Source organism: Hyperoodon ampullatus (genome assembly GCF_949752795.1).
Source record: "Hyperoodon ampullatus genome assembly, chromosome: 12".
In the NCBI taxonomy this organism is placed as follows: Eukaryota; Metazoa; Chordata; class Mammalia; order Artiodactyla; family Ziphiidae; genus Hyperoodon; species Hyperoodon ampullatus.
In genome coordinates, this window is record NC_136925.1 from 46,035,189 (window position 1) to 46,149,139 (window position 113,951).

General features: G+C 39.0%; 4 protein-coding genes across 5 annotated transcripts; 3 read left to right on the plus strand and 1 right to left on the minus strand.

The window, feature by feature from the left end:
- Positions 1–6,282: 6,282 nt before the first annotated feature.
- On the plus strand, positions 6,283–43,212 carry DSE (dermatan sulfate epimerase; the record flags this gene model as incomplete). Of its 2 annotated transcripts, XM_079716337.1 has the most annotated exons (5): positions 6,283–6,713; positions 32,353–32,606; positions 36,182–36,421; positions 38,767–38,974; positions 41,365–43,212. In XM_079716337.1, the coding sequence occupies 5 exons, from the start codon at positions 6,298–6,300 to the stop codon at positions 43,127–43,129; spliced, it is 2,883 nt and encodes a 960-aa protein (XP_079572463.1). In that variant the 3' UTR covers positions 43,130–43,212. The 2 variants fall into 2 exon arrangements, with proteins under 2 accessions (XP_079572463.1, XP_079572464.1); XM_079716338.1 differs by lacking the exons at positions 6,283–6,713; positions 36,182–36,421; positions 38,767–38,974 and having other exon boundaries at positions 32,524–32,606.
- An 18,644-nt stretch (positions 43,213–61,856) lies between these two features.
- On the plus strand, positions 61,857–63,837 carry LOC307061359 (calcium homeostasis modulator protein 6-like; the record flags this gene model as incomplete). The annotated part of the gene is made up of 2 exons (XM_079716468.1): positions 61,857–62,384; positions 63,353–63,837. The coding sequence occupies 2 exons, from the start codon at positions 61,857–61,859 to the stop codon at positions 63,773–63,775; spliced, it is 951 nt and encodes a 316-aa protein (XP_079572594.1). The 3' UTR covers positions 63,776–63,837.
- Positions 63,838–87,887: 24,050 nt separating this feature from the next.
- On the minus strand, positions 87,888–93,342 carry TRAPPC3L (trafficking protein particle complex subunit 3L; the record flags this gene model as incomplete). The annotated part of the gene is made up of 3 exons (XM_079716728.1): positions 87,888–88,007; positions 91,081–91,266; positions 93,256–93,342. 3 exons carry the CDS (start codon positions 93,340–93,342, stop codon positions 87,888–87,890), a joined length of 393 nt encoding a protein of 130 aa, XP_079572854.1.
- Positions 93,343–93,497: 155 nt separating this feature from the next.
- CALHM5 (calcium homeostasis modulator family member 5) lies at positions 93,498–97,615 on the plus strand (the record flags this gene model as incomplete). Its single annotated transcript, XM_079716729.1, is given in 4 exon segments — positions 93,498–93,518; positions 93,522–94,037; positions 95,395–95,553; positions 97,487–97,615. Coding segments are annotated over 4 exon segments (825 nt in total).
- Positions 97,616–113,951: the final 16,336 nt, after the last annotated feature.

Sequence of the window (113,951 nt, forward strand, 5' to 3'; positions counted from 1 at the left end):
CTGCTTGTATATTTTGGAGATTATTCCTCTGTTATTTGCTTTGTCCGCCTAGTTTTAGCTCTTCTCTTTACAGAGAGGATATACAGAATGCCAAAAGTAGAAGGTTAAAGGGGAAACCCAAACCCAAAGCCTGGATATAGGGGCTTTTCGATGAAATTTCCTAGACAGATTTAAGATGGTAGATGGGAATTAGGTCTCCCTTTGGGTTATTAGACTAAAGCAAGTTTCGGTTAGACTTTAGTTAAGTTTAATTTGTTTACCTCTTTCATTTTTTTTTTTTTGAAAACCTAGTGAATAATATGCAAATCAATCAATGTGATAAATCATATTAACAAATTGAAGGAGAAAAACCATATGATCATCTCAACAGATGCAGAAAAAACTCTCAACAAAATTCAACACCCATTTATGATAAAAACCCTCCAGAAAGTAGGCATAGAGGGAACTTACCTCAATATAATAAAGGCCATATATGACAAAACCACAGCTAACATCATTCTCAACAGTGAAAAACCGAAACCATTTCCACTAAGATCAGGAACAAGACAAGGTTGCCCACTCTCACCACTATTATTCAACATAGTTTTGGAAGTTTTAGCCACAGCAATCAGAGAAGAAAAAGAAATAAAAGGAATCCAAATCGGAAAAGAAAAGTAAAGCTGTCACTGTTTGCAGATGACGTGATACTATACATAGAGAATCCTAAAGATGCTACCAGAAAACAACTAGAGCTCATCAATGAATTTGGTAAAGTTGCAGGATACCAAATTAATTAATGCACAGAAATCTCTTGTGTTCCTATACACTAATGATGAAAAATCTGAAAGAGAAATTAAGGAAACACTCCCATTTACCATTGCAACAAAAAGAATAAAATACCTAGGAATAAACCTACCTAAGGAGGCAAAAGACCTGTATGCAGAAAGCTATAAGACACGGATGAAAGAAATTTAAGATGATACAAACAGATGGAGAGATATTCTCTCCATGTTCTTGGATTGGAAGAATCAACATTGTGAAAATGACTATACTACCCAAAGCAATCTACAGATTCAATGCAATCCCTATGAAATTACCAATGGCATTTTTCACAGAACTAGAACAAAAAATTTACAATTTGTATGGAAACACAAAAACCCCTGAATAGCCAAAGCAATCTTGAGAAAGAAAAACGGAGCTGGAGGAATCAGGCTCCTGTGCTTCAGACTATACCACAAAGCTACAGTAATCAAGACAGTATGGTACTGGCACAAAAACAGAAATATAGATCAATGGAACAGGATAGAAAGCCCAGAGATAAGCCCATGCACATATGGTCACCTTATTTTTGATAAAGGAGGCAAGAATATACAATGGAGAAAAGACAGTCTCTTCAATAAGTGGTGCTGGGAAAACTGGACAGCTACATGTAAAATAATGAAATTAGAACACTCCCTGACACCATACACAAAAATAAACTCCAAATGGATTAAAGACCTAAATGTAAGGCCAGACAGTATAAAACTCTTAGAGGAAAACATAGGCAGAACACTCTATGACATAAGTCACAGCAAGATCCTTTTGACCCACCTCCTAGAGTAATGGAAATAAAAACAAAAATAAACAAATGGGATCTAATGAAACTTAAAAGCTTTTGCACAGCAAAGGAAACCATAAAGAAGACGAAAAGACAACTCTCAGAATGGGAGAAAATATTTGCAAATGAAGCAACTGACAAAGGATTAATCTCCAAAATTTATAAGCATCTCATGCAGCTCAATATCAAAAAAACCCACAAATGACCCAATCAATAAATGGGCAGAAGACCTAAATAGACATTCCTCCAAAGAAGATATACAGATTGCCAACAAACATATGAAAGGATGCTCAACATCACTAATCATTAGAGAAATGCAAATCAAAACTACAATGAGGTGTCACCTCACACCAGTCATAATGGGCATCATCAAAAAATCTACAAACAATAAATGCTGGAGAGGGTGTGGAGAAAAGGGAATGCTCTTGCACTGTTGGTAGGAATGTCAATTGATACAGCCACTATGGAGAACAGTATGGAGGTTCCTTAAAAAACTAAAATTAGAACTACCCTATGACCCGGCAATCCCACTACTGGGCATATACCCTGAGAAAACCATAATTCAAAAGGAGTCATGTACCACAGTGTTCATTGCAGCTCAATTTACAATTGCCAGGACACAGAAGCAACCTAAGTGTCCATCGACAGATGAATGGGTAAAGAAGATGTGGCACATATATACAATGGAATATTACTCAACCATAAAAAGAAATGAAATTGAGTTATTTGTAGTGAGGTGGATGGACCTAGAGTCTGTCATAGAGTGAAGTAAGTCAGAAAGAGAAAAACAAATACCGTATGCTAACACATCTATATGGAATCTAAAAAAGAAAAATGGTTCTGAGGAACCTAGGGGCAGGACAGGAATAAAGACGCAAACATAGAGAACGGACTTGAGGACACGGGGAGGGGGAAGAATAAGCAGGGATGAAGTGAGAGAGTGGCATGGACTTATATACACTACCAAATGTAAAATAGATAGCTAGTGGGAAGCAGCCGCATAGCAGAGGGAGGTCAGCTAGGTGCTCTGTGACCACCTAGAGGGGTTGGATAGGGAGAGTGGGAGGGAGACACAAGAGGGAGGAGATATGGGGACATATGTATATGTATATCTGATTCACTTTGTTAAAAAGCCGAAACTAACACACTGTTGTAAAGCAATTATATTCCAATAAAGATGTTAAAAAAGAAAAACAAAACCTAGTGAATATGTTTTAGGCTACAGAAGTTTCTAGGCCTCGTGAGTGTTTTTCTCTCTTCGTTTCCTGGCAGAAACTTTTTCTCAAAAATTCTAAACTTGCTTTGGCTTCAAATAAGGAGGAATAAGGTTTCTCCTTGCTCATTTCAATGATGAGATCCACTCTATCAGCTCCTAGGCCCACAAATTCAGCCAGTGTCTGTGAGCTGCCTTTTATATGCCAGGCACACACTGCTAATCCCTGTGATGCAAAGAGGAAGCTGTGGTCCCCTCTTCTGTGAGGTGTGGCATAAACAGCTGAAACAGTCCGATGTGGTACAGGTACCCACCAAATACAGGAGATGTTAACTCTTCAGGTAGATCAGCAAAGGCATTAACTTACAGAGAGTGGAGGCTGGGCTTGTTGTATGTATTGTTGTTGTTGTATGTATGAGGAAAGCCACACAATTTGTGCCACTGCGAGTGCCATGGTCGTCTTCTCATTCTTCGTAGATGATTATTCAGCAGAATTTCTGTGGGTTCTGCACTGGCCCACATGTATTCCAACAAGAATGTTTTAAATGTGCGGTAACTCAGGCCTTGCTGCCCTGACACCCTCACGTGAACATGAAGCAATAACTAGGGAACCTTCGGTAACAGTTGGCATATTGAGGTGGCATGGTTCCCAAAACAACATCTTAATGAGGTCTGTGCTTCAGAAGCAGCGCTTCTTGTTTAAATACCCTCAGGCGCGTCCTATGTAACCGGAAGCAATGTGGCAGAAGTGGCTGCGATCATAGCTTCAGTCAGTCCTGCATTTGGGAGGGTCACTGTGGAGCAGCTGTCTCTATCTCAATGACTCCAGACCTGGATAGGAGGGTGATATGCATAAGGCAGGAGAAAGAGAATAAAACAAATCAACCTTATTAGCCCCTTTTAGGGAATGTGTGTGCAGAATCTGAGATGGAGATTCTGGTTTCCACATAGCTTCCAACCCATCCATCCATAACACACGCCACCTCCTTACCCACCTAGAACTTGAGCTACACATGTAAAAACCAGTAGTTGACGCAAAACACGTTCATCACCGCAGAAGGAAACCTACACCCATTTTAAGCAGTCATTCCCTATTTCCCTCTCTTCCAAACCCCTGGCAACCACTAATGTATAATATTTTCTGTGTCTATGGATTTGCCACTGCTGGACATTTCGTAGAAATGGAACCATACAATATGTGGCCTTTCGTGTCTTCTTTCACTTAGTTTCATCCATGATGTAGCATGTATCAGTAATCCATTCACTTTTATGGCTGAATTCCCTGATCCTGTTTTCTTCATACTGTTTGAATACAAACTTAAAAATATGTTGAGAGTGAAGCTCTGTTTTAATGGTACATCTGTTGGCCACTTCATTTAAAGAAGGTGAAAATGGAGATATTGTTGTGAAATGATAATCGTTGAGAAGCCTCAGCCAATTTGACAATGAAAAGTTTGGGCAGTGTTGCAAAAAATTATTTGCTTTATATTAAAATCCTTTTAAACAAGGAAAACAAACAAACAAAAACTCAGTAGTTGAGAGAAGATCTTCAGTTCTATTTTATGCACGTAGAGGTCAGTTAAAGGAGAAACTTCCAAGCCATCCTCAGTCTGGCTGCCTACAACCCCCAACCCCACCACAGTGCCAATTGCATTGATGGCTGCATCCAGTCGTACACCTTTGGGGATTTAATATATGCAGGCTTAAAAAAAAATTAACACACTTGTTCTCTGAAAAGAGCAAAAAATACACCTTGGGGTGGGGGCAGTGGGGACTGAGCATTACTTCAGACTCAGCCATGTCTCTGTGTTGCCAGAGACCACACCCCTCCTCAGACATAACCACAGAAGACTCTGGGCCAGCTCTCTGGCCTTGAAGGAGGCAGCCAGTTGCCTTGAAGATTTGGGTGCTAGACACAATACGGGTAGAGTCCAAGAGTTATTTCTATTTTATGTATTTTATTTAGCATGGCTATATTAATTGTTTTTATTCATTACAGGTTCTACTCTTGAAGTAAATCTAAACTGCTTCACAAAATCACTGCCACTGAGTTTTATATATATAGTCTAAAGCACATTCAGAAATACAAAGAATACTAGAGTTTATGGCAGCATCTACAAGTGATGCCATGTTGCCTTTCTCTTGGAGATAGACCAAGTTGAGAATATGGATTGTTCTCCAATGTGTGTTAAATCCTTAGTTTTCTTTCTTCTGAATGTGATGAGGCAGATTTTCCTTGGAAAAATAGTTTGTGTTCAGCTGGAGAGGTTGATTTTTCTCCACCAGTTTCTCCGTTGAATAATTGAAAACTACTGTTCATTATTTACATAAAACTGTCTTTTTCTGGTCTGCTTTCTATAACCTTTCCCCTCTGAGGAATTTTAAGAATTCCCTGACTTTCCTCTGGGGGATTTTATGCCTGCTTTATCCCAGATGTGGGACATAGACCAGGCTGAGGGTTTTCTTTCTTTTTTTTTTTTTTTTAATGTTCCTACTTTGAAAGACATTCTTGCTAACCTGTGAGCAAAGCTGCCACTGAAAAAAAGGATTTTCAAGAAAGTTAAGCAGTTAAGAAAATATGTGAGCTTGGTTTAAATGTCTGACTTACTGAATGACACCAAAATCCCGAATGCAAAATGAAAAAGTAGACAGTAGTTTCAAATAATAAGGGGAAAATGCACACGTGTTCTTTCAGCCTTTTAATTCTGGAATTTTATTTTCTGAATGAAGGCATGTCAGTCCCTAGTCCCTGCAGCCCCGTGTCTGATCTTGCCCTGCACTCCTGCTGATGTCAGCCCAGGGAACACATGGGCTTAGCAGATGTTTACCCTGCTTTTGTTGTCATAGTCCCCACCTTCTGCTGACACAAAGAGAATATTTAGCCTTACTCATAATATTTTGTCTGCTCACATTCATATAGATGTATTGATCCTAATCCCTGGTTCAGAATGGAGAATGCTGAGAAGAGGGGAGAACTTAGAGTGAAGGAGGCTGTATTAAGACAGGATTTTCTTTTTTTTTTTTTTTTTCCTAACGTCCATTCTGATTCCCAGACGATATTTCACCACAAGCTTTTGGTTACTGTGGTTTTCATATTAATGTCCAAAAATACCGTAAAATCAAAACGTTTTTTGTGTGATAAAACGTGAGAAGAATGCCAACAAGAGTTTTTCTTCTCTGCTCGAGCAGATATTATTATACTGTTTTCCCAAGTCCAAAGTTTCTGTTTTCCACAATGAATATGTCTGTTGTATCATGTGTAATTAATTAATGAGTTAATTAAATGATTAGGTTTTAGTTTCTTCCCAGATCAAATTTTTGCTGTATTTTTGAAAAGTCTAAAAATTCATAAGCTTAATTTTCATAGTAAGCAAGGTCGCTACCTACCACGTATTTCCTGCTTCACCATGGTCCCCTGGTTGACATATCCTCCTCTTCTCTTTTCCGTCCTGTAGGATCTTTCGAAGATGGTTTGGCTGCCTTGGAGATTTGGAGATCTGAGGCCACGATGAGGACTCACACACGGGGGGCTCCCAGTGTGTTTTTCATATATTTGTTTTGCTTTGTGTCAGCCTACGTCACCGACGAGAACCCAGAAGTCATGATTCCCTTTACGAATGCTAACTACGACAGCCATCCAATGCTGTACTTCTCCAGGGCGGAGGTGGCCAAGCTCCAGCTCAGAGCTGCCAGCTCCCACGAGCACATTGCCGCCCGGCTCACTGAGGCCGTGCACATCATGCTGTCCAGCCCCTTGGAGTACCTCCCTCCCTGGGATCCCAAGGAGTACAGCGCCCGCTGGAATGAAATTTATGGCAACAACTTGGGGGCCTTGGCCATGTTCTGCGTGCTGTATCCTGAGAACATTGAAGCCCGAGATATGGCCAAAGACTACATGGAGAGGATGGCAGCTCAGCCTAGTTGGTAGATTTTTGTCTTTTTCTTCTTACTGTATTAAACTCTGCAATTTAAAAAAATGAATTCATAGTCAAATGAAATCTCAGAGGCCAGATTTTCACATACTTGTGTGTGTGCGTGAGTGAAGGGGATAGGATACTTGTTATTTGTGTTGTTAGTGGCTTATGAATGGTCCCTAGTTTCAAAAGACCTAGTAACTTCCATGTTTAAAGTTAGAAGAAAAATATTTAGGTAGAACCTAACCAAAGAAAAAATAATTTGCTGCATTGAGTAAATAGTATCATCTTGATTGTTGAGATTTCCTTCCCCCTTGTTTAACAGCCTTGTATTACCATCATCAGGCCTTAGGTTCTGATTGACCCCCAAGTGGTTAAAACCTTTTGCCAGCAAGAGATTTCCGCCAATTAAGATTTCTTTGCATTTTAGGACAATTAGGAGCTAAAAGTAAATGTGATAGGATTAACTGACAATTTATAAATAAGATCTTATCCAGTAACCAGCAAATTGCCCAAACCTGTAAGAAAACCAATGTTGTGGTATAATTATGTGAGGAATTCTAATTATGTAATAATTTACTTTCAGAAGTTCAAGATTTGAGAACAAACTTCCTGTCTCTTCTTGATTAGCTTAAATTTATTTTATTTGTGTATAATTAATGTGTCTACCTGCTTCCAAAAGGTATGGGATGAATTAATTAAACTAGGGATTCTGCGGGTATTCTTATTTAAACTGTGTTTTAATACACATGGTCCAATTACACTAAAAAAAATTACAAACTGTATGAAATATCCTTTTAAAATTACGTAGGCTGATACTTGTCATAGGGTTGGAGAGAACTCATTTTTAAATGCTTAGAAAAATCAGTGATGCATTTAATGTTGTGAAGAGTTACATCTCAGATATCATAAGGGTGAATAATGGTAGCTTGCAAGCTTCCTGAATTCTGCCAGTATGGTAAGTAAATTTAATACTTCCTAAATTTCTGCCAATATGGTAAAGAATGTTGTTTGCTTATAGAATTTGAAGGAGTTTCTGGAGTTTCTAAATGAAAAAGATTATGGAAGAGTTGACATTAAATCCATATCAGAGCTTATTTTTTTAAGGCTTGTTATGAGGTATGTATAATCATTTTGAAGCTTACAATGTTTTAGGTTGGAAAGATCCTTTTTATTTGATTTGTTTCAAAGCTGAGCCGTGTATGCCATAGTTTCAGTTCTTGACTAACCTCATTCTACTACTGACACCAAGAAGGAAAATAAAGATGGATGAAAATTGGATATTTGACTTATAAGTTTCTATTATCAAGTGTTACAATTACTCACTTGACATTGTACAGTTAGTTAAAAAGTGGCAACCATATTTACTTTAGGGGAAAAAAACCTTTGTTGTCTATAAGGGTACTTTTAAAGTCCTTTTTGTTTTAGATAGGTAAGTGAAATTTGACAGATTAAGATGCAGATGAAAATGTTCCAGAGAGCCGTCTGTTTCACTTCATGAAAGAGTAGCTAACTGCGAAGTACTGCTTTTTAATGGAGATTTTTTTTTAGTACAAATACAGTCACATTAAGAGAATTCACAAGACCAGTGCAATTGTATTATGATGTTATAAAACATTCAGGCATATAAATACCAACTTAAAGGAATGCTGTCATTAGAGAGGATTAGACTCCTATGATAAAAGGAGGAAAACAAATAAAAATAAACATTTTTGTAGTTTCTGCAAGTTCAGAATTACTGGTTGTGGAGTTGTGTAGGAATTTATTAGAGGACTAGTACCTTGTTCATGGCAGTATTGATAAAAATAGGTATACCTCTGTGCCGTTATCCAGTAACCCAAAAGCCAGTCTGTGATTTAATAGAGCTGAACAGTTGACTTCTTTCCCTAGACCTCTTAGAAGATGAAGGTCAGAAATTGAGAATTTACCTTTACATCTGGTTTCTAGTTCCAGAAGTGATCCTAGCATAAAAAGTCGAGCTACTGGAACATTTTGTCTTGGCAAGTACTGTTACTAGGTTGTACTTTTAAATGATTTTATGGAAATTTTAACTTTTTAAGAGCAACCACACCCAACCCCTAGACCCTTAACTTTTTATTAAATTGTAGTTGAATATAATCAATCACTTTTTGACAACTTAAAACACTGCTAAATGTATTGGTAGTTCAACTGTTCCTATTTAAATCAACTAAATCATATGTCCCCACTGTACCCAGAGAAGTGTATTGTGGTCGTCATCGTCTTAGGACATAGTTCACCTATATTTGGTTTCAGAGGAAAATAAAAGACTGACTCTTATTTATAAAGATGCAGACCTACTAGAGAATGGACTTGAGGACACGGAGAGGGGGAAGTGTAAGCTGGGACAAAATAAGAGAGTGGCATGGACATATATACACTACCAAATGTAAAATAGGTAGCTAGTGGGAAGCAGCCGCATAGCACAGGGAGATCAGCTCGGTGCTTTGTGACCACCTAGAGGGGTGGGATAGGGAGGGTGGGTGGGAGGGAGGGAGATGCAAGAGGGAAGAGATATGGGGACATATGTATATGTATAACTGGTTCACTTTGTTATAAAGCAGAAACTGACACACTGTTGTAAAGCAACTATACTCTAATAAAGATGTTTAAAAAAAAGCTAGTATGTATAAAATAAATAATCAGCAAGGATATATTGTACAGTGCAGTGAAATATAGCCATTATTTTGTAATTTAAAAAAGAGATCAATAATTAATATTGATTAATTAATCAATCAATTAATTTGATTAATTAATTAATTTTAAAAGCTTCCTACAATGGCTTCATCAGACTTAATACATTTGCCATATTCTGTGAGGATCCTTTCTACTCCTTTGAAAACCAGTGACTAAATTGTGTCCACTCACTTATTCAATTAACAAACATTTATTGAGCATCTGTTGTATGTCATGTACCATGCTAGGTGCTGGGGATTCAGTGATGAAAAAAATAGCCCAGTAAGTTTAAAAATTTGCACCTAGGGTAAGGGCTGCAAACATTGGGTATTTGAAACCTAAGCTAGGACTATATTCTCTGCTCAGAATTAAGTGTAAGGATCACTTAATAGTAGGGGTTCATTAGTTTTTTGTTTTTCAATTAAGCAGAATTCAAGACTATCTGGATTTTTAAATTAATTTATTTATCTTTAAATTTAAAAAAATTTTAAGTAATTTTTATTGGAGTATCTTATTAGTTTTTATTCATGACTTAAAGATTTGAGGATTAAATGAGATAATGTAAAGTATTTAGCACAGTTCCTATCAAATAGTAAGCCTTCAATAAATAAGAATAATGATAATTATTGTTACTGATATTTGCTTTGTACTTAGATCCTGTTTAGTTTATAATTTGGTGTATGTAGGCTATAAGGAAATAGTATTTGTTTGGGACTTATTTGGAGATTTTACTTATCTTTGTCCAAATTGCTCTCAAAACTAGAACATCTGTTTAACTCATAACATATTCCTTTTGGCTTTATTCCATTAAAACTTTCAGCGATGCTCCCCTGGGCCCTTTTTTTGGCATATAAGAATCTGATGGTAACACCAATCATGATGGCTTAGGGGAAAGTAACAGTGATGTGTCTTTTGTCTGGTATTCAAAAGAAGTACATCTGAGATATACATGCATACAGATTTATTCATGTGATTCATTTCATTTGAGTATTTTGGGGGTTTTTTGGGGTTTTTTTCTTTTAATTTTTATTGGAGTATAGTTATTTACAATGTTGTGTTAGTTTCAGGTGTACAGCAAAGTGAATCAGTTGTACATATACCATTTGAGTAGTTTGTAAATAAAGAGCTAAAAGGTCACACCTGTAGATTCACTTATTTAAGAGTCTAGGGCCATTGGAAAAATTAAATGGAAAATATTATCTAATGATATACTGATCTTATGTGTTCATCTGATATAATGTACTACAAAGTAGAAAGGGAATCTCATAGATTGATAATGATGATGGTGATTGAAAAATAACAACATGCAAAATTTTCTTCTTTTGACATTATAATTCTGTGTGTCAGCGAGTACCCAGATGATTGGGCACCACAGAAAGATGAGACATGTCTACATACTGTATCTGCTTTTGCGGAGATGCCCATATTCTCTCTCAGAAGCTCTCTCCTTTGTTCTTCTGCCTTCTGTTAATGTCATGCATTCTTCATAACATCCTTCATAACAGTAAAAGTAACAGAGTAATTTAATTGTTCTTAACTTAGTTCTAAAAATCAAATTTAAAAAGATGTTATTTTAACCTATATATAAAATGGCAAATTATTTTCAGCATCACCAATAATGTCTCTGACCTTTGAATTAAGTCCCCTATAGATCTCATCTTCCAGATGAAAGCTAGGATTTGGGTTATAGTTGGCTCTGTGTTATATAAAAGTGTGATTAGAACTTAATCAGGCAACTTCTTTAAGAAAGCTTAATGAGCTGAGGTCATAAATCTAGAACTGGTAACAACAGAAAATGCATTTTATTACACTTAAAGTCACTTCATTTTTTTAATACAGTATCACCTAGTCACCAGAGCAAGTTCTGTGTATGTCAGTTGGCACATGGGGGTATTCTCATTTATAAATAGTTGCTTTCTGCATTCAGTCCTTACATAATTAAAAAGAGAACATTATTGGATTCCAAATAACTAAAAATTCTCCATCAGCTTTTTTTCCCCAAAAGCTTAAACTTTAAGGTGGGAAAATAATAAAAACGGTTCTTAGTCAAGATTTAAGAGATTTCCAAAAAGTCAAATTTTTGGAGTTTTTGGAGTCAGCAGACATTGCTCTACTTTCCTAAAATTTTCATACGTGTGTATATTTTTATTTACTTATTTTTACTTTTTTCTACTATACCTTTTTCCCTAAAGATTAAGGAAACAAAAAACAATATTCAAATAAGAAATATCTGAGAAAGAAAGGAGGAAAGAAAAAGATAAGGGACATCAGCTGGAGTAGCAATGAGACAGTTACTGAAATGCATCTTATGTCCCGTGGGTGAGTGGGCCACATGTGGGCCCTGAATTTTTTTAACAGCAAAGAAAGTAGGCTCAATTACTTCAAAGTATAGAGTGTCCATGGGATTAAAAGTAGATCATCTTCTCTACAGAACTACTACTCTTGACCCAAGGACCAGAAAGAAATTTCTCCTGGGGTTTTCATGAGGAACCTGCACAATAGTTTCATGAACATCCTTCCAATGCATGTGTGATGAATTGCACAGTGCTGGCTTTTTTATGTTAGACTAGACTGAGGGCAGGACCGGGTCTGTTTTGCTCATGCATATATCCCTCAGCACTTAACACAGTATCAGGTAGATTTCTGCCCAATGAATGAATGCTCTAGCATCCCTGGAGATGCTCCAAACTGAAATTCACTAAAACCAGGGTGGAGGTAGAAGGGATGGACATACGGTTTAGTCCCAGGCCACTTTTTTTCCTAGTCTAGCTTAGTCCTTCAGTAGAATTTGAATATGCAGAAAAATGAAATGGCCATGTATCTATCAGGCAGCCTCTTTATACACTGTGTATCTCAGCTGAGCTCATGATCGATGGGTTCTATGAGCTTGGGTATTATACTGCTCTGCCTGTTCTTACAGTGATCTTCTATATAGCTAAAAACAAACATAAAAAACTCACTCAAATGATTACTGGAAAACACTACACACCTGAATCACTTAAGATAAAGGAAAGTTGACCATATCTCACTTACTATGGAGAGATGAATGGCAAACATTCAACATTGAACAGTGATTGTAACAGAAAAGATGTGTTGTTCAACCTCTGTTGACAGCACATAGTTATCCAACGTGCATTTCTGAGCAGTGGGCTTTTCAAGGCTTTTGTCTAAACATTGTAAAGCCTGGGGAAGGGGCCTAGCATAGCAGTCCTTGGAGGCAGAGGTGCACTTTCCTCTTGACTCTGCTATTATATTAGGCTTTAGCAGGGTTTTTTTAACCTCTGTAAACCTCATTTTCTTTATCTTTAAAATGTGGATGATTCTTCCCATGCAAATAAGTTGTTCCAAGGATTAAATGAGATAATGCATGTAAAGCTCTTAGCATTATGTTCCTGACACATAGTTTTACTAAAATGTTTATTTTTATTACACAGAAATAGGTATGACCACGTAGCTTTATTCTTAAGTTTCTTGACATACAGGACTCCATTTTACCTACTCTCACTCTGGAGTTGTGTTTTTGAGAAGTACTCATTTTGCATCATTCTTTTCCCTTTCTTTATAGTATTTTTGCTTACTTATCATCAGAAAATAAACCACAGAGGAAAGAAATTACTTCACGCTTGTGTTGGTGCCAGTCAGCTACAGGAATTCAGAACTGGTGAGGGAAACAAAGTTGAACTTTTGGACAGAGAAGTAGTTATAATTTTATTCGCAACAGACCTTGTATTAATTCCCTTGCCTGTGGATTGCAAAATTTTGGAAATTGACACGTGAGGGCCCATTTGCAAAGTAAAATATTAAAAAAACAATAAAGTAAGGGGAAAAAAGGAGAAAGAAAAGCCCCTGGCAGATCGAAATGAACCAATCAGTTTCATTCCTGTACGTTCCAAGATGAAGAGTGCGCCCGTCTTTCTCAGCGTGGCGTGCTGGGCTCCAAATGCAGTTCCCTACAGCTGCTTCACAGGCTTCTTATTTCTCTAAATTGCATGTTAAGGCTGGGAATCAAAGTGGGGGAGGATGTAGCTGGGCCCCAACATGTGGAGCCACAGCACCGGGAGCAAAAAGATCAGGTTTTCCTCTCCTGACCTTACAGTGGTGAAGACCGGGAGGCGTAGCCCAGAGTGCACCCGGAATCCATTGATTCAAGGAAGCAAATCCAGTGGCCCCGTGAAACAAATGCAGGCTCTCAGAAAACCCAGCCCCCAGTTCCCCTGGCTTGTTCTCCTTCGTGCTTTCTCTTCCTTCTGCCCTTCCCCCTCCTCTTTCTGCCTCTTTTTCTCTCTGTTCCTTTCATTCTGTGATCTGAAGAACGTTACTGCTTTTACCCTGCTGCAGATGCTTGGAAACAGAAGGCTGAAACTGATAACAACAAGGCTTTTTATGATGTTCAGATTCTTTAATATTTACAGAAACATATGTGTTAGGAACCTGGCTGTTGGGAATTTCCTTCTTTTACACCATTTAATAAGCAGGTTGTTGCCAGCATCGTTGCAGATGAAGACACTGGGCAAGGACTGGTGTCAGGAGACAGCAGGTGAGGAATTGCTTAGGGAGAGGCCAGGTCAGGTGTGTGGGTTAGCTGAGCATCTCAGTGCAGGTTTTCATACACACCAAGCAAACTCCTCTCCATCTATTTCAAATTGAGTGAGGATAAAACGGTTTTAATAACGCTTCTTTCTAACAACAAATGTGAGACTGTTTAGAACACCTCTAGACATACACAGCTGGAAGGAAATGCAACGTTAGTTTTCTTGTGGGATCTGTTTGTTGTTTGAGTCTAACACGCAGCACTGGTGCAGCCCTCAGCTGTCTCCTTGATGAGCAACGCTCTCTCCTATCCTGCTCCTCTAGTGTCACTTGTTGCCTTTTTACTAAAACGTGCAACGTGGGCTTGCAGAGTTGCCCGAGGGAGCTCTGCTTAAGGCCAGAGGCATCCTCGTCCCCCTTCTGATGGGATTCTAAGCCTGTGCCCCTCACCCCACGTATACCACAAAGATGCGAATGTAGTGAGTTCCACACCGACTTTACAGTCTGGCTCTTACATATTACTCAGCCGTAAAAAGGGACGAAATTGAGTCATTTGTTGATACGTGGTTGGATCTAGAGACTGTCATACAGAGTGAAGTAAGTCAGAAAGAGAAAAATAAATATCGTATATTAACACATGGATGTGGAACCTAGAAAAATGGTACAGATCAACCGGTCTGCAGGGCAGAAGTTGAGACACAGATGTAGAGAACAAACGTATGGACACCACGGGGGAAAGCCGCTGGGGGTGGGGGTGGGGGTGTGATGAATTGGGCGATTGGGATTCACATGTATACACTGATGTGTATAAAATGGATGACTAATAAGAACCTGCAGTATAAAAAAATAAATAAAATTCAAAAGTTCAAAAAAAAAAAACTTGCTAAGCATGTTGTTTAAATTTTGTGCCTTCCTTGCCCTGTATCTTGAGGGAAGATGTTAGTTAGCAAGTGCTGCATATATATCTGTATTCTATTCCAATAATGCTTTATAATTGTTTTTTAAAAGTTGCCTTTGTCTGTTAAGTGAGATACATGTTTAGTTCTAATACCACTAAAGACGTAGGGCCTTGCTGACATTAAGTTCTTACTAATGCTATATAGAGATATATATATAACTACTGGAGAATAGTAGTGACATGAGTATGTCCGTGGAGTCTCTTGTAAAGCTGCGTAGTTCTTTTTACCTTAGTTATCTTCAGAATGGCATTTTACTTCTTCATTTCCTTCTGCTGTATCCATCAAGAGAACATGTTTTAGCCACGTTTAACACAGTCTCTCTCATCCATCCTTCCTTTTCCTTTCCAGTGTCAACATGCTGGCTTAGGACAGCAGGAGGAACCATAGTCAGGGGCCAGATGATTGTGTTTCCCACATAAGCCTGTGTTTAGAAGCTTTGTGTGTGGATGGCTTGGAGGAGAGGAATCAGGACGAGGGGAACTAGGTGGAAGCTTATATTAGTCTAGGGGGGAAATGAAGACCACAGTTAAGTCAGGGAGAGTGGGGAAAAGAAGGAATGAATATGAGACATTTAGGGCAGGACTTCCCTGGCGGTCCAGTGGTTAAGACTCCATGCTTCCACTGCAGGGGCCACGGGTTCGATCCCTGGTCGGGGAACTAAGATCCCTCATGGCGCATGGTACGGCCAAAAAATTAAAAAAAAAAAAAAAAGAGAGAGAGAGAGAGATGTAGGACAGAGAATATACAAAGAGATTGATAGGATATGGGACACTTTTTCAAAGTATGGTTCTTTCACCAGAATCATATATGTATTCTTAAAAACACAGATTCCTGGGCCTGGCCCAGACTCAGTGAATCACGATCATTTGGAGTAGACCAAAGAACAAGTCCCCCATGTGATCTGAGGCATGCTAAAAATTAAATAGAGAAGGGTTTTATGAAGCATGGGACTTGGTTTTTGTCTAGGCATTGTGCTAGGTGTTGGGATATAAAAATTTGAGGGCAAGTTAATACATCTTGCCTAGAGTTGTTGATCTATGGAAAATATGAACTAATAGACTATATTAATGCAGATGATAAAGGCTGTGATTGAGAAAGTATAGTGTGTAATGGGAAAACAGAGAGGTACTTCAGGATGCCCAACATTGGAGCACTGGGAAGGCTTTCCTCCTGGGGCCTGAAGGACAAATAGGAATCAGCCAAGTGAAGGGGAAAGAGAGCATGTTTGATTGTTCCAAGCAGAAATAACTGACGTTCAGAGGCCGTGACAGAAGGAAGCAGAATGCTTTTGAGGAACTGAAAATTTAATGTAGGGAGGAGACAGGCAAGCATTGAGGCTTTGAGTAGAGAGCCAGATGCTGCAAGGCCTTGTCCACCATGTGAAGGAGTTTGGACTTTTTCTTACAAGAACTATGAGGCCATTGAAGGGTTTTAACGGGGCAGCAACATGGTCAGATTTGTGTGTGTGTGTGTGTGTGTGTGTGTGTGTGTTTAACTTTTTCATTCTAAAATAAACGTAGAGCACCATACGAACAAACGTGTGGCTTAGTAAAGTATTTTAAAGCAAACGCCCTGGTAACCACAGCACAGCTCCAGAAATAGAACGTTGCCAGCCACCCTGGGAAGCCCCTCACAAGCCTCATCCCAATCACAGCTCCCTCTGTCCCTACAAAGACTACCCTGACTTCTAGGGTCATCGGTCACGTCCTTGTGTTTCTTTATAGTTCATTCAAGTGTGCATCCCTAGGCACAAGTTTAGTCTTGCTCATTTTTTAAATGTTTTTTACATCTTTTTTATCTGCAGTTTCCCCTCCATCCCTTTATTTTTGTTACAATTTATCTGTGGAAGAATCTGGGCCCTTTGACCTGCTCAGCTTCCCACAGTCTGAATGTTGTTGATTGCAGGCTCAAGATGCAGCTCAGTGAGTTCCTCCACCCTTGGCATTTCCTACGAACTGACAGCTGGGTGCTGAGGCTTGCTCCAGCTCAGTTTTGATCACTTTGACACAAGCATAGGTGGTGGCTGTTCTCTCATCGGGAGACGCAAAGTGGCTGCTCGTTTCTCCATGTGACAGATTTGTGTTTTAGGAAGAATCTCTGGTCATATGTGAAGAGTAGATTGCAGAGGTCAAACCAGGAAGACCAGTTAGGCCTTTTGTGTTTTTCCAGATGACAGCCTGGAATAGAGGCTCTGAGAATGCAAAGAAATGATGGATTCCAGAAAGTTTTAAGGATTAGCATGTATTGGGTTGGCCAAAAAGTTTGTTCGGGTTTTTCCATAAGATCTTACAGAAAACACCCAAATGAACTTTTTGGCTGACCCAATATAAGACTTGACAATGATATTTGAGGACAAGGAGGACTAAGAACTTTCTTTTATGGGATGCTGAGAGGCATGGGACCTTTCAATGAGATCGCAACACTTGGAACTCTTGGAGAGTACTAATAAGGGTTTGGTTTGGGATCGACTGAGTTTGAAGTGCCTGTGGACCCAAGAGGAGATGTTGAGTTCATGTCTCTCCAGCATTATTTTTAGCTACCTCCTGTTTGCTAGAAGTGTACTGTGACTTTAAAAAATGTCATCACCAGGAAAAAAAAAATTTATCCAATATAAAATATGCTTTCAAGTATAACAGACATAGTTTCTGTGGATGATAGGAAAATGTAGAAGGAAAGTTCAAAGAAGGTCAGATTTAGGGCTTCCCTGGTGGCGCAGTGGTTGAGAATCCGCCTGCCGATGCAGGGGACATGGGTTCATGCCCCGGTCTGGGAGGATCCCACATGCCGCAGAGCGGCTGGGCCCGTGAGCCATGGCCACTGAGCCTGCGCGTCCGGAGCCTGTGCTCCGCAACCGGAGAGGCCACAACAGTGAGAGGCCCGCGTACAGCAAAAAAAAAAAAAAAAAAAAAAAAAAAGTCAGATTTAATTAAAGTAAGCTTATCACAACAAATAAATGAATAACAACAAGAAGAATGAGAAGAAAGGTAAAGTGCTAAAAGAGCCACTTGGGTGTCCTCAATGTGAAGCCAAAATGAAACGTCATGTAGCCATCACTCCAGGAGGAAAGTATCAGCTTGAGAGAATCATGCTATTTCTTCTTAAGTTGGAAAAAAAAGAAGAAAAAAAAAAAAAGATTCTTGATGAGGTGTGGATGGCAATTTGGGTTTGTAACAATTTAATGTGCAATTTTTAGTTCATTTCTGTGATTCAATTACAGGGAATACACTATTCCAAGAAAAGAAAATCTAAGGAAAGGGAGAGTTAAGAATAAATCCACACATATTGCTAAAATTTTGTGTTAACTTTAATATCTTTCTGCCCTAAACTTTGGACCATAATTTTGAAAAACCATATGGAGCTTACTATTTTACCTTCTTTGGAGAACCTGTTGACATGGCAAAGATTTTACACTATTACTAAAGCCAGTTTGAATCTTTTACTCTTTGCTTTTCTATCATAGCCTGTCACTTGGTTAAAGAAGATGTGATTACATTCAACCTTTGGGGTGGGGTCAGCTTTTATTTTCCACATGACAGATAACTCTAGATCTAAAACTTGGGGAAGTATTTAATGCCCATGGCATGTTGAAGATGGTTCACAAGTTTGGCTCATAGTTTAATCTAAATTTACTTTATCCATTAATTCTATTTTACGGCAAATAGCACATCCTCCAGATTTTTTATGATTCACAAAGAAAACTCCTAAACTGACTTCTTCCACTTTGTTGCCAAATTAAGAAGTACTCTTTAAAACTGTGTCCCCAGGACATGAAATAAAATAAACATTATTGGTACAAGGTGCTGTTCATAGGAATTATTTCATTACCTCTCTTGAAAATAAATGACTTCAAAGCCAAACAAACGTTTTGGGGGATGAGAAATGTTTTCTTGTTCTTTTTCTACACAGTGACAACTTACTTTTCGTACTTGAATTGACTGTGTGGACCCATTTGGTGTTTCACATCTGCCTCTGTCATACACTGTCTACTGGCCTCTTTGAACATTTTGAACTTCTCTGGTGGTCTGGGTCCCTTCCTAATGAACTCATGATAGATTTTCCCTCATGGATGGCTCCAGATCCTCTGCTGGAAAGTGTTTGGGGCAACCCAGTCTCAACCTAGCTCCACGCACTGAAGCAGGCCCTGGGCCTGGGTCCTCTCTGCCTACAGGATGCATCTGATGGGCTGCTTGTTTGATGGCACATTTACACTCTAAGACAGTGGCTTTCAAACCTTTTATGACTGTGACCCACAGTAAGAAATAACGTTTACATCCCCATGTACACATAACTTTAACTCTACATATGTAAATATATAAGTGGAAGTTGTGTGAATCAGCCCTTGCATTTAAGTTATGCTTTGCACTCTGCTATTTCCTATTCCATGCCATTAAATTCCACTAAAAATATGCTGGTCACAACCCCTTATATTCATTCCACAATCTGTTAATAGCTTGTTATTTATAATTTGGAAACTCTGCCTAACATTGTGATAAACACATGATTCCTTTTCAGAGAATCCCTTCTTAATATCCCTCTTCTTTAATATCTCCAGTGAGGGGACTGCTTCACTCTTTGAGGTGGCTTCCTTATTCCATAATTCTAGTGTTCAGAGTACTTGTTCCTAAAATATATTAGGAAGCGTCATTTTTTCATTAGGAAACAGTTGTGTCTGTGATTAATGATTACATTTCAGGTTTCCAGGGCTGAGTGGAATAAATTCTGCAGCACATTATTTCCAGTTGGCACCCAGAATAAAATCGAGAACAGTTCAGTCACTGTTTTAAAAAGGCAACTTCAGCAAAACCTTGAAATAGTGTATTGTAAAAGAGAGAAATTCTGATAAAGCATTAAAAAGTGGGAATCTTAGGTAAATATTAACCTTACTGAGGAAACCATAATAGAAAGTAAAATACTGTTTCATGTATCCTAGCACCTTAAGGTCGGCCTTATTTTGGTTTTGGTATCTTCCTAACATCAGGGTGGCAAGATTTAGCAATTTGATTACCGTTTTTGCCATTGTTAAAGTATCCCTCACTTTTTAAACTTACTGTCACAGGTAATTCTTTGCCCTTTTGCATGTGGTGGTGTCAAAATCTTAGAGGATTTCTTTAAAATAAATGGGAGTCACCACGTGTTCAGGCAGCAGCAGGAAGATGGTGCATACAAGATGGCAGTGATGACAAGTCAGATTCTTGAAGGTTGTTGTATTATTCCTAGGGCAGCCGTAACAAAGTAACACAGACTAGGTGGCTTAAAACAAACAGAAGTTGATTCTCTCACAGTTCTGGAGGCTAGAAATCTGCAACCAAGGTGTCAGCAGGGTCTTGGTTCCTTCTGGAGGCTCCAAGGAAAAACTGTCTCATGCCACTCCCCTAGCTTCAGGTGGTTGTAGGCAACTCTTGGCATTCCTTGACTTATAGATGCATCACTCATCTACCTCTCACACGTACCATCCACCACCAACACATACAAACTGCTTGTCCCTCCAGCCTTCCAATATAGATATGTTGTCATTTTAATTGAATGAATATTGTGTTTGCATATTTTAACGAGGCAAAAGCTGTTGACAGCTGAACCGTGTCATATACTATGATTACTTTCAGTTTGTGTGCAACTTTTTGTTTTCTCTAGGATTAATAACAGCCTTTTTGCTTTATTTGCTTAGTTTCCTATACATTTATCACTAATTACCAACCATACTCTCACTCAGTTATGTAAGTCTCTTAATCCATTCAAACAAGATGTTCTTAATAAGACATTCTTAACAATTCATCTTCTTGAAGAGGAACCTGCCAAAGCCTTTGACTGGTTATAATCTAGATCTACGGTATGGCTGTTGACTTACTCTTTTTTTCTCTCATGGAGTGAGTCCCCTCTGCAATATGAATCTCATGTTGTCTTCTTTTTGGTATATATCTTAATTTGGGTGGAGAAATTCTTCACTGGTTTCCAGAGGAAGTATTGATAAGCAGGAAATTTTGAAAACTTGGATGTCTTCTTACATTGTGTATCTATTAAAAATTATTGTATAGTTATTTTTTAATACTGTCTTCTTTTAACCTTTATACTAGAGTTATAAGTGATTTACCCACCACCATTACATATTAGAGTATTCTGCGTTTAAGTGTATATTTACCTTTACCGGTGAGTTTTATACTTTCATATGTTCTCACGTTACTAATTGGCATCCTTTCATTTCAGTTTGAAGAGCTCCCTTTAACATTTCTTCTAAGGCCAGTTAGTGGTGATAAACTTCTTCAGCATATGTTTATCTGGAAAACTCTTTAACTCTCCTTCAATTCTGAGGGACAGTTTTACTTGGTAGATTATTCTTGATTGGCAGTTTTCTTCTTTCAGCACTTTGAGTATATCGTCCCACTTCCTTCTGGTCCCCAAAGTTTCTTCTGAAAAATCTGCTGATAGTATTGTGGGAGTTCCCTTGTACGTAATAAGTTGCTTTTATCTTCTTTTTTTAAAATTTTATTTATTTATAAGTTTATTTATTTATGGCTGTGTTGGGTCTTCATTGCTGTGAGCGGGCTTTCTCTAGTTGCAGTGAGTGGGGGCTACTCTTCGTTGCGGTGCGCGGGCTTCTCATTGCAGTGGCTTCTCTTGTTGTGGAGCACGGGGTCTAGGCATGCAGGCTTCAGTAGTTGCGGTGCACAGGCTCTAGGCATGTGGGCTTCAGTAGTTGTGACACACAGGCTCAGTAGTTGCAGCTAGTGGGCTCTAGACTGCAGGCTCAGTAGTTGTGGCACACGGCCTTCATTGCTCTGCGGCATGTGGGATCTTCCCAGAGCAGGGCTCGAACCCGTGTCCCCTGCATTGGCAGGCAGATTCTTAACCACTGTGCCACCAGGGAAGTCCCTATCTTTCTATTTTTAAGATTCTCTTTAATTTTTGAAAATTTAATAATGTGTCTTGCTGTGGGTTTCTTTAGAGGCATCTTTTTTGATACTCTGGGCTACCTGTATCTGGGGGCCTGTTTCTTTCTCCTCAGGTCAGGAAAGTTTTCAGTCATTATATCTTTGCATAAGCTTCTCTTCCTTCCTCTCTCTTCTTCTTCTGGTACCCCTATAATGTGTATATTGGTCTTCTTATGGTGTCCCATAAGTCCCTTAAGCTATCTTCACTCTTTTTTATTCTTTTTCCTTTTTGCTTTTCTGATTGGATGAATTCCACTGCTCTCTCTTTAAGTTCACTGATCCTTTAAGTTCACTGATCCTTTCTTGCACTTGATCTGCTGTTGAATCCTTCTATTGAATTTAGTTCAATTATTGAATTTTTCAATGCTATGACAATGCAATGCTCAGTACTTTTTAATATTTTCTGTCTCTTTGTTGAAGTTCTCCCTCTGTTCATGCATTGCTCTCCTGACTTTGGTGAGCATCTTTATGACTGTTATTTTGAACTCTCTATCAGATAAATCACTCATCTCCATTTTGTTAAGGTTGATTTCTAGAGATTTATCTTTCTCTTTTGTTTGGAACATATTCTCCTATTTGTTCATTTTATATTGAATCAAATCTGAAACATAATTTCATCTCAATATTTATTTCTGACTTAATTTTAAATATCTGAAATATTTACATGGTTCACAATGTACCATGTCAGAATCATATTACAAATAATGCCACGATTAATAACCTTATGCACATATGGTTTTTTATTTGTGGACATATGTCTTTGGGATAGATTACTATAAGTGGTATTACTGGGTCAAAATATAAAATGTTTATAAAATTTGTTAAATGTTACCAAACTCTACCCCATAGGATTTGTACTACGCTGCACCCCTAACAGCATTTTAAGAGTGTGCCTATTTCTCCACAGCTTTGACTAGAGTATTTGTCATATGTGAGATTTTTACTGATTCTAATGTTAGATCAGTTGTAATTTGATTTAAATTTCTTTTATAATAAGTGGAGATGAGAATTTTGAATGAGGGATGTTTGCCCTTTTTTTTTTTTTTTGTTAACTGTCTTGTTTGTCACTTGCTCATTTTTCCAATGAGATTTTGATCTTTTTCTTAAATTTTATGAGCCTTTGGTATGTTAGGATAAGTCTAACTGTATTCAGGGTATATGATACAAATATTTTTCCCCAGTTTATTCATGTTTACTTGTGGTCTTTTTCTTCCCCCTATGCAAAAGGTTTTGTCTTATTTTTTCTTTTAAGCTTTATATGGCCAAAATGATCAGTCTTTTCTTCTATTGCTTCTTGTTTTTGAATCATAGTTGGAAAGGCTTTCCCTTCTCCAGGTCACAAAGGAATTCATCCATGCTTTCTTTTAAGATTTTTTATCTCATACTTTATATTTAGATGCCTAATTAATTTAGAGTTTATTTTCTTGTATTCTATGAGGTTTGGATCCAGTTTTCTCCTTTTTTCAAATGACTATCTAGTTGTTCCAGTATAACTTGTTAGAGGGTACTTCTTTTCCCTATTGATTTTTAATGCGACCTTCATCACATACCAAGTTTCCATATGTTTTGTACCTGTTTCTGAATTTTGTTTCATTCCATTGGTATGTCTATCTATTTATGTGTCAGTACCACTGTATTCTGATTAGCGAAGGTTTATAGTGTGTTTTCTTCTCTGGCAGAGCTAGCCACCCTCCATCATTGTTCTTCTTTTCATTGACTTCCCTGACTCTTCTTCCATGTTTAATTTTTTCTTAAAATCAAATCAACTACTTCTAGGCATTGTTTCTCACATGATCACTGGATACTTGCATAGTCATTGACTGAAGTGATGACATCTATGAATTGTTCAACTGAACTTTTATTTATTTATTTGGCTGTACCACGTGGCATGTGGAACTTTCCCAACCAGGAATTGAACCCGTGCCCCCTTCCTTGCATTGGAAGCGTGGAGTCTTAACCACTGGACCACCAGGGAAGTCCTCAACTGAACTTTTAGAAACATTTTACATATATAAATATAAAGCATGTTAAGCCTATAAAATACCAAGCTACTTTTTTTAAAGGCCAAAAATCATTTGATTAAGCTTTTCTGAACAATGCAGGAAATCTAGGTTATTCTCTCCTACCACCTTTTCAAGTTTCAGAATTTCTCCATTATAACAGATTCTTTCATAATTTATTATTAGAATGTGATAGGTGAGCCTGTTTTAAACTCTAGTCCTTTGAGCTCTGTCTTTCTTACAAAACAGAGGTCTTCTTATCAAATCTGAATCATCTTAATTATTGTGCTTCTCCCTCTTACCTTTTCAGGCTGGACACTAGCCCAAAACACACTCGGCCAGCAAAAAGGGATTACAATTTTGAATGCTGTTTGATTCCATTTAAATAGAATGAAACAGCCTACTTGGATAGCATACTTGGATATTTGGATAAAAGGACTTTGTGTCAGTGAATTAAACACTGGAATAATGACATGGCAGTGCCATTTCCCATTTAACAACACTACTACATTAGCTTGGTGTATATTTTGACACTCAGACTAATTCATTTTCTCTATAAGCCATTAGAATACTTTTTTAAGTAAAAAAGAATATTCTTTTTAGTTTCTGCTTTTGCATAATTGACTCCTCACTATTCTTGAGTAGGGCCAAACTGACCTAAATTTTTGTATTTTAGAATTTAATATTTGGAATATTGAATTTATAGCTTTAAAATGAAATTAAGTGGTAGTACTCTATATATTGAATCCAGTGATTTCATGAATATGGAAATGAAGATTGTGGAAGAAATGACCTTTTTTTTTTTTTTTTTTTTTTTTTTTGTGGTACGCGGGCCTCTCACTGTCGTGGCCTCTCCCGTTGCGGAGCACAGGCTCCGGACGCGCAGGCTCAGCGGCCATGGCTCACGGGCCCAGCCGCTCCGCGGCATATGGGATCCTCCCAGACCGGGGCACGAACCCGTATCCCCTGCATCGGCAGGCGGACTCTCAACCACTGCGCCACCAGGGAGGCCCAAGAAATGACCTTTTATAGTTCATGGCCCATAAGTCATTTTCCCTGAAGATGTCTTAATATACAGTCAATTCCCATTCTATTGTTCTGTTATCCTTTTAGCAATTGTTCTCTAGTAGGGAGCAAAGTAGATGTTCAAAAAGGAAAGCTCATTGTCTATTTCTGTGTCTGTAGCCCTGGCTAGCTTTAGGAGCTGAGCGTTCTCAGCATGCAGGTTCAGGCCCACCAGCCCCTGGACCAGCTGGACCTGGAGCAGTACATTAGGAGCTTCACGCTCACCAGAGGTCTGTGGGGAGAAGGAGGAATTGTTTCAAGAATGCTACATGGTTGGAATCACATGTTCCTAGGGTGGGCCCTGAGCAACCTTGTGAGCACAGTATCATGATATCTCTCCTCATGTGTGCCCCTTTTCCCACACCTCATGCCTTGTTTCTCTCTTGGTATCATGAACATGGCAGGGCTTTGGAACCCTGTGTTGTATTTCAGCATAAGTGCCCTTCTGCCTAGTTCTTGGTAGATTTGCTGACTAGCCCTTTCTTCTGGCTGGGTTCTTATTGCAAAGTTGGTGACTTTCTTTAAAAGCACAGTGCTTTCCCTCACCAGGAAGAAGTAAAAATTCTAGATTCAGGTAGTCCTGGATTCCATTCTTGGCTCCACTATTTAACTTAGCTACGTGATCTTCAACGAGTAATTTTCCTATCCAAACACCGCTTTTACAATCTATGAAATGGGGCTGTAACATCTAATGTAAATTTTGAAGATTAAATGAAATAAAGTATGTAAAGGGCTTGGCACACACTATGTGCTTAATTAATATGAAATATAACTTTTCTCTTTCCTCCCAACTATAAATAGTTGATTTTGCTTCATGATGCAAATGCCACCCCTTAGCCACATGATCAAACATTTGGAATATGGACTACAAACCAGGCCAGAGTTGAGTTTAACAAACCCCTTGGATAGCTTGCTGCCCACTCAGAGGCCCCTAGATCAAGTTTCTCTATATTCCAGGCTTACTCTACTCTTCTTGGCAAATCACTGTCAGGGTCCTACTGTGCTTCACAGGCAAGGCCACATGGGTTAGAAATCCACTTCCTTTGGCTAAATGTTACAGGAATTACTTACAAAATTTAACATGTTACTGACATTTAACATTTATGGCTAGTTTTTATGTTTAACTTACAGAGGGGAAAAAAGACGAATCACAATTGCCATGAGTCATATTATTAAAAGTAGTGGTAACACATGACTCTTCTAACTTACTGGAGGTTGTTTCCAAGCACACAAAAGTATTTGGTTGAAAAACTGAATGACTTTCTGTCAGGTTACTGTCTTCAGGACTCTTTTAGAATGAATAGATTAATTTACATTTTAAGAATAGAACTGACCTTATATTGGCATATTTTGGTGGTGTACATGCTATAGGCAGGGGTGTAGCTTATGTGCAGTAGACACAGCTGCAGCGAAGCTGGAAAATGTGAAGTTGGTGCTGCTCTGCCCTGTAAAGTTACATCTGGGAATTTCTAAAGAGCTCATCGCTGCACTGTACGTTTAAATTCTTAAATCCTTTAAGGCTTATTTCATTTTCTCTTAAATTTATACATGAACATCTAGTGTCTAAAATAAACCAGATTTTGAAATATGAATCTTCTACTTTATGAATTTACTATGTAAATATTTTATAGGGTTATAAAAATGTATGTTATCTCAGAATGAGAAGAAGAAGGATTGTTTTGAGTTCTACTTTTTGGAAACGTTTAACAAACAGTGGAGCCTCATTTAAACATACTTTTGAAAACACATAGACTTGCTTATACCATGGATCAAATCATGACCTTCAAAATACAGTTACATATGAAAATCCAAGTATAAAATTGTCAAGCTGTAAAAAGTGCTCAAAAAACAGGACTAATAACCATAATAACATTATAAAGGGAGTTACGAGTTGTCCCATTGTTTCCAGTATATATTTTTTTGTATATCGTTGATTCATTTAAATATTTAAATATCAGTGATCTCTTGACACCTCTTAGATTTTAAATACAGAACTTCTGTTATTCCAAGTATTTATTTTAACAGTATTTGTATAAATGAAATAGTATAAAAATTTAAACAATATTATACATAGACTATTCTGTGAACCTCATAATACCTAAGATTAATCTTAGATACCTAAGTATTAATCTTTTCACAGATAATAATTTTCTACAAAATATCTACCAAGACTATATGGAAAAATTTTGAATATAATTATTTGATCATTTAAAACAAATCTATGCAAATAAAAATGGATGTCAACATTGTTATTAGACTTTTTATATTAGTCATTTCATCAAGTAAGCTGTCAATTTTTAAGTAATAGACTCCTTAGATTGCCTACTTTTGTACTCTGTACATAGTAGTTCAAAAGCATTTATGATAATGGAAGCAGTCTATCCACATGAAATTGTTATAAAAATTCTGATTAGTGAAGCTACTAAATTTTGGGAAGGTTTTTATGTCTCTTCCTTTTACAGTCACAACTTGATTTATGGAAATGGCACATCATGATAAACCCTGTGCCTTTCCCCACCAATACCATGCACCCCAACCCAGGCAATTAATAGTTCCTTTCTATGTTTACATCATTCTGTTTCACATAAATTCACTTAAATTCACCTTTGGAAATATTCTAGGCAGCAGATTTTAAATGTTTTGGACTCAGAACTCTTTTACACTCTTAAAAATTAATGACGACATCAGACATCAAAGAGCTTTGTTTATGTGGGCTATACCTATTGAAATTTACCGTACTAGAAATTAAAACTAAAAACTTAAAAAAAAATTTATTCATTCTCTTGAAAAATAAATCCATTTCATATTAACATAGATAACATATTTTTAGGCAAAATATAACTAGATTTTTGGAGACAAAATATTTAGTGTGAAGGAGATCATTGTTTTATACTTTTGCAAATCTTGCATATCTTCTGTATTCAGTTTGTTGCAATGTAGTGTTTAAGTTGAAAATATGAAGAAAATCCAGCTTCAACAGACATCTGACTGAAAAGGGAGGAGTATTTGAAGAGTCTTTTCAGATAATTATGACAGTTTTCTTTGCTACTGTACTAGAACTTGACAAGTGGTAGTTTTGTAAAAGTTAGCTCTATGTAGAATCTGGATTATAAAAGTTAGTTTCAATGTGGAATCTGAAACCATGTTAGTTAATAAAATTCCTCATATATTTTAATTGGTAAAAAATCCATTAGTATGCTTTGCACTTATAATGAATCTTTTATTTTGTATGGTTTTGTAATATGCCTTTTTTATTTGAATGTTTATTCGCTGAGTTATTCCATCTTCCAAATGTTGATGCATTTAGTTATATAATATAAAAATAAATCACACTTGTTATCACTGACCTCGTCAGAAAAGTCTTGAAGTATTGGTAAACTTTTAAGCTCATGGTAGCAATACAATTTTTCCAAAATTCTTTTTTTTTTGTTTTTTTGCTTGAAAACTCAAGTTTTGTCATTGTCAACAAAACCTTTCAGTTTTTCTCGAACTGGCAGGCTTCCTTGTTTCAAAAAGACTTCCACTTAAATACCCAAGTCTAAAAAACTGTAATTTATCAGTTGGTCATTCTCTCATGTAAAAACGATGTTTCGTGAAAAAACAAGGAGCTAATTCAGCTCTCAACTAAGTGCACAATTTCTTCTCCTCATGATAGTTATTTACTTTGCTACGGATAGTGCTTTTTACATACTTCCCATTTCATCACATGGGGTATTAGAAAGATATAAACTAAAAAGGTTGAGATTTTATAAAATTAATCATTTTTACCACTTTATCAAGGATATTCTTAAGTGAAACTGGCTTTTTTTTTTTTAAACTTAGAGTGCACGGCAGTATGCAGAATCATACAAGGATTACTAGAGCAGTTCAGTGCCCCTGCCTGGATTCTTGCTAAGATGCCAACATTTTTAACCCACTAGTACTTTTGCACCGTCAGTGCAAATATCAACATATAACATCTTTATATTATTATGAGAATAATTTTTAGTCATGGATCCCCTGAAAGAGTCTCAGAGACCCCAGGGGTGCATGGACCTTAATTTAAGAACAGCTCTCTAAACAGGGGAAAGTGTAGCTTATAAAAAGAGGAATACAGTAAAAATTTTCCTAACTAACCTCCACTTAACTTACTTTTCTTAACTAACCACCTCTTAACTGACTTGCCAATGAAATTAACCTCCATTCCTTGTGTAACTGGCAGCAGCTCTCAGAGACTGCTGAATGTCAAGGCTGTGTCCATTAATTTCTGTTGCCACCTGTAGAATTATGTGCTTAGCAAATGTCAGTTATATTTGTTCTCAAACCAGTTTATGCCACTTTCACTAATACCTCTAATTACACAATTTTAATAATATTATACAAATAGAATAAGTGTGAGTTTATAAAAAAGAATTAATATTTCCAGAACCAACTTAAATGCTTTGGAATGACTTACTATAAAAAATTGCTGTCATAATTTAATGTGGATGAGATTAGTAAAAGTTTAGGGAAAAACTCGTAAAAGTTTGGAAGGATTCTATATTCCTTCACAAGTATCTTTAATTTCTTCCTATATTAAAGAAACCAAGGCTGGAAATTGTGATGATGTGTCATATGTGTTCTTTGCAGGGAAAAACAATGACACTGATCCGTAGACCCACATTCAAAGACAAGGCTTTTAGCTCCCCTTCAAAAGATTGGTAAATATGTACATATAAATATGTTACGCTGAAATAAAATTCATAAATTAATACCTGTATCTTTTTTTGTGATTCTTAACATGCTTCTTTAGTAGTTTTAGTAACTGCTAGTTAGGATCACATTGAATACGATAGTTCCTTTGCTGCTATTCATGAACTAGAAGCAAATTTCCTTTGGTTTCCATGACAGTAAAATATAGTGTCATCCATAATTACTCTCTGTATCTGAAGATGAAGCTGGGTAAGAATGTATTGGTAAAGAATCTAGGTAAACTCTTAGAAATGTAGCTATTACAGATCAGATTTCATAATGATATAGTGATGCACCTGATGGTACCAGGAACTCTTTTTTTTTTTTTTTTTTAAGTCAGTGCTAGGATTTTAAGCTAGGATTTTGTTGAATTGGAAACTGCTTGGAGTAAGCAACTATACGTGGGAATTTGGAAATTTTCTCACAAATTGCATAGTAATATTTCCTGAAGAACAATTATATTAAATGTTCTTTTATCTATAAAAAATAAGTTCATTGGTGTATCAGACGTGTCAGGGCTCAATAGATGGTAGCAGCTCATTGATGCCAGCTTTATCGTGGCTACGTGTATGTGCTGTCATTTATAGAAGACATGGGGCAGAGACACAGGGCTGGGGAAAAAATGCCTTGGAGTCTCTCCCTGCTTCCCCAATCACTGTAAGTCAGTGAAGATTGTGTTTCTAACTCCCTGGCAGTGAGCTTGCAGTCTGAGTTGTTTTTTTTCCTAGAAGTAGGGAATTAATTCACACTCTTCATAGTCTGTTTACAACCAGTACACACACTGGCCAGCTGACTGGCAAGGCAGCTTTGTCCGTGACCAACTGGTTAAGAAGCTCATCAACTTTAGTCATTTTAGCACCAGGCTGTTATCACTAGCACAGCTAACCAAACACTGAAGTTATTGTTAAATACCAAAGGATTCTTCCAAATTCCTTATTCCTTAATCATCACATATTCATTGTCAACAGTGTAGCCTAGTTTTATAGGCTTGTTCCTTCATTTTTTTCTTTCTTCCCCAAAGTATTTATTGAAAGTCTCCTGTGTGCCAGACACTGTTGTAGGATTGGGGATCCAATAGTGAATACAACAGAGAAGAAAAGATAACCCTGCCCTTGTAGAATTTCAATTCTAGTAGGGGATACGTATACGTAAACATATGCATATGCATATACATATACATACTTAAACGCTAAGAGGACAAAAAAGTAGGAAGGCAAATGAAATACTGTGAGTTGGGGAGTAATGCTGAAGTTCTGACAGAGTGAGCAGAGAAGGCCTTACTAAGATCAGGTCTTTAATATAAACTCCTGAAAGAGGAGCACAGTCTAGAAGAGGTAGTGTCTCAGAACATTTTAAGTATTCTTAACCTAGGGTCTGTGGGGTTTGTATGGGAGAAATCCTGCATCTTAATTTTCACTAACTCTAACTGAAATTTTAGCATCTCTTCTAAATCATAAATCTGGATAACCAACTATAGTAATATCAGGAGAACCTGTAACTTGGTCACAGATATTTTCATGTCACATTCAGTTACTGTGTACATCTCAAAATATTACTTATGCTTATCACTACTTATACATTATCATAGTTACTATCCCTGCCATTAAATCTTGTATTTTAATGCCTTAATAAAGAAGCACATATATCACAATTTTTTAAAATATCTGTACTGATAGTTATATTTCAAAGTAATACCTTTCCTGGTACCCCTATGTATTATATGTTATGAATTTTAAAACATATTGAGAAAGAGGCTGAGGCTTCACAAGTTTGCCAAAAAAGAGGCTCTGGCATAGAAATGTTAAGCTTTAGTTTAATCCCTAATTGAGAGCTTTCTTCCACCTCCCGCAAGTACAGCACGCCCTTCATTTGTTTCCCTCTTTTAGAGATTACTCAAATACATCCTGAACAGATAGGGAGGGTTTTCTGGATAATTCCCTAGAACTGTGATTGCAAAAGATCCTTTTTAGCTTCCTGTGTAATGCAGGCCACACGCTATTAATGCACTTGCAGAATTATGTAGCAAGTCAAGCAGAAATTTGGTTTCCTAGCAAATGACAGTTTAATACTTCACAGATCAGCTTTTATAGACTTCCCTGAAAAGTACTTGAAGAACCTTAAAGGCAGTGCCGTTCATTCTATGAGAAAAAATGAGACGCAGAAATCTGAGTTAGAATCAGCTCATTTTACTCCCTTACACCAGTGTTTTAGCCACTCTCCTCATCACGGCATTGACCAAGTGGGTCTGTATAGATTGAGAGGTCCCAAACTGTACACCGTGGTACCTTTACCTTGACCGGCCCGTGGGAAATAAGATAGGATATACACACATGTTGGACAGTTTCAGCACAGCAGCCATAGAACAGAACTGAGAACCCTACTGCAGGTAGAAAGGGGGGGTGAGCACTAGTTAATGGGTACTCCAGAGAACTTTGCTCTGCCACGACATGTTATGTGCTTTCGATCTCTTTGAATATATTCTTCTACCTCTCATGAAGAGTAAAGAAAAAAGTCAAAAGTAAAAAAATCTCAACATCTTGATGTTGCCAGAAGCTGGAGAGAGGAAAGTGTTAACTGTAATTTTCACATTAGACAAACTTTATGCTTGTGTCTTATGTGGAGGGAAATCTATCTTTTGTGTCATTAAACCTTTTGCATTGTATCTCCACTTGTGTCCTTTAGTTCTGAGAAATAGACGCTTTAAAAGTGTGATGAGGGCTGTGAGCCTGGTGGCACTCATTTGCATGGCTTCTTTTCCTTTACAGGTTGGTGAAAGATGCTCCTTGGGATGAAGTCCCGCTTGCTCACTCCCTGGTTGGTTTTGCCACTGCCTATGACTTCTTGTACAACTACCTGAGCAAGACACAACAGGAGAGGTTTCTTGAAGTGATTGCCAATGCCTCGGGATATATGTATGAAACTTCATACAGGAGAGGATGGGGATTTCAATACCTGCACAATCATCAGCCCACCAACTGCATGGCCTTGCTCACAGGAAGCCTAGTCCTGATGAATCAAGGTACGTACGGACACACCGAGGGGATGCCTGAGCTGACATCAGTTGTAGTTACCATGTTGTGAGCAAAGCATTTATATAACTAGTCTAAGTATATGTTCATGCTTGGATCCTAACTAAGCCCATAAGATGAAGTAATATCTGGGACACCTCTTGAAGAGTTGAGAGACATCTCTCTCCTCATTTCTGCTTGTTATATTAGCCTGAAGGTTACTTGAGTATGGCGTTTGATTGTCCCAAGCCATATCCTTACAGCACAGGATCAGTGGTGAATCTTCCTTTTTCCAAAGATTTTTGACAGTGAAGGCAGCCAGCCTGGATAGAGTTTTTAAAAGCTGAACAGATGGTTTATTATATGAACTGAATAGTCCTCATACACAGGTGTGTATCATTACAGCACTACTTTTTTTGTCCCTCTAAAGACTTTAAAACAATCAATCTACATCATTCAGGTCAAATTTGGAATTGACTTTTGTGGATCGTATAGCTGCTTTACCTTATTGTATTACGTAATTGCTAATATTGCGTTTTCTTTGTTCTTGTAATTCTGACTTAATTACAACTCCTGTGGAAGTCTATAAATGACTAAATAAGATTATGTTTAAGAAAAACAACCCTAAATCACAGTAGTTATTAGCATTAAATATATACTCGTAACTGGCAAATCTTAACTCTTGATTATATTCCCCATAAGAATTAGTAAGCATTTTGCACGTTATCCAGCATCAGATTTTACCCAAGCCTAGCTTTCTCCCTTGTCATATGAACCATCACTTTTAATTAGGTCTTAGAAGAAAAGAAACAAATTAATTGAGCATATGGCATGTGCTAATCCTTATCCATATTTTATTTAATTCTCACATCAACCATAAAAGGAAGCTGGGATTTGGACCCAGTTCTAGACAAACTCAAACTTCATTGGCTTTCCACTATATTTTGTTACCGCTCTCAGAATAGAAGTTCAATTTTAGTAACTTAAGGAAAGCTTGATTAAGAGGGTAAATTTTCATGCTAGCTCCCTTTGTCCCCCACTCTCACAAAAACAAATGAAATTTTAAAAGTCAAGAGGTAAGCCATGTGAACATCTACCATCAAACCATTTATAAATCCACAGGCCTGTGGAGAGATAGCATCATGAATTGGTGGAAAGAACCTTGGAGTGAGCTGGATTGCAGCTTGGGGCCGTGAGTTTTAGTCTAGTACAGTTTTATTTCCTTAGATAAATTTTAGTTCTTTACCAACAGGAATAGAGCTTATTTCTTCATTCTTCACAGTAGATAAAATTGTTCCAGATATTAAGCAGGCACCTAAAATACTGGCTCGAATTGGGTCAAAATTTGAATTTTCTTCTGGCAGGAGTGTTCACATGCCTTTGTTTTCTGAGTAAAGTAGTGGGTTGCTCTGGGATGCACTCTCCCAGAGCCATTCCATAAGCAGCACACACATTTCTAAGAAGATGGGACAAAAGAAGGAGTGAAATCTCTGGTCCTGCACATCTCAGTTAATAATCAGACTTACAGCCCCGGCTTTCTTGGCAGCCTCACTCTAACTTTAGGAGCTACCTCAGGCACGCCGTGCCAATAATTCCATGTTCTCAGAGCAGCCTTGTAGATACTGACTGAGGTAGCTTAGTCAGGTGTAGCTCCTACTGGACTCAGATGAAATTTCAGCAGTGAGAGAGTTAGGATTTTCCCTCTGTTCTGCTAACCCTGTCTTAAGGCTTAGGATACAGGGCCCACAGGATCACACGTATGCAGTTTACAAGTCAGTTGGAAAGAAGACAGGTGTGAAATGTTTAAATGACTACACCATACTCATAGTATTACCACGGAATGAAATAAGGGGATCATGAAGTTATGATTAAATATCCAACGAGTGTGTTAAGTTTGAATTCAGGAGAACAAGGTTCTTTAGGTGAGTTTGAGATGGTGCATGGAACTTTGAAGGATGGGTAGGATATGGATAACTGAAAATGATGAACATTCCAGGCAAGGTGTATGGATGATGGAAAAAAATACAGGGCAGAGCATCAGTAACAACAATATTGGTACCTCGTATTGAAAGATTTGAAGCTTACAAAGGTAGACATTGCCTTGTCTCATGAATAGGGTTTTTATAAGGAAAATCAGGTAATATCTGGGCAGCAGTGAGTAGCAGTTCTAATTTTAAACATCAGTCACATTGGTATCTGATTGGAGATGGAGGATACAGAGAGAAAAAAGATAAGGATGATTGAGATTTTAAACTCTAATGACTAATGGAAATTGAAAACTATCCAGGAGGTCAGGTGTGGAGCTGGATGGGAGAAGGAGCCAGTGTACAATTAACAGTAACCTCTGCACAGCAGAGCCTAAGAATGGTGCTGCACCCCCATGAGATGAGAGCTTGGTCTTACTTAGCCTGGAACCTTGGATTTAGGCTGGGAGGTACCTGGTGGTACCTGGGCCTCTGGAAGCCCCCAAACCCAGCACACCTAGTAGACTGTGGTAGAGGGTTCAGCATGGATGATCACACACACGTCTATGGGAGTGATACAACAAAAGTCCACTCATTAGGAGGCAGTGAGCTTAATTTTATCCTTAGAGGTTGTGTATTTTAAATACAAGCAAACAAAACAAACCTTAAATCTAAAGACCTAGGTTCAGATCAAAGTTCTGTTCATTTTTAGTCATATGCCAGAGGACAAGTCAACCTTTCTGTAATTTTGGGGTAATAATGCATAATTGAGTTGCTAAAAGGATTAAGTAAGATTATGTTCGGTGCTGTGTAAATTATAAATGTTACGAAACGTGAGGAATTGTTATTGTTGCCTAAACGCTGGTCTCACAAGAATTATAGGAAGTAAGCATTTCCAAGTCAAAAAGATTTTAGAAAAAATTTTAGAGCTTTAATTTTCAGCTGGGGAAATTGAAAAATGTGGCAGGTTGAAGAAGTGCTTGAACAAAATCATGTGGCTCATTTTTGGCAGATTAGGGACTCCCAGTTTATTTTTGTCACCTTTAGATTGCCACTCCAATGGTCTCTCCACCTCACTGTGCTGCCTTTTCCAATGCTGTGGAATCTAAAACCACGTAAAGGATGAGGTATTGTCTTCTAAGAACAGGATGCGTTGGAGACTGTTCATTTAGCATTTATAATATTTGCAGCTCATTAAAAATTCTGTAAAATAATGGTGACAGTTTTTGTGAAGCGGAAAACTTCAAAAATATTTTCAAACAGTGTTTTCTAGAAAAATTGAGTAAAAGTCTCAATGTACAGGTCCTTTCTTGCAGACATAAAGTATGTACAATTTGTAATCTTAGATCTTATTAAAGATTACGAAATGACTGATACTTATTTAAAGGTTTGTCTTTAATTAATAAATGACCTGTATTCAAGAACTTCTTAACTTAGATCATGGACTCATCATAAACCTGGACTAGCAGGATGTTATTTATAATGTTGATAAGTGAGAGTTTTACAAAATGCAAGTTGCAGTATAAACTGGTCAGATAACTCAGAGGGTTTTATTTGGCCATATTTTTGTTTTTAGTTTGTTACAGCCTTAGTCATTGTTTCCATGTGTTTTCATCTTTCAGGGTATCTTCAAGAAGCTTACTTATGGACCAAACAAGTTCTGACTATCATGGAGAAGTCTCTTGTCTTGCTCCGAGAGGTGACAGACGGCTCCCTCTATGAAGGAGTTGCATATGGCAGCTACACCACTAGATCACTCTTCCAGTATATGTTTCTTGTTCAGAGGCACTTTGACATCAACCACTTTGGCCACCCATGGCTTAAACAACACTTTGCATTTATGTATAGAACCATCCTGCCAGGTACAGTGAGGACTTAGAAGTGGGAAAACATTAAACAACTGTAATTTTTTCTGATTATGAAGATGGACTAGACTAAGAAAAGAGACGTGGGATTTGAGCCATATTGAGGTTAAAGGGATTTTTTTTTAACCAAAGAATAATTCAAGAGTTGTATATAGCCAGGAATATTTGGAGAGTTCATGTGATTTAGGTATTATAAAGCTTAGAGCTTAACAGATCAAATATAATTTGTAGCCTCCACAGTACTTTTATTTTTGTATGTGTACAAACTTGGGTACATATACAAACTCATTTTCATGAATCTAAACAGAACAAAAATACTTATGATTACATGTTAATTTTCCTTTATGTGTGATCCCTAATTGATCCTATTTTACTTTTTTAGTTTTAAATTTTTTCTTCCAAACTATACAAACATGATTCAAAAGAAAGATTACATCTACATATTTAAATTGGGGGTTTAGTATTCTCTTAACACATTTTTGACCAGAGACGTATTACAGGCACAGGCGTTAGTTTCTGCAGAAATCCCCTGGTCAATAATGTGTTAATACTCAAAATATTTTGTGGAAATAAATGGTATAAGATATAGAAAGCAAACCAAAAAATGAATTTCTGGGACTTCCCCGGCGGTCCAGTGGTTAAGACTCCGCTCTTCCACTACAGGGGGCGTGGGTTCAATCCCTGGTTGGGGAACTAAGACCCACGTGCCACGCAACACAGCTGAAAATTTTTTTAAAAAAAGAAAGAAAAAAATGAATTTCTATGAAACTTTTAATTTCTTGTTGCTATGTAGCTTAGCCTTTTAAGAGAACTGGCTCACACACACACACACACACACACATAAAGAGTTTATTCATTTCTAGGACAGCCTATAACTCTCCTTATTTCTAAACAGGACTATCGTGTTAGAAAAAGTTTAGGAGGTAAATTTTCATCAGGGTGGGTTTTCCCTCAGTGAAATGCAATTTTTTAGTTGAATGATTCTAGACCTACAGCAAACAATCCAGTTTTTAAATCTTTTTGCTCTGGTTATATACACATGGATTGGATAGAATCTCCATTGTTGGATTAGTTATCAAAAAAATACTGCAGAGCAAAAGAACCATGTTTAGTTTAGAAAAATTTAGTTTAGGCTCACATGCGGAACCCTATTGTTTTGGTTATCCTTAAGCATGCAGGAGAGGCCTCTTTTATCTTTAGTTTATCTTGGTAAACAAAGGCCATCTAAAGCAAGGGCCTTTAAGAGGTCTCAGTGCTTTGTAATTTGATCTGAGTTCTAACAGCCAGCCACATCAGGGCTTGGGTTTGCTGTAAACTGTGTATGTGGCTACTTCCTAAGGTGAAAAAGACAATATGAGCACCTCTAAGAGGAGAAATCATGTATTTGTGTCAATTAGTAAAACAACCTTTATTGGACATTTATGTGCCAGGCACTGTAATAGGCAGGGGATTCAGAGTAATAAAACATCCCATCTGCTTTTAAGATACAGGTTAGTAGAAGATTCAGAAAATCACATTTTATAGTAAGATGTACTTGGATGAGAGTTTACTAAACTGCTAGAAGCAAAAACATTAGCTGTAAATCATGTAAATATGGTCATGCAGGCATTTTTAGAAGGGATTCTGTGTTAAGTCAGTCTGTTCTCAACAACATTTCTTTTTTATTTTCTCTACAATGGCTATTCTAGTAACGATTATTCCTGTCTGACCCAGAATTTTATCTGGTCTTACCTACATTTGTTTTTCTGACCTATTCCAGTATGATCTTTACATTTTCTCTCTTTTCTTCAACTTCTAATAGTACATACAGGCAGGACCTTCTCTGGAATTGTTTCATTTTCTTCCCATAGAAACTCAGTTTCTCCCCGAAACCTTATAATTTCTGCTGTATTGGATGCCAAGTTGAAGCACCTTATGTTATTATCTTGGTCTGGGATGTGGGATGAGTTGGTGGGAAAGCTAGTGCTGATCCCAGGTTCAGGGACTCACCATGCACAAGAAGATAGATCTCCCATGTATCCATGCAATTATATTTGCCTGTAGCATGGACATTAGAAAATGAGGAAGGTAGGCAACAAACGTAAGCATTAATAGTTGTTTCCATTACCAAAGACAAGTTGCCACATGACAAACCTGCACACAGGTTTGTGGAAGACTTTCAGAAGGATTCTGATTAACTGGCCTGGGGTAGAGCGGGGGCATGGTGGTTTTTTGTTTCTTATTTTTATCTAAGGTACACAATTGAGTCTAATTTGGAACCAGGATTGAGAATCATTGTTTGGGCCTTTATGGAAGTAGGCAGTTTTTAACTTATCTTAATTCTGTCAAACTTCTTTCCCCAGGGTTTCAAAGAACTGTGGCTATTGCAGACTCAAATTACAACTGGTTTTATGGTCCAGAAAGCCAATTAGTGTTCCTGGATAAATTTGTCATGCGTAACGGCAGTGGTAACTGGTTGGCTGACCAGATCAGAAGGAACCGTGTGATGGAAGGTCCAGGGACGCCTTCCAAAGGGCAGCGCTGGTGTACGCTTCACACAGAATTTCTCTGGTATGCTACCTTGTACTGACTTTAAACAGAAATTGTACCCAGGGGTACAGCGTGCTAATATTTTTACCTTAAAAAAGAAAAACTAATCTACTTTTTAACACTTTCTCCACGCCACCTATGTACTCACAGCTTCAATTCAATTCATATCACAGTTTTGAAATTCTGTTAGAAACATTTCCTTCCATTTAAGATCTGATTACTGTTTGCGTTTTTGCTTTCCATGTATTAGAATACTAGGCTCACACTATTTCCTAGATATGCATGTTTTGATTTACATCATTTTTGAAATCATATAAAGAGAAAAACCACGTAATTTAGACTGAGTTATTCTGATAATCACACCAAAAAAAAACTAGTAAAATGTTTTGTTTTGATAAATGGAGCATTATAATCTTCTAATAGCAAAGCTGTTGCTAAATTTTCAAAACTATTTAAAAGTGGTGACAGTATTTGACAGTTTTACTTTGATAATAAAAGAACCATGTAATTTTTTTGCCTTAATCTTTTAAGCCTAGAAGGAGAAGCCAGGCTCTCCTTTTTAAAGTACTGCCAAATACATTTTTGGCATCCAATAAATTAAAATAAAAATTACAGGGAACTGGTTAATCATTAATCCCTGATGTCTTTTCAAGCTACTGAAATTTGCATTCAACTCCAAAGTAAGCTTCTGTGGTTTGATTGCTTCTTTTCATTTACAAAAAAAAAAAATTGAACAATTAAGAGGGAAAAAAAAGTAAAGTGGTAACTGAGGTAATTTAACCAGCATTTTTTTTTTTTAAGATGTTGGGGGTAGGAGTTTATTAATTTATTTATTTTATTTTTGCTGTGTTGGGTCTTCGTTTCTGTGTGAGGGCTTTCTCTAGTTGTGGCAAGCGGGGGCCACTCTTCATCGCGGTGCGCGGGCCTCTCACTGTCGCGGCCTCTCTTGTTGTGTAGCACAGGCTCCAGATGCGCAGGCTCAGTAGCTGTGGCTCACGGGCCGAGTTGCTCCGCGGCATGTGGGATCCTCCCAGACCAGGGCTTGAACCCGTGTCCCCTGCATTAGCAGGCAGACTCCCAACCACTGCGCCACCAGGGAAGCCCATAACCAGCATTTTTAAAAACTATCTTCACAGATGAACTGCATTATATTAACATGCAACCATTCTTGGCTCCTTTTAGGTATTTGAAGTAATTACTTAATAGTGTTTTTCACTTACCCGTAAATAAACAAGAGAGTTCTATAAAGCTGATTATAGGAGTCAGATTAATGTTAAGTCTAAGTAGATTCAGAAAGTGCCTTTATGGGAATATGAAAACTGACCAAAACCTGAGAGGAGGATGGCCAGTTCCACTTGTTTCTGGATTTGTTAAATCATCATAATTAAGCCAACACTGTACTAGACTGAAGCAGAGAGAAATTGCTGATGTCCGTAACTGAGACTCCAGAACAAAAGACAAAACAGCCCAAATCAAATAAATATCAATAAGATTAACTCTACCATAGGTGACTGATTCACTTTAGAGAAAAAGTATCTTAGAGCCTTTCTTCCCTTGAGCAGCAAATCATATGAACCTGTCAAGGCTGTTGTCTCAGATCACCAAAAGTGAACAGTCGTCTTCATTATTATTTTTGGAGCCTTCCTGAATCAAAACTTGTGTTCTTAATCATGGTGAAAGTTTGATGTGAATTATCTTACTTTGATAATAAACATCATACATTAAAATAAACTTATATCAAAAAAAAGCATGACATCATCTGCAGATTAAGACAAAACAAAACCTTGGAATCGGGCTAGGCAGTGGGTGGCATGATCATAAATCCTCCACTGTTAGATCATTTCCTGAATTTCATCCATTCATATTCTTAGATGTGGTGTTGGCAGTAAATTTTATCTAATATGTGAAATTCGACTCTATTTAAATTTATTTTTTTAGAGGGGGAAAAAGGTACTCTACCAAACTTTCAATAATATCAGTTGTTCGCAGAACAGTGCTTCCTTAGCACTCAAGGATTGCTAGAGTCCAAATCTTAACATGTGGTTTCCTAGAATAGGAGCCCCTCAACTAGAGGTTTGGATGAGCTGCTTAATTCTATGAGCCCCAGTCGTTTGGGTGGCAGTTCTGAAATCATTAAGTGAAGAGTGTCCACGTAGTGACTATCAGTAGCTGTCATTTCCGGCTCAAACCCTTCACAGTTGTAAAGACGCACTCCTCTCCCATTCACCAAGGGCATGATTATACGTGGGTGTTTTCAGAAATGCCCCTAACACAGTCTACGCTGCCAGTGCTCTGGGTGGCGTTTTTATGTTGTTTCCTCCAGCCACGTTGCCGTGTGGCCTCACAGCTCTGCTGTGTTCCTTTCACTTCTATCGGGAAACCATTTAATTTTAAAAAATTGATTCTTTCAGGTATGATGCCAGCTTGAAATCTGTCCCCCCTCCAGATTTTGGCACCCCAGCATTGCATTATTTTGAAGACTGGGGTGTTGTGACTTATGGAAGTGCGCTGCCTGCAGAAATCAATAGATCTTTCCTTTCCTTCAAGTCAGGAAAACTTGGGGGACGTGCAATATATGACATTGTCCACAGAAACAAATACAAAGACTGGATCAAAGGCTGGAGAAATTTTAATGCAGGGCATGAACATCCTGATCAAAACTCCTTTACTTTTGCTCCCAACGGTGTGCCTTTCATTACTGAGGCTCTCTATGGGCCAAAGTATACCTTCTTCAACAATGTTTTGATGTTTTCCCCAGCTGTGTCCAAGAGCTGCTTTTCTCCCTGGGAAGGTCAGGTCACAGAAGACTGTTCATCAAAATGGTCTAAATACAAGCATGACCTGGCAGCTAGCTGTCAGGGGAGAGTTGTTGCTGCAGTGGAGAAAAATGGGGTGGTTTTCATCCGAGGAGAGGGTGTGGGCGCTTATAACCCCCAGCTCCATCTGAAGAACGTTCAGAGGAATCTGATCCTCCTGCATCCACAGCTTCTCCTCCTCGTGGATCAGATACACCTGGGAGAGGACAGCCCCTTGGAGATAGCAGCAAGCTTCTTCCACAATGTGGATTTTTCTTTTGAGGAGACAGTGGTAGATGGGGTCCATGGGGCTTTCATCAGGCAGCGAGATGGGCTCTATAAAATGTACTGGATGGATGATACTGGCTACAGTGAGAAAGGAACCTTTGCTTCAGTGACATACCCTCGGGGCTATCCCTACAACGGGACCAACTATGTGAATGTCACCACACACCTCCGAAGTCCCATCACCAGGGCAGCTTACCTCTTCATAGGGCCCTCCGTAGATGTTCAGAGCTTCAGCATCCACGGAGACTCTCAACAACTGGATGTGTTCGTAGCCACCAGCGAGCATGCCTACGCCACTTACCTGTGGACAGGTGAGACTACAGAACAGTTGGCCTTGGCACAGGTCATTGCCGACCGTCAGAAAATTCTGTTTGACTGGAGTTCAGCCATCAAGAGCACCGTTGTCCCTGAGGTGAAGGACTACGCCGCTATTGTGGAACAGAACCTGCAGCATTTTAAGCCAGTGTTCCAGCTGCTGGAGAAGCAGATCCTGTCCCGAGTCCGGAACACAGCCAGCTTTAGGAAGACTGCTGAGCGCCTGCTGAGATTTTCAGATAAGAGACAGACTGAGGAGGCCATCGACAGGATTTTTGCCATATCACAGCAACAGCAGCAGCAGCAGCAAAGCAAGTCCAAGAAAAACCGAAGGGGAGGCAAGCGCTATAAATTTGTGGATGCCGTCCCTGATATTTTTGCACAGATTGAAGTCAATGAAAAAAAGATTCGACAGAAAGCTCAGATTTTGGCACAGAAAGAACTGCCCATAGATGAAGATGAAGAAATGAAAGACCTTTTAGATTTTGCAGATGTAACATATGAGAAACACAAAAATGGTGATTTGATGAAAGGCCGGTTTGGACAGGCTCGGATGGTGACGACGACTCGCAGCAGAGCCCCAGCGCTGTCTGCTTCGTATACCAGGCTGTTCCTGATTCTGAACATCGCTATTTTCTTTGTCATGTTGGCAATGCAACTGACTTATTTCCAGAGGGCCCAGAGCCTACATGGCCAAAGATGTCTTTATGCAGTCCTTCTAATAGACAGCTGTATTTTATTATGGTTGTACTCTTCTTGTTCCCAATCACAGTGTTAGCACTGAAGCTATAAATTGCTTGATCATTTTGTGGTCACAAGTCTGTGCAAAAAATAAAATCATTGCCCTCGTTTGTTACTGGATTTTTTTTCTCAGATTCTTTTAACAAATTAAGGGGAAGGTACTTTCACACAAGAAAGCAGGGACATGGAGAAATCAGTATGGGTAAAGGCAAAGAATTTATCAAAGGAATAGGAGTAGCTTGGTTGTCACATGGTGTTTCTGGAAGTGGCTTGGCTGAATTAGCAGTCCATATAATACTGCTCTTAAAAGAATAAAATGTCTGGTTTTAAGTAATATTTCTTCTTAAGAGAAAAAGACTTAGATAGAATTGGATTTTATTAATATTAATTTAATGCTATTAGCGATCTCCAGATACTATTTTATGAAAAGACTGAAGCACACAATTCTAAGAAATACAGAAAAAAAATTTTAATGGTGTAGTCATGTTGAAAATAAATGTTAATAAGTCCTGGTGTGGTGGTGTCACCTTCCTTAGAGAGTAATTCATGAGTTAAGTGAATAACACCATCTGTACATTGGGTTACTATTCAGATAACATAGTAAAATGATGGCAGAAGATTATTGAAAAATTTGGGATATATTTCCAGTGGAAAACATGTATCTATGAAAGAATTTCCTTGATGATGTTGGTTTCAGCTTGCACATAATTGACTGCTTTTACACACCCATTGGTTATTCAATAAATGAGACAATTACAGGTAACTTAATTTTCTATTTTCCTTCTATGGAAAACTGTTATAGACCCAATGACTAACTTCAAAATAAATATATCCTGAACACTGATTTCAGTACCAAAGAAGATGGGGAAGCTAAAATTTGGATATGATTCTTACTTTTTTTTAATAGAAAACTTTCTTCAATTTATTTTGCTAAATAAACATCATAATTGTGATTTTTCTATAGTGTCTTTCTTCATTTTTCCTTTACATTCAACAATTTTGAAATCTTTTAGGAATAACTGTTTATTTGAACATGCATTAATTAAACAAAGTAGAGTTGGAATTGAAAGAAGTAATTTCTCTGCTTATTTACCTTTTTGTTTTTTAAACATATTTTAAACATTTAAAACAAAAGCCAAATTCTGATATTTAAATAATACCAAACTTTTAAAACATAAAATTTTCATATTTATTTTCAGTTAAGTCCTCAGGAGGTAATAGCAACACAGAGTACTGGAAACACATTCCACAGATTGATATTTCAGCATAAGAAAATGATAAAAGGAACTTAAGAGTGAATTATCGTACATTTAGCATATTTGAGTTTTATGTATTTCTCCCTTGAAAACAAAATATGTTTGGCTCCAGTTTGTAACAAGAACACATTCCCTGATACAGGTCTAAGGTAATAATGACCATCTTTTCCTTTCACTTGTCCTTTTGGTTCATGGAAATACCAGTGAGTAACAGAAAATAAAAACATTCAGAAACTTATGAGCCCCTTTTTGCAGTTCTAATTTTGAACCTTCTTACATAAAAAAACACAAGTCTGACTTTTCACTGTGCTTCACTCATTATACTGGGAATCTAGAAGATGACTTCTGAGGAAGTATTTTTTTTTTCTTTTATGGAAGAAGTCTCTGGGGAGGATGTCATTACACACTGTTTAAAAGAATAATGTTTTCAAAAGAATAATGCTTCCGTTTGTCCTGCATGGATGCTGTTACGGGGCTTTAAACTTGCTTTATGTGACAGATTCTCCGTTTACTTAACCTCATTCGACATTCCTCTCTTCTAGTCTTTCTCATTCAGAAAGGATGAATTGTCTGAAATGATCAAAAGCAAATTTTGAAAAAGAAGGTAAATTGCTCTTTGAGGCTACCAAGCAAACCTGATCTCAGACCCAAAAACTCAGGCATACTTTCTCATAAAGATGAAGAGTGCAAGCGAGTGCCAAATCCAGCTTTCCTTTTGTTTTTACTAGGTTAGGGCAGACAATAAATTAGTCCCCACAGCATGATCCTAGTGTAACACATTAGCTCATTTTCAAAGCAACTTTTAAAAATATGGTAATCACATATCTTTAAAACAAAATTATTTGATGGGTTTATTTTCCTTCTAAGTGGACCTTGTATTTATTTCAATTAAAAAAATTTCCACAGTCAGTGACTTAAGTGGTTAAGTAAGGAAAAAGAATGCTGAGACAAATCACAGCTCTTCATAATGAGACATGTTTTATATCAGGGATAGCTAATATTTGAATAAAACTAAGGAACTCTTTGTATCTTCCAGAAAAGCAAGCCATGTTAAATCTCTCTTGAAACTGAGTAATTAATTATGGAATGTTCAGTGCTGCTCACTGTGAAAGGAGTGTTTCAAGTTCATTGGATAATATGGGAGCTTTTGTCTGGGGGACTGGCAGGACGTTAGTCCTCATCTTAGAGAAAATTTGGGAATCATTAGCAAATAGAGCTTGTCTGTGCAGTGGGAGGGTCATATTCCCTGGTGGATAACTGATTAGCCTCTTAACAGCCACGATGATGGATGAGACCTATCATTTGCTGAGAGAACAGTATTGAGATCATTGTTATAATTGTTAATAAAGTCAAGTGGAAGACATTCTCAATTCTCAGACTGTTTTAATAAATAGAATCTATTATAGCACCTATTTCTTCCACAAAGATTTAGTCATAGTTTTTAGGAAGTACCAAATGTTCCAGGGTTACTAGAGAATAGTTTTAAAAGGATATTATGCACACTGAATAATTTTTTAGAAGAAAAATTTATATTACACCTTAATCTGCTTTTAAAAAATTCTTGGTAGTTCACAAACCACCACAAAGGAATTGGAAATTTCTCCAAATTGTTAAGAGAAAGCAAGTCATGAAATGTTATATTTTTAAGTTAAAAAGTAAATGCATGTTTTTCCTTAGAAATATAAAACAAAATTAACTGGGCACTTTTGAGAGTTAAAGGAGAAGCAAGCAACAGATTCCAAGACTGTTCTAGGAAAACTAGGACATGGTCGTCTGTGTCTTAGATTAATTCAGGAAATAAAAGGGGCTAGGGATGTGTGTGAAGGTCTAACTTGAAATTTAGCGCTAAAAACAGGAACTTGAGATGATCTGATGCAGCCTCCAAAATCTGCAGGTGAGGAAACAGACTCAAGCAAAGTGGGCTTTTATCTGCTTATTCTTGTGCTTCATTTCTGTTGGCAAAGCCCACTGGCTTGATTTTTCCTCTTTATGCTCGCGTTGAGAAGAGGTCAGTTTCTGCAGCTTATTTAGCCTACTGGCAAAGGTGAACCATTTTGCCAGCAATGTTTCAGCTAGATATGTGCTTTACGCTATGTAACATCAGTGAAGTACTGACAAGGAAATCATGCATTCCAATACATGGTCTAAATATTTCAATTGTAGTCATCAATTTTGATAGGTTCAAACTCTATTAAGCAAGATGTAGTTGCCATGTGAAGAATAAAAGTTGATAAAGTTACATTATGACTTTCCTGTTCTTTTTCTTGGCTGTGCAGTTTCTCTTTGGGGGGTTTCTTTTTTGTTTTTGTTTTGTGTAAGTTATAAACATACATGATTGGAAAAGTAAAATAGTACTAGAAGGCTCATACTTTTAAACACCTCCTGCCCTCTCCCTTTTCACTCTTGATTTGTGCTTCCCAGAAGTAACCAATTTCTGACTATCTTAGCCATTGGGTCCATTACATCCTTGTTTATGTTAAGATCTAAAACTTCCTACCAGGGAAAAGAGGATTTATCTCTTTTTTCCATCTCCCCTTTCTTCATACCTGTTTCATTCACCGCCTTCCTTCTAACGGGGCTATCATAATTTTTGGCTAAGTCACTATTCAGTATTTATATGTTAAAACTATGTAAGTATGACTCAAAGGCTAGCCATAAAATGTACTTTCTTACTTTCATAAACAACTTTGGTTTCCCCAGAGTTAATGATTATTTTCTTCATTTCCTTAGTTGTCAAGCAACCTCATTTTATCCCCAAACTTTCCAATGTAAGTATGAATCTCCTCCCTCTGTCCAATCACATCTATGTAATTTGGCAGTTCTTTTTGTTCTTGGGGCCATCCTTGCATGATGGTTGTCTTCAAATCTCCTTTCTCCATCATTCTAAGGATTCTCGATACCACTTTTCTGTGTGAATCTTTTGTTTCCTGGACCCCATGCTTTCCTTTTTCTTCCTCAGTGTCTCTTTTTGATGGAGCATACCCTCCCCGAGAATCCTGAGAAAGGATGCACAGGGAGTAAAATCTTGCCTCCTTCCATTTCTGAAAAAAAAAGTTTATTCTCTCCCTCACTTGACTGATCATTTTTCCAAAAATTTTAGTCTGGAAATAACTTTTCCTCAGAGATGTGAAGGCATGGCTCTAGGACTCTCCAGTTTCTAGTGTAGCCATTGAGAATTCTGTTACCGAGTTTTCTCTTGGACAGAGATTTTAACCGGAGAAAGTCTGTCATCTCCCTGCTTAGTTCAGTGGAGAGATGCTGGAGGAGGGAATTGTTTAATAGGTCTAACTGCTTGTGTTCTCAAAGTCAAGTGGAGAAAGGGGCTAAAAGTCTCACTGTTTCATAAGTAGACACCTATCCTCTAATTACAGTGCCTCCACTCGGTTGTGCTGTGTCTTTAAACCAGAATCCCTCTTCTCAGTCTCTCCAGGGAGTCGAAGCCTCATCATCTGCTGGAGTCCAAGTGCATTCGGCCTACTGTGGTTCCATTTTCCACTCGCATGCATTCCCACTCTCACAGGCACCTACTTCCAATTCCTGAGCATCTTTGTGGTTCTGCTGAGTGAACTGGCTTGTTTCTGTCAACTCCAATCCCATTTTCTTGCTGGCTTATATTTCAGCCTCCTGTTTGGTTACCATTCAACCATCTACTCTCAGCTTCCATGGTCTTATTTTATTCTCCATTCATTCATTCTGAAATATTTTTTGAGTACCCACTAAGTGCGAGGCACTGTTCTGGTACTTGGAATACTACATTAGTGAATAAAAAAAATTAAGGTCCTGCCTTCTTGGTGCTTACATTCTAGGGATGGGTCTGACAAATTAGCATAATTCATAAGTAACTTATATAATCTATTAAAAGCTAATAGGTGCTACGGAGGGAAGGGAAAGATGGGATAAGGAGATTGAGAAGGGGAGGGAAAGATGGGATAAGGAGATTGAGAAGGGGAGGGTGGTCAGAATAGGCTCTGCTGATGTCCCCACTCCCACTGTCTTTTTCATTTTTAAAATCCCTTTAGTGGATTTAGTAGAGTTTCAGGAAGGATCAGAAATAATTCATATATTGAATCCAATATGTTTAACTAGAAGCCCCACTTCACTGTTCAGGTGAATTGACAAATAACAAGAATGACAGTAACGTGTGTTTATTGAGCACCTACTATGTGCCAGGTACTGTTTTAGGAACTGGAGATTTGGTAGAGAACAACAACAAAGTAAAACCTGGTCCTCATGTAGCTTATGATATGAGTGAGTGGGTGGATGGGAGGGGCAAAGAGCAACAAACTCAACAAAAATACACTAGGTCAAGTAGTGAAAAGTACTGTGGGGAATAGTCTAGATAGGAGATAATCAGCTCCCTTGACTAAGTCCAGAGGGGGAATATTTAAGGCCCAGCTCATAGGCAAAACATGTGACCAAAAGAGTGTCTATTTTGTGGGAGCATGTTGGTCAAAAGATGATTAATCAAGGGGCCCTCAGGATACTGTGTCTCTGAGTCTCATTTACTGTAGAAGAGCAGATTGCCTGACTTGGCTTTGATCCAATCACCTGACTGTCCCTTAATAAACAGAAAATTGTCCAAACCTTCCTGCCATTTCTATTTTCAGCCTGCCTGTTTCAGGGACTTCACCTAGACGTGTGGCTGGAGTGTAGGGTGTGTAATGGAAAGGTGGTGGGAAACAAAACTGGGAAGGTAAACGGGGGTGCAGAGGAGGTGCTCCTTTCTTCCCCCTCCACTTAATTTTTTAAAATAACGCCAATTGTATGAGCATTTTGAGTAATCCAGGCAGTTGGAATACCTTCCACATGGGAAAAGTAAAAATGCTTCTTCTTTTCCATGTCTTATTGGGAAGTTTGTGTTGTAGAAGAATCATATGATTTTCGTGGTGAATCTCAAAGGAAACACCAATGATTTGGGAAGGGTCTTTGAGGCTTTGGTTTAAGGTAGATTTTCTTAAAGCAAGAGCTTCTAAAAACATTTCAGTCAGCCCATCACTTTCCAAATTAAATAAGGAAAAGTGATTTTAGTATATATTTAAGAATTATTTTCTGAACAAAAATGTTTTCGGTGGTTTAGGTACCTTCTTTTTCTTTCAAAGAAATAGTAATAACGGTATTGGAAATACCTTTCTGTCTGAAGGGAACATCTTGTCAATTTTCCCTACTTTTCCTTTTTTTTCCATTTTTCAGCATTTATTATTTAGCACTTCTAAAATTTTGTCCAGGATAAGAGACAACCGGTAAAATAAAAGAAATTCCCATTTATTGCCTTCCTGTGCAGATACTCTTGATTTCTTAGCTCCTTCACCCCACTCTCTAAGGAATTTGTTTTACTGACGGAAGGATGGACCCATGACATTTATTAGAGTTCTGAGGAGAATTCTTGGAGCCCTTAATATATTCCATATTTAAAGCTCTGTTCTTAATAAAAAAGAATTGAAGAGAGGAAAATGTGATTATTTTGAAAGATGAATTCACAGAACTTTTTATCAAAGTTGAATATACATTGCAATAACAATTTAAAACATTGCTATTACTGAATATTGCCCTTGGGTAGCTCACACTTAGGAGATATAAAGAGATTATAAAAGTCGCTACTCCACCTGTCTTCCCCACTGGACTACACTCCTTGGGGGCTACATTCCTTGGACTACACTCTCTTGCTTATTGTATGTACATGGTTCTTAAACAGTACCTGGCACATACATGGTATTCAAAAAATACTTCATGAATTGACTAACTGAATACAAGAATGGAGCACAGAAGACTGTGGCCCCAAAAGACCTTAACATACAAAGCTCCAGCTCTTACAATGAGCTGACATCACTAATCTCCCACACACTAGATCCTAGAGCTGTTTCAACATTGTCACCTCTGGGCTATGTGGTGGCCCTAAAAAATCAATGTTCAGGACAGGGTACATGAAAAAGACAGATGTTAACAAGATACACATACAGCTGCTATATGGCTGTTACACATGTGGCGGTCCCCTGTGGGATAGAAAGCCCAGATGCCAAAGCACAACTTAAAATAACACACCGTTTGTGTGGGATGTTGTAAACCACCAGTAATCAACAGACTGTTGCTAAGCTTCAGCAGTTACCCATGAGGATGCCTTTTGAGTGCAATCCAGCAAGCGAGGCTATGCCAGCACAGCTGACTTCCTAAAGAACACAGGACAGTGCAGTGTGGGTGCAGGGGATGTGGGCAGGCAGTGCGGCTGGGAGGGTGGCTTGTTCAGCTGGCTTTACAGCCACACCTACAGACATGGAGAGTCCCACCTTGGCACCTCGGAATACGCCAGACTTCCTCAAAAAGACTCTGGCAAGGGCTTCTCATTGCGGTGGCTTCTCTTGTTGCAGAGCGCGGGCTCTAGGCGCACGGGCTTCAGTAGTTGCAGCACGTGGGCTCAGTAGTTGTGACTCGTGGGATCTGGAGTGCAGGCTCAGTAGTTGTGGCACACGGGCTTAGTTGCTCCGCGGCATGTGAGATCTTCCCAGACCAGGGATCGAACCCATGTCCCCTGCATTGGCAGGCGGATTCTTAACCACTGTGCCACCAGGGATGTCCAATATTTGGCTTTAATTATTTGGAATGTTCAAAATGCCACATTATAATCATTTAAACTATTAATTGAGTTATCAGCATAGTTATATCAAACCTATTTTGATATAGCAATTTTTTACCTTTAATCTTGTGAAACTGAAAAGAGTAAGCAAATTTTTCTTGTCAAAATAGATTTTAAAAAATAAGATAGACTAAAGGATATACCTGTAATTTAGAAATTACTACAACTCTGTCAGAGTTTAGGATCCTGCAGGACAGCTTACAGAGAGTGTAAGATACACCATTAGAGCAAAATCAGACTTCTGTTTTTAGTTTCTAGTCTCATCCTGCACTCAGACTGTGAGTTATTTTGACGCTTTCAAAATAGAAGAGCGTCATAAAGGTAAAAACAAATTATTTACTAATTAATTCATACCCATCTTTAATTTAGTATTGTTTTCTGGACTTTGCCCTCAGTCATAGATGTTTGTGGTTTTTCAGGTGGTTGAAATTAATGAAGTCATTGTAAAACTTGTGTTTTTTGTTGGCCAGCTCATAATTTCTACAAAATAAACCCACTTATCACCCTCTCCTAAAGAAGACAAAGATTTGGCTGAAATAGTTATTAACAGGTGTGAAGATACGGAAGAGGCTACAGAATATTTCTTTCACAAACAATACATCTTTCAGACATCCAATCGTTTGTCACTCACATTGGCTTTTTAAACTCCAGCATTACATGGAAGAAAAATATGGAACTTTTGTCTTCTGTTTGGGCACATTAAAAAAATTCTTTGTTTTTCACATTTGATTGAATTTTGTCACTTCTTGGTTGAGTGTTTGTATTTTTGGAGGCCATGACTGTTTCTTTAATAAGCTAGAATTGTGTATTATAGAATGTTAGAGTTAAGAAGGACCCTGAAGATGATCTAGTCTAACCCTCACATTTTACAGTTGAGGAAACACCTTGCTTGGCATTTCTTCACTGTAGTGCAGGTGAGGGCATCACCTAAATCATCACTGCCTGTTTTGACTTTTCTACTGCTAGTTAGATCAACCCTAGGTTGGGAAATAAGGTTTACAATGCCATCAATCTGGCTGTTGGACTGTTCTTCCCCAAAATAATTTCAAGTGAGTTAAAGGCTTAAATTTTTGAATTATATTAATTTATTTCATTAAATAAAGATGGCTGATAGTTTGCTTACTAAACTTCCTGTTCTTTCTTTGGTTCTTGGTTAGATGAGCAAGTTAAGTGTTAATGCCCCATAGAGCACAGTAGCCTATTATATGGTGCCTTAGCGCCCTCTAGCACATCTCTGAGTCACCACTGTTAAAAAATCTTTTACAAAATGTATTTGTGAAACTAAAATGTTCTAAGTACTGTGCTGGGTTCTTTACACTATCTCATTCTATTTTTTAATACAGAAATTGTATGACAAAGGTTGAGACAGCTCCCAGTCAAGACCCCAAGACAATAACCATTTTCCTTGTGATTCTTAATCACTTCTTTTTCTCTACAGTTTTGTCGCTTTTGTATACATCCTCAGAAAGTAAAGTTTAGTTTTGTCTGTTTCTGAACTTTTTATGAATGGACTCATACTGAATATATTCTTTGTGTTTGATTTCTATTGCTCCACATTATGTTTTTAAGAGTCATCCTTGTTGTTGATTGTTGCTATAGTAGTATTTATTTATATTGCTGTATAGTATTCTATTGTTTGAATATTTCGCAGTTTATCTTGTCTGCTGTTGTTGGATATTTGTTCTTTGATTTTTAACCAGTTTTCACAGAATGCAAACAATACTACTATGAGGTGTTTCTACCCTGTTCACATGTGCATAACACTTTCTAGGGTATATTCAGATTCCTTTTTCATGACTGTGTGGCAGAAAGAGAGTGAGATGAGGTAATAAGGGTCTGTCCACTTTCATTGAGGATGGAGAGGTCCAATCTGAGAAATGGTCCTCAGGAAGAATTGAGCTGCACAGGAAATGGAGTGGCATCCACAGCTGACCCTGAGTTTTCTAGCTTGAAAGACTGATACCCTTAACTGACATCAAAACTCTGGAGGAGAAATAAGTTTTAGGGAAAAGAGAGTTCTGTTCTGGGTTTGAGGTGACTGCTGGGCATATAAGTGAAAATATCTGCTAGGCAATCAGAAATGCCTATCTAGAACTTAGGAAAAGGAAGAGCGGGAGATGAAGATTTGGAAATGGTAACATACAGTTGGCTGTCAAAGCCAAGGGAAAGGAGAATAAGGATAACTGACAACACTTTTTGAGCATTTACTATGGGCCAGGCATTGTGCTAAGAATGTTACTTGTAACAACTCACTATCTAAACAACAACCCAATCAGGCAAGGTAATATTATTATTTTCATTTTACAGATGAGAGAATTGAGGCACAGAGAGGCCAACTGGCTTGCCCAAGATCACACAGGTAGTCAGTGGTGGCACCAAGAGATTATTCAGAAGTTTATGTGGAAAGGATCGAACTTTAGTGAGCACCAATATTAATGGCTGGAAGGCAGAGGAGCCTGGGAAGGAGACTCAGATGAAGTCATCAAGTTAGGAGGAGAGCCAGAAGAGTGTAATTAATAGTCAAACATAAATTAACTTAATAAGGGAAGTACTGCAGGTGCCTAGCCCTACTGGGGGAGGTCAGGTAGCATACCAAAGTAGAGGCACATATAGTCTGAGTCTAGGTGTCAACAAAACCTACTCAGGCTCAGTTCATTGCTTCCAAGAAAGGAAGTGAAAACCTCTTTATGGAATCTAATAATAAAATATAGAAAAATAGTTATTTCCCTTTGGTTGCTGTCTACAGCTAAAGTACAAAGAAAAATCTCTCCCCTAAGTAATTCAGTTATGTATGGGTATGGGAAGATGGTGGAGAAGTGGGGCAGGTAGTGGGGAAGTTGAGCAGTACATTCCAGACAACTCTGCTGAGTAAACAAGCTATGCCCGGCAGGAAGGAGGCCAGGAGTAAGTCACGGGACAGTCCCTGCTCTGCCAAGCCCTGCGGCCCTAACAAACATCCCCCACTGTGGTTTGGTGACACTGATGAAAGTGGGTGGGAATGGGTGTCAAGGTGGCCCTACAGCTGTACCGGGACCTGCCCGATGGCCTTGTCCTCTCCTTGGTATTGCCCTGTTCCTGTCTGCATAGACTTACTTACTGTCTGTCACAAGGTTGGCAATTCAAGATGCTTTATGTTATTCTGAGCTGGGTGGCATGCCCAGAAGGGCTCAAGTTCTGAGCTGAAGAAAGCAGGCATGGTGCTGACTCTGCAGTAAGAGCAGAGAACATCCAAGTCTGCTTCTTGTTCATTCATTCATTTGCTGATTCACTCATTAGTCCCACAAATATTTATTGAACACCTATAATGTCCTGGGTACTATGCTAAGACCTGTGTGACCAAAAAGGGATTAAATCAAACATGGTCCTTGTCCTCATGAAAGGGATAATCTAGCTGGGGATTTGAAAGACATAGTAAGCAGCAAATAAAAGACTATAGAACTATCATATGAAATAAGGAAACAAATATGAGACTAAAAAAGGTCAAGGGATGGATGGGGGAATTGAAAAAGAATGGTCATAGAAGACACGGTAGACACATCCCATGTCCAGTTCTCTTTTCCTCAAAGTCCTGGGAGAGGACCATACTTCTTCTTTCCCTTGCAGTTAGGTAGAGCCTTGTGACTAGTTCTGACCAGATATTGATACCGGAACAGGGCATTTCCATAATAAAAGTCTCTTTTTGTCTTCCTCACTACTTGTCCCATTTCTCTACCATCTTCCCATACTCACACATAAGTGAATTACTTGACAGAGGGATTTTCTTTGTACTTTAGCTGTGGGCAGCAACCAAAGGGAAAGAACTATTTTTCTATATTTTATTATTAGATTCTTTAAAGACATTTTACTTCCTTTCCTAAAATATGTGGCAATAGCTTAGCAGTCCAGTGGTGGATGGAAAGCACAGAAACTGATCATGGAGGCTGGAGAGATGGCATTTCTTCTTATGTGGTTGTTGATAAAACTGACTCATGCCTTAACTTGGAAGGAAGATTATGTAGCTTCAAAAAATGTGACTCTAGGGAGAAAGATTGGAAAACAATGTTTCTAGTGTGTGTTGGCTGCTACTGGCTATGTCTTGGCAAGGCTTTATAAGCTAAAAAAGGAACTGGTTGATTTGTAAGCAGAAATGAACAGGAATAGAAATATTTTACAAAACTAGGGCTTGCAAAACTGGAAAACCTGATGAGTTTTAGATTCCAAACACTAAGAGGGAAATTTAGGAAACCTCAAAAGACAAAGTCCATTAAAATAAACCCGTGGAAAGGCCAAATTAAAAGTATGGTCTCCACACCTATTGGTAATACCTCTCAGTAAATTAAGGAACTTCAAGGCAAAGGTAGAATTAAGATATTCAATTGGATAAAGAGCCAGGACAAAGATCAAAGTACAATTTTTCTACAGAAAACTGTAGTCTCATATTTACTCAGGGTACCTGTAATGGCAAGAGAGAGACAGATTATATCTATATCTATACCTACACCTATACCTACACCTATACCTACACCTATACCTATACCTATACCTATACCTATACCTATACCTATACCTATACCTCTATCTTTACCTAGAGAGAGAATGGAGCAAGAAAGCAAAAAGATACAGCAGATCTGAGAACCATGTTTTGAAAACAACTGAGTATAGATATTGGCAAATATAGTTTACTGAATAAAAAAGACAAGAAGCTTATGAAAATCTGAGAGACATTTATAGTCAAAGGAATCGTAATCCCAACTGGACCTGTGGTCTTTCAACGTTGTACAAGTAGCACGTGGATGAAGAAAACTACTCAGCCACCAAGAAAGGCAAGTGCGCATTAAGTAGTATTGAGCCAAGGAAGATAACAGAAGACCTTCCAGAGGGTCGAGTCATGAGAATCAAAGAACATTTTGCAGTCACCAGGGTAGGGACCTCTGTGGTGTTTGCCCAGGAGTAATTCAGAATTGTAACAGGTTAGTTATTGCCTGCTGCCTACTTCCATTTTTCCCTTTCAGGATGGAGTGTTTCCTGTGGTTGCCCTGGCCCTGTTCCTCCACTAGGCATTGTCTGTGGCAAACGGATTAATCTATTACTGTGAATTCATAGTCTGAGGACCAAGAAGGGCCACATGAAGACCTGATGTGGAGACTATCACACACTACCCAGATATTCTGGACTGTGAGCTCCATGTCATGACCGGTTTGGACTTTCAGTTTGTTTCTTTGGGGAAGATTAGTGAGTTTCAGCCTCTCATCTACTTCCTTCCCTCTCCACCCAACTTTCCTCCTGGCCTTGTTTCTATCCCAACAGTGGGCACACAGAAGACTCTACAGAGCACAGCTGGAGCCTCGTCTGAATGGGGCAGGTGGCTCTTTCCATCCTGTATCCCCCAGGGCTTGGGCAGACGCCACCAGATCCCGAGCCCATCTTTTCCACTTATCCTCCTGTTGATTTTTGACACCTTTCAGTTCTCAAACGGTTCTTTATCTTCCATATTCTTTAAACACAGTTTCTCACTAGGATTTATTACTTTTGGCAACAAGAGGTGAGTTATTAGGATTCTAGGTTCAGGGAGCAGCCCTTGATATGAGCCCTGTGTGCAAAGAAAGAGAAAGAAGAGACTGAAAAAGCCTCTTGCCAGAGATGTTCCTTAGACCTTCTCATTACATCAAGGTATTTTATATTAGTTTTTTTAATTGTTGAAGTAACATATGCATGTTAAAAAATCAAATACTGTATATATATCTTAAAACTTTTTGCTTTATTTTTACACAAATGGATTGTGTGACATGCAGTGTTTTTGCTTGCCTTTTTCAATTACCATGTCTACTCTGTCTTTTCAACCATACCAGCACATACAGATCGACCTCAATCATATGGATCTGCTTTGTATTCTATTGCATAGATGCCCATAATTTATATATATAGTTCTCTACAATGGGACCTTATCTGACTGTGAATGTTTTAAATATGCAGCATATTTCATGTGATTTATTCTTTTAGGGAAGATCTTTCACAACAGTTTAACTTCTCCAGTGAGTTGATTTAAATTTTTGAGATTTTGCAATAGCCACATTTATAATTTGAAGAAACACAAATTTTCTCCTGTTAAGTTATTTTCATTTTCTTTATCTTAATCCTTTAATCTTATTTGTTATTCATCATTATTATCTTTGGAAATCCAAATCTTTGGTCATAGTTCATAAACTAGCAAACCAAATTTGAGTTCAGGGGAACTAGGCTTGTGATGAAGCAAAGTATAAATGGCCATTGACAGTGAAGCTCTATCCCATGTTAAAATCACTCTAAAATGACTATCTGAATCGATGGGAAAACACAATTTAATGTGTGTTTATCAAGATTCCTAATAGATACAGGTCTTAAGAACCATGGAAGGAAAACTGGGACCTTTAATAGCCTTTTATGGTACCAGACGATGATGATGGTGGTGACAACAAAGACTGGCCACATCTAGGTTCTCAGAGTTAAAATAATCATCTACCATAAGAAAAAAAATTTGGGGGGTGGGAATCACGGAATACTTAACATTTTGTGATAGGTTTAGGAAATTCATGCTCAGAAAAGGGGAAACTAATCTATTAAAAGGTTACTTGAAATGTTATGGGATTGCCACTTAGCAAATGACACTGCTGTGCTACGGAAAAGTCTGAACGTTCCTTCTTTCCGCTTTATACTTCCAGAGGAAGAACTTTTATAAACATTCAAAAATCTTATTATATTAACATGTCCCAGGTCCCAGACTCTCAGATACATTACTTAACATAAACAGTATATTCCACAAGTTACAGCATGCAGAAAGGTATACTCTAAGACTCAGAATGTCAGACATTCTAAATTTACTTGTTATTTTGGCATCCAAAGTTGTGTCTTGCATATTGCAGATACTTAAAAGATATATGGGGCTTCCCTGGTGGCGCAGTGGTTGAGAGTCCGCCTGCTGATGCAGGGGACACGGGTTCGTGCCCTGGTCTGGGAAGATCCCACGTGCCGCGGAGCGGCTAGGCCCATGAGCCATGGCCGCTGAGCCTGCGCGTCTGGAGCCTGTGCTCCGCAACGGGAGAGGCCACAGCAGCGAGAGGCCCGCGTACCGCAAAAAAAAAAAAAGATATATGAACCTTAATTTGATTTTACTCTCATGGGTCTTGGGGCCAGGATTGACACTTTGCTGGAATCTAGCAGTTGTATTCCAAGCAGGACCATACAAAATTAGTCTAAGTTCTCATGAGAACTACAGAGACTAATGTTTGACATCCAGCTCACTTAAGGATGACTGCAAGGAACTTTCAGATTCACAGTGTGAATGTATACTTCCTTTCAAGAGTTTCTCTTGCTTTCTTTTCCAAGAAATGTTTTGTGGTTCCTGAAACCCATTTCTGACACCGATAATAACAGTGTTGAGAAACAAAGTACTACAGTTTAACAAAACAAAACAAAACCCATAACCATTGGTTTTTCGCTGTGTTTAACATGAGAGTCTCTCACTCATTTCTTAAAAGCTAAAGTAAACTGATGTTAAATTATAGGTTTTCAAAAGTGTAAAGTTCTTTCAAATATTATTTAGTGTATTCTCAGAGAAAATTCTTGAATCTTCTTGAATTACTATGTTACTCTATTTGCACTAAAGGCTGAACTTCTGAGCAATGGCCTCTCAGAACAGAGCCGAGTATAAAGGGCTGGACAATCTTCAATAGACCCAGAACTAGAACCACCCACTGCTCCAGAGGTGGTAAGGGTGGGTGTCCGGGCACTAGACTCAAATCAGGGGCTGGGAGGAAATTCAGGCTGGTGGGCCGCAGCTGGACTCTAATAGTTATGGAAACCTGGAATAAGTACAGAAGGATCATCTTATCTGGGAGATCTGTGATCGGGGGAGCACAGTGGTGGCATCCCCAGGAGGTGGTGTTTAGAGACAGAAGCTGACAGGATAATAGGTGAGGATGCAGCTCAGTCTGTAATGAGTTTCTGGGGGCAGGATCGTAAACTGCATACTCTGGTCTATGAAGCCCGTAAACCTGACCTTCCACCTGCAGCTCTGTCCTCGTGATGCACCACCTTCCTTCTCACTCTCAATGCTCTCGTCACTCCGGCTGTCTTTCTAACCGCAGAATACTAAGCTCCTTTACACCCAGAGCCTTTGTCATTCGCATTTCTGCTTGAATGTCTTCTCCTCATAGAGGCTTTCTCAGGAAAACTCTGTACCACATGATTGCATTTTAATTATCTGCGTAACCTGAGGACGTTCCCCCTCATCATCTATATCCTCTCGACTAGAACATAAGCTCAATGAAAGCAGGGCATCTCTTGGTCTTGTTCCTAGTTGCACCCAATAACACCAGGCACTTTTTTAGGTACCTAGCATATTCTGGGTGCTTATTAAATCTTTAAATGAATGACTGAATGAACAAATGAACTAATTAATAAATTGGTTAACAAATGAATTACTCTAGTCAGGATAGTAACAAAAAATAAATGAAACCAAATCCTTGACAGCGGCGAGGAAGAAGAGGAAGGCTGTCGCCAGATGCAAATGTCTTAATAAATGAAGGGAATGAAAACAGATTGCAGGACTGAGGTGACGGAGGAGGTCATGCTGAACAGCTTGAGCCCTGATGGAGAATAAACTATTAGAAGTGATGGAAAAAGTCCAGGTGTGGATGTAGTAGTGGGGGAATGCCAGCGCTCCCTCTTGTTCTGAGAAATGTGGGAGAATAAATAAATCTCATTCAAGAGAATGGAAGGGTATGTTTGAGTTAGGTTACAATTAAGGGAGATTTGGATAAAGCCATCTGCACAAAGGTTGTGATATAGTGGAATTTGTTCATGACGGTATGTGGAAAGCGTGGGAAAGGAGGCAACATCTCAGAGACGTAGGGTGGCAGTGAAGAGAGGAGAAGGGTCACCCACAGGAAAAGGGAAGGAAGATTTTTTGCATATGTGGGCTTACAGAGATGATAGAGCAAAAGTGATTTGCCTCAAACAGGCAACTTCGATGCAAGTTTACAGGAAGCCTGGCAGTACCTGGTCCAACTCCAGAGAAGAGGGCCCCAACTGTCCAGCATGACAGAAAGCACCTTGATCTGGGGACAGATTCTGAACACTCACACAGAGAGAGGAGCTATTCATCCCAGTGCCAGGTGGTTCTGTGCCAGGAACTGGTGGTGGGAGGGAGCTCAGGAGGCAAGTTGAACTAAGAAAAGAGTAACATGCTCCTGCCCCGTCTCTAACAGTTCATTCGGCTCTGTGGGCGACCTGTTCTTCCCCGATAAATAAGGCAAACCTAGGGGATGGGCTTGAGCAGCAACCAGTTCACTGCGACCTGCCCCCCAGACTCTGTATCCAGACACCCTCCTTGAAGTGAAATGGACAGCTAAGGGCACACTGATCCTCTGAAGGTCTTGGAGGATCATTGAGTCACTGAATACAATCCTTGATCTAAAATAGAGCATTCATTTGGATTCCTTTTTTTTTTTTTACATCTTTATTGGAGTATAATTGCTTTACAATGGTGTATTAGTTTCTGCTTTATAACAAAGTGAATCAGTTATACGTATACATATGTTCCTATATCTCTTCCCTCTTGCGTCTCCCTCCCTCCCACCCTCCCTAATTAATGTACAACACAGTTGTCTGTTGTCTCTTCCTGACGTTGTAAGGTGAGAGGTAATCCCTCACACTGAGCATTCGTTAATAGGCACACCCTGTGTGTAAAAGTGCTTTACAGATGCTACGCAATTTACTTGTCTCAACAATCTTGAAAAGTGAGCACTAAATTCTGCTTTTACAAAGGAGCATGATGAGTCTAGGGGGAGCTAACTTATTAAACACACACATACACACACACCATGCACCTGACTTCACAGCCCATGTTCTTTCAAGTACACCTCACCTCACTCTAGAGCTGCACAGAGTAAGGCTCAGTTTCACAGAAGTGGTTTTAGCTCGTGTCAGAGAAATGCTGCTTTGAGAAAACTGAAAGCGGAGGAAATAATGTTAGTTAGATGTGGCTGCAGATTGAAATTTTTTGGTTCAACTAGTGTTTTTTGAGCAACCATGTACCGCTCTCCTCTGCTGATCAACTTGGTGGTCACTGAGTAAGAATTTGACACTCTTCCACGTACTGCCAGTGTTAGGACCCACCTGAGGGGAAAAAAAGAGGCGGAAGTCAATACCGTCTATTCAGGCTAATGCCCTGCAGGAGACCAGGCAGAGGAGAGGACAGTGGTAGTTCTGTCCAGAGGGGCACAGAAAGGAGACAGACATCATGGACCTACTGGAATTTGAGCGGGGCTTTGCTGTGATTTAGTTTATGAAAGAGAAACTGGAAATTTGCCCTTGAATAATGTTTCTTCTAAATAATCAGTTTTGTTTGGTTTCTTTGTTTTATTTTGTTTCTTGCAATTGTTTGGTTTGACTGGGAGTGGGTTTTGGAGCCAGGGTGGCTGCCATCGAGGAAAAGCTGGTGTTTTTCCCAGTTTACCCAAGTAAAAAGTATTCATTTGGTGACTGCATAGGGTCATTAAGGGGAAGGAAAGTCCCCTTGTCAGTTAGGAGGAAACAAAACTCACAATGGAACAGGGCCTATCTTCCCTCAGAGCTCCGGAATTGCGGGATAAGGGTCACGAGTACCTCCGCTTCTGGAAAGGCGTGGGTAGTCGGGAGGTCAATGGTGTGTGTGTTTTGAGTCTGCCACACCTAGTCCGGTTGAAATAAGAAAGCGAAAGCTCAGGAAACCCAGAGAAGACCTCTTTCTTTTTTGGAAGGCGCGGCTTAGCAGAGCAGGGAAAATCCCAGACCCCAGACCCTCCCCAAATCATTCGAGGAGCTGGGCAGCGAAGAGGCAGGAGCACACGGGCCCGTCCACGGCGCCCTGGGGTAGGGGACCCATGGAGAAGTTTCAGGCGGTGCTGGACCTGCACCTCAAGCACCGCAGTGCGCTGGGTTACGGCCTGGTGAGCCTGCTGACGGCGGGCGGGGAGCGCATCTTCTCCACCGCGGTGTTCCAGTGCCCGTGCAGCGCCGCCTGGAACCTGCCCTACGGCCTGGTCTTCCTGCTGGTGCCGGCGCTGGCGCTCTTCCTCCTGGGCTACGTGCTGAGCGCGCGCACCTGGCGCCTGCTGACCGGCTGCTGCGCGCCGGGCGCGCGCACTGGCTGCGGCGCAGCGCTGCGCGGGGCCCTGGTGTGCGCGCAGCTCAGCGCTGCCGCTGCGGTCGCGCCGCTCACCTGGGTGGCCGTGGCGCTGCTCGGGGGCTCCTTCTACGAGTGCGCCGCCAGCGGGAGCGCCTTCGTGGCGCGGCGCCTGTGCTTCGGCCGCAGCCCCGGCTGCGCGGCCCAGCTGCCGCTGGTGCCCTGCCGTCAGGTCCAGGCGCCCGACGTGCAGGACCTGCAGAAGGAGCTCAAGGCCCAGTCGCAGGTCGGGCGCTCGCGCTGGACGCGCTGTGGGGATTGGAGAGGGACGGGCTTCTACGGGGATGGACGGGGGTGGTAGAAATGCGTGCCCTTTCTCCAGACATAGGACACCCGAAGACTAACTAGAATGGTTGTTGGCTTCTCGTGAGCCGATAGGCATTCCTTCCTTCCTCCCTCCCTCCCTCCCTTCCTCTCTCTTTCTTTCTTCCCTCCCTCCTTCCTTTCTTTCTTTCTTCTTCCTTTCCCCTAACCCCCTTCCTTCCTTCCTTCCTTTCTATCTCGGTGCTTTTTCTTTTTTAAATTGAAGTACAGTTGATTTACAATATCGTGTTAGTTTCAGGTGTACAGCACAGAGATTCAGTTATACGTGTGTGTGTATTCTTCTTCAGAGTCTCTTCCCTTATAGGTTATTACAAAATATTGAAGATAACTAATTAAAGGGAGAAAGGCACTTGGGCACTCGTATAGTGTCAGGCATCCACTCTGTACCAGTCACCGTGCTGGGCCCTTTACTTCCTTTATTATTCTCTTCTGTCTTTACAGTGAATACACTGAGTCCAGGTCAAGTTGCTTGTCCAGTCAGAATTGTTACAGTAAAATGAGTCTGCCTGGCTCTAAAGCCATCGCCCCACACTACTTCTGGGCTTGTAAAGCTAAGAGGTTCTTGGAAATGAATGTTTGTTTCATTGGATTTTCTGAAATTCCATGTTTTGAGTTCCAGGGATTTGACATATAAACTCCTCCTTGGGCCCTTGACATGCCTTGGAAAATGACTGTCTTGTCAAGTGAGCACTTGTACTGAGGGGTTCGAGAGGTTACTGCCACTTCTTTCTCGTAAGGGATTAAGACCTAAAGCTGTTGCTTGTTCATCATCGTAACTCTAAGTAGTTCAAACTTTATTGAGGATTTAAAAATTTCTAAAAAAAAAAAAAAAAAAGTGACTAAATTGCTATTTTGTTGTGTTTTCCTAAGGTGTTGGGCTGGGTCCTGATAGCAGTTGTTATCACCGTCCTCCTGATTTTTACATCCATCACCCGATGCCTATCTCCAGTTAGCTTCCTGCAGCTGAAATTTTGGAAAATCTATTTGGAACAGGAGCAGCGGATCCTTAAAAGTCAAGCCACAGAACATGCAACCGAACTGGCAAAAGAAAATATCAAGTGTTTCTTTGAGTGTTCACATCCAAAGGAATACAACACTCCAAGCATAAAAGACTGGCAGCAAATTTCATCACTATATACTTTCAATCCAAAGGAACAGTACTACAGCATTTTGCACAAATATGTGAACAGAAAAGAGAAGAATCGAAGTATCAGATCTTCTGAAGAAGATGCAGTGGTTCCTGTTCTTGGCTTTGTAGATTCATCTGATATGAACAGCACTCCAGACTTATGACCTTATGAATAGGAAAAAAGTTCTTTTGAGTTATTGATTCATTTAAAAAAATAAACATTGGTATTGTTTATGACTTTTTTTTTGGTCTTCCAAATTATGGAAACATAGCATATTAAATCAAATAAAAATTTAGAACTTTATCTCTTTATTATATTATAAGAAAAAAACGAAGCAAAGGTAAACGGTTCACCCAAAGTGACAACCTGGAACTAAATCAGAATTTTTATATCCCTAGCCTAGGGTCTTTTTCACTGAAAAATAATGCTGCTTTCAAATAAAAGAATTTAGTAACAGAAACAGCAAAAGAACAATTGAACTTCAGACCTTTCTTTTAGGGTATCTGATGTTAATTTCAAATTCACTTTCATGCAGACAGCACATTGTTTGGAACTTTAAAATACTGGCATTTTATGGCTACTAAAACAAAACACACACAAAAAATCATCATGAAAAGGGAAGTAAATTTTTTTAAAAACAAAATTTGAAAAACTATGATAATTGCAGGCATAACCTGTATTTAGTTTGTAGGATCAGAAGGAAAATTTTAAAGCTGTTTATTGTGGTAAATTTCAAATATACACAAAGGTAGAAAGGCTAGTATTATGAACCCTCATATGGTCATTACACAGCTTCAACGGAGTGGGGAAGCCAGCTAAAGCCTACACCATACAAATAAATATAGAAATACAAATTGTGAGCTGATTTAGATTCAGGAGGAGGGGATTGGGGAGGTCTGTGAGAAACTGAAATCTGTAGAGTCAGAGAAGAGCATTTCAGTTTGCAGAACAGTATGTACAAAGACTGAGGTGAGGAAGATCTTAGTACAGTCAGAAGCCTTAAAGGCGACTGGAGAAAATGTGCAAGGGACAGCTCGTGCAGCCCCTGGAAGTCGTGCAAAGGATTTTGGTTTTCATCCTATGAACATCTCAGGAAGATTGATCTGCTTTTCTTGTGGGAAAAGGAATGGCAGGGGGAAGAGGGAGAGCCAGGGTGGAAACGGAGAGATTAATCAGGAGGCTACTGCAAGGGAAATAGGTGGGAGTGAACTTGAACCTGGTTGGTGGTGATGAAGACAGAAAAAGAAGATAGATTCAAGGTAGACTTTGACAGCATTTGTTGATGGAAAGGATGCAAGGATTTTTTTGAGAACAAAAATATCTATAGATAAAATTCTGTTGCTTGATAATGCCAGGACTTTTCAGTGGATCTTAGATTGTCATTCCTGTCCATCTCCCAAATTTATGGCTGTTCTGTGTGTTTAAAAAAATGACTTATGAAAACTTTGTAAAACAACTAAGCACAGATCATATTTAGCCCTTCTTCCTCTTTCGGCAGATCCTTGCTCCTGCTTCTATTTGCCCTTTGTTGCATAGGGGCCATTAAAAAGTACTGGTCAGTAGAGCTGAATATCCTGTTATTGAGAGTCATATATTGCAAGAAAGTTGGCAGAGAAACTGCATGATCAGTTCTTTTCTATTCCCTAATGAATAATTTTGAAAATCATATCATGACTACTTTCATTTTTGCTTCCTTTATTTTAAAATTTCTTTAGTATATTCTTCTCTTCAATATTTTTTTTTCTGGCCTACCATTTATACTTATGTATAATACTGTCTTCAATAGTCTCATGTTCCATTTTATTGACTTAGGCTCCACTTTCTCTTGCACAGTCTTTAATATTATTGTGAAAGTATATATGCTTAAGATAAAAAATGATGATGGAGAAATGTGTGAAAGAAAAAGTGAAATCACCTCATTCCTTTGCAATATGTTCTTCCCAGAGGAAGCTGTATACTCCATGTCTAGATAAGCATTATCTCATACTATAAATGTGGCTCTGCACATTTTTCATATAAAATATCATAGTTCCATGTATATATACATAACAATTTACCTCCTGAAAAATTACTGCATAGTATTCTACTGATTAGTAGGATATGATTCCTTTTCTGTTAAAAAAAAATACACACATATGCACACATATATATGCACACATTCATAAAGTATATAAAGATAGGCACAAAATTGTCAGATTTGGTCAATTCTGAGGAATAATAATGGGTCAGGGAATTCTTTTGAACCTCATGCACTTTTTTTTTTTTTTTTTTTTTTTGGTGGTACGGGGGCCTCTCACTGTTGTGGCCTCTCCCGTTACGGAGAACAGGCTCCGAACGCGCAGGCTCAGCGGCCATGGCTCACGGGTCCAGCCGCTCCGCAGCATGTGGGATCTTCCCGGACCAGGGCACGAACCCGCGTGCCCTGCATCGGCAGGCGGACTCCCAACTACTGCGCCACCAGGGCAGCCCGAACCTCATGCACTTTTGATCTTTGGATTTTAAAATAATAAATAATAAATATTAAGAGTATAATTAGAAACGATTAGAAAGAACCCTTACTACTGGTGTAGGGCTTTACAGTCAATAAAGAGGTTTTGCATCTTTCACTTCATTTTATTTTCAGGAGTTTGTGGAATACCCATGAAACACATCACTCACACTTACAATTAAGGTATCGAAGGTTAGAGAAGTCACATTGCTAGGCCAAGGTCACATGGTAGAACTGAAGCTAGGGGACTGCTCCTTTCTGGATCATGTAGTTCAAAGTGGCCACTTGGCTGTTTTTATTACTGGGTTAGATTTTTTCCCCTTTTAAACCCATGTGCCCTTGTGAGAGGAAAAGGTACAGATGTCCTTAGCGACCCCCAGGAATTTTCATGTCCTTCAGAAACTTGGCAACTACTGATAGCTAAGACCACCTTGAACAAACAAGGACACAGCACAGTTATTTCATGGTGGGAACACGGTCACCACTATTTCACAGGATACATCACTCTTCTGACCCTGGCCCCAAACAGGCCATGTCTGGGCTCAAGAAGCATTTTTATACTCAATGTATAGTTTTTTGCTGGCTCACCAAATGATTCTTCGTAATCACCCCGGCTTTATGCTGCTCTGAAGCCTTAACCTTAGAAGAGATTCAGACACAGCATCTGCTATTAGTATTTGCTGAAAAACAGCTATATTGTTCTAAGAGATGATTCCATATGTATTGAGTACTGGCAAGGTGATACAATTTACAGAGCATAAGATTAGGCATGTTCTCTTTGCTCCATCCAAAGCCGTGGACAGTAAAGTCAATGCTCCATGAACTGATTAAAGAAGAAAGTCCCGAGGAAAGCATCTGAAAATAGAACTAGCCTCATACACAAATATCTCTGGTTGAAAAGCATCTGGGAATCCCCAAATTTTGCAATATCTTGCATCTTATCTACCAGGTGGCCTACTGTAAACAACTCTTCCTAAGATAGAAGATGAAGAAGGGCTCCCTGTCTGAGTCAGCCCAGCAACAGCTGCCACTGCCTATCTTGTCCACAGCAAACTCCCACTGTGTGCCTACCATGTGTCCAACACTGGGCCTGCCCTGAAAGCTAAGACTTTAGTTGTCTTATTTTGTCTCTTCCTCTTCATTACCTAATTATGAAATATCTCTTATAAAGTTCGATGTAAGGACTGTGGAATTGATTATATTATATTCTTATCTAAGGAAAGGCACATATATCAAAAAAGGGATATGGGGACTTCCCTGGCGGTCCAGTGGTTAGGACTCTGCACTTCCACTGCAGGGGGCATGGGTTCGATCCCTGGTTGGGGAACTAAGATCCCGCCAGCCCCATGGCATGGCCAAAAAAAAAAAAAAAAAAGAGGGAGATGGTCTGTCAAGACCCTTTGTCATAGGAAGAGAACATAAAAACTTCCAAGTGAAAGAAAAATTCTACAAGATAAGGCAATTAATTGTCATTTAAAAATTGTGAGAAATCAAACATAGAGAGGAGTATATGAAACATTTATGTACAAAGAATAATTACAAAGCAAACATCTATGTAACCATCACAGAGGGGAAAGAAATAGTACATTTCTAGCACCCTCAAATCCTGGCCCATGTGCCCCTTCACAATCCCAACTCTCTGCCTGTAGAAGTCGGGGGGTTGATCATTTCCTTACTTTTATTTATAGTTTTACCACCTACACGTACATTTGCATTTCTAAACTGTTAATGTTTAGTTTTGTCTGTTTTTGAACTTTCTATGAATGAAATCATCTTCTAAGAATTATTTTTATCACATTCTTGTTTGATTTTGTTTGAGAGATTCATCCATATTGTGTCTAGAACAACTTATTTATTTTGCTTGCTGTATAATATTCCACTGCATGAATATCCACAGTCTAGTTATCCATTTAACTGCTGATGGGTATTTGAGTTGTTCCTAGTTTCTGGCTCTTATGAGCAAAGCTGGAGTGAACATTCATGTACTTATATTCTGGTATACACATGCTGGTTGTTTTTCAGGGTGTGCTCCTAGGAACAGATGAAACACGAGGGCATGTACATATACCAGTTTGCTAGATATTGTGAAATATTTGCCCTTATGGTTGTACCAATTTACACTACTGTGAGAGTTCCCAGTGCTTCTCACTTTTGCCACACTTGGTATTTCCAATTATTTACTTCTGTCACTCAGGTGAGTATGTAATGGTATTTCCCATTGTGTTTTTTTTCTTTTTATTTCATAGTGTATACTGTATTTTATTTTATTTTATTTTTAACCATTTTTATTGAAGTATAGTTAATTTACAATGTTGTGTTAGTTTCAGGTGTACAGCAAAGTGATTCAGTTTTATATATATATATATATATATATATATATATATATATATATATATATTCTATATTCTTTTTCAGGTTCTTTTCATTATAGGTTATTACAAGATATTGAATATAGTTCCCTGTTCTATATAGTAGGTCCTTGTTGTTTATCTATTTTATATATAATAGTGTGGATATATATATTAATTCCAAACTCCTAATTTATCTCTGCCCCCCTACCCCACTATCCCCTTTGGTAACCATAAGTTTGTTTTCTGTCTGTGAGTCTATTTCTGTTTTATAAATAAGTTCTTTTGTGTCATATGTTAGATTCCACATATAAGTGATATCATATATTTGGCTTTCCCTGTCTGGCTTATTTCACTCAGTTTGATAATCTCTAAGTCCATCCATGTTGCTGCAAATGACATTGTTTCATTCTTTTTTATGGTTGAGTAATATTACATTGTGTGTGTATATATATATATATATATATATATATATATATATATATATATCACATCTTCTTTATCCATTCATCTGTTGATGGACATTTATGTTGCTTCCATGTCTTGGCTATTGTAAATAGTGCTGCTATGAACATTGGAGTGCATATATCTTTTCAAATTAGAGTTTTCTCTGGATATGTGCCCAGGAGTGGGATTGCAGGAGCACATAGTAACTCTATCACTGTGGTTTTAACTAGCATTTCCCTAATCATTAAAGGCTTTGGCACATTTTCATATGTTTACTAGTCATATATGTAAACATATATATTTGCTAGGATATTGGATACCCTCTTTTATGAAGTGCCTATCCAAGCCTTTTGCCTATTTTTAATATTTGGGTTTTCTGTCTTTTTCCTTCTTTTTTTTTTTTTTTTTTTTTGCGGTACGCGGGCCTCTCACTTTTGTGGCCTCTCCCGCTGCAGAGCACAGGCTCCGGACGCGCAGGCCCCACGGCCATGGCTCACGGGCCCAGCCGCTCTGCGGCACATGGTATCCTCCCGGACCGGGGCACAAACCCGCGTCCCCTGCATCGGCAGGCAGAGTCTCAACCACTGTGCCACCAGGGAAGCCCTTTCCTTTTGATTTATAAGATTTCATTATTATATCTTTCACTTAAACCAACAAATATTTATTGAGTGCCTGCTTTGTTTCGAGCATATTTTAGGTACTTGAGATACATCGGTAAACCAACAGCAAAGACCCTGACCTTATGGAGCTTGCATTCTAAGGGGAAAGAGAGATAATAAACAGTAAGGATAATAAATAAGTAAATAATTGGACATGTAAGGGGAACTAGAATTCTAAGAAGGAAAGAAAAACAAGAACTTTCTAAAAGGTATTAGAAATGTTGGAGATTGGAGGGCTGTTTCTCTCATCGAGGAGTGAATTTTAACAAAAACTTGAAGGGGTGAGAGCTTAGACAGTGTGACCTGAGGGTAGTGAGCTAGGGGACAAAAGTAGGCCATGAGGTCAGAGAGGTAAGGAGGCAGGGGCAGATCATGTAAGACTTTTGGGCCAGTGTAAGGACTTTGGCTTTTACTCTGAATGAACTGAATAACCACCTTACACGTTCCCTACAATACCTGAATCAGATGATTCTAACTGCGTTAGACCGTTGGCCCTCAGGGATAATCAACAGAAGGCAAGAACATACTGACTTAAAAAACAAGTGATGCTCCCTTTTTGACCATAGATGGCCATAGTCCTGGAACTAGGGAAACAATGCCTAAGACCTAATGAAATATGTTATTGTGGAATTAAAGTCAGATAGGAAGTATCTGAGTGTGTGTGTGAGTGTGTGTATACATGAGTTCTCTTATGGTGCCTCAAGTACATTTTTTATTGTTTTGCTAGGAGAATATTAACTTAAGAAAACTTGGTTTGATAAAAGAATTGATAGTGATGAGAAATGAAGTTGTATATTCAAAAGTCACAGATTGCTTTTAAAACTCTGAAACTCACTTTTCAGTGATTCCCTTTGTCAAGTTTTGGGTTCCATTTAACCTATGCCTTCATGTTCACCATCAACATCTTAATATGTTTATTTTCAGTCATTCAAGAAACATCCAAACATATACTGAGAATAGCTACTGTATGTGGGAGTCTTTATAATATCGCGATTAAGAGCTCAGTCACTGGAGACAAATGGGTGGTGTATGAGCAATTGAAACTTATTTCTCACAGTTCTGGAGGCTGGGAACTCCAAGGTCAAGGCACCAGCACATTAAGTGTCTGGTGACAGCCTACTTCCTGGTTCACAGATGGTTATCTTCTCACTGTGTCCTACATGGTGGAAGGGGCAAGAGAGCTGGGGTCTCTTTCATAAGGGCACTAATCCCATTCATGAGGGCTCTGCTCTCATGACCTAATCACTTCTCAAAGGCCCAACCTCCAAACACCATCACATTGGGGATTAGGTTTCAACATATGGATTTTGGAGGGACACAAACATTCAGTCTACAGTACTGGGTTGTTGTTCTGGCTCAGCCTCTACTAAGGATATGAGCTTAATCATCTCTCCAAATCTCAGTTTCAGCATTTGTAAAATGTAGAGTAATCATATTATTTACCCAGATGATTTTTGCTTACAACTGAGATAATGCCAGGAAAATGCTCAATAAACATAATATATTTTTATTATTGTATGGCAGTAGGCTAACTGGATTGGAGAAAAGGAGAGAAATAAGATAACACTCTTAAGGAACTCTCAAGGAATTGGTAGGCAAATAAGTAAACAGTTAACCATTATAGGAAGGGGAATAAAATATATGATAATTAGAAACATAAGCAAGGTGTTTTGAGAAAAGAGAAAATAAATTCTGCCTAGGAATATTTGTAGGAATTTTCACAAAAGAGGAAATAGTTTAAGGCTTCCTAGTGAGTTGGATCCCACTCATCAGGGAGGGACTGAAAAGTCAACCTACTAAAACTGTAATAAACTCCCAGGCTACCCAGAGCCTCCCAACGAAGGTCCCTTGAGTTACATTCCTATTGAACAGTGCTGCTCTAGAACATGGTAATCAGCATTAAGTCTTAAAGAATTCTCCCTGCCCCACCCCAATGTGCCATTTCAGAGTTTCTCCACAATAGCTTCTTTCTCTGGAGCGTTCTTTTCTTGAATTCAACTTCTTTTGTGGGCATGGTGATTGTAGTTTTCAATGTAATGTTTCATTTGGTGTGTGTAGAATTTTTTTTTTTTTTTTAACAGTGGCAGCTTAAGAATCTATCTAATTCAAACCAATACTGCTATGGAGACTAACTTCCTTAGAACTCTTCCCAGTATGTTCGCAGTGTCTGGTCACGTTTTCTCATATATTAAACAGTGATTGTCACAAAGAGCTCAATATCCACAAATTTTGACATTTATTGTGAATCAAGACAAACCAATTCAACATATGAATTTTGAAAAGTCACCGATATTCAGTCCATAGCATCGTCATTTAAAACTTTTAAAATCTACCTGTCCTCCACTCCATCCCACCTGTCTACCCTTACTCTTTAATATTATCCAATATAAATATAATCTCTGAGTTAATCAGGCTTTTGACATCCTACCACACCCATTAAACAGCGTGAAAGGCTCAGTCTTACCTCTTCACTCAACTGGTTCTCTTTTCAGTCATTGTTCCAATGTCTTGACTGGGATTTGATTTTATCCTACTTACAAGCTAATAGTTAGCCTGTTACTGTAAAATGGAGGCTGGCAGAAGAGATGAAATTTCTGGACCAATAACCAAAATCTATATTAATCACAGCAGAGCAGACAGCATGAGCATTGTGTTTGCATTGGTTCCTCTTGCCCCCAGGTCCTAAGGGGAACAACACAGAAAGCTAAGATGAATACCTGCACACAGTGTGCGTTATGTTGCTGGAGAGAACACTGAGCTTAGGGCACCACCATTTTATAGCAAGTAGTAGTGAAGCCTGCTTTCTGTCTAAGAGAGAAATTTTTTCTCTCAAGGCAGGTTGCTGCAAACACAGCCCTGAGAAATGACCTGGTAAAAAGCAGTCAGAGCCTTGCATTCCTGGCATACTAGTAAGACGTGCAAAAGCATGAGAGACCAAGGGAGGACTATCTCCCATCACACAATATCTTCCAACTTTCAAGCCCCATTTCAAATCATACTTGCCCCTCAATGCGTCCTCCAACTCCATCAGTCCACAGCAACTTCTTAATTCTCTGAACTCATGACTTTACCTCTCAAACTCACTGTAGCACTTGATCAGATACTTGTTTGTATCATATTAAAATTTTGTGTGTTCTCTTCCCAGAATGATTTTATGACTTTTGAAGACTTAAAAAAAATTATCTTGTAAATGCCACAAAACAACAACAAAACTGATAAAAACAAGTGAGAAAGATTAAATGTATTTATTATTTCATTGAGAAGAAAAGAGAGTTTAAGTATCACAAATACTTCTTGAAATTTTAAGACACAGGGTACATGACCATGATAATATATCAGTAACCAGAGATTGAGTTTTGGTAAATACACTATCATTTCTAGACTTGAAAACCACGTGTTTGTCAATCACGTGATTTTTTATGTTATTTGTTCGTCTTATGTGTATGGCACTCCGTTTCTTAAAGGCAGTTTATAGCATAAGAAAAACAGTTATATAAATATATTTAATATTTTGCTTGCATATCATAGAGAAACAAAATTTAAAAGCCAAATTTTTTTTCATGGCGTATCCACTAGCAACTTGAGTTACTGATGTTCCACAGAATGCAGTTTGGGAAACAGCACCTCAGATAATCAGAGGCAGATGGAAAATCAACTGTTGTTTGGCTTGCTTCACGGTATTCTCAAATCACATAGTCTATTCAAAAATAGCAACTTGAATGAACTCAAGTCTGAGACATGGTCAAGCTGTGGGGCAACATTTCAATGGCCAAGCAAGTAAATGGATACATAGGGGATTCATTAAACCATAGTTTATTTCATGGAGACCAGATCATCATGTGTCTAGGCATCTTTAAAGATACTTAAAAGCACTTGGAAAGAGGGCAGTGCATAAAATAAAAAACGGATGTTTCTCCTCTTAAAAAATCAAAACAATCCTAACCCCTTTCTCAGCTCCCAGCTCTGCTCAAGAACTCTTGATGAGACAACTGCTTTTTATTCAATTCCTATGCAATCTAAGAAGACTAACTTTGAGTCCACATGCTTTAACTTTAAATCTGCTTGCCACTGTACATACCAACAAAATTCCACAACCCTTCCAGCCTCATAGGCACATTTATCCCAGCTAGAAGCTGCCTAACTCTCCCTGCAGATGTGTGCTGAATCTCTCTCTATAAAATAGGAATTCTATTTTCTAAAAATGTAAACCTTTACTGCACATCCTCTATATCTCCACTCCAATTTGAGATTCAATAATTTATACTTGCTTAAGGAGTGCTTGATAAATGCAATCATTGGCAGTGAAAGGCTACCCAAAGAGGTACTTCTGGTTTAAATTGTTGGTTTGAAAGTACATATTCAACCACAAGCAAACAAAATAAAATGATCTTTTTTCATGTCATAAAGCAACCAGAGAACAGGAGAGGAAAAGGCAACACTTTTTTTGGAAGTTGGAAAGCAGGTGGTAAGTGGTGGCTGTACTACCAGGCCTGAGAAATCTGAATCCCAAGCCAGAACTGGAGAAAGATAAGAAGCAATATGATTTGTACCATACAATCTGTACAAAACGATCAGGATTTAGCAGCAACAGTCACCTCTGGAAATGGGTCTGGCAGCAGAGTTATAAGCAGGATTGGTTGAAAGCTTGTTTAAGAAGAACTGGTCTCTCAGATCTCTGCTGCCATTCCAAGAAGCTGGACAACTGCTTCTCCCTACCTTAGCAAAAACGGGGGTTTTAATCTCTAGATAAAGTTTTTCAAAAATTTTCTGAACTGAGACAACAGGATAGTTGAAGACAGGGATACTATATTGAACAAAGTGAAAGAAAGTTAAAGTATACATACTGAATTTTATTTTCCCCAACCTGGCTCCCAGAATTCTGGCATTCAGGCTCACATTCTTCAAGCAGTAGGTCAGAAGAGTCATATCTAGCAAATTTGACTGCCCAAGAGAAGAAACCTCAATAAAATGACACATTTTGAGGTTCACATTTAAATTCCCCAACTTGCCATACTGCTCGGGGGTGGCAGGCAGCTGGGGCAACTAACATCACATCTGCCCTCTCCATGGTCTGAGTGGCAATCCTGACTTCCTGGGGTGCTTACAGTGCACCAGTTTAAGATGCGAAATTAACAACTGTTTTCTCTCTCCTTCTGCCTTGCCTTCCTTCTAAAGAAGAGCTGTTTGTCTCAGTTATCATTCCTGCCCCTCTCTGAGCCCTGAGTTTTAGTGCCGGGGCTCTCACACAAATCTAGCTTCACATCCTGAGTGAAATATTTCACAGGAATGTAATTCTGGAATGATCTCATTGAAAAAGCACATCCAGCAAAGGCCATAAGCATTCACACCCATTGCCCGTTCACACCCAGAACCAAGGAGATCACAGACCCCTTTCCCTTAAGCAGAGAATGTGCTTGGGGCCCAAAGCAAAGCCCACCAGCTGCCCATAGATATTATCCTGCCCACTGCCAGCCCGCCTACTTGCAGACTGAAGCCTGGGTCCAGAACAGCCACCACCACAAAACATTCTGCACTGTACAAGGACAGACTCAGGAAAGCATCCAAGCAAACAGGCCTCACTTTGCAGATGCTCCCTATGTTTTATGGGAGATATCTGGCTCCAGGAAAGACCAGCAGAAACTATTAACACTCCCCTGTCACAGCCCCATAAGACAGAAGAATGTCCGGAAGCCAAGCTGTCAAGGATCCTTCCCATAGCTGCCTGCCTTTCCCAATTCTCTAACTCAGTTGCTATCCAACTCTTGAGAGAGTCAGAAAGTAGAGTATTTAACTCTGAAACTAGATGTCAAAGCCAGGTCTAGATCAGTCCATCAGGGCTGAGACAAAGTGAAACTGGAGAAGAAATAATGTACTTTGATGGCCTTTCAAAAATCCTAGCTGAAACATCACCAAGTTGGAATCTTTGGAAAAAAATTCCTTACTGCAATCTGTATCCCACTCCCAATGAATCCTCATAAAATGATCCAGAAGAGGAGAAAACAAATTAATGGTTTTCCGGGTCTATAAATCTAAAGCTATTCTAAAGTAAAATGTTTATTAAGATAAAAAATAATATAATAAGTCCCTCAATTTATTATTCTATGTTGAAGGCCATAATCTACAAGCTCCACTAAAGTTCATATTTTATCCAATATGGGTAGATAACCAAGGAGCTCCAGAGATTTGAAAAAAGTATGAGAGGCAGAAGCCAAAACAAATGGAAAAAGTTACTTGGAGGAAACAGACACTATGTACTCATAAGAAAACTTTAAAAAGATGACCAATAATGATTTTAGAGATGTAACAGGAGACATGACATGTATGAAATGAGAATAGAATTGTATTTAAAAACTTTTGAAGGACAAAAGAGTTCTTGAAAATTAACATGATAGCAGAAATTAAAAATGCAATAGATGGTTTGGAAGATAAACTTGAGGAAATCTCTCAGGATGTAAAATATTAATATAAAGAGATGGAAAAGAGAGAAAAGTTTAAAAAAAAAAAGAAAGAGAGAAAGAACTAGTCTAGGAGATCTAACATCCTACTAATAAGAGCCTAGCAGAAAGCAGGGAAAATGGATAGAATAGGATAAGAAATCATCAAAGAAATAATTCAATGTTTTCACCAAATGGAAGATGGATTTCTAGATTGAAGGGTTTATCAGGTGATCAGCACAGTAGAAGGACACAGAGCCACAGTGAGATGCATCATGGTGCAATTTTGGAACAATGGGTATAAGAAGATCCTAAAGTTTTCCAGAGAGAAATAATAGACCAAGAATCCAAAATCAAATAGCACTGAACTTCTGAAAAATATCTGGAAGCTAGATGATCATGTTTTCACAAACTTTATTCCCTATTCACTCTTTATCATGAAGCTACTAAGGTATGCACTCTTTCAGAAGAGGGAGGACACGGAGAAAGGAAAGTCATAGGATCAAGGAAACAAAGGATCCCATAGAAGATAGAGGGGAAGAGAATCTCTAAGAGGATAGTGAGAGGAAAAGACAAAAATGATGGTAAAATTAACCCCTGATAATAAGATTAGCCCTATCTGGGTTAGTCAAGGGTCAGAAAGGAAGAAAGTTAAAAACAACAAAATTATGCATTCTTAATATTTTACGGGAAAATCACTGTGACATCTTTCAAATAGCATGTGGTGTTTATAAAACGTTGTCCACAGATTCTCTGAAACTGCTTCCTTCAAGAGATAGAGATGAATTACCTTACTTGATTGTGAGCTGGACTTAGTGACTCATTTCTAACGAATGGGAAAAAAGTGGAAGTGATGATATCAAGTGTCTTCAGAGCCTAGGTCATAAAAGATGTTGCAGCGTCCTTTCTCTCTCTCTCCTGGATTTCTCTCTGGTGGAATTCAGTTGCTGGGTTGTGAGGGTGATAGAGCAGCCTCAGGAGAAGCCCATGTGGTGAGAAATTGAAATTTCCTACCAATAGCCATGTGAATGGCCTGTCTCGAAATCAAATCCTCCAGCTCTAGTCAAGCCTTCAGATGGCTACGGACTCTGCTGACAGCCTGATGGCAGCCTTGAGAGAAACCCTGAACCAGAATGACCCAGCTAAACTGCTTCTGAATTCTTGACCCCCAGAGACTGTGAGATAATTATTGTTCTTAGATCATTAATTATTTTAAAATTATGGGGTGATTTGTTACACAGCAAAGGGTAAATAATTCACTGCCTTTTTTTTTTTTTTTTTTTTCGGTATGCGGGCCTCTCACTGTTGTGGCCTCTCCCGTTGCGGAGCACAGGCTCCAGACGTGCAGGCTCAGTGGCCATGGCTCACGGGCCCAGCCGCTTCGCGGCATGTGGGATCCTCCCGGACCGGGGCACGAACCCGTGTCCCTTGTATTGGCAGGCGGACTCCCAACCACTGCACCACCAGGGAAGCCCAGTTCACTGCCTTTTGAAGTAACTTATGTCTCTAAGGTCCATTCTCCCACCTGTTGTTTTATGACATTATATCTCATTTGCTCTTAGCTGAGTGTCACAGGTTGACACTCTTGCTGACCATGAGGCAATTTTTGAAGAGAGTTTTACACTGTACTCGTGTGTAAAAGAACTGTGATTTTGATGGGTTAAGGAATCTGGATTTGTAAATGCCCAACTACTGGCTGGTAATCACCACTTCTTCATTCCTGAATTGCAGCTCTCAGCATCATCAGAATCTTATTTTAAATTTTGAGTACGTTTTTTTCCCACTGCAATAGGTAAGCAACAAGACAACATCAAAAGGCTGGAGAGAGACTATCACTAAGAAGATAAATTGATAGAGAACTTAATGTGTTTGAAAATATTAAGAGGAGATTTATGCATGTGGGGGAAGAATTTAAGGATTACTGATAAGAATAGAGAAAGCTAAGAAAATGTAAAGACTCTTCTATTATTAACTCTAGGGAAAAGTTGTAGAGGAAAGGAAACCTACTCTTACTGTGCTGCATGGTCCAGTGGTCGATAGTGTTTACACAGTCTTGGTAATGTAACCACCGAATATTGATCTAACCCCAATTACACCATAGTAGGAGGGATGACAGTCCGGAAGTTTGCCTATGTGTGTGGTTAGGATGGAGGCTGTGTGTGAGAAAGCCTTATATTTCTTGTGTCAAATAAAAAAATAATATCTCAAACTGAAAAAATAAAGAGCTATATAAGCATTTTATGTATAAAGATGAAGTAAATGACAGAAGAATCGGTCACAAGAGTAGAGAGGAGATGCTGAGGTGAAGCAGGAAATGGTAAAAGGTAAAAGTGATGGAGGTCAGGGAGGAGAGGCAGGCAGATGATTCACACTCTCATGTGATGCTTTAGATTGTTGGCACGAATACATTTTTTTAAGTAAATTTTGAAAGAAAAGAGAAATAAGATAATTACTAAAATAATCACTAAAATGTATGGAAAGAGTCTGTAAATGTCACCAATTTACTAATAGGTGCTTTACGTCTTTTGCAATGTCAAATCCTTTTCCAGGGGCCCCTCAAATATGGTCCTTACAGGTACAGAGAGGAATATTTACATGATATTAACTTTCACATAAGATCTTCCAGTGTTTTCTGAACTGATGAAAAACAATCCTATGACTGGAGCCATAATAATCTGCTCTTTGAGAAGAACATTTTTGTGTTTTGAGATGAAACAAAATTTCTAGTGACAACTTTAATCAGTTCTGGTGACTATTTTGTTGACTACTGATTTAAAGTATGAAAAACAATATTCCAGTTATTGAATAGATTTTCTTCATTTTAGCTTTTCCTTCTCTTTGCAATGTCACTCCAAAAACTTTTGAAACGGGAGACAGATTGATTTAATTAACATTTATTAAGCATTCATTACATGATCATAGTCTAGTAGGGAATGGGCAGCCCTGGAATCAAATCATTAAAATGTAATGGGATTTGTGCAAAGATTAATGTGTGTACATGTCAGAGAAATAGTAGAGTGATAATTTCTCTGAGAGTTGCCTCAGGTATTTATGGAAGGGGGCGAGATATAAATTGACTAAGGAGTTGGAGAGAGATGATAAGGGAAGGTTTTAGAGAACACGAGACCTGTAGAGGTTTTTGGAAGATGAATTATTTACCAGGTGTACAAGCAGGGGAAGACCATTGCAGGTGAAGGAACAGCATGTGAAAAGGAACAGAGGCACAAACGGCCTTGTACATTTAGTAACCGAATTCTTCAGCATTGCCCTGAATGGTTTAACAGAGAGTGAGAGGAAATAACAAGTTGAGTTTGGGACACACAAAATACATGCTTCTGGAACATCTAGGTGGAGTGACCAGTAGGGAATAGGAGCAGGTGAGTGAAGAGGTAGAGAGGAGAGGTTTTCTGTGTAAGGGTTGTACTATCCAGGGGAAATGTCTACCTTGAGAAAAATGCCAACCATGGAGCCTGCATATATCAAAATTTGGGGAAGAAAGAGGAACTGGAGGAGAATGAAGGAGACTTAGAATTAATAGCCAGCTAAAATAGAGGAGAAGAATCAGGATAGAGAAATTTTAAGACAAATATTTTAACATAGAATTGTCCAGTTTCAAAGCTGGCATTCTGCCTTTGTTTGGGCTGCTATAACAAAATTCCATAGACTTGGTGGCTTAAGCAACAAAACACATTTATCCCTCACAGTTCTGGAGGCTGGGAAGTTGAGCATCAAGGGGCCAGCAGATTCTGGTGAGAGACTTCTTCCTGGTTTGCAGATGGCTGCCCTGTTGTATCCTCAGAAGGCCAGGAGAGAGAGATCTTATGTCTCTCTTCTCGTAAGAGAATTAATCCCATCATGAGGGCCTCACTCTCAAGACCTAATCTAACCTTAATTGCCTCCCAAAGGTCCTACCTCCAAATATTATCACATTGGGGTTAAGGCTTCAACATATGACATTTCGGGGGAGGCAAACATTCAGTCCATAAAACACTCTTTCTGCTACATCACATTTTCTTAAAATTTGCCAGTGAAAGGATGAAGGAGGTATCAATTGTCTGTTAAGTAAGCAGTGTCAAGAATGTTTTTTTTAGGATGGTGGAGACTTGAGCATACTTTTAGGCTTATGAGAAGGAGCCAAGTGAAAGGTGAAGGTTGATAAGTGACTAAGAAAGGTTCCTGAGGATGTAGTGCGAGCTAGAGCATGCCTGTGTCTCTATAAGCAAATCCATAGACTAGTAATTATTTAATTTGCTCTGGGGTCTTCCTCCTGACATCATTATCAACCTTTCAGGTCTCAGTAACTTTATTAATTTTTTTTTCTTTTTTTTTTTTTGTGGTACGGGGGCCTCTCACTGTTGTGGCCTCTCCCGTTGTGGAGCACAGGCTCCGGACGCGCAGGCTCAGCGGCCATGGCTCACGGGCCCAGCCGCTCCACGGCATGTGGGATCTTCCCGGACCAGGGCACGAACCTGTGTCCCCCGCATCGGCAGGTGGACTCTCAACCACTGCGCCACCAGGGAAGCCCTTTATTAATTTTTTAAAAAGCAGGATACTTTAGATAATCCCCAAGACCATGTTTGGTACTAAATTTTTATCTTTGTAGCTTTTTCTATAAAATCTACCATCCCAGAGCTGGAAAGAACTCTCTGAGTTATTGTATTGTCTATATTCCTGCTGCCAAGCCAGATCTGCTGCAAATATTTTTACCTCTAAAAGGTAGCTACCAGGCATATCATCGTGTTCAAGTACATTTAACTTTCAGTTATAGAGTATCACAAATCTTTGCCAAGAGACGGCTGGCCCAGTCCATGCGTAGAAACTATTGGACCCGGAGAAGTTGAATTCTTGGCAAAGAATTGTCCCCAGAGCTGTGTAAACTCAAGCAACTAGTTTTGGCCTCCTTTTCCCCCCAGTTCATTCATTTTGATTTGACATCCTCTTGAAGGACTCCACCCGGTGGCTGCTTAGAAAAGTTTAAAGAGGCAATTTCCCACCTCTCAAGGGGGTTGAAAAGCACATTGTTTAGAGCTGGAACGCTTCCAAACTGTCTGAAATGTCTTAGGTAGTCACAAGGCAGGCACAGGTTATAGTTTTTAGGGACTGCTGACATTCAGGATGGGGATTTGTTTCTTTCTGTTAGTTTTTAAGTGTCTCTGCAGCAGTAAAAATTATGTCCATGGACACTTTTTCCTTTTTGGCTCCAGCTTTTGTGCTGCTTTTCCTGTTTTGTTTTGTTTTGTTTTTTTCCTTCAATAGTGGCATTTGTCAGCTTTTTACAGGATTCTGTGTGAACCCTTGAAAAATATTTCCCAAAGAGGAACAGTGCCATTTCTTTTACATCTTTTGGAAAATCACCTTACAAGGCTTTGTAGTCCAGTTATGTGGCTTTCTATGGCTTTCCTTAGTGGTCACTTTTCTGTGTATACCATCAGCAGTTTCAGAATGCAGGAGTCCCTGGGGCAACTTTGTAGCCACAAATCTAGTGCCCGCTGCAGGGAAGAGCTCCTTAAAAGAGCTGAATTTCCCAATCTCCTTCCGAGACACAGGGAATCCCGCTTTTGATCCAGGTGGAGTCTCAGGTCAGAGCATGCAGTGAGGCTGTTATCCCCTTTGTGTTGGTGCGAGGGGAGAATGGTTCATTAGAGCACAGGGGAAGTAAAGGTGATCTGTATTTTCTCCCCAGGTATGTGTACAGTCATTCAAGCTGAAGGCTGGGGTATTTTCTACTTCCGGGTGTGCTTGCTGAGAGGATGGGCTGTGACCTGCCCCAGGAGGTGTCCTCATCCAGCCTCCACCCCCGCTCCATCTCCCCAAAGACCATGAATCTTGCTTCACAGTGAAGATTGAGGCCAGTGGTCACGAGCTCTAAGCTCTTCCCCTAACACCTCCAATCCCATTCCTATTTATGCGCATTCTCACCGCCATCGCTTTTTCTCAGGGGAAGGGGTGGTCTTTCTGCTGTTCAGAGTCAAACTTTTCTCTTATGATCTGGATCTTGTCCCCTTCTACCTTCTGACAACTTTGCTTTGTCAATCATTCTCTCTCTCTTATATTTTTCTCTGCCTGCATTCTTAAAAAATAAAAATAAAAGAGCAAACAGCCCAACTTTATACCAGTATCCTACTTCTCTTTCCATTTACAGTCAAGTTCCAAGAATCATTTATACTAGTATCTCACCTGCCACTGACCCTTCAGTCCACTGCAATGAGGCTGCTGTCTCCATCTTGCCCTGTTGATCCGAGGCAAAGACCTCCTCATCAAGTCCAATGTCCCTTTTCTGGACTAACTTTCTTGGCTGTCCTGTGGCACCTAATACCTCTGACCACTCTACTCTCCTTGAAACTCTCTTGGTCTCAGTGTCACCAGTTTCTCCCATCTCCGTCTCTGACTAGAAGTCCAGCCTCCCTTGTGCTCTTCTTCTCTTGCTGCCTCTTGAATGGCGGTATTTCTCAAGATTCTATCTTCGCTCCTTGTATTTTCTGAAGTCCATGCTCTCCCTGGATGCTGCCATCCTCATCCTCTGCTTTTACTATTATTTGCATACTGATGACTCCAAAGTCCATCTTCAGTTCAGACCTCTCTCCTGAGCTCCTCATGTTGTTTGGGTGTTTCAAAGGCACCTCAAACTCAAAATATTCAAAGCTTATTAGCTTCTTTCCTAAGCTGCCGCCTCTTCCTGCATCCCTCACCCAGCCTCCCAAGCTAGATACTCGGGAGACATTGCCAACTCCCTGGATTTCCGGTCCCACGAATAATACACTTAAAGCAGGCAAATTTAGGCCCTTTGTAGTTTCATATCCAACTCCTTTTCTCTCCCTGTTACCAACTTAATGCCTCACAGATTATTATGAATATTAAGTGACATACCACATAATTAACGTACCTAGCACCTGATAAAAATCTTAATTGAATCCAAAACCAAGAAAGCAGCATTTCCAAGTGCTTCTATTGTTTGGCATATACGGACCACTGGGAATTAGCACTTCCTCTTTTAAGTCATTAAAATCTATGTGGTTCACATGCTACAAGGAAATAGCAAGTCACTAAGTACAGTCTGCTGGCTTGAAAGATTCAGGCCACTTGGGAGGCTCCAGAAATCAGAAGGATTCCGAGTTGGAAATCCTCAAGTGACTCCGGATGTGATTTAAGTTTCCAGTAGAAATAGTTGAAGGAAGAACCTGAAATGTATGAGTTTTTTGTGGGTTTTTTTTTAAGGGCTACCACTGATTGAAAATGTCTTTTTTCTATGAAATCTCCTTTTTCTGGAACCTGTGCTCTGTGGATGCACACCATAATGCTAGTTCTATTCTCTCTGTCCTGTAACCTTTTCTTCTCTGTGAGGAAAAGAGCTATTGTCAATGCAAATTTTATTTCATTGAGCATTCAACCATGTGAAAAATGTAATAATAAGCAGTTTATTCTCTTTGGTATTCTCCAATATGTTGCAAATTATCTGACCTATCACATATTTATCATGCAATGAACCTTGTTGCATTACTGTAACAGAAACCCAACTCTACTACTTAAGGAATATAGTAAATTTATTGCCTCATGTGACAGGCAGGTTTTTCTTCTCTTCAGTCCATTCAGCCTTGTCCCCCTCCCTATGTCAGCAGCAATGACTGTGATCTGGGGAATGCCATGTCACGATTGGCTTAGATCTGGCTGGCAAGATTTTAAACTGGGAAAGAGCCACTGTACCTAGGTAATAGCAATGAAGCTGGACGTATGGATGACTTCCTCTGAAGTAGATGGGTTGGGTTGCCTAATAAAATGGTGGGCACCTGAACAGAAACATGTCATTCTATTAGGACAGGGAAACATACAGGCAGTCAACAAGTGTCCATTAAATGAAGAATAATTAAAATAAAGGAACTGAAACAGAGAATAAAAAAGGAAGTAAATGAGTTGCAGGGAGACTTCTTTGGAAGAAAGAGAAGTGTATGTAGTGGAAACAGAGCTTCTAGAAGAAAAAATGGAAGACAAAAGAAACTGAAGGAATAAAAGCAAAGAAAGATTTAATTGGGAAAAACAGAGTCTGAGTTTAAGGGAGAACAAGGAATTATCCTAGGACATTTATTTCTTAACTGTTTTTAGTGAAGGATTTCCAATGGTTGATGCATTTTTTTGGTCTTCTGTCAGTGAAACACTTGAAAAATAAAATTTTGCTAATGATTGTTGTGGCTATGGCTTGTTTTCAATTTTAGGGTAACTATTACTGATTGAATAAGAACGGTTTCCTTTTCAGATCATTAGACGGGTACATTATACTGGCTGCATCCCTTTTCTGTCCGCTGATTATTTGCCATAGCCACTGTAGGTTGACCATTGGTCATGTCCAGTTAAAGTTCTGGAAGGTTTTTACCAGAATGAGGAAGTGCAACAACTGGACAGATTTTTTTTAAGGAATATGCAACCAAGCCATGTAAAGAAAACTTGGCTCATTTTTTAAAAAGGGAGTCTTTCGTTGTCCAAAGTTCCTAGGACTGGGAGGGTGCCTTCGTCAGGGACTCCTTCAGTGTTACTGAGAAGAAATGAATTAGCCTCCATAGCTGGTGGATGAAGCTGTGAACTATCACAGCCACCCAGAGTCTACAGTCCCAACTCGAGAGACCCTTAACAATGAATAACATTATATCTTTCAGCATTTGCTGTGTTACTCAACATTTAGCAGGTCTTGGTTAAAGGGACCTCTTTGGTTACAAAGGTTTTAATGTTATATTTGCACTTCAAGTGTCTGGTTTTCCAAATTTCTGCTTTGGTCCTTCATAAAGAAGGAGAAGGGGGAACTTTCCACTTATTCATAATAGTCCATTCCAACTGCTAAAAAGATCCAGGCTTCCAATAACTAATGGGTGTAACTGAGAGATTTGAGAAGACAATAAATAAATGTGCAGGCTTCTGAGGGAAGTATGTCTGATTCCTGGCATCTTTAAACAGTGAACAGGCAACCAAGGCAGGTCTCCTCAGAAAACAGCTCAAGGAACCATCTGGTGATGTCATTTGAATAGCATGAAACTATCCCTCTGTCCCAAACCTTTCTTCCCTTTGGCTTTGCCAAGATGACAGAAATCTCTGCATTGATCAAGGTTTGGGGTTCAGAGTGAAGGCTTTTATGAAATAAAAATAGTATATAACTGTAGTTACACTGTGCAATTTCCAAAAGTTCTTTGTTTAAAGACTCAGCTTTACACAAAGGCAATGAAAATACACTTGGAGCCCAGGGGGTGGTGTGCAACCTTTCTTTACTATGAAGCATTTTTGTTTTTATGTATCCCCTTTCAGTTTGTGAAGAGATAGAATTTCATGGATCTCTGATGTTCTCTTTCTCCTTACCTTTTATCTTTTCTATTCATCTCCTCTTTCCCTCTCCATGAACCTGGATCCTCCCCACTTACTCTTTGTGTCCAAGGTCAAGGAGATCCAATAGATCTTTGACTGGGAATTCTAGACCTGTGTACATATTACAGTAGCTGTAGTCACATATGGCTATTGCACACTTACAATGTGACTAGTGTGACTGAGGAAATGAATTTTTATTTTAGTTTAATTTTAATTAATTTAGATTTAAAAACTGAAGCTACTAAAGAACACTAAACACAGTTTGATTATTTTGGTAGGACTGCATTTTACTGTAAACTTTGAAAACTTAGCATTGAATTGAGATGTGCTAAAAGTGTAAAATACACACTAGAGTTCAAAGATTTAGTATAAAAAAGAATGTAAAATGTCTATAATCATTTTTATATTAGCTAAATGTTGAAATAATATTTTGGATAATTAGTCTAAATAAAATATGTTGTTAAAATTTATGTTACCTGTTTCTTTTTACTTTTTTAATGTGGTTATTAGAAAATTTATATATGTGTCTCTCATAATTCTAATGAACGGCACTTTCTAGATTCTTGCATTCTTCAAGATGGAGCAATTCAAGATTGAATACAAACGAGCCATTCTCTTGGTTATATAGATCACCTTTCATAGCATAAATTCAATGCCAAGAGACTTGCCTCCCTCTCCAGGGTGAGGAAAACAAAAAAGTATGGAGAACAAACCCCATCTTGAAGCAATCACCAGTTTCAACACTCAGCACCACGGAGAGTATCAGATTAGCTGCCTTCAAGGGGTGGGTAATAAAAGGACTGGGAGAAGCGAATTTTGATGGCTGGGTTGGGAAAGAAAGGAGATGAAGGTGTAGACAAGTAGGAGAATATTCCAGGGCATGGAACATTTTCAAGACAGCTTGTTGAGTGCTGACTTCAGAGGGAGACACTTAGACATGAATATCTTGGGTTTCTGGAGCGGTGAGTGTACTATAGAGGAGAAAGAGGAAACTGAGCAGAAGATGGAAACATCCCAAAATAAGTTTTGGGGTGGATTGTGGACAAACATCCTTGAAGGCATCCGTTTAAAATCCATGGCTTACGATATCACTTCTGCTATCAGATAACATTCTTCTTCCAGATTCTACTCCTGGTCTTCTGTGGTATTGGTTTGAAAGTCCTTCCACTGATGCTGCAGTTACCCCAGTGACCTTATTCTGTCCTTAGTACCTACCTCAATGTCCTTTGGAAGAGATAGCTGAGTAGGTGGGGAACAAACAATTTCCCCATAGCCTTCTAAAGTCCAGAAATGTAGAATTCCAGTGGTGGTTGTTTATGTCATTTAAACTCACTGATATAATTTTAGATATTTACTACATTCAATCCTCTCATTTTACAGATAAGTGAGAGAGAGACAGAGACAGAGACAGAGACTGACAGAGAGACAGAGATGCAGAGAGGCTGAGAGATGATGTGCCTTGCCCAGGATTAGCCACTAGTCAGGATCAGCTGAAGACACTAGAAACAGAACTGGGACTGTATCTTCAGGATCCTGAGACCTAGTTGAGGTCTACCACTACCTTATTACTTACACCAGTTTTAACTGATGGTGCCACACTAATTGGTACTTTTACTTATAATTTGAGTTCTCTGCAGAGCCTAGTAGATTCTGGACTGCTATATGCTTATGGTCTAGTAAAGATTATCATTTATTTAATCCAGTACATTTCAAATTTTAAATATGTTCTGGTCACAAACAAAATATACTTTGTATGATTTTTAGGGGATAAAAATTATACTAAAATTTCTAACTGAATAAGCTTTGGGATAAGAAAGTATTCTCAAAGAACATTCTTTACCTTTCATTTTATTTCCTGGCCTGACCATCAGTAATATTTCCTGAGAAAAGGAAGGAATTTGGTTATTACCAGCTATCTAAAAATTAAATGACTTAAAATTAAATGTTATTTTAAAATATCTCAGAATTAACATTCAAATAAATAGTTTGCCTTGATGTTTACAAGTCAAGAGTAGCTTCAAGAGGCCGAAGCTATAAGCCAAGCCTATATATGAGAAAAGTCATATGTACAACTTCTCAAAAATATGGAAAATTGTTACAAATGGTACTGCTCCTATAGAGAATGCAATATACAGTACCTGGAAACTGTCTTTATATAGTGACATTGATACTGTATAATTTCATCCATTTTTCCAGTAAGAAGGGATAAATACACCAACTGTGTAGGTCGTATACTTTTTTTCATTACCATAAGAAAATGAAAAAAACAGACTCTCTTAGGATGGATTATGTAATATGTAGAGTTCATGCTTACTATTTTACAAGGAGTTATTTGTATATGAAATCTTGCAGACTCGAGATTGAAAATGTGTGATTTACAAGCAAAAAAAAAAAAAAACAGCTTTAAATCTTAGTGCCCTGCATTTCAAATTTCTGGCTGATTTATAAGTCTTTTAAATCCCATGCTATTAAACAATTCAAAACTTCTATGGCTATATATGTTTAGCTAATATTAACTGCTCAACCAGCCAGCCTGTGGCATTTTGCATGCTATTCTTCATTTTTTCCGTCTGTATTTTTCCTCATCCAGCTTTTTCAGAAATATTATTCCTATTTCTGTCACACTGCCACCTTTTAGTCTGTCTTGCAAGAATGTAACATCAGCAGCCAAATGAACCTAGGAAAGACAAAAAGAAAAAAATATAAACAGGTCTGAGTCATTCAGGTTTAAAAAAAAACAACCTCTAATTTTTTCTGTCTTTATTTTCAGTTTGATTTACCCCATAAAGAGCTGACTTTCTTTACAAAATGATTAAAAAAAAAGAGCTTTTTCTGTGGATGAAGGGCCCTTTACTGGGTGTCCTCCATTGATGATCTGGCTGTGGTCAGCTCTCTGTTTGAGTCTGCAAAGAGAGGGGTGGTCCAGGACAGGCTCAACTTGGTCGATTCTGGGGCAAGCCCAGGATGTGGGCCCCTTTTTGCTCACAGTGCAGGTCTAAACTAAGGCTCCATCTCAGGAAGAACACAAATTCCCAACTCAAAGATAGCCTTGACTCAATGTGCCTTGCCAAGCAGAACTTCCAAGGATAAATGGCTTCTTAAAATGATTTTTCTCCAATTGACTTGCTATAAATCACTCTTGTCATTAGCTCAATAACATAATCACTTGTCCTAACAACATTTAGCAATTACTTATGGCTTTGAGAGCTGTGAAAAAACACCAACTAAATAAATTATAAGTAAAAATTAAAAATCGAAATTATAGACATGAATATTTGATACCCAGGCCTTCTTTTCCATGATAAAGCATTTCTCATTTCCCAGACACTGAAGCAAACCCTAGGGCCTGCTTCTCTATTCATTAAAATATACTCACATAAGAGCAGCATATTGCTGACCTACCCTCAATAAAGTACCTGTTCAGCTATTTTAAGTCATTGGGATAAATAAGATATAAGCAAAAGTACCTAGTAAAAAATATCTAGTAGTTAAATTATGACAAAGACAAAAAAGGTCTTATGGGGAAAAAATGAGAGTGAATTTAGCTTCCATATTTCAAAGTGCACTGTACATATGAACTACCATATGACCCAGCAATCCCACTACTGGGCATATACCCTGAGAAAACCATAATTCAAAAAGAGACATGTACCACAATGTTCATTGCAGCTCTATTTACAATAGCCAGGTCATGGAAGCAATCTAAGTGTCCACCGAAAGACGAATGGATAAAGAAGATGTGACACATATATAAAATGGAATATTACTCAGCCATAAAAAGAAACTAAATTCGAGTTATTTGTAGTGAGGTGATAGACCTAGAGTCTGTCATACAGAGTGAAGTAAGTCAGAAAGAGAAAAACAAATACAGTATGCTAACATATATATATGGAATCTAAAAAAAAAAAAAGGTTCCAAAGAACCTAGGGGCAGGAGAGGAATAAAGACGCAGACGTAGAGAATGGACTTGAGGACATGGGGAGGGGGGAGGGTAAGCTGGGACGAAGTGAGAGAGTGGTATGGACATATATACACTACCAAATGTAAAATAGATAGCTAGTGGGAAGCAGCCGCATAGCACAGAGAGATCAGCTCCATGCTTTGTGACCACCTAGAGGGGTGGGATAGGGAGAGTGGGAGGGAGATGCAACAGGGAGGGGATATGGGGATATATGTATATGTATAGCTGATTATACAGCAGCAACTAACACAACAATGTAAAGCAATTATACTCCAATAAAAATGTTAAAAAAATACCTAGTAAAAGCAAATAATAAGTGAAAAAGCCTGGGTCTAGTAGGCAGTTAATTAATATTTACTGAGTCTTACCTAACTCCCCTCTCTCACTAAGAATTCCCTGGCCAACCAGCCTGCATTTGTTAAACCATAGACTTTGGTGTATCAAATTATCTGCTCCTGTAGAGTGCAAAAACCGTGCTTTTGTGATGCTCACCATCCAACAGAAGGATGTACAGTGCACTTTGGAATATGGAAGCTAAATTCACTCTCATTTTCTCCCCATAAGATCTTTTTTGTCTTTGTCATAATTTAACTGAAAATCAGTTAAAATAACAAAAAGACTACATTGAAATTATTTGGATATTTGGGACCACATGAAGTCTGATACATATTTGTCATTCAGCACATATAATCAGCTGTTACCCATGAAAGCTAGAGACTTCTTTGTTCTATTTTGGACCTGATTTTTTTCCCCAATCTACATGTGAATCACACTGAACTAATTCAAATTCCTTGTCCCTTGAACAAAATATTATTTTTGTGCCTTTGGGCAAGGTCCTCCTTTTACCTGGAATATTATTTTCCTCTTACCCCAAGACCGTCACCTAACTGCTTTTTATCTTTCAGATGTCAGTTCAGAGTTTCCCTAGGAAAGTTTCCCTGCCCACCTCCCACCCCACTCCACCCCACCCCACCCCAGGTCCTCCCATGGCCCTAAGTCATTTGACTTCTCTACTGGACAGAAGATTCTTGAAGGGCAATAACTGTGTTCTGTTCATCTGTGTATGCTCCGTGCCTCTTAACAGATGCTGATCACTGTCTTAGTTAAATCAATGAATAATTCAGGTGTGGAAGCCAGCCTCCAAAATGGCCCACAATGGGGCTTCCCTGGTGGCACAGTGGTTGAGAGTCCGCCTGCCGATGCAGGGGACACGGGTTCATGCCCCGGTCCGGGAAGATCCCACATGCCGCGGAGCGGCTGGGCCCGTGAGCCATGGCCGCTGAGCCTGCGCGTCCGGAGCCTGTGCTCCGCAACGGGAGAGGCCACAACAGTGAGAGGCCCGCGTACCGCAAAAAAAAAAAAAAAAAAAAAAAAAGGCTCACAATGACCCCGCCTCCTATCATTCAAGTAGTCCTCTCCAACGTTGTCCCAGAGTTGACAGCACCTGTTGTGAATAGATCTACAAAGAGACCTATGTGACAAAGAATTTCATGAAGCCTCTAACCGACTGCGAGAAAGGCACTGAAGCCATCTGAGTGAGCTTGGAAGTAGATTCCCAGCCTTAGTCAAGCCTTCAGAGACTGCAGCCCTGACCAACCGCTTGATTGCATGTGCATTAAGCTGTGAAAGGCTTTGAATCACAGCCACCTAGCAAAGCTGCTACCAGATTTCTGATCCTCAGAAACTGTGTGAGATAATAAATATTTGTTGTTTTAAGAGGCTACGTTTGGGGGTAGTTACACAGCACTAGATAATGAATATACCTGGCAAAATAGAGTCTGTGCCTTACCATTTCCAGGGCCCCTCTGATAATCCCACAGAGTAAACTGCAGTAGCACAGAGAAGATCGCCCAGCAGTGAGCTCTTCCACAAACTCCACCAGAGGATTCTTGTCTAGAATCAGGGAAAATTCATTTCTGCTTGAATTGTTGCAGGTCACACTTGGTGTAATTCCCAAGTACATCTTGAAAGCAACCTAGTAAACAGGAAAAAATTTACAAAACTTGGTCTAGAACAAAGAACTGTTAGTAAGGCACCCAAATACCTTTTTCCAGGCACAATGGTTAAGCTCGTGGAGTTTGTAGTCAGAAAGCCTGGGTTCACACTCAGCTTTGAAATTTACTGACCCTCTGACTTGTGCAAGTCTTCAACCCTTTTATTTTCATGGAGTATCCTAAAGGACAAGTTTTCTGTGGAAACAATATGGTTTATGAAACTTAGAGTTAAGGCATCATTTTTGAAAAAATCTTTTTCAAAAGTGAATATCCTTTAGGAGGGTAAGAAATTAAAATATTACTAATCATCAGCATACTAGCATAATGTTTGTCACATGAGCCTAGTAAAGGATAAGATCCTGAATTAGAAGGGACCCAAGACACACCTGCCACAACAGGAAGGCGACAGAGCAGAGGGCAGAGGGTGCCATGGGAAGATTAAACCCAAGGGTGTGTTTTGGGAAGTGGAGGGAGCCGTAACACCAAGGATGACTAGTCTCTGAGAAGGAACAAGGGTTAGTGGTGGGAGGCACATAAGTGAGTCATAAAGCAGCTTCTCAAAAAGTTCTGCTGTTTTAAAAAGCTGAAAGAATTCTACAATGTAGAGATAGAGGAAGCCTTGGAGACTATTTCTGGCATACCTCCAGTTTCTCAGATGAGTAAACTGGGACTCAGAGAAGTAAAATGACATGGCTAAGGTTACATTGTAACTTAGTTCCATGGCTTCTAGTCCAAGGGACTTCCTTGTCACAAAATATACAGGCCTGGAATCTGAAGTTCATTAATGGAAATTTGTCAGCTTGACTTTGTTGTTGTTGTCTTTCAAGTGCCTGAATTAATTTAATTTTAAAATTAAAAGCAGTGTAGGACAGATATGGAGACAATTTCTTTAAATTATTTATAATTAGAAGTACTAAAAATTTCACCATTCATTCATTCATTCATTCAATAGTACTCATTGAGCACTGTCTGTCTAGCACAGTGCCTGGAACACTGTGGAGTGGAGTGTGGAGTTCGATAACTATTTGAAAAACGAATTATTGAGTAAACATCCATTCTGTGTTTGACATCATATTGATGCCCAGAATACAAAATGTAATAAGATGTAGTTCCTGTTTTATAAGAGCTCACAGTTAAAGAGGAGCTATAGATATTTAAAAAATAACTGCAATACTATGATAAGCTCTGCAAGTACAATGTTATATATTTGGTAGCAACCCTTGAAATATTCACAGAATAAGAAGCTTCTACCCTGTTTATGAATATTGAGTGAAAGTTTGCCAGGTGGACAAGGTCAGGTGTGTGTGTGTTGGGGGAGGGGGCGGATATTCCAGATAGAAGGAACATGTCAAGGGCATGAAATACCATGATGAGGTTCAGGGGAAGTTGGCATCTATCAATTTGTGGGTAACAGGGAGCCCCAAAGGTGTGAGTAAGCTAGGGAGGAACTGGTTTTCTGTTTTCGAGGGATCTCCTTTATGTCAGCATAGAGGATGGATTTAGGGTTGAGAATGGGGGTGGGCATGAGCTCAAAGGCAGAGATACCAATCAAGAGGTTACTATGAAAGTCTAGGAAAGAAATGATTAGGACCCTTCTCACTTTGTCTTTCATTCAAAACTCAAACTCTCCCTGAACTTTTCCGTATAAATTTCAAATAGCCCAACTCCTAACATTTGGTTTAAGTCACTAGTCAGTTAAAGAGGATGTAAAATGAATCTTCCAGATCTTAAGTCAAAGTGCAAAAGTCTTAAGCAACAGGAGAAAAATACCATCATGAAACTCTAGGCTAGGAGGCTTGATTCAATGGCTCCCAATCAATTGGCTGAAACCCTATTTCTGCTAATGTTGATTCCTCTGGTTGGAAAATTCCTAGACTATTATTATCTGTAGAGTCGCAATTTCTTTCTGATTCTCAATCCAAGCCACATGGAAATAACATAAAAATGGAGGCTGTTCACTTTGAATTTACTCTAATTCTCAGTGTTTTGGCTCTAGTTTCATGGCCTAATATCCACCAGTAGGAGGCATTATCTGAACACTGTTGGGAAATATTCATTCCTAGGGAATGACATTGTTTCCTTATGTGGCTGAATTCAGTCTGAGAAGGAGGACTGTTGCTTCTAACGGAGAAAGAGCTCCACCCTCGGCCACTGCCACAGCTGCTCTGCCAATAAATAAGAGCGAAGCGTTTTCCCTTTGTGTATCTCCAACATGGATGCTTTTCAGGGGATTTAAAAATTCATCCTCAACCAGAAAACTGTTACTGGCTACAGCTTTTTGGCTCTGCTGACTGTGGGAGGTGAGCGTCTCTTTTCACTCGTGGCTTTTAAGTGTCCCTGCAGCACTGAGAATGTTGTGTACGGATTGGTTTTCCTTTTTGCTCCTGCCTGGGTGTTACTGATCCTGGGATTCTTTCTGAACAGCAGGTCATGGAGACTCTTCACAGGCTGCTGTGTGAATCCCAGGAAAATCTTCCCCAGGGGCCACAGCTGCCGCTGCTTCTATGTCCCCGGTCAGATCACTCTGAGTTCATTGGTGGCTCCAGTGATGTGGCTTTCTGTGGCTTTGCTCAATGGGACATTTTATGAATGTGCCATGCGTGGGACCAAAAGTTCAAGACTCCTGGGGCTGATTTGCAAGGGCAAGCCCAAAGAGTGCTGGGACGAACTTCACAAAGTACCTCGCGGCAAAATCAGCATGACCCCTACGGACAACGAAGAACTGAAACTGTCCCTGCAAGCCCAGCCTCAGGTAAGAAAAGACAAACATGACTCTTTTCTTTTTTTCCCCAGAGTGAGCTTGAAGTGTTCTCTCTGTACTCTGTTGAGCCAGGGTTGAGTCTGAATCCTCCTAAAACATTTTGAAACTAAATGGAAATTGGAACACGGGGCAGCATTAAGACAATCTGAGGAAAAGCTTTTCAGTGGTTGCTTGGCTAGTAAAATTGCTGATTGGATTGTCTTTTCCATTTCTGAAAAGAAATCTCCTCTGAGTTATACATAAGTAAATACTTATGTACTTTAAGACAACCTCTCTGGGTTGATTTTGTAAATAATGCATGACACTAACTCATAATAGAGTGCTAATGGCAGAGTAATTAGAAGTTACTGCCTTCTATTAATTATTTTCAAACGGTTTCTCAGAAAAACGCACACATCGATTAAAATATTGCTGAACGAAATGAGATAACACTTTTCAAAGCCGCACATAATATAATTAGTGTAGAGATTCCCTTGCATGATTTCTGGCCACTGCTATCTCTATGTATAAATATTGTCAAGATGGAGAAGAACTTCCTGTATAAAATGGGTGTTGGCAGTCTCTAAATAGCCTTCAGTGAAACGGGACCATATTCTCCAGGGAGGTTTTGTCCTGTGCTCTGTGCTCTACAGCTAAAAAAAGTTCTTACATTATTTTAGAAGCTCAAGATTTGGGGCACTGTTTTATTTAACAACAGGAAATTGTAGCTTTACCTAATTGACACAAGGAAGTAGCTTGTCATCCTTCCAGGTACGTGAGCACAAATCCAGATGTGAGCCTGGCCCTGGCCTCAGGAAAAGACTGAATTCCTACTTGTGAGGAGAAGGAATGACGTTCCCCAAATCAAAACAAGTAATAAGAGTAGATAAATAGATCCACAGTTTGTCAGGAATGCTATTTGTTTAAGAATAAATGTGCTGGAAATAGTGTAATTTTACTTTCTTTCAGCCTAGACTCGCCTTTTCAACAACACATCAAGGCAAAAGCTTTTTCTAAAATCATGCTTTCCAAAACTGGTTGGCAATACAGTCATACTCTCTTCATAAACTGCTAAGCCTAAAAATGCTCCCCAAACAAAATCTTTTGTTTCATGCATAAAGCGCATCTTAGATAAAAACATGCCAGGCTCCCAAATGTCTTCCTTCATTGGTTGAAGGAAGGTATTAATTACAAGTGTTCTGATACAATGAGTGACGTATGATTTGTGTCCTCGGGCACCAGGCTCCATTCAGGTAGATCCAAACACTTGCCACTGTGTGAACTTTTCTTCTCTAAACAGAGGCATAAGGAAATCACGGACATCCTCCCAATAGCTTAGCCTGGGCATGCTGACCTGTTTACTTTTCAGAGGAATGAGACGGGCCTGGGGCTGATCCCTAGGAGAAGAGGCATAAGAGATGTGGACAAAGGGAGCTGTGTCACCGCAGGTGCTGACTACAGTACTTCCCACAGGAAGGAGCGACAAAGAGTCCAGACCAACAGCTGGGTGTGCAGCTGGGGGCAAAAGGTGCCGCGTCTGTGGGTGGAGCAGAGAAATGGAATCCAGCTGGGTGGCTTGCTATTCCTCAGGAAGGTAGGGTAGAGCAGTGGCAAGATCTCTGTCTTGGAGTTTGCTCTCCGTGGGTTTGAATACTGATTCCACCACTTACCAGCTATGTGGCCCAGAGCTACTGGTTTGACCCCTCAGGGTCCCAGTTTCCTCAGAGTTTCCTCCTACCTTGGAGGGGTGCTGGAAGGTATAGTGGATGCTGGACGTAAATGGCTCTAAAGCTGCTGGCCCGGAGTAAGTGTTCTAAACTGACGAGAAAAACGCCAGGGTTTCAGGGAGAAGACTCGTGCAGAATGGGACACTCTTGAGGGCTGGGGCGGGAGCATCCACCATGTCTAGGTAGACCCTGGGTACCATGAATTAGGGAAGAACAGAGGGCTCAGTGCTCAGTGCTCAGCACTCAGGTGAGAGCGAGTCGAAGGTAAGGTCATGCAATGGGGGGAGGGGGAGTCTGAAGCTGATCAAACAGATGATGACACAGCAGAATTGGTTCAGATACTGAGGTGAGATGGCCTACTGGCCTACAGGAGAAGCTGTGTGGAAAAAGAAAGGTAGAGGTTAAAGAAAAGAGGAAGATCCGAGGGAGCCAAGCACAAGTGACTAAAGTAAATGTGAGGACTTCCACACGATGGGAGCTGTGCTTCATTTGTGACTTGTGAGTGAGTGAGTGTGGTACTCTTAGCAGACTTCTGTACAGCGGGATCTGCAGTGTAGTTGGTGGAAATCCTCACTCAGTAAATCTATCCTACTGCCTTTCAAGGATGCGTGAAATTCTATCATTTGAAATTCATTTCCTTGGAATCTGAAGACACCGGTTCTCAAAATAACACATTAAAAGAATATGATGCCTAAAATTCAGAGCTTTTCACATGTTTCCACTATGCACTGAAAGTAGACCCCTACGGTCAGGGCTGTATTATGATTTTTGTGGGCTCTAGGTACTTTTGCCTTCATGAAACCATTTCTACATTAAAAAATACACATGTACACATACACACAAGCACACATATACGTATATATATATTTATGACTATTGATACAGAATATTAATATTACATGTTAAAACTTTTTTTCAACCTTGAAGTTCATTTATTTCCTGTGACTTTATAAGAAAGTAAAAACACTTTTGTGGGCACTTACAGAATGCAAATTTTGCATTCTATTATGTAATATATCCACATTAGTTTAACTATACAGATATATTAATTCCTTCTAAATCTCTGAGTGGGATTGATATTTAAGGGAGAGGCACCATGTTCTATGCTGTGGCTCACATCTTATACCACAGAGAGTCCTTGCCTCCTAGTTGGAGAATCCTGGGGATGAACTCCTTATTACCATGGAACATTATCCCAGATTGGGGAAAGGATCCTATAGGTATAAGACGTGAAACAACATATCCTTGGGAACTTGGAGGTACAGAGTCAGGCTGTGTATGTGTGTGTGTGTGTGTGTGTGTGTAGGTGGGAGAGTGGGAGGTGGGGGCTGTGATGTTGCAATATTTGAAATATTGTTTGGGTTTTAAACATGGTATGTGATAAATGTTTAACAACTGGCTCTCAAAAAAAACCCAAAACCCTAATTTGAAGTGTTTGCCAATTTCTATGATGTAATTTCAAGTTACCAAGGTGATGTCACTGAAAGCAGAGTTAGGAAGAGATGCTAACTATGGGCTCTATGAGCCGGAACTTTCTAAGAAGTTTTTATAGCTAGTATTTTTTTTTTTTTGCATTTACTTTGATTCTAGCTAGACCATCTCCCGTGCAACTTTGATGCATCTGAGTTTCACTGTAATAAAACCTAACCATGGGAAATTAAACTTAGCTCAGTGGCTCCAATTGAGAGATGGAGTCTCTTTCTCTTCTTGATTCTGACCTTAATGAACCAATAGAATGTAGCAGAAGTGAATCCAGATTGCCAAATTGTTGCAGCTTATGCCTTGGTCTCTGGCAATGCTCAGCCTGGTAAAAGCCAGCCACCATGTAAGAATTCCAATTACCCTGAGAGCGCCAAGCTCTGAAAAAGCCAAGTTAGACAAATGGAGAGAAAGAGAGAGAGATTAAAAAGAGTTAGTTGGCTAACTCCAGCTTTTTGAGTCATTCTATTGATAGGTTAGGTAAAGTACCAGGCATCTGAGTGAAGAAGTCATTTTGGACATTCCAGCCTCAGCAGACAAGACATGGAGAAGAACCAGGGGACCCAACCGACAGCCAGAAAAAAGGTCCCAGGTCTATGGTCTGAGTGAAGTCATTCCAGCCATCAGACTTTCGAGCCATACCATCTGAGGCTGCAGACATTACAAAGGGGTCCCCACTATGTCCTGTCCAAATCCCTGATCCAGAAAATCATGAGCTTAAAAAAATATTTGTTGTTTTAAGCCATCAGATTTGGGGGCACTATGAAGTAAGATAGCCTGAACACTAATATGTGAAAATCAGAATTTATTAAAGGAGAGAAATTAGAGGCAAATTGAATTTATGCATAGATTTATACAAAAATTCTCCCTATGCATAGGTGTTTCCTTAATAATTTTTTCCTCTTGATTTCAGGAAGCAGTATATCCTCTATGGAATGATTTGATAGATGTTGAATAGGTACCTCTCCAAACTAGCTCCACCAAAGCCTGAAATTCATTTTTAATGATTTTTGGTTAAATTTGGTTTGAGAGGAACACACTGATGTGAGTTAATTCAGTTTAAAATAAATAACTGAGAGGAGAAACATACTATTATCATTAATACCTAGAAGAAAATGGCAGTAGAAGGTACAGGATAGGTTGGACTTGAGTAAGCTAGAAACAGATTGGTCTTCTAGTCTTGCTCCTCAAAGTGTTGCCTCAAACCACAGCATCAGTAAATGAGGGAGCTGTTAGAAATGCAGAATCAGACCCCATCCTAGACCTGTTGAATCAAGCCTGCTGTTAAACGAGATCTTAGGTGATTCCTATGCAACTTAAATTTTAGAAGTGCTGGAGTGGTGGTTCTCAAACTTTAACGCATGCCAAAATCATCTGGAGGGCTTGTTAAAATGTAGACTGCTGAGCCCAAGTGTCTGATTTGGTAGGTTTGGGATGAGAATTTGCGTTTCTAGCAAGTTCTCAGGTGCGGCTGCTGCTGGTCTAGGGATCACATCTTGAGAACAACTGCTCTAAAGCAGGGGTCCCCAACTACCGGTCCGTGGCTTGTTAGGAACCAGCATAGCAGGAGGTGAGCAGCGGGCAAGCGAGCGAATCTTCACCTGCCACTCCCCATCGCTCCCCATCACTCACATCACCGCCTGAAACATCCCCCTCAAACCCCAGTCTGTGGAAAAATTATCTTCCACAAAACCGGTCCCTGGTGCCGAAAAGGTTGGGGACAACTGCTCTAAAGCACAAAGCAGGCCACGCCAGGGAAGGAAGCCTAGAAGAAATGCAGAATCTTGGGCCCCACCCCAGACCTACTGAATTAGACTTTATGCTGTTATCAACCTGAGAACATGGGGTAACTTTCCATGTATTTTCTATTTATTCAAGGTAACCTTTCATCCCTTAACAATATTTTAAAGTTTTCCTCACATAAGTTTTGCAAGCTCTGTGCATTTGTAGGTAACTTCTTTGCTGCTAGTCTAAAGGTTTCTTTTTCCCGTGATATTTTCTAAGTGATGGTTATCTGAGTACATGAAAAAGCTATTACTTTATGCATATTAGTTTTATACCACTGTACCTTACTGATTTTTAAATTATCTTATTCTTTGTAGAGCTTTTCAGAATTAGAAAATAAATATTTTGCAACCCCTAATGACATAATGGATCTGGACAACAAATAATGAATTCTGAACTACTAGGTGAAGGCGGGATGGGTGAGGAGCATGCAACTTGAAGCCACTCCTCTGTCTTAGCATCCCTAAAAACGGGACAACCACACATTATGTGACTCCTTATGTTATGCAGTGCAAGAGTAAGTACACAGTACAATTTGTGAAATATTGTTTCCTAAAATAACTAAATCTGACTCTAATCAAGATCTTACTCGTAGTTTATAGGAAATGTAGGCAAGAGAAAACAAGTTAATTAACACCATGAGGAAGCAACCAAGTAAATATAGAATATAGGACATGCTATTGGACGTATGACTCAGCTTTCTGTAGACCAATGGCATTAAAAAAAGGAGAATAAAAGACTTAAGAGACGTAATGACCAGAGACAACATGTGGGCCTCATTTGTATCCTGTTTCAAACAACCACTGACACAGGATATCTTTGAGATATTTAGGGAAATATGAATGGGTATTAAATGGGTATTAGATAATTTCAAGGAATTGTTCATTTTGATGTGTATGATAATAGCACATTGCTTTATGTTTTACCAGTTTGAGGTGCACATTGAAATATTTATATGTGAATTACCAGAATGTCTAGAGTTTTCATTAAAATATTTCAGCACAAAAAAGGGGGAGCTGATAGTTGAAACAAGATGGGCAAAATACTGATACTTATTGAAGCTGGATAGTTGGTACTTGGGACTTACTACATACTCTCTTTATATTTGTGTAGGTTTGAAATTTTTCATAATAATTATATAATGAAATAAACTATGTGCTCACCTCAGTTCTTTTTGCTGAAGTTTTGTCAATCAACTCCTGCTTGCCTGGAGTTTACCCTCCAGTATTATTCTCAGAAAAAGTTCTCAGGAATCCTATTCCCTGAATTTTTACATATTCAAGTTATTGACCTATTCTATACTTGAAGGACAGTTTAGCTGGTTCACACTTTCTCTACTTGAGTATATTTTAAGTGTTATTCCGCTGTCTTTTGTCACTGAATTCTGTTAAGGAAACATCTGATGCCATCCTAATTTATTACTAACATGATGTTTTTAACCTATATTCTCACAAAATTCTTTCTTCATCTTTAAAGTCCAAAAACAGTACCAAATATGCTTTCAGATAGGTCTTTTGGATCAATTTTCCCTGCTATAAGTTATACTCTTTCATTATGGAGAAATATTTTCTCTTGTTTCAAGAAAATGGAGTTTGTGTGTTTCCCATTATTCTCCTTGTTGTTCTATATGATTTTTAAGAAACCTTATGGTTTTAGATTCAGAATTAAGCCACTGCTATGTTCCTATTGGAATCTCATTAATTTAATAATAATTTTAAAAAGCTAAGTTATCTTGTGGTCTTGATTCTTGTTTAACCCATTCCTACCCTCTCCTTCTCCTTTGCCCATTCATGCAACCAGAATAAAGTCAATACTTGCAGCCCCTCACCTATGAGCTGAATAGCAAGGAGCAGTGGATCTGTACATGTACCTTTTATATGGCAGCTGCAAGGATGAAGACTTTTCTCATTTGTGTGGTTGCTGCCTTGATTGTTGTCATGTATTCAACCAATCCCATCATTGCCCAAAGTTCCCAGGGGAACCTAGATTGCCCTGAGGAGCTAACACAAGGAAGGATCTGGCTCCAGTTCTAATCATTTATAGGAGTGGCTTCTGACTAAACCTAAATGAAGCCCCAAATGTGTACTGGGACATAATGAGACTTTAGGAGAGGTAGAAGTGCAAGCTGAGCTACTGAGGCTGGACTTGAGCATGGAGCGTAAACCCAGAAGGACGCCTGGGATCACTTGTAGGCAAGGCAAGTGTCAGTGGCTTTGTACTTATACCTATTGGAGTAGGGTTTTGGTCAAGAGCATTAGGTTAGTTTAATCCCTTTTGGAGATTGGAAGATTCTTTTTTTTTTTAACTTAAAAAAATTATATTTATTTATTTATTTTTGGCTGCATTGGGTCTTCGTTGCTGCGTGCGGGCCGTCTCTAGTTGCAGTGAGCAGGGGGCTACCCTTCATTGCGGTGCATGGGCTTCTCATTGTGGTTGCTTCTCTTGTTGTGAGTCTAGGCACATGGGCTTCAGTAGTTGTGGCTCACGGGCTCAGTAGTTGTGGCTCGCGGGGTCTAGAGCGCAGGCTCAGTAGTTGTGGCTCATGGGCTTAGTTGCTCCACGACATGTGGGATCTTCCTGGACCAGGGCTCAAACCCGTGTCCCCTGCATTGGCAGGTGGATTCTTAACCACTGCGCCACCAGGGAGCTCAGAAGATTCTTATTACAAACATAAAATGTCATATTTGAGTCTGGAAGAAAACTGCTTTTAGGTTGCTTCAAATAATATTTTCTTTTTTTTTTTTTTTTTTTTTTTTTTTTTTTTTTGCGGTACGCGGGCCTCTCACTGTTGTGGCCTCTCCCGTTGCGGAGCGCAGGCTCAGCGGCCATGGCTCACGGACCCAGCCGCTCCGCGGCATGTGGGATCTTTCCGGACCGGGGCACGAACCCATGTCCCCTGCGTCGGCAGGCGGACTCTCAACCACTGCACCACCAGGGAAGCCCTAAATAATATTTTCAAAGTTCAGTAGTTTGTTAAAATTGGGTTATGCAGAAAGAATACTTGCCCAGCTGTAAGAGAGATCATATTCTAAATTTTGCTATTCCACCGAAAAGGAAAGGCAGAATTAAAATTTATTAACAAACTATTATGTGCTGGATACTTTACATAAGATTTATATTTAAAATTTCACAAGGTTAAATTTCAAAAAGGTTACGTTTAAGCCGCAGGTAAAAGATAGAGCTTAAATTTGGACATGAATTAGTCTGATTCCTAACCCCCATCACATAAATGCTGCCTCATGTTGGTATATTCTCAAGTGTTTATTTAATCTTTTGAAGCAAGTTTTTTCACTTGTAATATTAGAGTGTTGGATTAATACATCAGAATTTCTTTCAACTCTGTCGTCCTAAATCTTAAGGCCAGTAGCACATGAATTCCCAGTCAGTTGGCTTCTTGATGTACTCCTGGGAATTGGTGCCTATCTCCAAGTTTCTTGGCCTCTGTCTGGGTCCCTGGCCTCTTTCCCTTTCAGCACAGCTTTTCCACCTTGGGTTTCTAGATATTTAAGACAGTTATGCTCTAACTATGCTTCTAGTTCTCTATATTGATGAGGTCAACTTCCCATTTTATTTCCTTAGGTAAAAATGACAATTGATAAAGAAGAAATTTTCAGCAAGGGAAAGTTGATAAAAGATTTAGAATAGTCCCCAAACTTTAACTTTTATACCTTTTAGAGCACATCTTTCTGTCTGTCTGTGTGAACAGCTCTCTCTTCACACTTTCAAATTTCCTGACCCTACAGCTACACCAATGCCAGAGAAAAATCTTTAAACGTTTTAAATTGTAATGAAAAGTGAGATTAAATTGGGAAAAATGAATTAATCAACTCACCTAATCACATTCTCTATATCATTTCAAGGAATAGGATAAAGTAAGTAAAATTATCAACTCAGGTGAATATTGAATAATTTTGCTTTAGAAAATACCTCAGAGGGCCTCCCTGGTGGTGCAGCGGTTGGGAGTCTGCCTGCCGATGCAGGGGACGCGGGTTCGTGCCCCGGTCTGCGAGGATCCCACACGCCGCGGAGCGGCTGGGCCCGTGAGCCATGGTTGCTGGGCCTGCGCGTCCGGAGCCTGTGCTCCGCAACGGGAGACGCCACAGCAGTGAGAGGCCTGCGTACAGCAAAAAAAAAAAAAAAAGAAAATACCTCAGAATATATGCATCCTTCGGCAGAATACATAACCTATAAAATGATTACTAGTTGCATTGTAACAACGTTTTATTCTTAGATTTTAACATAAAAGGATGTGCTTCTGCAATAATAATAATTGCTGATGATATCCACAGATCAAGATGACTCTCCCAGGAGTTTTGTTGGTATTTGTGCCATGAGAGGAAACACGAGGGATAGTGCTTTTAAAACGCTTGCTTCCTTAAACAGTTGGCTAACTATGAGTGAGTTTCACTGACCCTATATAGGAAGTAAAGTGGTTAAAGAAATATGCAGACAAATATAGAGTTACAGACTAGTGTTTGATCAATATCCATCTTCTTTGGAGTGAAGGTCCTGGGAGATAAAACTTCTCTCCCTACCTCCTCTGCGAGAGATAAGCTAGTTATCCCAACCACTGGTGGGCTTTGTTTTAATCGAGACTATCCTTGATTACATCTCTCTGATGTTTTCCACTTTTTTTCCAATGACATTTTATTTTATTTGAAACACTTAAAGGAAACAAAATGAGTGGTAACTCTGGAAGAATTTGGACTGAGGGACGGGAGGGGTAGCAGTCATCACAAGCCACCTTGCCTCTGCAGTGATCACCCTAGAGCACCAAGGAACGCAGTTTGAAAACCCCTGCTCTAGGGCACTGGATGCCCATTAAGATCACCTGGGGAGCATTAAAAAAGTTCTGATGCCGGAGTCTTACTCCCAGAGAGTGTGAGTTAATTGGTCAAAATTAGGGCCTGGGCATCAGGATTTTGGGGGAAAAGTTCCAGGAGATTCTTTGGGGGAGTCAGGATTGATAACCATTATGCTGGAGCCTCACTGAGAGGTCAGGGCAAGTCTGGACAAAATCTTACTTCTGACACAAACTAAGAGTCACACCAAGCAGGGCTGACCAAGAGCGTGGCTGGCCTTCCATGTGTCTCTGAGTGTGGCTGGCCTTCCCCATGTGCTTCTGAATCTTTAGGCTCAGATGAAGGTTGCTTGAGCCTAGTTTCCCAGAGTATTTCCTCAACTGTTTTCATCTCTCAGTAAGGAATTTCATTGTAAATAGTTACATTAATGAAACGTTCCCCATGCGGTTGCTATTTTCAATCCACACATGTAGGTTTGTTTCATAAGTCCGTCTCTCATGAGTTTCTTCCAAATAAGTTAAGCAATAGGAATAAAAACAAGAGGCTCCAATGGAAACTTAGGACAGCCTAGATTTTCATGGGCTGAGATATCTGGAAGATTGAAAACTTCCTTCTGGAACATCTTTGGTAATAGTGCTAAGGAGACAAGATGCCTAGAGAAAGCCAGTTTGCTTGTTAAGACTGGATCATGAACAGGAGTAGAAGATGGACGTTCATAAGTAAGGGGAGATAACTTGCAGAATTTACTGAGAATTGAGCCTTAAGAGATACTTTTCTGTGACTAAAAGAAAAATAATGTTATACAAACGTAGTCACAATAAAAGTTTAAGCGTAATTTTCCTGCAGATGCCTTGCCTTCATATTGGGAATCTGCCTTAAGTAATTGATGTAGTCTTCTGGATTAGACCTAATCAGTCTGCAGAATCCACAGATCTTGTGGTTATGCACACAAGCTTGTCCACAAATGAAAACTTCCTACGCTTTTCTTCTTTCTCCCCTCCCAGAGGTACAAAGGGGAACAGAGCAAGTGCGTGGGTGTTTATATAAGGCAGTTCTTGCTTACTCAGAGGGGAAAATTAAGCCTAAATGGTTATGTTTGTTTAAACAAGTTTCTTATTTTTAATAATTCCTCCGCCATATTTCTGGACCAAATGGTAAGAATTTTCAAAATATTTTGTGTGTTCCTTTTGCTGTTAATATTCACCATTTTTAAATACTGAGAATTTTATGACTATAAAGGGTTTTTCTTTCCTTTTAATTTTTTCCACTCCCGTCTTCCTTGCTCAAAAATGTTACTAAGAAGGAAAATGGCCTTTGCTCAAAAATGTTACTAAGAAGGAAAATGGCCTGACATTCAGCTAACTGTGAGGCCATCCTTCTCTGGAAGGCTGTGTGGTGCCGTGCTGTGACTTCTATGGAATTCAATCCCTGTTTACCAAGGGCTCTCACTTATTTTAATATCATATGTTGGAAAAAGTAAAGTAATTCAATAGACCTCTACCACTAAATTGTGAGTTAGCCTTTGAAAAATAGTAAGTAATAGCAAAGAAAGATGTTCTATTTAGGCTTAATCTGATTAGCTTCCATTGCTTGGTGGAGGGATGAAAGGAAGCAATAATCCTAGGAAGGGGGTTGGGAATTAGGCACACAAGGCGCCTTAACCCTGGGACCCACCTCTGCCTGCGCTGTGCTAAGAACTGCCCTCTGACCTGGTCTCCAGTCCACCCTGTTGGTTGTGAATCTGACCCTCCAGGGCTGCCCGGAGTCTTCTGATGAGTGACCGAGTCTGTCACTTGGCTTCTTCCCACCCTTCAGCTCCCTGCATGAGTCACAGGTAAGGAATGCCTGGCTCCCAAATGCAACGTAGACTCTGAGGACCTCCGTTTCCCACTTCAGTCTTTTGGGTGGGGTTAGGGGCCCATACCATCATGGCTAAGTACTCAATCTTCTATTTACAAATGATTCTAGTATAAAACAGTGGCAAGATACCTAAATATTTTAGGATTGGGGAATCTCTGTGACAGTCACAATGCTTGGCTGTCTGACGGAGGTGAAATTAGTGGTAGCCACCCTGCCCCTTCTATCCCTCCCCACCCTGCACTGTTGGGATTCCTGGCAGGTTATCTTTGAGTTGCCTGACGTGGATAGATTTGAGCTGAGTGGAAGTTGGCCTCCAGTAGTATGTGTGTGGGGAGCACATGTTCCAGAAGAAGGAAGGCTGAGCCAGGACGTGTTATCATCTGGTGATGCTGACCACTAGGCAGAGGCAATGACACGCTCCCAGCCCTGATGCGGTAAAAGCAAAATACATCACGGCAAAATACAGTCCTCCGCATCAGTGAGAGATTTCCACAAAGGGCAAGCATTGCCTAGCAATAAAAATGTTCCAAGTCTCCCTCTATTTTATGCCATTCAGGCTGCATTTCTTCGTCTATCCCTTTAAGTAAGTTGTGTGTAAAAGGAAGGGGTATGTGTCTGTCTATGTGTGTCTACGTGATGGGTGGGAGGGTGGTGTGGGAATGGAGGCAACTTTAAAATTGAGATTTAAATTTTCATCCTGGTAAAAGAAAAAAAAAAACGTTCAAAGCACAGAAAAAAAGCCTTTCTGTTTTGTGCACAGAATTATGATGTCAACATAATCCTGTGTGTTGTGCCTGGTACTGGGTGCATTCCATTTAGGCTTATACTCAGAATTGTGAAATATGGTAATTTTCAGGGAAAGTACTTCTTTTAAAAATGTACATTGTTTAGAAAATGAAAGGAGCCAAATATCGGGGGGTGGAAAAGGAGAGAAAGTAAAATACAGAACATAAGGAACAAAACTATTTGTTTTGTTTTTAAGAGAAAAAAATATCCTAAGATATGCTGATGTCTCTGACTCGAATGGCCTGGTTCAAGTTCACTTCACCTGGGCAGTTTTTCTATTCACATAAAAAAATCAGGTCATCTCTGGTAACATTCTCTGAAAAAACAGACTGCCAAGAGAAAGGACTGCAAGGGATTTAGAAAAAGAGAAACAAAAATAAAAGCCCCATAGGATTAGAGAACCAGAACTTTTATGATTGGTCCCTTTATAAGAAATTCAAAAGAAAAACCTAATACTATCTACTGTAGTACAAAATCATTTTTCTTAGAACTTGGTTGTCTCCCTTCCACCAAAGCATCCCTCTGAGTTTACTGTTCTAAGAAATGTCTGCCCCACTCTTACTAATGGTCTAAAATATTTACTTTCAACTAACAATGTAGTTTCACTTGGACTGCCTCATGGGGGAAGTATTTTTTTTTTTTTTTTTTTTGGCGAAAGGTTTGCTTACTTGATTATTATCTCCAAAATGCATAACAATGACAATTCCCTACTTCAATACCTTATAGTTAGCATGCTAAATGGAGCCTGCTACACTATTCTATACAGGACTTCTAGCTTCTGGAACAAAGGAAAACAAACAACAGCATCAGTAAGATGAATAAAGTGAGCAGAGCATTCATAGGTAAAGTAAGACTCATAAATTATTGCTACTAATTTCCTAGATAGGAAGAACAAGTTCTTTGCCAATTACTTTTCCCCATTTGGGGAAAACTCAGGATGTTTTTCATAACCAAATGCCCTTCCTGAGGGGTTCCCTATGATGGCCGTGCTTTGTGTCTCATTACCCTATTGTTTTGGCCATAGATAATGGACAAGGCTGGGCATTTGAGAACCCGGACTGTCAGTCCATAGTTTGGCTATAGGCCTGGAAGTGGCTTAGCATGAAAACTCTACCCAGCAGAGGGCTAGTGATTGGCTGCACAGGCTAGAGACTCTTTCTGGGACTTTGAATGTGAGACACACAGAGAGAGTCACAGTTTGGATGATTGGGCAGAAGACAAAAAATGCCTGGGGAAAAAGAGAGTAAGCAGAAACCAAGAGGGAGCAGAATCACTGAGATGGAGAGAAGATATAGAAGAATAGAATGATATTAATATGTAGCTGCAAGAGCATAATAACCAGAGAGTAGTTGAGTCACCAAAATGGCAGAAGACTGAAGTAGGGAACCATAAATGCCCGCTACTGAGACGACAAGACAGACTGAATTTCTGTTCTTCCATGAGGCTTAGCTGTCTTGTCCCAGAATATCCTCACAATAAACCCCTATGACCTGACAACCCAAATGCCAGCAACATAAAGAAGCCTACCTAACACAATTTGGCTCCATGATGAGTTTTAGGATACATTTCAAATATTTTCCACAATAAATGGGAATGATTTATTTAAATGATCATTTTTGTCTCTAGCATCTCCTGATAATAAAACTGACCATAAGTATGTTTGGAAAGCATGAGATATATTTTTGTGTAACTAAAGAGATGTTTTTAGATCTTAGACCAGAGAAAGGTACAATTGTATTTTCTATTTGCCCTTATAATAAACTGGAAGAGATATGAGCCCATTAAGTAAGTTAAGTGAAATATAATATCTAGCAATTTGATTACCTCTTTAAAAATTGCCATTTGTAATCACAATTGACATCAATGTAGCAAGAATGAATCTTGTCCCGAAACTTTCTACACTCATATAAATCATGGAAAAAATAAAGGTTTCTATAAAATTATCAAGATGAGTTTACTGTCTATTATTTAATGATAGTTATTTTCCTATCCAGGATCCTATTGTAATTCAAATCTTGTTATTGCTGTTTTGTTATTGTGAGCAACCAGACATTTTTGGAGCATTGAATTCTCACCGTAGTAAATATTGCTTGAAATAAGGGGGCTTTTGCCCTTGGTAGTGAGAGTTAGGGTAAGGGGGAAGGGATAGGAAAGAGTCTTTAATTTGGAGATGAGTGTTGCCCACTGCCCTCTTCTGGACAGAATAGGAGGAGCAACAGTGTGTAGATGTGTGAAAAAAAAAATCTTCAAATATTTTGTAAATTCATTTCTATATTTAATGAATGTCTACAATGTGCTGGTTTGCCATGGCATGGTGGGCCAAACCCCAAGAATGTCTGAAATTTCCCTTCCTTTAGAAAAGCTTACAGACGTGATGGGGAAATGAAATTTCCCAGAAATGAACTATAACTTCACTTGATAATCTAAGAAAGTATCAAGTCAAATTTTATGTCTATTAACATAACTTGAGAAAACTTCATATTATTTTCATTCTCTGTAAAACATTTTTGCCCTAGTTGGATGGAGAATAGGAATATATACAAAAGAAGCTGGCCAACAGCAAGTTCTTAGAAGATCAACAGGCACAAAATACAGTAAAACTGTGTGTCACATACTGATTAAAACATTAAACTAAAAGGCAGATTTATACTGCTCTATTTTCATAATAAAGATGCTCTCAGTAAAGTTGATCATGAATTTCCTTACCTTTCCAAGATTTCAACTTATACTATTCAAAGGAAAAGATCTCATTTTTGCTTTCCAGAATTTCTAACAAGCACAATATACGGAGTTCCAATTTTTGAACCTAAGGATCAGAATTTCAAGTTTTATAAGTCTGTTTCTATTTTTTATATAGTTTATATCATATTTTTCTCTATTTAAAAATTTCATCTTACTGTGACAACACCAATGATGTGATGTTTTTACTGAAAAATCATAAATTCCCTCTATACCCCTCAGAACAACCATCATAATGACATTGACTTGACAGTAAAAAGCTTTCCCAGCTTTGATGAACAGAGTTTGCACCAGGCCAAGTATCTGTAAACACTATCAGTAACTAGAAGGCCCGGATGCCCTAAGGGAAGCTTTGGAAGCTACAATCAACACACTCAGCTATTTATGATCTAGTTCTGTGTCCAGAGTTTAGCTAGGGAAAGCAATACCTGAAAATCAGGAGAACTACAGCTGGAAGAGGTCTCACCTGACAGATACGGAAAACGAGGTTTGGACAGGCTAAATGACTTGCTCAGGGTCACACAGTGGGAATGTGGCTGAGCAGGATATGTCTTCATATTTAATCGCCATTACATTGGACTTGGTTAGACTACCGCTCTGACTCTGATGAGGATCAGAGCTCTTCATGTTTAACTCGTAATGGCAACATCATAATATTTCTTGTCAAACCTATCCTTTACGATTATCTTGATTTAAATGATCAAGTTTATCTCTGATTAGCTTCTCCTAATAATAAAACTTTTATCATAAATGTGTTTGGAAACCATGAAATATATTTTTGTGTAACTAAGGAGCTTACTTTTAGACCTTAGACCAGAGAGAAGTACAACTTTATTTTCGGCTTGCTCTTATAATAAACACAGTGATTTATGCCTGTTAAGTTAAACCGTCTGATATTTCATTACTACAACTAAAATCAACTATGGTAACTCTACTGCAAGTTCCACATTTTCATTTTTCTCAGAATGATGATCATCATAAGAGAAAATCTTCAAAGCTATATTTTATATTTTATTTTTTTATTGAAGTATAGTTGATTTACAATGTTGTGTTAGTTTCCAGTGTACAGCAAAGTGATTCAGTTGTATATATGTGTGTATATATATATATATATATATTCTATTCAAAGGTATATTTTAAGGAAACAATTAATTTTTGGAAAAAGCACTAGAATAAAGTCAGAAGAATTAAATTCTAAGCTGGCTTTTTTTCTCTGAAAACTATAAATTTTTAAAATTGAAGTATAGTTGACTTACAATACTGTATTTGTTTTAGGTGTATAACACAGTGATTTGATATTTTTATAGATTACACACCATACAAAGTTATTAAAAATATTGTCTATATTCCTTGTGCTGTACATTACGTCCCTGTTACTTGTTTATTTTATAGCTGGTAGTTTGTACCTCTTAATCCCTTTCAACCATTTCACCCCTTCTCCCATCCCTGCTCTGGCAACCACTAGTTTGTTCTCTGTATCCGTGAGTCTGTTTCTGTTTTGTTATGTCTGTTCATTTGTTTTGCTTTTTAGATTCCACGTATAAGTAAAGTCATACAGTATTTGTCTTTCTCTGTCTGACTTATCTCACTTAGCATAATACCCTCTAGGTCCATCCATGTTATTGCAAATGGCAAGATTTTGTTCTTTTTTTTAAATGGCTGAGTAGAATTCCATTTTATATATATATATATATATATATATATAATGGAATATATATATATATTCCATTATATATGTATATGTATTCCACATCTTCTTTATCCATTCATCTATTAAGGGGCACTTAGATTGCTTCCATATCTTGACTATTGTAAACAATGCTGCAATGAACATAGGGGTGCATATATCTTTTCTTTAATTAGTGTTTTTTTTTCTTCAAGTAAATACCCAGGAGTGGAATTGCTGGATCCTATGATAGTTCTACTTTTAATTTTTTTTTTTAGGAATCTCCATACTGTTTTCCATAGTAGCTGTACCAATTTACACAAAAAGTTAAACTGGCTTTTTTTTACTATGTGTTCGTGGTGACATCATCTAAGTCTTAATTACAGCATCAGGAAAATGAGGCTAATGACAGATGTAAAATGAGGCTAATGGCAGATGCCCTTTTTACTTCACAAGGCTCTTGTAATGGAAAAACAGATAATAGGTGGGAATTACTTTGAGCTTTTCTAAAGAAACGCTCTGTATTATTCATGTTTTAAAATATCAGGACTTCCCTCGTGGCGCAGTGGTTAAGAATCTGCCTGCCGGTGCAGGGGATACGGGTTCGAGCCCTGGTCCAGGAAGATCCCACATGCCGCAGCTGCTGAAGCCCGCTCGCCTAGAGCCTGTGCTCCGCAACAAGAGAAGCCACAGCAATGAGAAGCCCGCACACCACAACGAAGAGTAGCCTCCGCTCGCCACAACTAGAGAAAGCCCGTGCACAGCAACGAAGACCCAACGCAGCCAAAAATTAAAAATATAAGTAAATAAATATTTATAAAAAAATAAAATATCATGTGCTGCTGTATATCATGTTACAATGCTGCTGACAATTTTCATAAATAATGTCTTATTTAAATTTTGTAGTCGTATTTTGAGTCAATAACCACAAAAAGTACACTTGTATATGATAAAATCACATTTAAAATGGATACATTTTAATGTTGCAGGAAGTTGACATTAGAAGTAACCTATCTCCTTTTTATTTAAAATGTAAGGCTGACTACCCTCCTGCACTGTTGGTGGGAATGTAAACTGGTGGAGCCACTATGGAGAATAGTATAGAGGTTCCTTAACAAACTAAAAATTGAGCTACCATATGATCCTGCAATCCCACTCCTGGTCGTATATCTGGAGAAAAACATGGTCCGAAAGGATAGATGCACCTCACTGTTTACTGCAGCAAGACAATAGCCAAGACATGGAAGCAACCTAAATGTCTATAGACAGAGGAATGGATAAAGAAGATGTGGTATATATATATATATATATATATATATATATATATATATATATATATAATGGAATATTACTCAGCCATTAAAAAGAATGAAATAATGCCATTTGCAGCAACATGGATGAACCTAGAGATTAGCATACTGAGTGAAATAAGTCAGACAGAGAAAGAGAAGTATCGTATGATATCGCTTATATGTGGAATCTAAAAAAAGGAAGTGTTTTAATGACCTGAAATGTGGTATATTTTGGTGAATGTTGGGTGTAATTTTGAGAAAAATATATATTCTGTTATTGAATAAAATATTCTGTACATGTCAAAAATGATTTGGTCTCTGGCATGAGATTTCTTTTCACATCGCTAGATGGCGCAATTTAAGGTTAAAGCCTGTCAAGAATTTGTCAGAAACCTAGTGATAGAGTGACAACCTGCCCTGTAGAAAAGGCAAAATGAGGAAAACAAGAGAGAGGAGAATGTTATTAGTACCCTAAGTCACATAGTTGTCTCTGAGAGGAGACACTTGTGTATGAAGGAGTGTAGCGTAGGGCATAAAGTCAGGAGACCTGTTCCTATGTGCAGCCTTTCCCTAATCAGCTCTGTAAGAGTCACTTCACTCATATGGGCATAGATTTCTTCATCTAGTCAATTCCCTTCAAATGCATCCTCTTTCTCTCTTTCCTTCTCTGGAGCCAGGAAACAATCATGAGTTTTGTGGAAGCCACGGTATGTAGGTATACAGTAGGTACTTGGGAAGGATGATGATGGTTTTCTGTACAGGTGCATGGTCTGAGAGGGCAGCCAAACAAAAGGCACACCGTTAGGTTCTGTTCCTGATTCTGCTGTGCTCCACGGGCAGCATGTGACTATGTGGACTTCCTCTAAGCTTGCCCCACTTCTCTTTAACACCAGCTATGGAACATTTTACACTTGCCTAATGAGATAACGCTGCTGAAGGCCAAACCTTTTAACAAAAGCTACTAATTATAAGCAAAGCATCAGTGGGTGAGTATAAAGTCTGACCCTTCATTTGTGTTAAAATGCTCTTGAATTGGGTGACATCATTCCCACATGTAAAAGAACACTTTGCTGGCGAAGTGAAATTGATCAAGAGGGAGGAAATCGGGTCTTTGAAGGAAAGTGCAAAGGCCAAGAGACAGCCCCTTTGCACAAGAGAAGGGTGAGGGTGACCGAATATTCTCTTCATTAATAAGAAGGAATTTTGCATAGGAGTGGAAGTGGATCTTTGCCCAGTTCATTGAGGACAGGAAGGGCAGACAAGAATTTACATGACATCAGAAAGGTCAGAAAAGACATAAAGTTTAGAGAAGAGATATTTGGAAAGTGGATGTTGTATATGTTCTTAGTTGTTTTTTCTTTTCTTTCTTTTTCGGGCCTCTCACTGTTGTGGCCTCTCCCATTGCGGAGCACAGGCTCCGGACGCGCAGGCTCAGCAGTCATGGCTCACGGGCCCAGACGTGGCATGTGGGATCTTCCTGGATCGGGGCACGAACCCGCGTCCCCTGCATCGGCAGGCGGACTCTCAACCACTGTACCACCAGGGAAGCCCTAAAGGCAACCTTTTAATACTGAGTTTTTGATGACCTGTTTCTACTTAATTTAATACATAATCACCTATTTTGTATACATTTTGTTTCCCATTTCATGAAGTATGAAATACAACAAATTACAAGTAGGAAATACAAAGAATTGCTTACTCTTTTCACATTTTCTGTTAGAGACAAAAGAAAAATTTGACGCTTTTGTAGATCTAATTAGTTAGAAAAGAAGACCTTAAAATATGTATAA